The sequence below is a fragment of the Saimiri boliviensis genome, chromosome 4, assembly GCF_048565385.1.
Source record: "Saimiri boliviensis isolate mSaiBol1 chromosome 4, mSaiBol1.pri, whole genome shotgun sequence".
NCBI classification, from domain to species: domain Eukaryota; kingdom Metazoa; phylum Chordata; class Mammalia; order Primates; family Cebidae; genus Saimiri; species Saimiri boliviensis.
In genome coordinates, this window is record NC_133452.1 from 626,764 (window position 1) to 761,074 (window position 134,311).

General features: G+C 42.6%; 1 protein-coding gene across 11 annotated transcripts; it reads right to left on the reverse strand.

The window, feature by feature from the left end:
* Nucleotides 1-2,112: 2,112 nt before the first annotated feature.
* On the reverse strand, nucleotides 2,113-120,719 carry FAM120B (family with sequence similarity 120 member B). Of its 11 annotated transcripts, none has more exons than XM_010331293.3 (11): nucleotides 120,585-120,690; nucleotides 107,201-108,697; nucleotides 99,418-99,598; nucleotides 84,596-84,697; nucleotides 69,393-69,565; nucleotides 57,578-57,670; nucleotides 12,522-12,728; nucleotides 9,870-9,978; nucleotides 8,328-8,420; nucleotides 2,866-2,917; nucleotides 2,611-2,700 (listed from the first exon to the last, which is right to left on the reverse strand). In XM_010331293.3, exons 2-10 carry the CDS (start codon nucleotides 108,674-108,676, stop codon nucleotides 2,877-2,879), a joined length of 2,475 nt encoding a protein of 824 aa, XP_010329595.2. In that variant the 5' UTR covers nucleotides 108,677-108,697; nucleotides 120,585-120,690; the 3' UTR covers nucleotides 2,611-2,700; nucleotides 2,866-2,876. The 11 variants fall into 11 exon arrangements, with proteins under 11 accessions (XP_074253226.1, XP_074253227.1, XP_010329595.2 ...); XM_010331292.3 differs by having other exon boundaries at nucleotides 2,615-2,704; XM_074397121.1 differs by lacking the exon at nucleotides 120,585-120,690 and adding an exon at nucleotides 120,024-120,558 and having other exon boundaries at nucleotides 2,615-2,704.
* Between the last annotated feature and the right edge of the window lie 13,592 nt (nucleotides 120,720-134,311).

Here is a 134,311-nt window from a genome sequence, read left to right on the forward strand (position 1 = left end):
GGTACCAAAACAGAGATATAGACCAATGGAACAGAACAGAGGCCTCAGAGGCACCACCACACATCTACAACCATCTGATCTTTGGCAAACCTAACAAAAACAAGCAATGGGGAAAGGATTCCCTGTTTAATAAATGGTGTTGGGAAAGCTGGCTAGCCATGTGCAGAAAGCAGAAACTGGAGCCCTTCCTGACCACCTTACACTAAAATTAACTCCAGATGGATTAAAGACTTAAACATGACCCAACACCATTCCGGACATAGGCACAGACAAGGACTTCATGACCAAAACACCAAAAGCACTGGCAACAAAAGCCAAAATAGATAAATGGGATCTAATTAAACTCCAGAGCTTCTGTACAGCAAAAGAAACAATCGTTAGAGTGAACCAGCAACCAACAGAATGGGAAAACATTTTTGCAATCTACCCATCTGACAAAGAGCTAATATCCAGAATCTGCAAAGAACTAAAACAAACCCATTCAAAAGTGGGTGAAGAATATGAACAGACATTTTTCAAAAGAAGACATTCATGAGGCCAACAAACATATGAAAAAATGCTCATCACTGGTCATTAGAGAAATGGAAATCAAAACCACACTGAGATTCCATCTCATGCCAGTTAGAATGGCGATCATTAAAAAAATCTGGAGACAACAGATGGTGGAGAGGATGTGGAGAAATAGAAACACTTTTACACTGTTGGTGGGAGTATAAATTAGTTCAACCATTGTGGAAGACAGTGTGGCAATTCCTCAAGGACCTAGAAATAGAAATTCCATTTGACCCAGGAATCCCATTACTGGGTGTATATCTAAAAGATTTGAATCGTTCTATTATAAAGACACATGCACACTTATGTTGTGGCACTGTTTACAATAGCAAAGACCTGGAACCAACACAAATGCCCATCGATGATAGACTGGACAAGGAAATGTGGCACATACACACAATGGAATACTATGCAGCCATAAAAAACGATGAGTTTGTGTTCTTTGTAGGGACATGGATAAATCTGGAAACCATCATTCGCAGCAAACTGACACAAGAATAGAAAATCAAACACCACATGTTCTCACTCACAGGCAGGTGTTGAACCATGAGAACACATGGACACAGGGAGGGAAGCATCACACACTGGGGTCTGTTGGGGGAATTAGGGGAGGGACAGTGGGGGGTAGGGAGGTTGGGGAAGGATAACATGGGTAGAAATGCCAGATATAGGTGATGGGGGGATGGAGGCAGCAAACCATGTTGCCATGTATGTACCTATGCAATAATCCTGCATGTTCTGCACATGTACCCCAGAACCTAAAGTGCAATAAAAAATAAAATTAAAAACTTAAAAAATTTTTGAATTATTGTATGACCTTAAGATTCTTCCATGAAAAGGATTACTCTGAACTTAAAAATTTATATATATTTTAAATAAAAGTCTTTCAATGCTCACAGATAGATGAACAAACGTGCTGTTCACTTGCAGCATCGTAAACCAGGCCTGCTGGCAGTCCAGCCACCACGTGTTCTCAGCATGTTCTCTGTGGGTTTCCTGTGTGACTGCATGGAGACCCAGGCCTGTCTTCACAGACACTGCTGTCAAAAATCATGAGCCAGGGCCTGGCAAAATGAAACGAAAAGGATGACCCTACAGCAACAGACATAGGAGTCACACACATGCTATCATGTCTCCCAGGCAGAACACTCCAGGTAGAATTAACTCTTCCACTAGGAAGGTGGGAAGTTAGTTCTTACTTTTCTGTTCAAACACTTCTGAGGACCAAGAGAACAAATAGTTGGAAACTTACATTTGACTAGAATTGCTAATTAGAAAACAATTTCTGAAATATTGTACAGCAGTGCCCCTTATCCCCAGCTGCATTTTCTGTGGTTTAGGTTACTTGTGGTCAACTGAAATCCAAAAAGATTAAATAAGAAATCACAGAAACAACTTGTTAAGTTTTAACTTGTTTGCCATTATGAGTAGCGTGATGAGACCGTGTACCTCCCATGCTGGCATGCTGGGACCAGAATCAGCCCCTCATCCAGCTTCTCTGCCCATTAGTCACTTAGGTCTTGGTTATCAGACAGCAAGAACGGTGATTACAGTACGACATTTTGAGAGAGACCACATTCACATAATTTTTATTAGTTATTGATTGCTGTTAATCTTGTATAGTTCCTTATTAACTTTACTATAGAACATAGGTAGAGGAAAAAAAAAACACATGTATATGTACGTAGGGTTCCATACTATCCACAGTCTCAGGCATCCACTGAGGGTCCTGGGACTCACCCCCCCACAGATAAGGGAGGACTACTGTATGGCATTTTCCGACTTTTTAATAACATAAGACAACTCCTCATAATCTATTGTTAAAAAAAAAAAAAGCAGAATACAACAGATTCCCATTTATTGTAAAATGAAATTAGCTAGGCAGCATATATATGAAAGATCAGAATAAAATACATGAAGATGTTAACAATGATTGTTTTGGTCCACAGAATCAGGCACAAGCTCAGGAAAGAAGCCAACAAAAGCTCTTCTGCACAATGGGAGGGAGAAGCCACTGAAAATGGCATCTTTCCTTCTTAACACAAGCAAGGCCTGGCTCCCACAGGCATGGTCTCCTTGCAGCTACAATGCAGAAGAGGGTGCTGGCAGGGCTCTGCGTCCATGTGTACCTCTTTTTCTCTCCACACTCTTCCTGGAGGAAGGAAACGTGTCTTGAAACCAAGTTAACTCAGCACCAGGTCAGCAGGAGTCTGTATCTGAGTTCTGTTTATTTTGGTACTTGATATGGAAGATTTACATTATAAAGACAGACACGAAACTGATTTCTTCTGGAGATGCAAGTGATGAACTTACCAGGAGGACAACTAGTATCTTCTCCACTGGTCATGCTCATACTGTCTGCTTCCTGCAGTGCACAGACATGAAAACCAAAGAAAGAATTAAATCTCTCAATATACACATGAGAACACTGCACATTTCTAAGTATGAACAAAGACGCTGAGCTGTATTTGGAGGACAGAGCTCTCTCCTCTTTACAGTTGTGGCCACATGCCATTAAAACTGTGTTCCATAATTATTCCATTAAAGTGGAAGCAATTAATTAAGAGGTTAGTGGAGGAAACAATGTCAAAGTTGTTCCTCTTCACACCAGCTCCATCCATCTGCGTGATTTCCAGGCATTGACTATTGCTGACGACTTATGGAAATGGAAATTCACATGCAGATGGCTCGCTGGATGTTCTGCCAAGCACAGAAAAGCTCACGTGCAGCTCTTTCTGTGGCTGGCCCAGGGCTTCCCTTTCCCAGCCACAGCCTGGGTGGCTGCTTTCTGCCTTTCTGATAGACAGGGAATGTGGGGAAGAAAAGACTCGGGCTGAACCCCCTCACTAGCAGTAAAAAGGGTGACAGTTTTTCACATTTCTTCTGGTGCATGACGACACAAGGCTTTCACTTGCAGTGACTGCGGATGGTCTCCACACCTCTCCTCTGGCCCACTCCTGCCCTGGGCAGCCTGAGTCCCTCATGCCCCCAAAAGTGTGGGCTCTGGCAGGAGGTGTGAAAGGAGAGGGTTACAGCCAGAGTGAGGTTTCTAGATCCCTGTTACCTCTGCCCCCATCCTTGTTATCACAGATGATCACAGGCAGTTTTATAGCAGGCCTCCTACAGAATCACCACGGAGAAGTGACAATCTGGAAAATCACAGGCAAATTGTAGCTATGGACTGTGGAATTTAACACATCATCTCTTGCCAGCTGGGCTGGGTGACAGCAAGGAAGAGGTTAAAGCCTTCTCACTTGCGCAGCCTTTGTTCTGGGGCAGCTGCCTGCACTGAGCTCTGTCTGAGGCCTTTGAAGTGGACCAGAGAGTTCAGGCTCCCCAGGAGCCTCCTACCTGTCCACACACTCAGGCTCCAGGAACTTGACAACTTTTTGGCAGTGACTGAATACTTTGATTATGAGGCATTTTTAGTTTAGTTTTTTTTTTTTTTTTACCAACACAAGGAATCTTGCCTATTAATTGTCCTGGAAATACTGACAACTTTCTATTTGAACTACTTTAATATCTCCAAGAAATAGCCAAAAGGGGAGTTCAAGGTAGGCAAAACCCAAGAAATTTGCTGCCTCAAATTCAGTCACAGTAATTAAAACCAAAAAGTGGGTTACTTGGTTTGAAAAATACATTCTAGTCCCGATGAGAGCAGTGTGTGCATGTGTTTACCAAATACTTTATGTTGGAATCTCTGAAATTAGAGTACACACAGGCACCACTAACACCATTTTTGTAACTGCCTCCGCCCGTAAGGCAGAATGCAAATGGAACATGCCACCCTTGCTTGTGTCTTGCAAGAACCGTTTAATTTCTCCCCTCCATTCCTAAACTCTTAAACCTGAAGCTAACTCAGCATTTCACGTCTCAATTTTGCCTTTAACCTGAGCGTCTCCTAGAGCTATTTTCCGGCCCCAAAACCCACATACATTACCATTCTTAAACTTCCGTGTTACTGCTGTGATCCTACTCCAACAAAGTAGGGATCTTCTTCAAAGACCTATTTATGAAACTAGGGCACAGCCTGTAAGTAGTGTTAGGCTGCAGCTGCTGAGGTCATTACAGTTTTATTGTTTCTAAGTGACCAGAACAGAAGTGGTAAAACATGCTCCTCTAGGCCTTGCACCCAGACTGACAAACATTCTTTAGAGTTCCAAACAGGTCCTGAAATTCAAAGCGGTCCTGTGGGTAGTGAGAAGGGAACCTTCCACCTGGAGTTCCCACCCCATAGCCCAAATGTCTCCTCCTTCCTGGAGAGTGGCTTCTCCGATGATGCGGGCTCTGCAGAGACTGGGACAGCTCACTTCACTTTACAATGACTTCGGAACGAGGTGGGAGAGACAGGTGCAGAGCTGCTCTCCCGGTCACACGTTCTTTACTTAGCAGGGCCAGTGGTGCCTGTAATTCCCCTGTGCCACTGCCCACATCTCCTCCGTGCTCCTTTCTGGGCCAGGAAGAGTTGCAAATTCATTTGGTTCCTTGGCTTTTTAGTTATATTTGCCAATCACATCCTAAAGAAATTTCAGAAAGGAAACTTGTGCTAAAGTGGTACTTACAGATGTGCGTATGGGATTTAAAAACAAATTACTGGGCATGCTATGGAAAGCCTGGCAAAATGCAGAGTCTAGGGAAAGTCTCTGCCACCCCCACAGCCTTACGGACCAGCTCAGGGCTTCAGGAATCTACAGAAAGCAAATATTAAATCAAGACAAGAGGGCACACACACCAGGGGCCTTCACTGGCCAAGCCTGCCTCCATCCTGGGACGTGTGCATCACCCTCAGCAATGGGAACGTGGACAAGATGAAAATGAGGGATTGAAGCATGGGATACACAGGGTGCAGGGGCCACAGAGCCCAGAGCACAGGGAGTCCTGAGGGAGGCTGGCATGTTCCAGGTAGAGAGAGGACTGTGGCCACTGATGTGTCCAAACCCACACATACACCCAGGCTGCAGAGGCAACCAGTTTGCTTACTACAGTAACCTTTTTCTGAAATGCTTGGAAACAGAAGTGCTTCAGGTTTCAGATTTTTTCAGATTTTGGAACATCTGCATTATACTTACTGGGGTTCAGCAACCCTAATCTGAATATCTGAAATTTAAAGATGCTTCAAGGAGCATTTCCTTGAGCATCCTGTTGATGGGCAGACGTTCTGGACTCTGGAGCATTCTGGATTTCAGACACAGGATGCTCACCCTGTATGGATTTCCTGCTTCCTGTCAGTAGCTTACACTATTAGAAGCAGGAAAGAACAAGAAACAAGCGCCCCTGGAGATTCCAGTGGTGCCTGTCCTGTTCCTGCACGGGATGGCCTTCACTGCTCCCTCCCTCCCTACTCGCTGGCCCTTTCTGTCAGCTTCTGTCCTCGGAGCCTCTCTTCTTTGACCAGCTTCTGGACTGCCTCCCTCTCTGGCTCAGTCCTAGTGGGACACTGCCTCTGTCTCTCGCCAGCCCCCCATGTTCTGTCACCCCCAAACCTGTGTCCATCTCAGGGCTCTCTCCTCACCCACACAACCAGAAGCTGCATGCCACTTAAGAGATCCCTTGGGCTCAGCTCAGCCTGCCCCAAGGAGCTGCAACCCAGGCAGGATGAGGACACCATGGCAGCATCTGGACTTCTGGCAAGGCCAAGGGTGACTGGGGGGGATGCCTGTTACCGGCTGGCAGAGGGATCTGCTGCAGAGGCGCACACACACTCCAAGAGTGAGATTCCCCCTGTCTCGCAGGGGCCCAGGGCTGACAATGACTATCTTCAGTTCTACCTATGGAAAGTCATTCTGCAGTTTTAATTTGCATGCGGAGAAATTTCTGGATACTATTCTCTGCTAACAGAATTGGAAGAAACCTGTTTCCTGTCAATCCAAGGAACTGGGGTTCTCCTGATCTACTTTAAAGATGCTCATGTGGTCTCTGTCATCACACTAAAGACAGGAAGACGCAATATGCATGGCATCTGTCCTGGCACATGACCTGAGGGCTGTGCTCTGGGGTAGCTTAGAGAAGCAGATGGCTCCGCTCCTGCCAGGCCGCACCCGCAGGCTTTGGTGCTGTAAGAACAGCGATATTGAAGTAGAATTGTCATTGCTGTATTTTTAACAGAAAAGACTATTTAACAAAACAGTTTGACATAAATGTTAAGAGAAATGTTAGAATTAATGCCAGGAAAGGAAATACTTCGTTTTGGAAGGGGTCACCATGACCTCTGCAAAGATGCTGGCTCTGTGGAGGTGCCGTACCTGCAGCCCATCAGGCACACTGGACCAGAGGCAGAAGCAGCCCAGTGGTCCAGTGATCCGCTCTGGGCAGACCACTGGGAAGAGGCAAAACCAGGGCTTGAGACAAAGTCAGCCTGTCTGAGGCTATCACAGCAGGCCGCCTCTGGAGGAAAGTCAAAGTAGTAAAGAAAAGCCTGTGGCTCTGACCGTTCCCAGAGTCAGTACCAAACAGGTCCCATGCCACCTTGCTTCTAGGATCAGGGTAGGGCTGGGCATGCTCTTGATGCTACATCTGTCGGTCACACGGTGCTACCTTTCTTTCTCAATCTGAAGTGTTACACTTTAAAGTGTCCATCTGAGAGCTCTCGTCATGGTTTACTCCAATAAACTGCAGTACTGTGTAAGTGAAAAGCAATCTCAAATATCCTTGCAAAAATGGAAGGTCTTTCGCCCTGATCTCTGCTGGATGGTTTAGTTAGTGATGCATGGAAGCGACCCTCGTGTTGACAATGTAGCAGAGACCATGAGAGGACTGATGTACATGTCTAGTGGGGCCATCAGGAAGCTCCAGATGACAGTGGGTCCACGACTTGCTAGGGTAGAGTTTCTGCAGGTTAAGCTCATTCAAGGAAACATCTCGAGCAAATGTAAATCTAAATTATGAAGCTCTCTCTCAGATAGGCATTTCAAAAATATTCACCATAAATTCTGATCTACACTGAACAAGACAGTGGACTGGCAACGTCTGCTGACTGTATAGACCCAAGAGGACAGGACACGGTACTCAGCAGACGTGTGGCCCTGCGGCCTCCATGCAAACTCCACCCGAGACAGACCCCGAAGGTCAACTGCATTCACACTGAAGACCTGCTGTGCTGTAGGGAATGAGAGCAGCCTGGGAAGTCTCTACATATTTCAGACATTGCCAAAGTCACAAATACCAGAAATTAAAGGTTTATCTAGATTTTAAGGGATTAAATTATAAATACTAGGTAATTTCAAATTTGGATCTCAAACTATAAGGAATTTGAGCTCAAATACTGATGTGATGTTCTCTATGTATTTAAATTCAGCATAATACACACATTAAAACAGATACCTGTACAACCTGTGTAAAAAAACAAAGGGTTGGGGCTATTTCCTACTTCATACTATAATCCAAGCCATGGAAAATACCAGAATGCTACTACCTGAACACAGCTATTGGTGAAACAGTATAACCTGTCGTTTTTTTTCATGAGAACAATGGACCTTCCAGATGTAAATTTTACAAGCACCTTTGAGCAAGTAAATTACAAAAACTGGATCTTGAGCAGAATGAACTGATAGAAAATGAATAAAGTGGCCAGGAGCAGACAGGGCTAGCATCAAGCGTGAAAATTATTTGTCTTTATTTCACTAAATGATAAAAATTAGACATAGCGGTATGTTTATTTACTATAAATAAATATACAACCTATTTTTGAAACAGAGGAAGGCAGTTATCAGCAAAAGCGCAAGGTGAGAGGCAGCACCATGCAGGTGGCCCAGTAGAGTGACCATCGGCCTTCTTACCTGGTCCCTGGTCTCGCCACGGCTGTCCCTGACCAGAACGGCTATACCCAGAGCCCGTCCTGTGGGAGCCGGAGCCCTGTCTTCCCCACCTCCCTGCGGGAACACATGGTCAGAGAATTAGCAAGTTCTCAAACGTGTTAACCCAAATAACACATCATGTAAGAGTGTGGCAAGGTGGCACCAGGCTAGCAGTTTTCCTATACTTAAGTGAGGAGGGCTCATGAAAAAATACAAATTTAAGGATTGCATCCCCAGAGAACCAGGCTCAGGAGTGGAGTCACAGATCTGTGTATTAAACTCTAACCCCAGGAGAATCTGGCATTGGTGGTGAGAAGGCAAACTCTGCAAACAAAGAGTTGAGGAGCCCAACCACTCCTTTTTGCTGGGACCCCACTGGACCCACACAGGCCATGGTGCCCGTGACCAAGCCCATTCCTCCGGCGCCCTGGGCAAGGGATCAAGAAGCACTTCTGGGACTTGCGAGCTTCTCCCCATTCTCCACAAACTTCATTCACACACACTTTTGTGTGCATTAAAATTTACGTAACTTCCCAGTCCCTGATACCTTGTCCTGTTTGTCTCCACTAGAAGGCCTAATAGAAATTCATGTGATTTTTTTAAAGGTATCGTGATAGTCCATGGTGCTCCACAAAGAAGGTTCCAAACAGAGAACAAGCTATCTTGCGGTGGAAGAGCCTGTGGTGTTAGTGCCCTAAGTTAAGTGCTAAGTAGGAAAGCAGAACGCAAGACTGCATGGAGTAAACTCAGAATGAGATCCACACACAGAAACCTCGGCAGAAGTCCACACTTGTTATCTTTATGTGACAGAATGAAAAGCCATTTATATTTCCTCTTTAATTATTTCCTTTACACTTAATTTTTCTAATATACTTTTATTATAGGAAAAAATAAACCTAAACTCTTGTCAAATAAACAAACACTACCTAAGCAGCCCCTCTTCTGGAGAATCCTAGAAAGGAGGTTACATACCTAGAGAAAGAGTTCTTAATTATTTAACTAATAAGTGAGTCCTTTCTGAGAAATTTTCCTATTGGGACCAAAATTTAAACCACTGTGTAGAGATCTATCATTTTCTTTTTCTTTTCTTTTTTTTTTTTTTTTTTTTGAGACAGAGTCTCGCTCTGTCACCCAAGCTGGGGTGCACGGGCACAATCTCAGCTCACTGAAACCTCCACCTCCCAGATTCAAGCAATCCTCCTTCCTCAGCCTACTGAGTAGTTCGGATTACAGGCATGCACCACCATGCCCGACTCATTTTTGTATTTTTAGTAGAGACAGGGTTTCACCATGTGGTCCAGGCTGGTCTTGAACTGCTGATCTCAAGTGATCCACCTGCCCTGGCCTCCCAAAGTGCTGGTATTATAGGTATAAACCACCACACTCAGCCCTATCATTTAAATTCTATTCTTTTCATCCAACTGTATCAGCAGCCTCTTCTTAGAATTCATTTATCAACAATATGTGGGAATCAGTTAGGGTCTATGCTTGTGGGGCGCCTCAAAGCACCTGGCCCTTTCCCACCTGCATGGTGCGAGCCCCAGTGGACTCGGCCAGTGATACGTCTGTTCTCCTTCATACAGGCCTTGCAGACGACTGCCTTCAGGTTGTGGAATTTGGTGAGCCGAGATCTCTGCAAACAGACCAGATGCAAATGAGAGGTAATGGGCCAGATGTGGCTGGAAGGAAGCTTATGGGGCACCCTCCCATGCTGTTCCCAAGGCTAGGCAGCAATGGTAGCTGTACCCTGCTCCCAGGCATGAACCACAGTACAGTTCTCCTTCAGCATGATCACATCACAAGAGGTTCTTAGAGAACATATTCTCCCACATCCTCCAGAAAAATAACACCAAGCAGCTTCTGTAGGTTAAACAATCATTTCTAAAAAAGAATCTTTAAGTCCTACTATGACCATTTAGGTGATTATCATACAATCTTACCTTTAAAAAGTGTTTGCATTTAATATATCTTAATCTTTCAATTCCCAGTTATAAGAACATTCAGCAGAAAAGCCATGGTCAAAAAAACACAAACAACAACAACAACAAAAAACCAAAAAAATAGCAGATCAAGAAATGGAACATGGAACATTCAACCTTTCCTTCAAGCTTCCTGTTTTATTACTGAATATTCTATCCTATAAGTTTTTTTTTTGTTTTGTTTTTTGTTTTTTTGTTTTTTTTTTTTTTTAAATTAGACCCTATAATCACTTGGAACTTGGTCAAGAAATTGATTAAAGAAAGGAAAAGATCCATGATGGATGATTTATAGACTGTGGTCCAATAATGCTACTTTACCTTTCATTTCTATAGTCTACCTTCCAATACTTACTGGCTTATTAGGAGCGTATTTCTCCTCTTATTCTGCTTTTGCTTTCTTCAAAATTCAAGATGCTTCTAAGTTCTAAATACTTATAGTCCTATGCCACTCTGGAATTTGTGTGTGTGTGTGTGTGTGTGTGTGTGTGTGTGTGTGTGTATGTGAGAAACAGTGATGGCAACACATTACCAAATGTGTTCTCTCTGCTATGAAAGCTTGGAGTGCTCTACTGTGACAGACCAGTATGCTCTCTCATGGATCATACTGCTTTTCACATCCCTGTGGGTATTAAAACACATTCCAAATGAGCTTGGCTTGATGCCTTATTTGGAAATCTTCCAGGAGTCATGTAGCAACTGTATTTATAAAGCTGGACAGCAGCCAGCGTACCCAACTAAACTGGCAGCCTTTGGGGAGTATTTTCAAGTAATAAACTGTAACTACACCTATCAGATGAGTCTGATATCTGTGGAGGCACTTATGCAGGGAGTGTTAGTTCTTCATTAAAAAAGGGAGATCGGCTGGTCACGGTGGCTCATGCCTGTAATCCCAGTACTTTGGGAGGCTGATCACTTAAGCCCAGGACTTCCTGGGCAACACGGAAAAATCTCCTCTCTGTTGAAAATACAAAAATTAGCTGGGCATGGTGGTGCGCACCTGCGGTCCCAGCTACTCAGAAGGCTGAGGAGGGAGGATCACTCAAGTGCTGGAGGTGGAAGTTTGCAGTCATTGGAGATTGCACTATTGCACTCCAGACTGGACAACACAGCAAGACCCTGTCTCAAAAAAAAAAAAAAATAGTATGTGTATTGTGTGTGTGTAAAGGGGAGAAGAGTAAAAAGCACTTCAAAAATTAAAAATGCATCAGACTGGATGTGATGCTGCTTGCCCCACCTAAGCGTTAAGTTTGGAAGTCCTGAACCCTATTTAAGAATTTTGGCAGAAGCTACAGGCTAAGCACTCCTAATCTGAAAATCCAAAATCTAAAACTTTGTGAGCACCAACATGATGCCATAAGTGGGAAATTCCACACCTGATCTCATGATAGATGCAGTCAAAACACTGTGCCATGCACGCTACTAAAAATACAGTATAAAATTACCTTCAGGCTGTATACATAAGGTGTATATGAGACATACATGAATTCTGTGTTTAGACTTGGGTCTCATCCCCGAGCTATCTCATTGAACAACATGGGTTTGAACTGCATAGATCCACTAACATGGGCATTTTCTTTGGCCTCTGGCACACCTGAGGCAGCAAGCCCCACCCTCTTCCTCCTCCTCCTCAGCCCACTCAATGTGGAGATGATCACTTCCATTTAATGAACAGGAAATACAGTTCTCTCCTTATGACTTTCTTAATCATTTTCTTTTCTCCAGCTTACTTTATTTTCAGAATACAGTATATAATACATAGATAACATAAACGATGTGTTAATTGACTGCTTATGTTATTGGTTAAGGCTTCTGGTCAACAGTAGGCTCTTTGTAGTAAAATTTTGGGGGAGTCAAAAATTATATGGAGGCTTTCCACTGCACGAGAGTTTGGAGCCCTTAACCCTTGCATTGTTAAAGGGTCAACTGTATATGCAAACGTTCCAAAAATCTAAAAACATTCAAAATCCAAAACACTTCTGGTCCTAAGTATTTCAGATAAGGGGTATTCAGCCTGTATTAGTTATGCTGACGCTGAAGCCTAATGCTTCAAATCATGTGTTCCTGGTTTAACGGAATAATGGAAGCCTTTATTTGGCAAGCATTAAATTTGAAAAACGCAATAGTCAACTTTATGTTATTTGTGTAGCCTGGAACTACAGGGATGTTTCTGGTGAAAGGTAGCCATCTGCAAACTCACATTTTGTTCTAAAAGAACCTCCACAGCATAACCCTTTTCAGATTGCAGGTACTTCTGATGAAAAAGCTTCCCGTCAAATACATTCCAAGGCATGAAGTCACTCATTTTCCAGGGGAAGCCACACGCGCTGTTAACTAGAACCAGAGTAGTGAGGCCACGGACGAGAAGGGAGCCCAGCTGCACGGCTCTGGAGTTGATGTAATCAGGCTGTGGAGACCAGAACACACACCAAAAATGTAAGACAGGAGCCACACATGCAAGAAACAGATACCTGTGTGAATCTCAGCGCTGCAAAGTTAGTCTGCTCAGAATGCATGCTCGCTCAGTAACTGGACAGCATCACCATGGCTGTATCTGCAAAGCTGAGCTTCACCAGCTCTACTGATTAGAGGCCTTGGAAACCACCTCAGCTGACAGAAATGAGGGTGCCTCTTCAGTATGAGTGTGTCTTCATCCATCCATCCATTCAAACCTGAGACACTTATTCAGCCTGCTCCACACACCCAGGCAGTGAGCATAGTGTCTCCTGCCTCCTAGAAACCACTGCGCTGACAACAGAAATGGTGAAAACTGTGTCTACTAGGAAAAAGTTCACATGATCATTCATTCTGGGTGCATTCTTTCCTGAACGACTTTCTTCAAAGGCAAAGGGACAAACGGGGAAGCTGTCCTAAGATGCTATAGAGGGGTTCCTGCAAGAATGTTGCATGAGATACTCTCTACCTCCTGGCCTATGCTGTCCTCATGCAAAGTGATACTGATATCTAGCAAGTGTCCAAATGAGTCCATAAATGAGTTAAGTGCAATTGAATCCATCATTGTCTAGTTTATCTATGAGCTCAAATTAACCAAGAGCTGTTTTAAGTAAACTAGGGAAAACGTGACAGATATTTTAGCCCCTTTAGAAGTTAAGGCTTCACTTATTAAAATAAAAGAAGCTTGCTAACCATTTTAAGAAATTTATCATGAACTGGGATTAACCAAAAGTTAATCTAAGGTTTAATCAAAACAATTTTTGCTGCACAGCACTACTTTATCCTAAAATAGTGCTGTATGACACTTCTGTTGTATAAAATTATCCAAAACAACACTCATTTTTGAAAAGAGCAACCATTATACAAGTACATAGTGCTGAGTGGATTCTGACTAACAAGACATGTTAGTGAGATGTCTATTTCCTACAGAAGCCTTAAGGTGACTGCCACGAACAGGACTGAATTTCATCAAATATTTTTTAGCATCCATTATATGCTTTTTTCTTATTTATTGTTCTTAAGAATGGTTTTCAAATATTAAATCGACCCTGCATTCCAAAAATAAACCCAACTTGGTCATCATGTACTATTACTTTTATATATTGCTGGATGTGATTTGCTAATATTTTGTTTGGCAGCTTTTAATTTATTTTCACAAAACAAAATGGCCTAAATTTTTATTTCTTGTGATGTCTTTGTTAGATTTTTATATCAGGATTTTGCTGGGCTTATAAAAACAGTTAGAAAGCCTTCTTTCTTCTTCTGCTCTCTAGAAGAATGAGTGTAGCACAGATGCTGTTTCCTCCTTAGGTGTCTGGAAAAGCTCACAGGGAAGCCCTCTAATCTTGAGGTTTCCTAGTGGGAAGAGTTTTTACTTCAGATTCAATGTCTTCAGTAGACACTGAACCATTCAAGCTTTCTATTTCTTCATACTTCAGTCTTATTAGGTTGTATTTTTCAAGGAATATGTTCATTTTACTTGAAAAATTTTTTTACACTATTACTCTTTATGGCACACATTTTACCTGAAGTTTCAAATGTATTGGCATAAATATTCTCTCATCTCTTTAGTCTGTATCGTCTATATATACAGATGCCCCTTTTTCATGCCATATGCTGGCAATTTGTGCTTTCTCCTTTTCTTGATTAATTTTGCTACAGGTTTATCAGTTTTATTCATCTTTTCAAATAATTAACTTAGAAAAAGAGGCTTTGTTTTTTTTAGAGCAGTTTTAGGTCACAGCAAAATTGAGAGGAAGGTACAGAGATTTCCCACCTACCCTCCACCTCTCTACAGATCAATGCCTCCACCTGCCAACCCCTGGAAGACACATCTGTTGTAATCGATGAACCCACACTGACATGTTGACATGAGGCACTCTTGGTGGTGTATGTTCTGTGGGTTTGGACAAATGTGTAATGACCTGGACCCACCATGAGGGCATCGTATACAGCAGATGCACTGCCCTAAGGTCCTCCTGCCTGCCTGCTCACCCTCCCTCCCCCAAGTCCCTGGCAAGCACTGATCTTTCCGCTGTTTCCATAGTTCTCCCTTTTCCAGACTTCCTATTGTTGGAATCAGAGAGTAGGCAGCTTTTTCAGATTGGCCTCTTTCACTTAGTACCACGCAATTAAGTTTCTTCCATGTCTTTTCACAGCTTAATAGACTTATTTTTAACATTCCATTGTCCAGATGGGCCAGTTCATTCACCTAATCATCCACTGAAGGGCATCGTGGCTGCTTCCAAGTTTTGGTAATTACAAATGGGCTGCTGAAACCTCTATGTACAGGCTGTGATGTGGCCACAGCAAGGCGTGCAGCACTGGACTGCATGCTACCTGTTCAGCTTTGTGAGAAACCGCCTCATGACCATCCAGAGTGGGTGTACCGCTCTGCATTCTGACCAACAATGAGAACTCCTGCAAATGACATAAAAACAAACCAACAGGAGGGGGCGCCAAGATGGCCAAGAGAAGCCAGCACCAGAATGCAGCTCCCAACGAATGACACTGAGAGGGCTAGAGGACTTCACGATTCCAAACGAGACGCCAGGTTTGTTTCTGTGGGGCTGACAGGGCACTGAATTTTAGGCTGAGGGAAGGAGCCGCAGGGCGAGACCCGCCCAGGGGGTCAAATCAAGACGGGGGCGGTGGGGGGGCACATCCCCACCTGAAACGTGCAGCCGGCTCAGAGGATCCGGGCACTTAACCCCTTGGTGCTCTGTTTCAGATCCTGTGCTTACCTCATTCCTCCTGCAACCAACCCATGGTCCACGAGAGCCCTGCCAGAGGGTGGGGCACCATGGGTAGTCGAAGCAAATTGGAGCAGCGGCTACCGCCAGGTTGGGCAAGCTGTCGCAGGGACCTGGGCGGGAGTCTGGACTAACACCAGCAGGGCGGACCTTCCCACAGAGGGAGGCAGAATTGAAAGCAGGGAAACAGATCATAAGGCTGGCAGGCCCCACCTCCACAGAGCTCAAATTGAAGCCCTTGTTAGAGAGCTAGGCAGCAAATCACCAGCTTGACCCCAGCCAGTAAGATCCAACTGGGGAAGGAGAGAGGCCATTGGGAAGGCAGGGCCAATCTCACCGGCAAACAAACCCATGGGAAGGACCACCCACCCAACAACCTGACTGAACCCAAGACCCCAGCAACGCCTTCTACAGGCCAAAAAGGATACAGCTCCAACTTCAAACAGAAAAAAAGTCCACTCAGAGACTCCTCCTGAAATCACCAATTTCAAAGATTAAAGGGAGATAAATCCACAAAGATGAAAAAAGACCAGTGTAAAAAGGATGAAACCATCAAATAACAGAACCCCTCTTCTCCTCCCAGGGATCACAACTCACCATCAAGGGAACAAAAAAGAGAATGAATCTAACATATTGATAGAAGCAGGCTTCAGAAGGTGGGTAATACACTTCTCTGAGTTAAAAGACCATGTTCTAACCCAATGCAAAGAAATTAAGAACCTTGAAAAGAGGTTAGATGAAATGCTAACTAGAATAATCAGCTTAAAGAAGAACATAAATGACTTGATGGAGCTGAAAAACACCGCACAAGAACTTCGTGAAGCATACACAAGTTTCAACAGCCAAATAGAAAAAGCAGAAGAAAGGATATCAGAGATAGAAGATCAAATCAATGAAATAAAATAAGAAGGCAATATTAGAGAAAAAAAAGTGAAAAGCAATGAACAAAGCCTCCAAGAACTATGGGATTATTAAAAAGCCTAATCTACGCTTGATCGGTATACCTGAATGTGACAGGGAGAATGCATCCAAGTTGGAAAATACTCTTCAAGATATTATCCAAGAGAACTTTCCCAACCTAACAAGGCAGACCAACATTCAAATCCAGGAAATACAGAGAACACCATAAAGATATTCCTCAAGAAGAGCAACCCCAAGGCACATAATCATCAGATTCACCAGGGTTAAAATGAAGGAAAAAATCCTAAAGGCAGCCAGAGAGAAAGGTCAAGTCACCCACAAAGGAAAGACCATCAGACTCACAGCAGATCTCTCGGCAGAAACTCTGCAAGCCAGAAGGAAGTTGGGGGCCAATATTCAATATCCTTAAAGAAAAGAACTTTCAACCCAGAATTTGATATCCAGCCAAACTAAATTTCATAAGTGAAGGAGAAATAAAATCTTTTATGGACAAGCAATTGCTGAGAGATTTCGTCACTACAAGACTTGTCTTACAGGAACTACTGAAGGAAGTAATCAACAGGAAAAAGAACAACCAGTACCAACCACCGCAAAAACATACCAAATGGTAAAGAATAACAATGCAATCAAGGTGCCATGTCAATTAATGGGCAAAACCAGCCAGTAACAAAATGGCAGGCTCAAATTCAAACATAACAATATTAACATTGAATGTAAATGGCCTAAATGCTCCAATCAAAAGACACAGACTGGCAAACTGGATAAAAAGTCAAGACCCATCGGTGTGCTATATTTAGGAGACCCATCTTACATGCAAAGACTCACATAGACTCAAAATAAAGGGATGGAAGAAGATTTACCAAGCAAATGGAGAGCAAAAAAAAGCAGGGTTAGCAATCCTAGTCTCTGATAAAATGGACTTTAAACCAACAAAGATCAAAAGAGACAAAGAAGGGCATTATACAATGGTAAAAGGACAAATGCAACAAGAAGAGTTAACTATCTTATTTATGCACCCAATGCAAGAGCACCCAGATATATACATATATAGATGCAATATATTTATAGATGCAATAAAAATATTTTTTATAGATGCAATAAAAAACAATAAAGGGGAGCTCACCACTGATTCCTTGGAAATACAAACTACCATCAGATATATAAAGCCAGTTCTTAAAGACCTACAAAGAGACTTAGACTCCCGCACAATAACAGTAGGAGATGTTAACACTCCACTGACAATACTGGACAGATCAATGAGACAGAAAGCAACAAGGATATCCAGGACATGAATGTAGACTTGGAGCAAGCGGACCTAAGTCATTTACAGGACACTCCACCCCAAATCCAGAGTACACATTCTTCTCAGCACCACACTGCACTTACTCCAAAATTGACCACGTAATTGGAAGTAAATCACTCCTCAACAAATGCAAAAGAACAGAAATCATAGCAAACACTCTCTCAGACCATAGCATGATCAAATTAGAACTCAGGATTAAGAAAAGCACTCAAAACCACACAACCACATGGAAACTGAACAACTTGCTCCTGAATGACAAATGGATAAACAATGAAATGAAGGCAGAAATAAAAATGTTCTTTGAAACCAACGAGAATGAAGACATAACATACCAGATCCTATGGGACACATTTAAAGCACAGTCTAGAGGGAAATTTGTAGCAATAAATGCCTACATTAGAAACTAGGAAAGATCAAAATTGACACCCTAATGTCAAAATTGAAAGAGCTAGAGGAGCAAGATTAAAAAAACTCAAAACCTAGCAAAAGACAAGAAATAACTAAGATCAGAGCAGAACAAGGGGACAGAGACACAAAAAACCCTTCAAAAAGATCAATAAATCCAGGAGCTGGTTTTTTGAAAAGATCAACAAAACAGACAGACCGCTAGCTACACTAATAAAAATGAAAAGAGAGAAGAATAGAATAGATGCAATAAAAAACAATAAAGGGGAGATCACCAGTGATTCCTTGGAAATACAAACTACCATCAGAGATTACTGGTTTATGCCCATAAACCAGTAAACCTGGAAGAAATAGATAAATTCCTGGACACTTGCACACTCCCAAGACTAAGCCAAGGAGAAGCTGAAACCCTGAATAGACCAATAACAAGGTCTGAAGTTGAGACAGCAATTAATAGCCTACCGACCAAAAAAAGTCCAGGTCTAAATGGGTTCACAGCTGAGTTCTACCAGACATACAAAGAGGAGCTGGTACCATTCCTGTTGAAACTACTCCAAACAATACAAAAAGAGAGAATCCTCCCTAACTCTTCCTATGAGACCAACATCATCCTGATACCAAAATCTGGCAGAGACAAAAGTAAAAAGAAAACTATAGGCCAATATCCATGATGAACATAGATGCAAAAATCTTCAATAAAATGATGAGAAACTGAATCCAACAGCACATCAAAAAGCTTATCCACCATGATCAAGTAGGCTTCATACTCGGTATGCAAGGCTGGTTCAATATATGCAAATCTATAAATGTAATTGACCACATAAACAGAACCAAAGACAAAAACCACATCATTATGTCAATAGATGCAGAGAAGGCCTCTGACAAAATTCAACAGCCCTTCATGCTAAAAACTCTCAATAAACTAGGTATCAATGGAACGTATCTCAAAACAATAAAAGCTATTTACGACAAACCCACAGCAAATATCATACTGAGTGGGCAAAACTTGGAAGAATTCCCTTTGAAATCTGGCACTGGACAAGGATGCCCTCTCTCACCACTCCTATTCAATATAGTATTGGAAGTTCTAGCCAGACAAATTTGGCAAGAAAAAGAAATAACGGGCATTCATGTAGGAAAGGAAGAAGTCAAACTGTCCCTATTTGCAGACGACATGATTGTATATTTAGAAGACCCCATCATGTCAGCCCAAAACCTTAAGCTGATAAGCAACTTCAGCAAAGTCTCAGGATACAAAACCAATGTGCAGAAATCACAAGCATTCCTATAAACCAATAACAGACAAACAGAGAGCCAAATCATAAGCAAACTCCCATTTACAATTGCTACAAAGAGAATAAAATACCTAAGAATACAACAAAGGATGTAAAAGATCTCAAGGAGAACTACAAACCATTGCTCAAGGAAATAAGAGAGGACAAAAACAGATGGAAAAACATTCCATGTTCATGGTTAGGAAGAATCAATATTGTGAAAATGGCCATACTGCCTGAAGTAATTTATAGATTCAATGCTATCCCTATCAAGCTACCTATGACCCTCTTCACAGAGGTGGTTTAAGGGAAAAAACCACATTAAACTTCATATGGAACCAAAAGAGAGCCTGCACAGCCAAGACAATCCTAAGCAAAAAGAGTAAAGCTAGAGGCATCACGTTACCTGACTTCAAACCATACTACAAGGCTACAGTAGTCAAAACAGCATGGTACTGGTACCAAAACAGAGATATAGACCAATGGATCACAACAGAGGCCTCAGAAGCAACGCCACACATCTATTACCATCTGATCTTTTGACAAACCTGAAAAAAAAAAAAAAAGCAATGGGGAAAGGATTCCCTGTTTAATAAATGGTGTTGGGAAAACTGGCTAGCCATATGCAGGAAGCTGAATCTGGACCCCTTCCCTATACCTTATACAAAAATTAACTCCAGATGGATTAAAGATTTAAACGTATGAACTAACACCATAAAAACCCTAGAAAACCTAGGCAAAACCATTCAGGACAAAGGCACAGGCAAGGACTTCATGACTAAAACACCAAAAGCAATGGCAACAAAAGCCAAAATAGACAAATCGGACCTAATTAAATTTAAGAGCTTCTGCACAGCAAAAGAAACAATCATTAGAGTAAACCAGCAACCATAAGAATCAGAAAAAATTTTTGCAATCTACCCATCTGACAAAGGGCTAATATCCAGAATCTACCAAGAACTAAAACAGGTTTACAAGAAAAAAACAAACAAACCCATTCAAAAGTGGGCAAAGGATATGAACAGACACTTTTCAAAAGAAGACAAATATGCGGCCAACAAACATATGAAAAAATGCTCATCATCACTGGTCATTAGAGAAATGCAAATCAAAACCACATTGAGATACCATCTCACACCAGTTAGAATGGCGATCATTAAAAAATCTGGAGACGGTTGCTGATGAATGAGATGGCTGACTAGGAACAGCTCAGGATTGCAGCTCCCAGTGAAAGTGCAGAGGGTGAGTGGACGCCGCATTTCCAGACGGATTTTTTTGCCCACAGACCAGGAGATTCCTAGGCGGAAGAGCCCCACAGTCACCAGCGCGGCTGTTTCAGCCACCGCGGCTGTTTTGACCCGTGCGGCTGCTTTGCCCGTGCCCTGGTGCGGCAGCTCTCTGTACAAAAGACACTAGTCTGGGTGCCCTCTCAGCTGGCAATTGGAGCCCTGAGATGGCAGAGTCACCCATTCATCCATCTGAAATAGCGAGCCAGGCAAGGAGATTCCTAGGCAAAACAACTGCCAGAAATCTCAGCGCCACTGTTTCAGCCGGCTCAGTGGGTCACGGCATGGGAGATCCCGATGCCTTTCTAACAGGCGACTAGAACTCTGGGAGAGAGTAGACCATTCAACAACAACAAAAAAGACTGAGTCAGAGAGCCAGGTGATTAGGCTCGGCTGGTCCCATCCCCAACTGCCCCCAACAACAACAAAAACAAAACAGTAATTGAAAACGCTTCGGGTTGAGAGCTTCACAGTAAGCACAGCTGAATCCCGGATGGTCCGGCTCTGTGGGGGAGAGGTGTCCGCCATTACTGAGACATTCTACCACTACGGAGGCAGTCTGCCATTGCTGAGGCAGCCCACCGTTGCTGAGGCAACCTGCCACTACAGAGAGAGTCCACCATAACAGAAGCGGGCCACCATTGCCAAGGCAGTTCTAACTATACCCATATAAACAGAACTGCAGGGAAGATCACAGGGCAGCTGGGTAGAGCCCACAGGAGCTCAGCAAAGCGTCTACAGGCAGACAGGGACTAGGCTGCCTCCTTGCTGGGCAGGGCAGCCCTGAAAGAAAAAAAAGGGAGCAGCACAATGGAAACTCACAAATAAAGCCCTAACTCCCTGGGACAGAGCACCCGGGAAAAAAAAAAAGGGACTTTATGAGTTCTGCTGCAGCAAACCTAAACGTAACTGCCCAGCAGCTCTGAATGAACAACAGAGCTCACAGCTCAGGACTTGAGCTCCAATTAAGGACAGACTATCTCCTCAAGCAGCTCCCTGACCCCCGTATACTCAAAGAGTCACCTCATAAAGGAGAGAACAGACTGACATTTGGCGAGCATCCTTCGGGGACAAAGATAGCAGAACAGGAAACTGGTAGCAACCCTTACTGTTCTGCAACTGCTGTAGGTGATCCCCCAGCAAGCAGGGCCTGGAGTGTACCTCAGCAGTCCTACAGCAGAGGGGCCAGAATGTTAGAAGGAAAGCTAAGAAAAAGAAGTAACTTCAGCATTCACAAACTGGAAGTTCACTCAGAGACCCAATCTGAAAGTCAGTAACTACAAAGACGACAGGTAGATAAACCCACAAAGATGGGAAGAAACCAGCACAAAAAGTATGAAAACACTCGAAACCAGAACACCTTTCCTCCTAAAAGGGATCACAACTCCTCACCAGCAAGGGAACAAGGCGGGATGGAGTAGGAGTGTGATGAGATGACAGAATCAGACTTCAGAAGGTGGGTAATAAGAAACTACAGTGAGCTAAAAGAACATGTTCTAACCAAATGCAAAGAAACTAACTACCCTAAAAAAGATTTGATGAAATGCTAATGAGAATGGACAACATAGAGAGGAATATAAGTGAATTGATGGAGCTGAAAAACACAACACGAGAACTTCGCGAAGCATGAACAAGTTTCAAAAGCCGAATTGAACAAGCAGAAGAAAGGATATCGGAGACTGAAGATCAACTCAATGAAATAAAACGAGACGGCAAGAATAGAGAAAAAAGGGTGAAAAGGAATGAACAAAGTCTCTAAGAAATGTGGGACTATGTGAAAAGACCTAATCTACGTTTGATAGGTGTACCTGAATGTGATGAAGAGAATGAATCCAAGCTGGAAAATACTCTTCAGGATATTATCCAGGAAAACTTCCCCAACCTAGCAAGGCAGGCCAATATTCAACTCCAGGAAATACAGAGAACACCACAAAGATATTCTTCAAGAAGAGCAACATCAAGGCACATAATCGTCAGATTCACCAGGATTGAAATGAAAGAGAAAATGCTAAGGGCAGCCAGAGAGAAAGGTTGGGTTACCCACAATGGGAAGCCCATTAGACTCACAGCAGATCTCTCAGCAGAAACCCTACAAGCCAGAAGAGAGTGGGGGCCAATATTCAACATCCTTAAAAAAAAAAAAAAAAAACTTTCAACCCAGAATCTCCTATCCAGCCAAAGTAAGCTTCATACGTGAAGGAAAAATAAAATCCTTTGCGAACAAGCAAGTAGGCAGAAATTTCATCACCAAATGCAAAGGAAAGGAAATCATAACAAACACTCTCTCAGATCACAGTGCAATCGAGTTAGAACTCAGAATGCAAAAACTAACTCAGAACCGCACAGCCTCATGGAAGCTAAACAACTGGCTCTTGAATGTAGACTGGATAAACAATGAAATGAAAGCAGAAATAAAGATGTTCTTCGAAACCAACAAGAACAAAGAGATGACATACCAGAATCTCTAGGAAACATTTAAAGCGGTCTCGAGAGGAAAACATATAGCAAAAAGTGCTCACATGAGAAGAAAGGAAAGATCTAAAATTGAAACTCTAGCATCAAAATTGAAAGAGCTAGAGGAGTAAGATCAAAAAAACTCAAAACCTAGCAAAAGACAAGAAATAACCAAGATGAGAGCAAAACTGAAGGAGATAGAGACACGAAAAACCCTTCAAAAAATGAATAAATCCAGGAGCTAGTTTTTTGAAAAGATCAACAAAATAGACCACTAGCCAGATTAATAAAAACGAAAAGAGAGAATAACCAAATTGATACAATAAAAAACGATAATGGGGATATCACCACAGATTCCACAGAAATACAAACTACCATCAGAGATTACTACAAACAACTCTATGCACATAAACAAGTAAACCTGGAAGAAATGGATAAATTCCTGGATACTTGCCTCCTCCCAAGCCTAAACCAGGAAGAAGCTGAAACCTTGAATAGACCAATAACAAGGTCTGAAGTTGAGGCAGCAATTAAGAGCCTACCACCCCAAAAAAGCCCAGGTCCAGATGGGTTCACAGCCGAATTCTACCAAATGTACAAAGATGAGCTGGTACCATTCCTTCTGAAACTATTCCAAATAATCCAAAAAGAGGGAATCCTTCCCAAATCATTTTATGAAACAAACATCATCCTGATACCAAAACCCGGCAGAGACTCAACAAGAAAAGAAAACTTCAGGCCAATATCCATGATGAACATAAATGCAAAAATCTTCAATAAAATATTGGCAAGCTGACTGCAATAGGACATCAAAAAGCTTATCCACTATGATCAAGTAGGATTCATCCCAGGGATACAAGGCTGGTTCAACATATGCAAGTCTATAAACCTAATTCACCACATAAACAGAACCAAAGACAAAAACCACATGATTATCTCAATTGATGCAGACAAGGGCTTTGACAAAATTCAACAGGCCTTTATGCTAAAAACCCTCAATAAACTAGGTATTGACGGAACGTATCTCAAAATAATAAAAGCTATTTATGACAAACCAACACCCAATATCACACTGAATGGGCAAAAACTGGAAGCATTCCCTTTGAAATCTGGCACTAGACAAGGATGCCCTCTCTCACCACTCCTATTCAATATAGTACTGGAAGTTCTAGCCAGAGCAATCAGACAAGAAAAAGAAATAAAGGGTATGCAAATAGGAAAGGAGGAAGTCAAATTGTCTCTATTTGCAGATGACATGATTGTATATCTAGAAGACCCTATCCTCTCAGTCCAGAATCTCCAGAAACTGATAAGCAACTTCAGCAAAGTCTCAGGATACAAAATCAATGTGCAAAAATCACAAGCATTCCTATACACCAATAACAGACTTAAAGAGAGCCAAATCAAGAACGAACTGCCATTCACAATTGCTACAAAGAGAATAAAGTACCTAGGAATACAACTAACAAGGAAGGTAAAGGACCTCTTCAAGGAGAACTACAAGCCATTGCACAACGAAATAAGAGAGGACACAAACAGATGGAGAAACATTCCATGTTCGTGGTTAGGAAGAATCAACATCGTGAAAATGGCCATACTGCCCAAAGTAATTTACAAATTCAATGCTATTCCCATCAAGCTACCAAAGACCTTCTTCACAGAACTGGAAAAATCCACCTTAAACTTCATATGGAACCAAAAGAGAGCCCGCATAGCCAAGTCAATTCTAAGCAAAAAGAACAAAGCAGGAGGCATCACGATACCGGACTTCAAACTATACTACAAGGCTACAGTAATCAAAACAGCATGGTACCAGTACCAAAACAGATACAGACCAATGGAATGAACAGAGGCCCTGAAGGCAACAAAACATATCTACAACCATCTGATCTTTGACAAACCTGAAAAAAACAAGCAATGGGGAAAAGATTCCCTGTTTAATAAATGGTATTGGGAAAACTAGCTAGCCATGTGCAGAAAGCAGAAACTGGACCCCTTCCTGACACCTTACACCAAAATTAACTCCAGATGGATTAAAGACTTAAACATGACCTAACACCATAAAAACCCTAGAAGAAAATGTAGGCAAAACCATTCAGGACATAGGCATAGGCAAGGACTTCATGACTAAAACACCAAAAGCATTGGCAACAAAAGCCAAAATCAACAAATGGGACCTAATCAAACTCCACAGATTCTGTACAGCAAAAGAAACAGCCATTAGAGTGAATCGGCAACCAACAGAATGGGAAAAAATTTTTGCAGTCTACCCATGTGACAAGGGGCTGATACCCAGAATTTACAAAGAACTAAAACAGATCTACAAGAAAAAAACAAACAAGCCCATTCAAAAGTGGACAAAGGATATGAACAGACACTTTAAAAAAGAAGACATATATGAGGCCAACAAACATATGAAAAAATGCTCATCATCACTGGTCATTAGAGAAATGGAAATCAAAATTACATAGAGACCATCTTACGCCAGTTAGAATGGCGATCATTAAAAAACCTGGAGACAACAGATTCTGGAGAGGGTGTGGAGAAATAGGAACACTTTTACACTGTTCGTGGGAGTGTAAATTAATTCAACCATTGTGGAAGACAGTGTGGCGATTCCTCAAGGACCTAGAAATAGAAATTCCATTTGACCCAGCAATCCCATTACTGGGTATATATCCAAAGGATTATAAATTATTCTACTATAAGGACACATGCACACGAATGTTCACTGCAGCACTGTTTACAATAGCAAAGACCTGGAACCAACCCAAATGCCCATCGATGACAGACTGGACAGGGAAAATGTGGCACATATACACCATGGAATATTATGCAGCCATCAAAAACAATGAGTTCGTGTCCTTTGTAGGGACATGGATGAACCTGGAAACCGTCATTCTCAGCAAACGGACACAAGAGCAGAAAATCAAACACTGCATGTTCTCACTCATAGGTGGGTGTTGAACAAGAAGAACACATCGACAGAGGGAGGGGAGCACTACACACTGAGGTCTGTTGGGGGGAAATGGGGGAGGGATGGGGGTGGGGAGGTGGGGAGAGATAACATGGAAAGAAATGCCAGATACAGGTGAAAGGGAGGAAGGCAGCAAATCACACTGCCATGTGTGTACCTATGCAACAATCTTGCATGTTCTTCACATGTACCCCAATACCTAAAATGCAATTAAAAAAAATTTTTTTAAAAAAGAAAAAATCTGGAGACAACAGATGCTGGAGAGGATGTGGAGAAACAGGAACACTTTTACACTGTTGATGGGAGTGTAAATTAGTTCAACCACTGTTGAAGACAGTGTGGGGATTCCTTAAAGATACAGAAATATACATTTCGTTTGATCCAGAAATCCCATTACTGGGTATATACCCAAAGGATTATAAATCGTTCTATCATAAAGACACATGCACACGTATGTTCATTGTAGTGCTGTTTACGATAGCAAAGACCTGGAACCAACCCAAATACCCATTGATGATAGACTGTACAAAGAAAAAAAAAAGTGGCACATATACAGCATAGAATAGTATGCAGCCATAAAAAATGATGAGTTTGTGTCCTTTGTAGAGACGTGGATGAACCTAGACACCATCATTCTCAGCAAACTGACAGAAGAACAGAAAACCAAACACCGCATGTTTTCACTCACAGGCGGGTGATGAACAATGAGAACACTTGGGCACAGGGAAAGGAACAACACTCACAGGTCTAGGTTGGGGGCTGGAGGGAAAGGGAAGAAGGACAGTGGGGGTGGGGGAATGGGAAGGGATAACATCGGGAGAAATGCCTGATGTAGGCAACAGGGGTGGGGATGGAGACAGCAAACCACCATGGCATGGGTACCTATGTAACAATACTGCAGGATGCAGGACATACACATATACCCCAGAGCCCAAATACAATTAAAGACAAACACACAACCTTTTTTCTATTCTCCATTTGTTTCCTGTTTCATTAATTCCTGTTCTCTTACTATTTCCTTCCTATGTACCACACGCCCAGAGTTTTTTATTTGTAATTTATAGAGATAAATTACAAATTAGATCATTGATTTTCAGTCTTTTTTTTATTTCAAACGTATTCATTTAGCTCTACACATTTCCTTTTAAGAACAGCTTTTAGCTTCATCCCACACATTTTTATGGACAATATTTTCACTGTCATTAAAAATATTTTATAAGGTCTATTGTGTTTTCTCCTTTTTCCTGTGAATTATTTAGAAGTATACTATTTTAATTTCAAATAACTGAGAATTTTTACTTATTACTGAAGCTTATGCTTCCTGTGGGTAGAAAAAAAGATGGATGACTTCAGTGGTTTGAAGTTTGCTGTATGATCTGTAATCTAGTCAATTTTGGTAAATTCTCCATATGCACTTGAAAAGTGTTTACTCTGTAGCTTTTGGGCGCAGTATTCTACATGTCCGTTAGAATGAGTTTGTTCACTGTGTTCAAAAATTCGAATCCATAGTAACCTTCTGCCTGTTTGTCCTATCAGCTCTTGAGAGAGGTGTTAAAGCAGCCTCCATAGAAGACTTCTCTGTTAGATGTACTTTTTTAAACCAACTCTTTAAAAACCCCAAAAAGCATTCTTAGCTCACAGACACACACACAAAAGCATTCTGTGGACCCCTGTGCTCACATGTCCCACAGTGATTACAGATGTGCCTGTTTCATTTTTCAGTTCCATCAGTTTTCATCTGATGTATCTGGAAGCTGTGCATACTAACTTATAGATGTAGGGAATCCTGAAACAATCCTGATGGGCTGACCTTTCTTATCAAGTGTCCCTTCTTCCTCTCATGACTGTTTCTACCTGAAGTCCACTTCTGATGCAGACACACCAGTTTCTTTGGGTTAGCAGTTGCATGGACAGCTTTTATTGTCCTAAAACTTTTAATTTCCCATTGTCCTGAGACCTAAGATATCTGTCTGGTTGGGTGATTCACTTTGCTTTTTTTTACTTTTTATTTTGAAATGACTATACGGTCACAGGAATTGACAAAGATAGGACAGATGGCACTATGCACCCTTCACCAGTGGTAACATCTGACATAATATAGCATAATATCCAAACCAGGAAGTTAGCATCAATGCCATCCACCAACCTTATTCAGGTTCTAGGCAATTTCAAAACCTGGTGGGTTTATGTCGCCCCCTGCCACCACCATCAAGACACAAAACTGTCTCTTCACTAAGATCTTCCTTGTGCTGCCCCTAATCCCAGCAACTGGTAATCTGTTATCCACCTCTTTATCCTGTCATTTTGAGAATGTAACAAAAATAGAATCATGTAATATGTGACCTTTTAGGATTGGCTTTTTCACTCCATCCAATTCCCATGAGATCCACTCAGCCACTCATACCTCTTTATTGCAGAGTTGTGTTCCATGGCATGGATGCACCAGCCTGGTAAACATTCATCCATTTAAAGACATCTGGGTTGTGTCCAACCTATGCTACTACTAATACAGCTGCTATGAATATTCATGCACAGGTTTTTGAATGAACCAAAGTTTTCATTTTTCTGGGATAAATATCCAGGAGTGTGATTGCCAGTTCATATGGTAAGTGCATTTTTAGTTTTTTAAGAAACTGCCAAACTGTTTTCCAGAGTGACTGATACCAGCCATGTAAGAGGCTAGTGTATGAGGATCACATCCTCACCAGAATTTGGTGGTGTCACTATTTTATTTTGAATTTTAGCTGCTCTAATCCATGTGATAGCACACTATGGTTTTAATTTGCATTTCCCTAATGGGTAATTACGTTGAACAACTTGTCATGTACTTATTTACCATCTGAGTCTTTGGTAAAATGTCTATGTTTTTTGCCTACTTTCTAACTGGATTGTTTTTATTGCTGAGTTCTCAGATTCTTTATATTTTCTAGATAGAAGATCTCTGTCAGACAAGTGGTTCACAAATATTTCCTCCCAGGCAGTAGCTTGTCGTTTCCTTATCCTAACAGAGCAACATTTTAAATTTTGAATTAAAAATGAATTTAAAATGTTTGACTTAACAATGTTTCCAATTTGTCAATTTTTCCTTCTATAAATTATGCTTTTGGGATGAATGCTAAGAACTCGTTGCCTGACCCTAGATCTCAAAGATCTTCTAATTTTTTTCTCCAAAAGTGTAAGTTTTATGTTTTACATTTAGTTTCATATTCCATTTGAGTTAATTTTCATAAAAAGTATGAGGCCAAAGACAAGGTTCTTTTGTTTTTGTCTTTTTTTGGCTTATCGGTATCCAATGCTCCAGGCACATTTGGTAAATAGGCTGCCTTCCACCAATGAGTGGCTTTTGCATCCTGTCAAGATCAGCTGGCAGTACTTGTGTGGGTCTATGTCTGGGTTCTCTATTCTGTTCCATTGATTTTGTGTCTGTCCCTTTACCCATACCATACTGTCTTGATTACTGTAGTTATATAATAAGGTATGTTATCCAGTACAGTAATTCAGCCCATTTTATTATTCAAGATTTTGACAATTTTTAGTTCCACTGCCCTATAAATTTTAGCATAATCTTGCCATATCTACAAAAAATACCTTGCTGGGATTTTTGCAAGTGCACCAAACCTGAACATCAATTTGGAGGGAATCAACCTCTCTATTGCGCTGAGCCTCTCAGTCCATGAACATGGTATATGTCTCTTCACTTATTTAGGTTTGCTTTGATTCTTTTATCAGCATGTTGAGCATGTTGCAATTTTCAGCATATAGATCCTGTATATGCTTATTTTGTGTATACCTAGGTAATTCATTTTTGTGAAACAACTGTTAAGTGCTACTATCTTTTAAATTAAGGTTTCCATATGTTCATTAACAGTATATAGAAATGCAACTGATTTTTGGTATATAGGTCTTGTAGCTTGAGGCCTTGCTGAACTCTCACTAGCTCTAGGTTTTTTGTTTTGTTTTTTAAAGACAGGGTCTCACTCTGTTGCCCAGGCTGGGGTATGGTGGTGCAATCATGAATCAACTACAGCCTTGACCTCTCTGGCTCAAATAATCCCTCCCACCTCAGCTCCCTGAGTAGCTAACACATCCAGCTAATTTTTCAATTTTTTTTGTAGAGATGGGGGTCTTACTCTGTTGCCCAGGCTGGTCTTGAACTTCTTGGTTTAAGTAATCTTCCTACCTCAGCCTCCCAAAGTGCTGGGATTACAGGCATGAGCCACAATACCCAACCTAGCTCTAGTTTTTTTCTTTTTTGGTAGATTCTTTGGGATTTTCTATTTAGAGAATCATGTCATTTGCAGATAGAGAAATTTTGTTTCCTTCTTTTTATCTGCATGCTTTTTATTTCCTTTTCTTTCCTCACTGCACTAGCTGGAACTTCCAGCACTATGCTGAATAAGAGTGGTGAGGGCAGACATCCTTGTCCGACATCCCTGACATTGGGGAAAGGCAATTAGTATTTTACTATTATGTGTAACATTGGCTGTAGGGGTTTTTGCAGATGTTCTTTACTGAGGTGAGAAAGCTCTCCTCTATTATCATTTTTCTGAGAGTTTTTACCAGGAATGGGCACTGAATTTTGTCAAATCCTTTTTTTGAATGATTTGTATGATCCTGTGACTTTTCTTCCTTAATCTATTAATTTGGAGGGTTTCACTGACTGATTTTTAAATATTACACCAGCCATATATTCCTGCAATAAAAAACACACTTGGTCATGGTGTATCATTAACTGCTGGATTTCATACACTCAAATTTTGTTAAATATTTTTATATCTATGTTCATGAGAGATAATGGCCTGCAGTTTTCTGTTTTGTACTTTTTTTTTTTTGGCCTGGTTTGGGTGTCAGGGTAATACTGGCCTCACTGGGGAGTAATCTATTTTCTTGTATTTTCTGAAAGAAACTGTAGAACGAGCATTAATTCTACTTTAAATATATGGTAAATTACCCAGTGACACCTCTAGGCTAGAGACATCTTTTGGGGGGAGTTTTCAACTATGGATGCAACAATTTTTTTTAACAGTTATAGGTTCTTTAAATAACCTATTTGATATTAGAGGGGCGTGGTCATCTGTCCTTTTGAGAGATTTGGTCCACTGTATCTCAGTTGTTGAATGTATGTGTGTAGAGTTGTTTGCAGTGCTTCCTGATAAATTTTTATTCAGAAGGGTCCCGAGTAATATTCCTTCCTTATCCTTATTAAGTACTAATTTGTGTTTTCTTACTTCTTGACAGGCAAACACATCAGAGCAAAAGTGGTTCCTAATGCCAAGCTGGCCTCCCCGGATCTCTGTCTTCTACAGGATCTTGACAAAGCCCTTCTTTATAAACTTTTTGGTTCACTGGTATCTTCAAATAACTTTATTAAAATTTTTTTTTTGCTAGCTCTTCCATTTGTTTTCAACCAGAGAATGAATCCAAATTACCTCAGTCTTCTATTCCTGGAGGCAACTCCAAAACTGTTTCTCTCTATGGCTAGTTTTTGGAGTATGACCCCCAAGGCTCAGGCAACAACAGCAAAAATAAACAAGTGGGACTACTTCACATACCAAAGCTTCTGAACAGCAAAGGAAACAATGAATGAAATGAAAAGGCAGTCTATGGATTGGGAGAAAATATTTGCAAACCATATATCTAATAAGGGCCTAATATCCAAAATACATAAGGAACTCACACAATCCCTCAGCAAAAAACAAGTAACCTGATTAAAACACAGGCAAAGGACATGAATAGACATTTCTCTAAAACAATACACGAATGGTCAACAGGCATACAAAAAGATATTCAACATACTAATCACTAGGGAGACGCAAATCAAACCTACAATGTGCAATCACCTCACCACATACTAGGATGGCTATTGTAAGAAGGCAGGAGATGAGCGCTGGTGAGATGTGGAGAAAGGGGAACCCCTGTACGTTGTTGGGGGTCATGTAAATTGCACCCCCATGTTTCCTGTAGCACTCTATACAACAGCCAAACACAAAACCAATCTAAGCATCTATCAACCGATGAATGGATAAAGAATGGAATACTGTTCAGCCATTAAAAAAAAAAATAAAATAAAAATCCTTTCATGTTGTGACAACATGGATGGAAGTACAGAACATTATGTGAAGTGAAATAAGTCAGGCGAAGTCAGACAGATACTGCACAATCTTGCTTACAGGTGGAATCTTAAAAAATGCCAAATACATATTAACACAGAATAGAACGGGAACTATTGGGCCAGGGAGGAAATGGGAAGAAGTGAGTCAAAGGCACAGATGTGCAGTTATATGGAATGAATGGGTCTAGAGATGTAATGCATGGCACGAGGACTAGTTAATAACACTGTACTGTAAACCAAAAACCTGCCAGAGAGTGGCCATCCACTCAGTAAGCTCTTCTCCCAGAAAGCTGAATAGCTAGAGAGTAGCTTTTAGGTGCTTTTACCCCCTCACCCCAACACACACACGTGCACACACAAAGGTAACTACGAAGGTGATGGATAGGTTACTTTCGAAAAGAAAAGCCAACAATATCTCTTTTGTATTACAAATCTTTCCGGAAGTCTGACGAAGCCTATGAACACTTTCTTAGAACAACATTTAATGTGTATACCAAAATACACAGATTTATAAAGAAATTATGAGACAACTTTCAAAATAACATAAAAATCAAATGTATGACACAGTAATTTACCCTCCTTTTTATATAGGTTGAGCATAACTATTATGAAAATACAAAATCTTTAAAAATATTCCCAAATCCAAAACTTTTTGAACACTGCCATGACACTGAAGGAAAACATTCATTGGAGCATTTTGGATTTCAGACTTTTGGATTAGAGATGCTCAACTGGTAAGTATAATGCAAATATTCAAAAATCTGAAACACTTCTGGTCCCAAGCACTTTAGCTAAGAAGTATTCAACATGCATAAACTTTAAGTAAGACCTAGCAGTGGGCCTAAAAATCACAGTTTTGAGAAAATGATGACAGTAAACAATATATAAGGACTTCTCCAACTCTAATGAAAATATCTGTGATTTCCATTGGTAACAAAATCACAGGTGCTGTATCATTACTATAATTTGTTGACTATATCATAAAGGAAACGATAAATTTCAGTTAGAAGTTAGTGAAAACAAAGATGTACTTTCTCCTCAGACCACAGATCCCCACGGAAGGAACCCTGTACTACAGCCTAGTTTTAACAGAGCCACCAGGCTGATCTTTCCAAAAGGTAAGTTGAGTCATGTCATTTCTTTGCTCCAAGTCTTGAGGAAGGTCCCCATTTCCCTCAGAATAAATGCTAGAGAAACCCCTCACCAGGCTGCCTGGGCTCATGGCTCTGGCCCTGTCCCTTGCTCCTCCTGATTTTCCTGACACAGGCACAGTCCAACCCCTGGCACTGGCCATCTACTTAGTACACTCTTCTCCCAGAAAGCTCAATAATTAATTCTCTTATTTTTCGAGTCTTAGCTCAAACAACCCCCTACCCCCACTGCCTTTTTTTTTTTTTTTTTTTTTTTTTTTTAAGACAGAGTCTTGCTTTGTCACCCAGGCTGGAGTGCAATGGCATGGTCTCAGCTCACTTCAACCTCCACCTCCCAGGTTCAAGCGGTTCTCCTGTCTCAGCCTCCCGAGTAGCAGGGATTACAGGTGTCTGCCACCATACCTGGCTAATTTTTTTGTATGTTTAGTAGAGACAGGGTTTCACCATGTTGCTCAGGCTGGTCTCGAACTACTGACTTTGTGATCCACCCACCTCGACCTCCCCAAAATAGCCCCTTTTTAATGTGGCCAAATAAAGGTGCAACCCATCCTGCCCACACTTGGAAGCTCAGAGCTCAGCTCTGCTCAGCTTTCCAGGGTGATGGCTGCCCCTTCACAGGCCCGTCGAAGCTGACCGCTTACTGGTTCTGCTTCCTGCTTCCTATTTCCTCGACTAGGATACAGATCTGACAAGGGCAGGCATCTCTCATGATATCCCATTCTCCTCATAACCTGGCACACAATAGGCACTCAACATCTTTTTTTCTTTAAAACAAGCGGAATGAACTAACACGAAACTTTACTGTGGGACATGAACGAGAACAAGTTCTCAGGGAGAGGTGATGGTGAACAGGACTCTGACTTACGCATCCTCCTAGTGGGTGGCATGGTGTATGCCATGCGTCCACTAGGTCAAGTCCAAACCAAGAGCCCTGAGCTCTCAAGTCTCAAGCTCCTCGTAGAAACTGCTCGGGGTTAAAGAATCCTCACATGAAGAAAACTTAGAGCAGATGTGCTACAGCTATTCTGGGTATGGCAAAGATGAATAAATAAATAAACGGCAGGAGAGTTCTTTCAACACCTGGTGATCTCTCTGGTGGAAGTCTGCAGAGCATATGAAAGAAGGAAAATTCCACAGACAGAAATGAACATTTCAATGGCAACTCAATGAGGGATTAAATATGAACTCTAAACAAACAAAAAAAAAAGACATGAAGATGGCAAAAAGGTCATAGCCTGAAAGGACTGACTGTGTTGATAAACTCATCCCTTAAAACATAAATGCTTCCCTTTTGGTTTCAACTTCTTCAGTTAACTGTTCTATTCTAAGGGTTTCTCTGTCATCCAGAACAAACGGTGCTCTCCTAGGATTCTGAGTTTAGGGACACACAGAGCACAGCACAAGGCAGCTTGAGGCGGTGCTGTCCAGGCATCTGGGAGTAGACACATGGAGCACAGTACAGAGCAGCGTGAGGCGGTGCTGTCCCAGGCATCTGGGAGTAGACACACATGTGCCCAGCACAGAGTGCATTAGGCGGTACTATCCCAGGCATCTGGGAGCAGACACACCTGTGCACAGCATGGAGCACGTGAGGCGGTGCTGTCCCAGGCATCTGGGAGTAGACACACGTGTGCACAGCACGGAGTGCGTTAGGCGGTGCTGTCCCAGGCATCTGGGAGTAGACACACGTGTGCACAGCACGGAGTGCGTTAGGCGGTGCTGTCCCAGGCATCTGGGAGTAGACACACGTGTGCACAGCACGGAGTGCGTTAGGCGGTGCTGTCCCAGGCATCTGGGAGTAGACACACATGTGCACAGCACGGAGCGCGTTAGGCGGTGCTGTCCCAGGCATCTGGGAGTAGACACACCTGTGCACAGCATGGAGCACGTGAGGCGGTGCTGTCCCAGGCATCTCGGAGTAGACACAGGTGTACTGCACAAGGCAGCTTGAGGCGGTGCTGTCTCAGGCATCTGGGAGTAGACACACGTGTGCACAGCATGGAGTGCGTTAGGCGGTGCTGTCCCAGGCATCTCGTAGTAGACACACCTGTGCACAGCATGGAGCACGTGAGGCAGTGCTGTCCAAGCATCTCGGAGTAGACACACGTGTGTACTGCACAAGGCAGCTTGAGGCGGTGCTGTCCCAGGCATCTGGGATTAGAAATGCGTGTGCACAGCACAAGGTGGCTTTCTGCACTTGTTCTACGTGGAAGCAGAAAGTTCCTGCTCTTCTCTAGAGGGCTGCCGAAACCCCTGTGCCAAGCACTCAAGACACATTTCTTACCAAGCAGCCGCTCCTCCTTCTCTCCATGTTCCCATCTGGCTATGGTCAACTTCAGTTCACATTCAAACATCTCAAAAGATGATCTCACTGTTTCTCCTGCCTCACCACTCATCTGTATACCAAACCACTCCAATCAGCCGCCACTCCTCCAATCTCTTGGAATTGTTCTCAACAAGGTGAGCAGTGGCCGAGGTTCAGCCGAACGCGTGCTGAGCAGTCTTTTCTTGTGCACCTCTCTGCTGCATGCCAGCACTCTCTGTTCTATGATCCTGATGCTCCGCTCCCACCCCCTGCCCAACCTCATGTTCCTCCACAAGCTGATCTCTGTGTTCTGTGTCTTTCTGCTGGTCCTTAGATGATGGTTATTCCCCTTGGCTTACTGTCCTTATCACATACATCCCTCACCTGAACCTCATTCTTACGTATTTACAAAGACTTACGTATTATGTTTCCCAAATCTTCAATACCAAACTCTCTTCCAAGCTTTGCACTTGCATATCCAGCTGTCTGGAGACAGATCTCATATACAGTCCTCACAAAGCTGACTTTGCCACCTCCTCCCCTTGTCTGTTAACCTACCTTAGAGACCCAAACCAGAGAAACAGTTACCACACTAAGGCCTCCTCCTTGTATCTCACGCTGTATACGTGATGAGGGCCTAGCAATTTTACTTCCTGAACATGACCTGCCATCTCTCTCTTAATCTCTACCTTCAGTTCTCCTGTCCCGTTAATTCATTACAGCCCCCCTGTGGACCTGGGCAAGGCTCCCTGAGGAATCCTCCGGCCTTTTTAGGGCCACCACCTGTGACTCCCAACCACCACAAGGGAATTTCTTTGCTCACTCTTCAGAAACAGTTCCCCCTCCTTCCGTTGTTCTTACCTCCGACTCATTAAATCCTACTCACCCTTTAAAGATCTAGTCCAGGAGTCACCTCCTCCTTGGAGTCTCTGAGACACCTTTCATGCCAGACAGGAGCCATCCCTCATCCCTGGCATCCCACCATGCCTCGTGCACTGCAGTTCTCTGACGGGCCTGCTCACCGTATCTTCTCTGTACCCCTCCTCACAAGTCTGTCACATCACAGGACTGAATAAATGAGCTTGCTGATTAGATATCAGAACATGATATATTTATTCTTTTAACTGGGGCTGCTCAATAAATGAATGAGTAGAAGTGTCTTTATAAGGAAATATGCTGATTCTGTTTTAGAATGCAGTGCTTATTTGCAAGGACACAATTATTGATTTACTTTGTAATAGGCCAAGATTCTTACTCAACAAATGTCCTTTGCAGGCAAACGCAAACTGCAATAAGCCTATCCTGACCTGAGACTCTTGTTGTTAAGAACAACAGAAAACTTCAGAGCTGTGTTTTGCCAACAGTCAAGTTTCCACCCTCAAAGGAATGGAGTTCACAAGGCCTTGCTTTGTAAGCTCCTGCTACCTATGAGTTGTGTAGTTAAAAACTATTTATAATGTTTATTATTTATTTACTTATTTAGAATGATACTGAAATTGCGGAACTCTGTGCTGGGACGCTGATTATAGCAACAGTCACAGATTGGATCTACATTATATAGAGACTTTTATGAATACCACCAGCTCAGGGGCCATCCTCCAGTTACAGCAAAAGGAGCCCTGAACTGGAAACCCACCTCTCTCACAACCCGGCCACATGACTGAAAGCAAGTAATGCCACTTCTGTGGGTCTCGGCGATCTCCTCTGTGCCATGAAGAACTGGATTTGGTTCATGTCAGTCATGAATAGCTGACAACTACTGAACCAAGTGCAAATGTGTAAGTCCTATCCTCGAGAAATTAAAGTATAATGGAAATAAAGACAGATGGCACCAAACTCTCATCTACTGATGTCCTCTAAAGACCCTTCATAAGTAAAGCTCTCTGCCTGAAATATAAGGCTGTGACATGCTACAGCAAGGCCAGGATGAAATTCCTTAGGAAATGTAAAATGACATCACTGGTTCATCTAACAGATACCATACTGAGTCAGACACTAGACCAACAACGCCCCATTCATGGCACTAACGCTGAGTGAAGGGAAGAAGAAAGATTATTACTTTTTAGACTGAAAACTGTAAAGTTTGCTCTTGAAACTAATCAGCCCCAAAAGACGTGTTCATTCTTCGAAATTAGAATGTACTCTGAACAAGTGTTATGTGTGGGTAATTTTTTCAGTGAAATAAAGCCTCAAGTCAACAATAAACATTAAACAATTCTGTTACAAGCAAGAACCTGCCAACTCCTGGTGCAAGAGCATCAAGAAGAAATGGGATCTCAGAGAAAACGGCTGAAACAGAACCTGATGGGGCCACACCAGCTCACCCTGTTCTTCCTAAATACACCAACTTCTGCCAAGTTCATTCAAGCTAAAAGTAAACCAAACCTACCATGGTCCCATTTCATAATTCACAAATAATTCACTTCTTTTATTTCTTTACCTCAAAACATTAAACATATAATTCAAATTCAAAATGGGCAAAACAAGCAATGCAAGATTTGAGGGGCGAGGAGCTGGGAGGACACAACTCGAGATGTCTTCCCAAGTCAGAGCACCTGTTGTGGGGAGTGGCATCAGGATGGGAGGGAACATTTAACCCAAGATGCTTTGTATAGACATTCAGTTTCCTAAACAAGGCTTTCTTTTCCCCGCTACTCTAAGCAGAAATGAGGGTAAAAAAAATCCAGATAGAATTGAGGAATGATCTGGTACAGCAGCAGCACTGTGTTGGAGCTGCGACTCTGAGATGCTGGGCTTGCATATTCCGTGATTGAGTGCCCAGGCATTTCTCTCCGGCTGCACTGTGTTAATGCTGGGGGTTCTGAGATGCTGGGCTTGCATATGTGATTGGGTGCCCAGGCATTTCTGTCAGGCAGAAACGAGCACACCTATGGTCTTTCACTGTGCTTCTGGAGGTCTGGGAGACAGAAGAAAATAATTTTAAATTCTTACTTCCCAGAATATACTTTAAAAGTGTTTCTCAGGCTTGTATGCCTTGTGCTTTCATTTTTCTAATTATAATGTAAGGTATTTATAAAGTAAATTATACCTCTTCTCAGCAAATCTGTTACAAGGTCCACACCAAAAACACTGTGCTGTAACCCTGGGATTTGTGAAAAGCTTAGTAACAAAGACCAATTTCCAAATTACTAATCAAACAGAAAGAAAAACCGACTAATTTTAGTTAACTGTGGTTACATGGGGAGACAGAACATTTTCAGAGGCTGCAGGAATAAAATATTAGGATCTGAGGCTATCTTTTCAGCAACAGAGAAAGTCACATGATGACTCTCCTTCCCCGAAGAACTCTGGAGTTAAGGGAACATCCTGGGGGCCCAAGTCAGCATGACAGAGGGCTGGCCCCAGGCCTAAGGCTCACATCGCCACTTCAATATGCTTGAGAGGTATGGCCTTTGGCTTGTCCAACCCAAGGAATAAAATTTGTAAATAAGAGCAGCCTGTATTTTGGAAACAGGCTTCAAGGAGCTCTGGAATAAAAGACAAGGAAAGCTGAGCTCTTCCTGCTGAGGCCATGGAGTCCAGGGTCCCAGGGCACCTGATGGGAACCAGGAAACGGGAAAAACCAGTTCTTAAAGTTCCTAAAGCCTGGCAGTCAATATTTAACAGTAAACAGCTCAACTGTTTGTGTGTTTCTATGCTAAGGAAGGTTCATTTACTAGGGTTTATTGGCAGCTATGTAAAATGATACTTATATGAACAAAACTGCCATTTTAAGTTTCAAATACTGCTTCATGAGGGTGCTTGTCCTACAAGCCAGTGGAAACCTAAAGAGAAGGAGAACATTATGAATACATTGTTATTTATTAGTAAACAGAACAGCAAAAATTAACTGATTTTCTTTGGTCCAAAAGGCTTAGTTTGGTCTTATAACTAAACTTCTTCCTCTTCTCTAGAAATCTTACAGAGTAACTCATAACCATGTCTCTTTCTGAAACCTCAATGGGTCCGGCATTCTGGTGGCACACACATGACGCGCGCCGGTCCAGCTTCTCCTCATGTCCAGCTACTGCTCAGCCTCCTTGAGCAATGGCAAGAGAAGTCAAAACCTCCCATGTTGCTAAAGATGCTCCATGAGGGAGAACCCACCAGCCCAGCAGCACTGTGTAACAACTGCATTCATTTGAGATTCCCATGTTGTATCTGACAGCTTTCTACAACACACACAGTATTTACCTAAAGAAACAGTACAGCTCTGAGTAACAACTGTCAGTTCATAAAATTAGACTATCTTCTCTTATAAGAACGTGCTCACACTCAAAGAATCACAGAGCCAGATAAGACAGGAAGCAGTGTCAGGCAAGGCTGAATTTAACTCAACCCCTGCACCCTGTAGATACTACCATCATATTGGAATAATTTACATTAGTCAAACTGCTTTCCTTAGATGTCTCTGAAATACTAATCCCAGTGACTCCTAATAAAGATTTAATCACTATTTTAACATTAAGATGATTAAAATAATATCTACAAGCAGTACCTGAATTGAGGCTTTCTTAGCTTTTAAGACTAAATCCAGTACAAAAAAAAATTCTTTAAAAAAAAAATCACAAGTTTAATTACAACTGAGAGTAAAAAAATTACTAGGAGTGCATGAGCCATACTCTTATCAAATGGCAGAAACAGACACTGTATGTCTAGACAGGAAACAAGCTCTTATTATTCTTAATAATAAATTATTTCATTCATATCAGTAGGATAAACTCCTTAAAAATAACTGAATAAATGTGAGAGTCAACTACATACTTTCATGCTTATTTTCTGTTTTTCAGTTTCCTAACTCACTTAACACAAGGAAAAAGGTGAGAAAAGATGAATTTCTTGAAAACTGAGTGTGAGGGTCCTGACCCAGGCCCTCTATTATTTGGTTTCCATCTCTTCTCTGCTCCAAGCCTGAGGGTGACAGCTGGCACGCATAAGCAGCCTCCTGACCAATCACCTCTCACTTCCTGTCTCACAACGAATGGCGCACACGCTTCAAGGCCTGACTCCTGGAGACTCATGTCCTAGTCACAGAGGCGGCTCTGACCACCAGGCCTCACCTGACAAGTGCTGACCATGAGATGCTTATTCCTTCTTCAATTAATCTTTCTGGAGGATTTCTTATTTTCCCTTTTGCATCTTTAAGGTGAATGGTTTTTATTCAAAATGTTTTTTACACACAATTAGTGAAACTCCTGAATTCAATGATATCATGGCAAAAGGCACTTATCAACAAAACAGAAAAGCTTTAGTTACTAACATCTGAGGGGGATGTCATTCCACATATTTAAGCAGGTCCACACCAACACTTGTAAATAAATGCTCATAGCAGCATTAATTGGGGTCAAAAAGTGAAACAGTATACCAAGTGTCTCTCAGCTGACGATAGACAAACAAAATGTCATCCATCCCCACAACACTCAGTCATTAAGAACTTGGGACACACAGTGCTCAGAGAATGACGCCAGACATGAAAGGCCACAAACCGAGCAATGCCATGTTTATGAAATGTCCAGAACAAAGAAACGGACAGAGGCGGAAAATGGATGGGTGGGAGATGGGCTGAGGAGTGTGGGGCTGGGACTGGGAGGAGGGAGATGGCATAAGAGGTAGAGGTTTCTTTTTGAGATTGTAGTGATGGCTGAACAACTCTGTGAATGCACTAAAAACCATTAAATTGTACACCTTAAATGGGAGAACTGCATAGTTTATGTGAATTTGTCTAAATAATGTATGTCTGTCTATCCATCTATACGGAGTCTATATACACCACTTCTTGCTTCATGTGGTCGTGGCTCAGTGCTCACTCCTGTCTGCACACAGGCTACGTGCTGAGAATACTCCTGCAGTATCTCTCATCTGTTAAGAGACACACAACCGTCCTGAGACCCGAGTTTAATGATGAATAAAAATAACTGTATATATAAGCGTAAAGCTACAGGAAGAAATCAAGTTTAAAAGAATGTTAAGTAAAACAAGTCCTTAAAAAGAAATGCAGTGAGATACCATCTGAACTGCTGACTGCAGTTCTGCTGTTCTCTCTCTTTACTGCTTTGCCCCACCCTCTTTAGTTATTTGGGACATCCCATAGAGACAGGTACAGATCAGACAGCTAACTGGAGAGGGTAATATTACCAAGTTCTGGCTTCTTAGTTTAGGTTTAACCCCCAGAAGAGCTGCAAAGAACTCAGATCTGTCAGAGCACGACTGGATAGCAGCTCCTGGAGCCAGCAAAGAGGGAGAGGAAGCCAGGGGCAAAGAAAAACTGGGAGCCCTAAAGAAATGGGGTCCTGGGGGAGGGATCCAAGATGGCCGATTAGGAGCAGCTCAGGATTGCAGCTCCCAGAGAAAGAGTGGAGGGTGAGGGAATGTTGCATTTCCAGATGGATTTTTATTGCCCACAGACCAGAAGATTACCAGGCAAAGAAGCCCCATGGGTCGCCAGCGCAGCTGGTGTGGCCCCTGCGGCTGCTTTGACGGTGCCCTGGTGCGGCGGTTCTCCATACAAAACGCATGGGTCCGGGCACCACTTTACCTGGCGATTGGAGGTAAACACCCATTCATCTGATTAAAAAGGGGACTGAAACAGGGAGCCAGGTCAGGAGATTCCCGGGCAAAAAGCAACATGAATCTAAGCGCGGCTGTTTCAGCCTGCGCAGTGGGTCGCTGCATGGGAAATCACACAGATTCCAGCGCCTTTTCAACAGGCGACGGGAACACCTGAGACACAGTCGACCGTTCAACTAAAAAAAGAAAGAAAAAAGGGGGGACCTGAGGCAGAGAGCCAGGTGATCAGGCTCAGCTGTTTGCACCCCCACAAAAAAACAGCAATCAGAAATGCTCTGGATTGAGAGTTTCACAGTAATTACAGGTGAACCTGGGACGGTCCAGCTCTGTGGGGAAGGGGCATCCGCCATTACCAAGGCAGTACACCACTACAGAGGTAGTTTACCATTGCTGAGGCAGCCCGCCATTACAGAGTCCGTCATTATAGAGGTGGGCCGCCATTACTGAGGCAGTTCTAACTACATCAGTATAAACAGGACTGCAGGGAAGGTCACATGACAACTAGGCGGCGCCAACAGCAGCTCAGCAAAGCCTCTACAGGCGGACAGTGACTAGGCTGCCTCCTTGCTGGGCAGGGCAGCCCTGAAAAATGCCAGCAGTACAACAGAAACTCATAAAGCCCTAACTCCCTGGGACAGAGCACCTGGGAAAAAAAAGGCAGGGGTGGGGGAGGGTTTATGAGTTCTGCTACAGCAGACTTAAACGTATCTTCCCAGCAGCTCTGAATGAATAACCAGAACGTCTCTCCTCCTAAAAGAAATCACAACTCCTCACCAGGAAGGGAACAAGGCTGGATGGAGAATGAGTGTGATGAATTGACAGAATTAGGCTTCAGAAGGTGGGTAATAAGAAACTTCTGTGAGGTAAAAGAAGATGTTCTAACCCAATGAAAAGAAACTAAAAACCTTGAAAAAAGAGTTGATGAAATGCTACTGAGAATAAACAACTCAGAGAGGAATGTAAGTGACTTGATGATGCTGAAAAACAAAACACGAGAACTTCGCAAAGCGTACACAAGTTTGAACAGCCGAATCGACCAAGCAGAAGAAAGGATATCAGAGGTCGAAGATCAACTCAATGAAATAAAACGAGAAGGCAAGATTAGAGAAAAAAGGGTAAAAAGAAATGAACAAAGTCTCCAAGAAATACGGGACTATGCGAAAAGACCTAATCTATGTTTGATAGGTATACCTGAATGTGATGGAGAGAATGAATCCAAGCTGGAAAATACTCTTGAGGATACTATCCAGGAAAACTTCCCGAACCTAGCAAGGCAGGCCAATATTCAACTCCAGGAAATACAAAGACCACCACAAAGATATTCTTCAAGAAGAGCAACCCCAAGACACATAATCATCAGATTCACCAGGGTCGAAATGAAGTAGAAAATGCTAAGGGCAGCCAGAGAGAAAGATTTGGTTACCCACAAAGGGAAGCCCATCAGACTCACAGCAGATCTCTCAGCAGAAACCCTACAAGCCAGAAAAGAGTGGGGGCCAATATTCAACATCCTTAAAGAAAAGAACATTAAACCCAGAATTTCATAGCCAGCCAAACTAAACTTCATAAATAAAGGAAAAATAAAATCCTTTGCAAACAATCAAGTACTCAGAGATTTCATCACCACCAGGCCTGCTTTACAAGAGCTCCTGAAAGAGGCACTAAACACAGAAAGGAACAATGAGTACCAGCTACTCCAAAAACATACCAAATCGTAAAGAGTATCAACACAATGAAGAAACTGCATCAATGAACGGGCAAAACAGCCAGGTAGCATCAAAATGGCAGGATCAAATTCACATATAACAATAATAACCCTAAATGTAAATGGGCTAAACGCCTCAATCAAAAGACACAGACTGGCAAATTGGATAAAAAGCCAAAACTCATCAGTGTGCTGTATCCAGGAAACCCATCTCACATGCAAGGACACACAAAGGCTCAAAGTAAAGGTATGGAAGAAGATTTACCAAGGAAAGGAGAGCAAAAAAAAGCAGGAGTTGCAATTCTCGTCTCTGATAAAATAGACTTTAAACCAACAAAGATTAAAAGAAATAAAGAAGGACATTACATAATGGTAAAAGGATCAATGCAACAAGAAGAGCTAACAATCCTAACTATATATGCACCCAATACAGGAGCATCCAGACACATAAGGCAAGTTCTTAATGACTTACAAAGAGACTTAGACTCCCACACAATAATAGTGGGAGACTTTAACACCCCATTGTCAATATTAGACAGACCAATGAGACAGAAAATTAACAAGGATATCCAGGATCTGAACTCAGACCTGGAACAAGCAAACCTAATAGACATTTACAGAACTCTCCACCCCACATCCACAGAATATACATTCTTCTCAGCACCACATTGGACCTAATCAATAATTGACAACATAATTGGAAGTAAATTACTCCTAAGCAAATGCAAAAGAATGGAAATCATAACAAACAGTCTCTCAGACCACAGTGCAATCAAGTTAGAACTCAGAATACAGAAACTAACTCAGAACCACACAGCTTCATGGAAACTGAACAACTGGCTCTTGAATGTTGACTGTATAAACAATGAAATGAAGACAGAAATAAAGATGTCTTCAAAACCAACGAGAACAAAGATACAACATGCCAGAATCCCTGGGAAACAGTTAAAGTAGTCTCTAGAGGAAAATATATAGTAATAAATGTCCATATGAGAAGCAAGGAGAGATCTAAAATAGACACCCTATCATCAAAATTGAAAGAGCTAGAGGAGCAAGATCAAAAAAACTCAAAACCTAGCAGAAGACAAGAAATAACTAAGATCAGAGCAGAACTGAAGGAGACAGAGACACAAAAAACTCTTCAAAAAAAAAATAAATAAATCCAGGAGCTGGTTTTTTGAAAAGATCAACAAAATAGAGAGACCACTAGCAAGATTAATAAAAAAGAAAAGAGAGAATAATCAAATAGATGCAATAAAAAACGATAAAGGGGATATCACCACAGATTCCACAGAAATACAAACCAGCATCAGAGATTATTACAAACAACTCTATGCACATAAATTAGTAAACCTGGAAAAAATGGATAAATTCCGGGACACTTGCATCCTCCCAAGCCTAAACCAGGAAGAAGTAGAAACCCTGAATAGACGAATAACAAGAAAAGAAAACTTCGGGCCAATATCCATGATGAACATTAGATGCAAAAATCTTCAATAAAACACTGGCAAGCTGATTGCAACAGCGCATCAAAAAGCTTATCCACCATGATCAAGTAGGCTTCATCCCAGGGATGCAAGGCTGGTTCAACATACACAAGTCTATAAACGTAATTCACCACATAAACAGAACCAAAGACAAAAACCACATGATTATCTCAATTGATCCACAGAACGCCTTTGACAAAATTCAACAGGCCTTTATGCTAAAAACCCTCAATAAACTAGGTATTGACGGAATGTATCTCAAAATAATAAAAGCTATTTATGACAAACCAACAGCCAATATCATACTGAATGGGCGAAAACTGGAAGCATTCCCTTTGAAATCTGGCACTAGACAAGGATGCTTTGTCTCACCACTCCTATTCAATACAGTATTGGAAGTTCTAGCCAGAGCAATCAGGCAAGATAAAGAAATAAAGGGTATTCAAATAGGAAAAGAGAAAGTCAAATTGTCTCTATTTGCAGATGACATGATTGTATATCTAGAAGACCCCATCGTCTCAGCCCAAAATCTCCTGAAACTGATAAACACCTTCAGCAAAGTCTCAGGATACAAAATCAATGTGCAAAAATCACAAGCATTCCTATACACCAGTAACAGACTTAAAGAGAGCCAAATTAAGAACGAACTGCCATTCACAATTGCTACAAAGAGAATAAAATACCTAGGAATACAACTAACAAGGAACGTAAAGGACCTCTTCAAGGAGAACTACAAACCACTGCTCAACAAAATCAGAGAGGACACAAACAGATGGAGAAACATTCCATGTTCATGGTTAGGAAGAATCAATATCGTGAAAATGGCCATACTGCCCAACATAATTTACAGATTCAATGCTATCCCCATCAAGCTACCAATAACCTTCTTCACAAAACTGGAAAAAAACACCTTAAAGTTCATATGGAACCAAAAGAGAGCCAGCATAGCCAAGTCAATTCTAAGCTAAAAGAACAAAGTGGGAGGCATCACACTACCGGACTTCAAACGATAATACAAGGCTACAGTAACCAAAACAGCATGGTACTGGTACCAAAACAGATATAGACCAATGGAACAGAATAGAGGCCTCAGAGGCAGCACAACACATCTACAACCATCCGATCTTTGACAAACCTGAAAAAAGCAAGCAATAGGGAAAGGATTCTCTGTTTAATAAGTGGTGTTAGGAAAACTGGCTAGCCATGTGCAGAAAGCAGAAACTGGACCCCTTCCTGACACCTTACACTAAAATTAACTCCTGATGGATTAAACACTTAAACATAAGACCTAACACCATAAAAACCCTAGAAGAAAATCTAGGCAAAACCATTCAGGATATAGGCATAGGCAAGGACTTCATGACCAAAACACCAAAAGCTTTGGCAACAAAAGCCAAAATAGACAAATGGGACATAATCAAACTCCACAGCTTCTGCATGGCAAAAGAAACAGTCATTAGAGAGAATCGGCAACCAACCTAATGGGAAAAAATTTTTTTGCAATCTACCCATCTGACAAAGGGCTGATATCCAGAATCTACAAAGAACTAAAACAGATTCACAAGAAAAAAACAAGCCCATTCAAAAGTGGGCAAAGGATATGAACAAAAGAAGACACACATGAGGTCAACAAACATATGAAAAAATGCTCATCACCACTGGTCATTAGAGAAATACAGATCAAAACTACGTTGAGATACCATCTCACACCAGTTAGAATGGTGATCATTAAAAAACCTGGAGACAACAGATGCTGGAGAGGATGTGGAGAAATAAGAACACTTTTACACTGTTGGTGGGAGTGTAAATTAGTTCAGCCATTGTGGAAGACAGTGTGGCGATTCCTCAAGGACCTAGAAGTAGAAATTCCATTTGACCCAGCAATCCCATTACTGGGTATATATCCAAAGGATTATAAATCTTTCTACTATAAGCACACATGCACACAAATGTTCACTGCAGCACTGTTTACAATAGCAAAGACCTGGAACCAAACCAAATGCCCAACAATGACAGACTGTACAGCGAAAATGTAGCACATATACACCATGGAATATTATGCAGCCATCAAAAACGATGAGTTCATGTCCTGTGTAGGGACATGGATGAACCTGGAAACCATCATTTTAGCAAACTGACACAATAACAGAAAATCAAACACCGCATGATCTCACTCACAGGCGGGTGTTGAACAATGAGAACATATGGACACAGGGAGGGGAGCATCACACACTGGGGTCTGTCGGGGGATAATAAGGGAGGGACAGCAGGAGGTGGGGAGTTGAGGAGAGATAGCATGGGGAGAAATGCCAGATATAGGTGATGGGGAGGAAGGCAGTAAATCACACTGCCATGTGTGTACCTATGCAACAATCTTGCATGTTCTTCACATGTACCCCAAAAGTTAAAAGGCAATAAAAAAAATTATGGAGAAAAAACAGAATTTTATAAAATGGCCAGTTGAGTTCTATCTTGATTATTTAAAAAAAAAAAAAGAAAGAAAGAAAGAAATGGGGTCCTTTGCCTTACCTGCCAGAAGGGTGATGAACCCTCAGGTGGCTGGGGCACCAATGTTTACATTTCACTTTGAAAAGTCCAGTAAAACTTTCAAAAATTCCTATTTCTACTGCTATGGACAAATACATTCTTCCAAAATTTCTTAAGCTGAAAGGTAAATCAGCAGTGGGATCATATCTGGAGTGGGGTCTATCAGAGCTGATTGGATCATGAGGGAGGGGCCCTATGAAAGAGGATGAGTGCTCTCATGAGACAGGAGTAAGCTTGCTCTCTTCTCTGTGAGAACACAGCGAGAAACCGGCTATCTGCAAACCAGGAGGGAGCCCTCCTCAGACAGCAGAGCTGCTGGCACCTCGATTTTCAACATCAAGTTTCGAAAACAGTGAGAAAGAAGTGTTTGTGGTTTTAGGTCACCTAGTTTGTGGTATTTTATTATGGCAACTCAAACTGACTAATAATCTACTATTCACTCATTCATTAAATTTTTATTGAGTGCCTAATAATGAAAGCATTTTTCCTTCTTTAAAAATTTTATTTCTTCTGTGAACTTGTGTAGGGAAGTAAAAGCATTTTTATGAATATTTCCTGGAAAACATATTACACAATTCTTTGTTTTTGTGGTTGTCTTAGGGATTTAATCAGTAAAGCACCATTTTAAGGGCTTGATCTCATTATGTCTTCAAAGCATTTTAATTCTGTCCACAGAAAGTATTTGATTGGGAAAGAATTCACCAAGAGCAGCACCAAGTAAAGATCTTTTATGGGAAGGTTTCCAAATCTGCTTTTGACACATGGCATACCTGCTTATCACTTTAAAGGCATCTTACTGTCTAGTGAGAACACAGGAGCAATGGGAGTACCCGGTAGAACTCGGAACCCTGGCTTCTTGATCAGCTTGGACACGCACTAGTACCTTGACCTGAAGCAAACTGTTCCACTTCTCTGAGCCTAAGACTCTGGTCTAGAAGACAAAGTGCTTGACTGAACTATCTCTAAGGTACCACTGTTGCTCTGAACCAATAGGCAACATGCCACTTCAATATTAAATCACACAACATATATGAGTATTGAAACATCACACTATACCCCGTAAATATGCACAATTATGATGTGTCAACTGAAAACATTACTTAATCTTAAAAAAGCACCTGATGCTTGTAAGGCATCCTAACAGGTGAGAGGAGATCCATGTGAGTCAGCCACACCCCGACCCCTACAGACTCTCAAATCCAGGCTGTATCATGGCAAGGGTCTCTGTAGGAGAATTAGGTGGAGGTGGAACCAAGAGTCAGGGACTTTATATCCTCACTTCAGCTCCTTTATAAGGACCAGCGCCAAGACATGTAATTCTTTATATCTTTATTTTTCTAACAATAAGATAGGACTCAATTAACTCAAAGGAATGACATGAAAACTACTGAAGCCCTGTAATTTCTTTACAACCTGCTACATTCATGCATGGGACTATTATTGTCACTGTGTGTGCAGACCTGGCTGCAGGAGAGGCATGGAGACAAAGGTATAAGGATCCCTGTCCTGCGATCCGTCCCCGCAGACTAACCGGCTGGCTCCAGCTGAGGGTCGGCATGCTCTTCCAGAAAGAGCTGGATGGAAACACTTTTGGCTTTGTGGGCCATATGGTATCCCTCACAGCCATTCAACTCTGCTACTGCAGTGAAAAGGCAGCTGTAAATGACTGAGCATGGCTATGTGCCAAAAAAACCATTTTGGACATAGAAATTTACATTTCATGTAATTTTCACATCATGGAATATTTAGAAACATAAACACCATCCTTAACTCACAGGCCCCACTACATGCTGGTGGTGGGATGTGGCCTGTGGGTGGTAGTTTGATAACCCCTGGTTGAAGCTTTTGACAAAGTGAGAGTATCATTTAAAGTTTCATTAACTTTAATTTGTAGCAAGATAAAAATATAATTTGGAGATTCAACGGCACAGAAGTATTTTATTTTCCATGTCTACTGGTGAGTTTTATAGCTTCTCCATAAAGAGTCTGACCAGCTTTACACACACACACATACATATTCAATTCAACATGGGTAAGGTGCCAGGAGGGAGCTGCAGGAGACAGGAGATGGCCTGGTGCTCAGCCTGATGGGGGTTACAGCAGGAGTACCTGCCCAGGTACAGCACACCCTCTCCTCCCTCCTCTTCTGCACTCTGCCCCATCCTCTCCTCCCCTCATTCTGATGTTGTCAACTCCAGAGCCCTAGCTTTGCTTTTCAACCCAGGAGGCAATCAAGTGCATGAAAATCACTCCAGGGTCATCTATATGCACATGTGCAAAAGGGCTTTTAGCATTATCAACTGTAGGTCTCACCATTGCAATCTATAAGCTCATAGCATTTCCAGATAACAGAGCAATGAGAAATGAAAATGTCATCAGTTATCTGAAGGGGATGATTGTGGGGAGGAAGGAAAGGCATGCCAGCATCTGTATTTCAGCAGGACCAGCCTCTGAAGGGCCCCCAGGCATCCCTGTCCCAAGTTGCCCATCAGCTCTTGAAACCAGAACTGTAGGGAACCCCAGAGAGAGATGTCAGAGGGAGCTCTGCAGAGATGGGGCTTTGTCTAGACACCTGCTTTGTATTTGCACAAACACTTGGCTAAATCAGACAGACTCTACCCATCTCAGCAAATGCTCATGTATATTTTAAACTGCAGGTATCAATTTAATCAAGTTAATCAATGTTGGCAGGATGCTGGGTACTGGAAAATAAAGTGGAGCAAGAACACTGTCCCTTTCCTCAAAGGGGGCTTAGTCTAGGAGAGGAGGGAAACCGAAAACCCTACGTGGGACACTCTGGCTTCTCACCCACGAGTCCCTCTCAGAACATAGATGAGACCAACCTGGCCAGGACTCTAGGATAGTGACTCGGCATGTGGTTTCACAAGACCCACAGTGTGAAAGGTGCTGTTGAACAAAGATCAGTAAAAGGGACACCGCAGACTCAAAGGAGGAGAGAGGTCAGAGAAGGTGGAGGAGACTCAGAGTCCCTGCACATGTAAGTTGGGCATTTTTCAGCCTTTGCTTCAGTGACTTCATGCAATGGAAGGGGCAGGCGTCTCTCTTAGTGACTGAACAAGAGGACATGGAGCACAAATCACCAGCATGCAGCCACATCCTGGAGCCGGCCTCTGAGGACTGCAGAAGGGAAACAGGGAATGGAAGCCTTGCTGTAAGAGAATTTTTTCCCCCAATTGGGAGACACCTGAGGTTTTCAGCAAGGGGCCAGGGCCAGTGAAAATAATGAAGTTAAAGCGAGAGATGAGGAAAAGAAGATAGAGAGCTGGAGGGATGATTCAAGCCATAAACTCCCCAGGCAGCTGTGGGGGCAGGAGTCCCAGGGCTAAGAGGGCGCTGTAAATATGTAATGAATGATCCAGTTGACTCATTTAAGTGATCTTCCACATTATTCCTGGGAGCTTTACAACTTCAATTATTAAAGTACAAAAGTTTAAAATGTACATGCAGCACAAGGAGTTTATGAAGATTTACAGACTATTAAAAGCATGAAGTTAAAATTAAAAGATAGATGTTTTAACTCACATCATAGAGATCCAGCAAAACACATTTTTTAAAAATTATGTTTTAGCTGGGCACAGTCGCTCAGGTCTATAATCCCAGCACTTTGGGAGACCAATGTGGTCTGATCACTGAAGGTCAGGAGTTCCAGACCAGCCTGGCCAACAATGGTAAAACCCCATCTCTATTAAAAATTAAAAAATTGGCTGGGCGCGGTGGCTCAAGCCTGTAATCCCAGCATTTTGGGAGGCCGAGGCGGGTGGATCACGAGGTCAAGAGATCGAAACCATCCTGGTCAATATGGTGAAACCCCGTCTCTACTAAAAATACAAAAAATTAGCTGGGCATGGTGGCGCGTGCCTGTAATCCCAGCTACTCAGGAGGCTGAGGCAGGAGAATTGTCTGAACCCAGGAGGCAGAGGTTGCAGTGAGCCGAGATCGTGCCATTGCACTCCAGCCTGGGTAACAAGAGCAAAACTCTGTCTCAAAAAAAATAAATAAATAAAAATAAAAAATAAAAAAATAAAAAAATTAGCTGGGCGTGGTGGTGCGTTCCTGTAATCCCAGCTACTCAGGAGGGTGAGGCATAAGAATCAGAAGCCGAGGTTGCAGTGAGCTGAGTTCAGGCCATTGTACTCTAACCTGGGTGACAGGGTGAGACTCTGTCTCAACAAAACAAAACAAAACTATTATGTTTAATAAGTGCTTTCTTGATATAATCTCACTGTGGGAATGCTATGTTTAGCTGGTGCACACACGATCACAGCACAGTGATTACCAAGAAAACAGAGACCCAGAATTACTTTACTGTTACGATCCTGTAATCAAAATAAAGTAAAATCTGGGGCTTCAGGCCCTTACCTGGGGCCTGTATTTTAACTAAAAGCTGCTACTGGCATAGACAACAATCAGTCACCATGCTGGATGTTAACAAACACAACACATACAGCTTTCTGTTTTCCCGAGTACCCCAGCATGCCCCAGGCCACGCTGTGCTGTGGAAGGCAGGCACGATGCTGCTGACACAGATGTGACTTGCTGCATTCGCCATACACACAAGGGACAGCAGTGAGCACACGGCAGCCACATGCAGGGGAATCTTAACAAGTCCTGTAGAATTAAATACAATGCTACCACAGACCACTTTCTAATGTGGCATGACTTGAATTTTATAGTAAAATTTTCTTTCATCAGTTCACATCTTTTAATTTCCCAACCAAAACATGACCAAGGACTTCCCAATGAGCAGCTGTGAGGCAGTAGGAAAGGTGGCTGAGGCACCAGCTCATGGAGCTCTCAGTGTGTAGGCGATGAAGCCAGAATTTCCTAACAGTCAGAGCCTCCACCTGGAGACCAGGCTGGAGACAAAACCTGCAGGAGGAGGGGTGATGGTTTTGTGGGTTTCAGAGCCCCGACATGGCAAAGATAAACTGATGGGGCAAAGAAAGGTAGAGGAATTTCTCTGCTTTTTCTCCAAAAAGAGCAAGAGCTCATTTATAAAATTATCATTGCTGGGGTGGTGGTTCCTGCCTATAATCCCAGCACTTTGGGAAGCTGAGGCGGGAGAATTGCTTGAGTTCAGGAGTTTGAGACCAGCCTTGGCAACACAGCAAGACCCCATCTTTCAAAAATATATATATATACAAAAATTAGCCAGGCATGCTGGTGCATGCCTGCAGTCCCAACTAGTAGGAAGACTGAGGTGGGAGGGTGGCTTGCGCCTGGAAGGCGGAGACTGCAGTGAGCCGCTGTACTCCAGCCTGGGCAACGGAGCCAGACCTTGTCTCAAAACAAGATAAAACAAACACAAAAAACCGCCAAGAAAACAAATCATTATTGCACCCTGGAATGAGAGCAAAATGACTTCTGAGAGCACACTATGTGGGTGCACACACAGGGCCTGGCCCCACAGGAGTATACCTAGTATACACTCCACACTGCTCAGCGATAGAATAAAGACAACCATAGCATCTTGTGTTCTACAGAGGACTTTACAAAATGATCTTGGCAGGTATCAGATTCTTACAGAACACTAGGGGAGAGGCAGGTAGGTAATTATACCTCTTTTCACATTCCTAGACAGTACATGGTATGCCCACTGACTGCAGACAGAAGCCTGAACCAGGATTCTGGAGTCCAGGCCCCCAAGGGCACCAGTTGGACAGTAATAGGAGAGTGACCCATTACCTTCAGTGTCCACAGAAATATTCCTCCTGTGACATCAATAAACAGGGTGCGGAGGGCGCCAGAGTTTATGTCATCTTCTGTCCTGTCTCTACCTTCCTCTGTCTATACGTGTATGTATGTTCACATGGGTTGTACAAACTATATAGGATGGATCGCATGTCCTATTCAAAGTTCAATTGAGCAGGCATGTTCTCTAGAACCACATACTAAAAACTCACACTGAAAGTTACCAGACATGAATAGGAAAACTGGCAAACACATAACTCAGAGAGCTGACTCCCAAGTGAAAACAACGGCCATCAATTCTCACAGACCTGACCTCAGTACCCAGTAAACAGCAGCCTCCTGTCTATCATTTCTGTCTCACAGGCCTGACCTTGATATCCAGAAAATACCAGTCTCCTGCCCATCATTTCTGTCTGACAGGCCTGACCTTGTATCCAGAAAATACCAGTCTCCTGCCCATCATTTCTGTCTCATAGGCCTGTCCTCTTGTCATGTGCACAACTACCCTTTGTCCATTACTTTTAAAAGTCATGCTTTCGTTTTCTTAAACTGTGAATAATACTGCTTTCCTTATTTCTTCTTTACTTATAAAATTATTGTAGGTTAAAGGTTCTTGTATTCCTTCATTTCATATACAGTGCATTTCTATGTCTTTAAATGAATGCGTGTATAAATAAATATGTACTGTGCACCTGTACACATATAATCCAGTCGCTTAAATTAATACATATGTAAATATATATATATAGTTTCAAGGCTATATTTGAGCTATTTGAGTAGCAAAGTAATGTTGAGTAAAAAACTAACAGAGTGTTTCAAAATTCCCTATGAGCATCAGTGACCCACCCACTGCCAAAAAAGCGACCTACCCAACAGTGGCTAGTGACACCAGGGCACACACCTCTGTGGCTCAATTAGCTCATTACTGAGACAAGCCACAGCTAACTCACACTGCAATGCGTTCTCACAGTCAGAATGGAGTCAGAGGCTATGGGGAGGCTGCACCTGGACCCGACTCCCTCCCCAAACCACATCTCCACCTGTCACAGGAGGGAGCCAAGAAGGGCTGCTGAGTAGTGACCATGCCCCACCTAGGATGTCAAGGCAGTCCTTGGCTGGTGAGAAGACAATGAAACTCACATTCTGTTCTTAGTGCCATGGTTTGTTAGAAACATTTTCCTAAGTGACCTCAGGGATCACTGGAAGCACAAGCTGCCCAGTCACAATTCTCAGAAGGAGCCAATGACTAATAATAACTGGCACATCCCATTTTTAACAGAAATGAACTAGAACCATGGGACAAGTCTCTGCTATGTTGGTATACAGCAACGCTGCTGAGTGGATGGTTAAGGGGACGCAGCCTCTGTTGATGGCTGTATACTAATCGGAGTGCTTTTAAAGCCAACCTTTTTCTCCATGTTTAGTTCATAAACTGATTCTCATAGCATAGCAGTCCAACTAAAGGAACAATGCCAGATTTTTTTTTGTATTAGAAATTTCATAGCATCATTATCCCAAAAGTGGCTTTTCCCCCCTTCCATTAAACAAAAACAAATTTTAAAATGTTAATTTTAAGTTATCAGTAGGTTCATGTGCATTCTTCATGCTGAGCTGCAGCCCTGGCCTCCCTCCTGGGCCCTGGCTGTGGCTGTGGCTGCCATAAATCTTTGTTTAATAATGTCTTTCTCATCGAAAACAGCAACATGGCAAGAACCCTGGACAAGGTGTCAAGAGCCTGGTTCTACTTCATCTTTGCCAATTACGACATGGTAAATGTGGGCAAGTCCATGCCATGCGAATATGAAGATCGAATGCACTAAATGCCTACAAAAAACAAGAACAGGACATATTCTGCTGCATTTAAATCCTGGTTTCTTCATTTTACAAATGAGAGGAAACTGAGGCACAGAGAAGTTTGGTTACTTGCTGTGTGTCCTTAAAAACCTGCTCAAGATCCCACAACTGGCGAAGGGCAGACCCAGCTCCCTCATCTGTGTGACTCAGACTCCAGCGCTGTGTTGCCCACAAGGCCTAGGACCAGAGAACAGGACCCCAGGGTTCCTGTCTATGATTCTTCTGACCTGTTGTTTAATTCTACTGACAGGGAAGAGGGAAGCAGGTGAGGCTCCCAGACTATAATGGAAATGGCTCAGCAGCTGCTATGGACGCCCACAACCAATGGCAGCCACAGCCAGGTTCCAGGAGGGAGGCCAGGGCTGCAGCTCAGCATGAAGAATGCACATGAACCTACTGATAACTTAAAATTAACATTTTAAAACTTGTTTTTGTTTAATAGAAGGGGGAAAAAGCCACTTTTTGGATAATGATGCTATGAAATTTCTAATACAAAAAAAATCTGGCATTGTTCATTTAGTTGGACTGCTATGCTATGAGAATCAGTTTATGAACTAAACCTAGTATATAAAAGTTGTGGCCAGGTATGGTGGCTCATACTTATAATCCCAGCACTTTGGGAAGCCAAAGTGGGAGGATGGCTTGAGCCCAGGACCAGTTTGAGACCAGCCTGGGCAACATAATGAGACATCATCTCCACACACACACACATGCACATACACACACAAATTAGCCAGGGTGGCACATGCCTGGTCCCAGCTACTTAGGAGGCTGAGGTGGAGGCTCATTTGAGCCTATGAGGCAGAGGTTGCAGTGAACAGTGGCAGAGCCATTGCACTCCAGCCTGGGCAACAAAGTGAGCCTTATCACACACACAGAAAAATTGTGAGGTTTTTTTTGTTGTTTTTGAGACAGAGTTTCACTCTTGTTGCTCAGGATAGAGTGCAACAGTGCAATCTCGGCTCACTGCAACCTCCACCTCCTGGTTTCAAGCGATTCTATTACCTCAGCCTCCCAAATAGCTGGGATTACAGGTGTGCACCATCATGCCCAGCTAATTTTTCTATTTTTAGTAGAGATGACGTCTCACCATGTTGTCCAGGAATGGTATGGAATTTCTGACCTCAAGTGATCCACCCACCTTGGCCTCTCAAACTGCTGGGATTACAGGCATGAGCCACTGCACCTGGCTTAACTTGTGAGGTTTGAGTAAAAGTCATTTATAAATGAAACTTATTTTTTTAAAATTAGAAAAACAAGTAAAATTGAATGCAACTAAATTGCAGCCACAGATAAACCAATAATAACGATCAGATGGCACCAGAAGCAGAATCTTAAGCTTCTATCCACAGCTGACCTGACCTTGGGATTTTCTAACAGGAAAGAATACCTAGTGCCCAGATCCACAAGGGTGCAGCCACAGAGAAGAGCTGTGGAACTTAGCTGTGATTGGACCATTCTGTGAAATTAAAGAAATAAGCACTCCTGGATGGCACGTTCGAATACAAACAGAGGCTGCGCATCTCCTAGGTGAGGTGCATCCTCTCCTTCACAGAAGTTCTTTACTGAACACTTGCTACAGGCAAGGCGTCAGGAGGGGATCCAGGAAGGTGCCAGGTGGCCCCACCCTTGAGCCACCAGCCATCTGGGAGGTAGGCCAGGAGAGGGCCCAAACTGCTAACACCAGAAATTAATAATGTTTATAGAGAACTACATGAGCTATTCTCATCAAATCATGAGACTAAAAAGGCAGATTTGAGAATTGCAAGTTGCGCAAAACTGGAATTGAGGCAGCACCTATTAGTATCTCGTCTGGCTGCTTATCCCAAAACCCTTAAAGAGACAAAGACAAACTACTGTATCATGAAAAGATCCTGACTAAAGTGCCTTCCTGATCCTTTCTGTAAAACTGCAACCATAATGGAGAAGAGAAGGCTGGACTGCACAGCTGTCTTCTGGACAGTGACAACTAATTGGTCATGTCTTTACCTGTAAATTAACAAGCTGCGAGGTGGATTTTCCTTGGAGGCACAAGGCCTGTGCAATAAATGCATGCAAATCCTCTAGGCAAAGAGTGTCCACCTGAAAAGGACAGAGAAAGGCCAGTGTTAAGCTACAGGAGAATTTAAAACATTTTCTTACAAATTGATCTCAGTTACTAAATACGAGTGTGTGTACAGTGCAAACATTCACACAGAAACATATGCAGGCATGTACAGGCACACGCACAGACACGCACAGGCACACACATGTACACAAAGGCACACGCACAGGTGCACACGCACAAACACAGGCACATGCACACACAAAGGTGCACACAGAGGCACAAGCACACACGGGCACACACACATGCACAGACACACATGCACAGGTGGACTCACAGACACACAAGCACACACACAGACGGACTCACAGACATGCATGCAAACACAGGCACACATGCACACACAAAGATGCACACACAGGTACACACACAGGTGCACAAACAGGCACATGCACAGGTGCGCAATGGTGCATCAGACCTCAGGCAGTGGGCAGGTGGAAGAGCACAGCCTCTTCACACCCACACCATCCCTGGCTCCTGGCTGTGAAGCTCTCTCTCTGGTGTCCTCAGTTGTGCACCCAACTCACAGCCTAGCTAGAAGGGGAGCCTGAATTCCTAGTCGGGCTAGACTCCAACAAGGTAAAAGTCTCCAGAACATCTGGGAATAATCATGAGGTGCCAACCAAGATCAAGTCTTAGAGCCAGACAGATGATCATGTTTGGCACAAACTGCACAGAGCAAACAGAGGTTTTCAGAGAGAGAGAGAGAGAGAGAGAGAGAGAGAGAGCACATCCACAGCTGGGCTGAGCTGCAGTCACCATCCACTTTTGGCAACCCAGAGGAAACCTGTGTCCTCGGATCCCAGTTGACAGTAAATCAGAACCCACAATATGAGACCCCACCAATCCTCTGTGGAATCAAAAGACACAACACAAGAGAGAAGAGGAAGGAGGTACAGAGGAACAACAGACAGCAAGGGACAGAGTGAGAATCCTTGTGTGTGGAGATGATGGAGATAAGGAGAGGGCATGAAGAAAGAGGAGGATGTGGATGGTTCGGGCCTCATCAACAGCAGACAGTGCTTGCCATCCCTTCACCTGCCCAACACCGTGATGAGGTCGGGACATTCCTCTCCTAGCCACCAAGTTCTGCTACCCAGACAAAAGCAGAACATGCCTGCTGACTGAACGATTCCACAGCATCCTAAGACCACAAGAGCTGCGTCTCACAGAAGAGCACCTTCTGTGGCAAGTGAAGGCTTGAGGAAAAAGTAACAGGAAAACCAACAGCAAACCCATCAATTACAATTTCACTGATTGTTCTTGAATATTAAAAATGGCTAATATGACTATTTGCAATAAAAACGACCGCACCATAAATCAGAAAGACTCCTGTGCTCCCCTGGAGGATGTTGGCATTTGCTTCTGCAGGGATGGGGTTGCTGACTGCCGCTGAGACCTGCTGATGCTCTTACTGACCATGTCACTATTCTAGTCTACTTTTATTCCAAGTAGGCGTTACCCTGGAATAAAAGGAACATAAAATAGGTCCATTTCTATGATGTAAACTTACCTTTCCAGAGGATATTCTCAGAAGAGTCTTTAATAAAATCATTTGTGGCTGTTGTTAACTGAGAGGTCAGACCAAATGAGAGTACAGCTGACCTCTGAACAATATAGGTTTGAATTGCGTGGGTTCACTTATATGTGGATTTTTTTTCAACCAAATGCAAATGGAAAAAATACAGTATTCACAGGCCATAAAACCCAAATATACAGAGGGCTGACTTTTCAAAAACGTGGGCTCCACGGGCTGACTTCAGGACTTGAGTATGCGTGAATTTTGGCATACCTGGGTGTCCTGGGACCAATCCCCCACATATACCGAGAGACTAATGTCTTTAGTTTCTCTGTCATTTTCATGCACTGAATCAGATGCAATTCTACCCCATATTACACATCAAAACATCTAATTTAGGCTTAACTATGTAAAACTGTAATATTTCTATAAATGTATCCTTCTAGCCTTATTAATTATCCCTTAGTTATAACACAGGATCTTCTTACTCTAGTATCACTGATTTGTCAATTTGTTGTTTCCTAGTTTTAAAAAGTTCCAATTTAAACATCTCTTTTAAAGATAAGTTACCAAGTCTGCTCATGCCAATTTGCACTAAAGAGATTTCATTTAAAAGGTCTTTATTAATAGAAAAAAGGTAAAGTGGAAATTTTCCTCCTGATGCTTGTTTTGCCTCAGGTTTATAAAAATCGGGATGTGAAGTTACTTTTCTGGGTTCCTGGCCTTTTTCTGCTTGAAGTGAATTTAAATAACTGACATTCACCTGCACAGTCACCGAGAAGGTAGAGCTGCGCCACATGACCACACACAGGATTAGCAAGCACAGTTAATGTGGAGCAGTGGGCAGCATGTCCCTCCTGGAGTGCTGTGACAGTCACCTGCACAGTCATTGAGAAGGTAGAGCTGCATCACATGACCACACGCAGGATCAGCCAGCACAGTTAATGTGGAGCAGCGCGCAGCATGTCCCTCCTGGAGTGCCGACAATGGTCTCCCTATCATTGTGCACATTACGTGGTAACAAGGACAAAACACATGTTATTTTTAAGGGTGAGAAAAGTCAGGTTACTGGCTACCCACCACTTCCCAAGTCCCACTATGACTCAACTTTAACTACAGACACCTGTAGATTATTAGACAATAGAAAATATTAACCAATAGTACATGCAGGCATATTTAGTATATAGTAACAAAAGAAATACCTTTTTACTTTTTTTTTCCCTCCAATGTTTAAGTATGGGGTACATGTGCAGGATGTGCAGGCTTATTACATAGGTAAACATGTGCCATTTTATATCCTAAGACTTGGCTGAAGTTGCCTCCCGAGGATAAAATCAACTTGATCCTGTTGGATAAGCTTTTTGATCTGCTGCTGGATTTGGTTTGCTGGTATTTTATTGAGGATTTTTGCATCGACGTTCCTCAAGGATATTGGCCTGAAGTTTTCTTTTTTTGTTCTATGTCTGTCAGGTTTTGGTATCAGGATGATGTTGGCTTCATAGAACAAGTTAGGAAGGAGTCCTTCCTTTTCAATATTTTAGAACAGTTTCAGTAGAAATGGTACTAGCTCTTCTTTGTACCTCTGGTAGAACTCAGCTGTGAATCCATCTGGTTCTGGATTTTTATTTTTATTTTTTTGGAAGGCTATTTATTATTGCCTTAATTTCAGAACTCATTACTGGTCTATTCAGAGATTCAATTTCTTCCTGGTTCAATCTTGGGAAGGTGTATATTTACAGGAATTTATCCATTTCTTCTAGATTTTCTAGTTTATGTGCACGGAGGTGTTTATAGTATTCTCTGACGGTTGCTTGTATTTCTGTGGGGTGAGTGGTGATAACCCCCTTATTTCTGATTGTATTTAATTCTTCTCTCTTCTTTATTAATCTCGCTAGTGGCCTATTTTATTTTTTCAAAAAAATCAGATCCTGGATTCGTTGATTTTTTTTAAGGGTTTTTCTTTTGTCTCTATCTCCTTCAGTTCAGCTCTGATCTTGGTTGTTCCTTGTCTTTTGCTAGCTTTGGGATTTTCTTTTGTTCTTGGTTCTCTAGTATTTTTAGTAGAGATGTTAGATTGTTAACTTGAGGTCCTTCTTGTATTTAGTGCTATAAATTTCTCTCTTAACATTGCTTTAGCTGCATCGTAGAGATTCTGGTATGTTGTCTTTGTTCTCATTAGTTTCATTATTTACCCAAGAGTCATTCAAGAGCAGGTTGTTCAATTTCCATGTAGTTATGTGGTTTTGAGTGAATTTCCCAAACCTGAGTTCTAATTTGACTGATCTGTGGTCTGACAGACTGTTATGATTTCAGTTCTTCTGCATTTGCTGAGGAATGTTTTTACTTCAATTATGTGTTCAATTTTAGAGTAAGTGCCAAGTGGCAATGAGAAGAATGTATATTATGTTGAATTTGGGTGGAGAGTTCTGTAGAGATCTATCAGGTCCATTTGATCCAGAGCTGAGCTCAGGTCCTGAATATCTTCGTTAATTTTCTGTCTTGATGATCTAATATTGTCAATGGGATGTTAAAGTCTCCCACTATTATTGTGTGGGACTCTCTTTGTGGATCTCTAAGAACTTGCTTTGTGAATCTGGGTGCTCCTGTACTGGGTACATATCTACACAGAATAGTTAGCTCTTCTTGTTAAATTGAACCCTCTACCATATGTAGTACCTTTTCTTTTTCGATCTTTGTTTAAAGTCTCTTGTCAGAAATTACGATTGCAACCCCTGCTTTTTTCTGTTTTCCAGTTGCTTGGTAAATTTTCTTCCAAGCCTTTATTTTGAGCCCATGTGTGTCTTTGCACATGAGATGGGTCTCTTGAAGACAGCATATGGATGGGTCTTGGCTCTTTATCCAGCTTGCCATTCTGTGCTTTTTTTTTTTTTTTTGTTTAGATAGTTTTGCTATTGTTGCCCAAGCTGGAGTTCGTGATGGCACAATCTCAGCTCACTGCAACTTCCACCTCCCAGGTTCAAGTAATTCTACCGCCTCAGCCTTCTGAGTAACCGGGATTATAGGCATGCACCACCACACCTGACTAAATTTTTGTATTTTTAGTACAGACAGGGTTTCACCATGTTAGCCAGGCCGGTATTGAACTCTTGACCTCAGGTGATCCTCCCACCTCAGCCTCGCAAAGTGCTGGGATTACTGGTGTGAGCCACCATGCCCAGCCCATTCTGTGCCTCTTAACTGGGGCATTTAGCCCATTTATGTTTACTATTGTTATGTGTGAATTTGATCCTGTTATCATGATGTTAGCTCGTTTCTACAGACTTGCTTATGTGGTTGCTTCATCGTATCACTGGTCTATGTATTTCATTGTTTTTGTAGTGGCTGGGAGTGGTTTTGCCTTTCCATATTTAATGCTTCCTTCAAGAGCTCTTGCACGGCAGGCCTGTTGGTGACAAATTCCCTAAGCATTTGCTTGCTGGAAAAGAATCTTATTTCTCCTTCGCTTATAAAGTTTAGTTTGGCTGGATATAATATTCTGGGTTGGAAATTATTTTCTTTAAGAATGTTGAGTATTGGCACTCAATCTCTTCTGGCTTGTAGGGTTTCTGCTGAGAGGTCTGCTGTTAGTCTGATGGGTTTCCCTTTGTAGGTGACCTGGCCTTTCTCTCTGGCTGCCCTTAACATTTTTTCTTTCATTTCAACCTGGAGAATCTGATGATTACGTGTCTTGAGGTTGATCCTCTCACAGAGAATCTTACTAGGGTTAATTACATTTCCTGAATTTGAATGTTGGCCTATCTTGCTAAGCTGAAAAGGTTCTCCTGAATATCCTAAAGTATGTTTTCCAACTTTGTTCCATTCTCCCCATCTCTTTCAGGTACCCCAATCAGTTGTAGGTTTGGTCTCTTTACAAAATCCCATGTCTCTTGGAGGTTTTGTTCATTCTTTTCATTTTTGGGGGGGTCTATTCTTATCTGCCTATCTTAATTCAGAAAGAGTCTTCACGCTCTCAGTTTCTTTCCTCTGCTTGGTCTATTCTGCTATTGATATTTGTGATTGCACTATGAAGTTCTTGTGTTGTTTTTCAGCTCCATTAAGTTGGTGATGTTCCTCTTTACACTGGCTATTATGGCTATCAGCTCCTGTAGTTTTATCACATTTCTTAGCTTCTTTGCATTAGATTACAAGATGCTTCTTTAGCTTAGCAAAGTTCATTATTACCCACTTTCTGAAGCCTACTTCTGGCAATTCAGGCATTTTAGCCTCAGCCAGTTCTGTGCCCTTGCTGGAGAGGTGTTGCAATCATTTGGAGGAGAAAAGGTACTCTGGCTTTTTCAATTTTCAGCATTTTTGCATTGATTCGGTCTCATCTTTATAGCCTTATCTACCTTTGATCTTTCAGGTCTCTAACCCTAACCCTAACGCTAACTTCTTAATGAGGTTCTTGTGGGTACTTTTTTGTTAATGCTGTTGCTGTTTTGTTTTTCTTTTTAACAATCAGGCCATTCTACTGTAGGGCTGTTGCAGTTTGCTGGAGGTCCGTTTTAGATGCCAGCTGCCTCAGTTTCTCCCATACTTGGAGGTATCACCAGTGAACACTGTGAAACAGCAAAGATGGCAGCCAGCTCCTTCCTCTAGAAGCTCCATCCAACGGGGTTACTGACCTGTTACTGGCCTACACCCACCTGGAGGAGGTGGCTAGAGACCCCTATTGGGAGGACTTACCTAGTCAGGAGGAATGGGATCAGGGACCCACCCAAAGAAGCAGTCTGGCTGCTTTCTGGTAGAGCTAATATACTGCCCTGGAGGTGGGGGACCCGTCCTTGTCCAGAATGCCTGTATTCTCCAAAGCTGGCAGGCTGGAGCAAGTGTGTTGACTGAATTGCAAAGATGGACAATCTTGGACCCATCTAAAGTGGACTCCAACCATTGCCATTGGCTGGCTGGCATCCTAAGCCAGTGGGTCTTAGCTTGTTAGGTACCAGGGAAGTGGGGCCCACAGAATGATGCTGTTAGGGTCCCTGACTTCAGCCCCTTTCCTAGGAATATGTACAAACAGACTTCTTGTCTTGCCAGGGATCCCAGGGCCAGAGTATGTAAAACTCTTGGGTCTGTGTGTGCCTGAGTGGTTGCTCTGCTGAGACTCCACATAGCTCTGTGTCTTGGACCCACGGCCCTGGTGGCATGGGCTGATGAAGGGATCTGATACATGGGTTGCAAAGATCCATGGGAAAAGTATGGTTTCTCAGGTGAAGTTGTACAATCGCTCATGGCTTCCCCTGGATGGGAGTAGGGGTTCCTTTGGCTCCATGTTGTTCCCAGGTGGGGCACTGCCCCCTATCCCTGCTTTTCTTCATTCTTTATGGATTGTTTGCCTAGTCAGTCCCAATGTGAAAATCTGAGTATGTCAGTTGAAGGTGCTGAACTCACTTGCTCTTTTCATTCCTCTCTGTGAGTGCCACGGACTGCAGCTGCATCTCATCACCATCTTGGATTCATCTCCTCTCTTTTTATATCTACATATTAAATAATTCCTGCCATCCTATATTAATTTATAGTCTGCTATGGCTTGAGCAAATAAAGAAGTAATCTACTCAAAATAGTAATGTGAAAACTAAGGCTTACACTGGTGCATGTGAAACCAATAATGAAGCAATAAAGCCTCTAAGTCAGGTGTCCCCAAACTTTTTACACAGGGGGCCAGTTCACTGTCCCTCAGACCGTTGGAGGGCCACCACATACTGTGCTCCTCTCACTGACCACCAATGAAAGAGGTGCCCCTTCCCGAAGTACGGCGGGGGGGCCGGATAAATGGCCTCAGGGGGCCGCAGTTTGGGGATGCCTGCTCTAAGCACCACTTAACTTTATCACAGCTTACAAAATGCATAATGGAGAGCAAGCTATAGAATGGGCAGAATCAAGAGGACATTTCGAAAGAAAAAATCAATCCAAGGTTTCCTTGGGATGTAATTCTACGATAAGAGTCTATTTCTTAAAGACAATCAATAATTTGCAAAGTAAATTCAGGTTAGCAAAAAAGAATTACATAATTTTCTATTCCAGGTAAGTAAACATTGAATGGCTTTGTCTTTTTTTTTTTTTTTTTTTTTTTTTTTTGTCTAGAGAGTCTCCCTTTATGGGAGTCTTACATGATTATTCATAAAGGGGGGAATCATTATTCATGATTATTCATGTTCTGGGTGGTCCCCTGCATGCACATGTGCTATTATTGGGCATGCTAGTACATACATGGCATGTCTCATTAGCATCTTAAATCTCTATCCAGGGGTGTTTTTTTTGTTTTGTTTTGTTTTTTTCCTCCTTTCAATTATTTTCATTTTTGCTTCATATACCTTAGGGCTAAGATTTTTGGTCCATATATTTATAATTTTTACATTTTCTGGATTAAAGTATGCTTTTATTATGTAATGTCTTCCTTTAGAAACATTTTTTTGTCTTACATTTTGTTCAATACCAGTATGCCACTCTAGCTCTCTCTCTTTTTTTTGGAGGGGGGGAGAGAGAAAAAAAGAAAGAAGAAAGAAAGAACAGAATGAAAGAGAGAAAGAGGAAGAGAAAGAGGGAGAGAGAAAAGGAGTCTTGCTTTATTGCCCAGGCTAGAATGCAGTCTAAAAATGGGTATTGAAAACCTCTTTTATGCCAATAATTGTGCTTAACAATGGAGACAGGAAGGAATAATGGAGGAAAATAACAACAAGCAGCCAACCAATATTTCATTTAAACCTGTGAAATGCTACGCAATTACTGAGGAGTGATTTATTTCCAATTATGTAGTCACTTTTAGAGTAGGTGTGATGTGGTACTGATAAGAATATATGTTTTGTGGATTTGGGGTAGAGAGTTCTATAAATGTTTATTTAGTTTACTTGTTCCAGGTCTGAGTTCAAGTCCTGGATATCCTTGTTAATTTTGTCTTGTTGATCTGTCTAATATTGACAATGTGATGTTAAAGTCTCCCACTATTGTTGTGTGGGAGTCTAAGTCTCTTTATAAGTCATTAAGAACTTGCCTTACGTATCTGGGTGGTCCTGTACTGGGTGCATGTATATTTATGATTGTTAATTCTTCTTGTTGCATTGATCCTTTTACCATTATGTAATGACCTGCTTTGCTTCTTTCGATCTTTGTTGCTTTAAAGTCTATTTTATCAGAGACTAGGATTGCAACTACTGCTTTTTTTTTTTTAACTCTTCATTTGGTTGGTAAACCTTCCTCCATCCCTTTGTTTTGAGTCTTTGTGTATCCTTGCATGTGAGACGGGTCTGGATGCAGCATACCGATGGGTTTTGGCTTTTTGTCCAATTTGCCTGTCTGTGTCTTTTGATTGGGGCATTTAGTTGATTTAAATTTAGGATTAATAATAATATCTGTGAGTTTAATACTGCCATTTGATGCTAGCTGGCTATTTTGCCCATTAGTTGATGTAGATTCTTCATTATGTTGCTCTTTACCTTTTGGTATATTTTTGGAATGGCTGATACTGGTTGTTCCTTTCTATGTGTAGTGCTTCTTTCAGAAGCTCTTATAAAGCAGGCCTGGTGGTGATGAAATTTCTGAGTACTTGCTTGTTCACAAAAGATTTTCTTTTTCCTTCACTTATGAAGCTCAGTTTGGCTGGATATGAAATTCTAGGTTTAAAGTTCTTTAAGGATGTTGAATATTGGCCCCCACTCTTTTCTGGCTTGTAGAGTTTCTGCTGAGAGATCTGCTGTGAGTCTGACAGGCTTCCCTTTGTGGGTATCCTGACCTTTGTCTCTGGCTGCCCTTAGCATTTTCTCCTTCATTTCAACCCTGGTGAATCTGACAATTATACGTCTTGGGGTTGATCTTCTTGACGAATATCTTTGTGGTGTTCTCTGTGTTTCCTGGAGTTGAATATTGTCCTGTCTTGCTAGGTTGGGAAAGTTTTCCTGAATAATATCCTGAAGAATATTTTCCAGCTTGGATTCATTCTCTTTGTCACATTCAGGTACACCTATCAAACGTAGATTAGGTCTTTTCACATAGTCCTATATTTCTTGGAGACTGCTCATTACTTTTTACCCTTTTTTCTCTAATTTTGTCTTCTCGTTTTATTTGAGTTGGTCTTCGACCTCTGATATCCTTTCTTCTGCTTGATCAATTCGACTGTTAAAACTTGTGCATACTTTGCAAAGTTCTCGCACTGTGTTTTTCAGCTTCATTAATTCACTTACATTCTTCTCTAAACTGTCTATTCTCGTTAGCATTTCGTCAAACCTTTTTTCAACGTTCTTAGTTTCTCTGCATTGGGTTAGAACATGTTGTTTTAGCCCCCAGAAGTTTCTTACTAGCCACCTTCTGAAGCCTGATTCTGACAATTCATCACTCATTCTCCATCAGGCCTTGTTCCATTGCTGATGAGGAGCTGCAATCCCCTGAAGGAGAGGCATTCTGGATTCGGATGTTTTCAGCCTTTTCGTGCTGGTTTCTTCCCATCTTTGTGGATTTATCCACTTGTCATCTTTGTAATTGCTGACTTTCAGATTGGGTCTCTGAGTGGACGTCCAGCTTGGTGGTGGTGATGTTATTTCTGTTTCTTTGCTTTCCTTTGGCGGACACCCCTCCCCAACAGAGCTGGACCTTCCTGGGTTCAGCTGTGTTCGCTGTGAAACTCTCCACCATCAGCATTTCCAATTGCTGTTTTTTTGTGGGGGTGGGACCAGCCAAGCCCAATCACCTGGCTGCCCGCCTCAGAGCCCCCTTTTTTTCTTTTCCTAATTGAATGGTCGATTCTCTCCCAGGTGCCCCAGTCCCCCGCCAAAAAGGTGCCAGGATCTATGCAATTTCTCATGTGGCGACCATGCCGGCTGAAACAGCGGCGCTGAGATTCGTGGCACTTTTCTGCTTGGGAATCTCCTGGTCTGGCTCCAGGCTTCGGTCCCCCTTTCAACCAGCTGAATGGGCAATTGCCTTCCCGGAGCTCCAAACACCAACTAAGAGAGCACCCAGTCTGGCATACACTGCACTGAGAACAGCCGCGCCAGCCGAAAGAGTCACTCTGGCGACCTGTGGGGCTCCTCTGCTGGGAATCTCCTGGTCCGTAGCCAACAAAAATTCGTCTAAAAGTCTGGCGTCCACTCACTCCCTGCACCTTCACTGGGAGCTGCAATCCTGAGCTGCTACTAGTCGGCCATCTTGGATCCCTCTCCTGTTTTTTTGAATGGCTTTGTCAATGCAGACCTACCATATAGGGAGGTCAGAGAAGCTAAGAAGATGGCATGAAGGAGTGAAGAGTGCTTACGAGACATCTCAACAGCCTGAAGAAGTACACTTTGTGAACAGTGGGGCAAAAATCATCTTAAATCGCAGAGCTAGGGAGGGAAGTGGGGAGGAGCGATGCAGAGAAAGAGGAGCTGGGAAATGGGAACATTCTCCACCCTTATTTTACTAAAGGTGTCCAAGCACTATCATGAATGTATAAAACTATTAAAAAGGTGAATCTTTTAACTGACTTTTATTATTTCACATATAAACTAGGTATAAAGCTAATGCAAAAAAAAAAAAAAAAAAGTTCACCTTGTTGAGTGAGCCTAAAACGAAGGAAATAGCACTGCAAACCCTAGCTCAGCAGGATGGGAGGACATAAATCATGAAGGTCATGACAACACCAGCTGACATCGCCCCAACAGCCCTTGGCAGCAGCTACTATGATTATCTCATTTTCTGATTAGAAAATGAAAGCACATAACCAATAAATATCTGCTGGATGATGGAATGAAATTGACTTCGGAAAAATCTGAAGTAATCTGTCCAGAGGCAAAGAGCTACTAAGGGAGAAGCTAGGTCTCTAGCCAGGTCCTTTTTCACCTTGACACTAAAACCGAGAAACAAGAACCACCATCCAAACAATGGCACAAGGACAGGGGAGGTACACCATGGCCCACAAAGTCTGAGAATGTTTAGTCAAAGCCAAAGCAGCCTCCATCACTTGCAAGATTTCCTAAGTCTCTAATACTCTATGTGCAGTACAATCTCTACAGCTGATGTAGTGACAGAGCTTCTCCAATGTATTTCGCTGTACAATCTTCTTATTTTTAGAGCACCTCAAAGAACTAATAATGTTCCATGGAACAGACATTGGAAAAACATGATCTGGGACACCAGCCATGGCAATATCCCACACACTGCCTCTCATGAAGAGCAAGCTGCAGTGACTGGAACGGGCAGCTGGACATTACCTGGACAAAGAGGTAGATCAAGAGGCAGCACAAAGCTTGGAACGGGCTTTCGACGGCCTGCAGCTCTTCTCTTGAGGAGGAAAGGTTGAAACAAGCTAGGAGTGTGTCCAAGCGCCGAACCTGTATTTCTGGCTCTTGGTTCAGCCATAGTGTTTTCAAACTAGGCGTTCCCCCTAGTTAAGAAAAAAAGTCCATTAACTATTGTTCTTTGCAGCAGCGAGTTATAATATGCTTCTTGTAGAAATACAGTAAAATGAAACAAATCTCTTCCCTTCCCATTGTAAAAGGAACTAAAAAGTAAACACCATTAGAGATTCCTGTTTTAAGAAGAAAACCCAAGCCTAAAGGGCTGGCATACAGACATTTCATTGAAAACACTCCTTCTTTAATGGCTAAATTTTGAGGGATACTGTACTTCGTACTGTTAAGAATGCTTTCAGGACATCTCTCAAATGCACTGTCTCAAGGCTGTAATAGGGAACTGCTGCCCTGTTGTATCACGGCTATGACAGAGCACTTGAATAAAACACCATCCACCTACCCCTTTAGTTTGCTCTCTTACTCTCCAAATTAAGGGTTTTCAACCTTTCATGTAGAAAAGAATCAACTGTGGAGATTGTTAAAACAAATGCATTTTCCTGGGATCTATATGCAAAAACTCTGATTTGACTGGACAGGTATGGGTGCCTAGAAGTTTGCATTTTAACAACTCAGAAGACTTGTATGCAGGAGACTCAGAAAACTGTGGACCTCAGGTTTTGAAAGCACTTTTCTAAAACTATTAAACAGAAATTCCTAAAATGTAATATTTTTAGCGTTTCACTTCTATATTTTATGTATGTTTAAATTATTAAAATCAAAAGGAAAAAAACCCTTACTCATGTACTTAAACCATGACAAATGATGAAAACTCACACAGAGCTGCAGATGCAGGCACAGCTCTGCTTCTATGCTCTGAAAAACAGAAAGGTGCTGTTTCTAAGGTCAGACTTGTTAATCTGTGACTGGCGACACGTCCTCCCTTGCTATCCACAGCTGTGATTTTCTATGAGGGCCAACATAAAATATATGCTAAAAGCTCAAGGCTGGCTGGGATCTAGATGTCCCTCTTATTTACTAAGAAAATAGAACCTACCAGCCAAATGGCATCAGAGTCAAATGACTCAAAAAAGGAATTCTTCTCTTTCTTGTCTTACGTTTCCCACAACAGCACTGACTATTCTCTGTGGTATATTTCTCGCCATCAGAAGTGAAACAACTCAACAAAAGTCACTTGCATTTCTAAAATGGCTGAAGTATTCCCCTCCACCTGAAAAGCTCTTTCATTATTTATTTTAGAGAGAGAAAAAACATTTTTCTCTTAAGAGAAAGAAAATGCTAAAGATAATTAGCAAAACAAAACAACCCTATGGTACTAGTACTTAACATAGAGATGAGTCCAAGACACTCACAAGTATCAGTAATTACTTCTTAGAAACATACTTTCAGAAAAATGATCAACTCAGGCAATGTGCACAGCCTCAGGACAAACCCAGCTCCTCCTGTTTTTCTTATGCAACCAATGAACTAAGAAGGGCTTTCGTATTTTTAAATGGTTGAAAAAAAATCAAAGTAAAAATGATATTTCATGATCCAAGAAAACCACATGCAATTCCAATTCCAGTGTCTGAGACAGAGGTTTTCCTGGAATGCCACCATGGTTGTGCATGTCAGTATTATCCATGGCTCCTTTCCCGCTTTAACGACCGACTTGAGTAAGAGAGACCATGTAGGCTGCAAAGCCTGAAATATTTTCTACATTACCCTTCACAGAAGTTTACTAGCCTCTGATCTAAGGTAAATAATGAATCTTCTATTATCATAGTTATTTCAAATACACTAAAGATTTTGAAAACATTTTTTACTACAATTCAGACACTGTAAAAATTTTTAAATAGGAAAGCGTAAAAAAGAAAATAAAAACAATCTATAATCCTACCACCCAGCTATAACCATATTTTGAAATAAAAGTTTCTAGTCCTTTTTTAATGTGTATAAGACATTTATGAACATGGCTGAAAGGTCAGGTCCCCATCAGAGTGCATAGAGATGGAGAGTAGAAAGACTTTACCTGTGTTTCACTGCTTACACATGAAAAGTTAATACCAAAAAAAAAAAAAAAAAGATTAATTACATATATTTAGTATATTTAGCAGAACCCAGTACAGCCATGTGCCACATAACATCATTTTGGTCAATGACAGATTTCATATACACTGGTGGTCCCATAAGATCATGACACCATATACATATATTTTTGAGACAAGAGTCTTGCTCTGTTGCCAGGCGCCAGGCTGGAGTGCAGTGGCGCAGTCTCGGCTCACTGCAACCTCTACCTCCTGCGTTCAAGCAATTCTCCTGCCTCAGCCTCCCGAGTAACTGGGACTGCAGGCATGAGCCACTACGCCCAGCTAATTTTTTTGTATTTTTAGTAGAGATGGGGTTTCACTATGTTGGCCAGGATGGTCTCGATCTCCTGACCTTGTGACCCGCCCGTCTTGGCCTTCCAAAGTGCTGGGATTATAGGCGTGAGCCACCGTGCCCGGCCGACACCATATTTTTACTCTACCTTTTCTATATTTAGGAATGTTTACATATACAAATGCTTGCCACTGTGTTACAGCTGCCTACAGTATCCAGCAGTCATAAGCTTCACAGGTTTGTAGCCCAGAGCCATAAGCCACATCATTTAGGTTTGTGGAAGTACATTCTATGATGTTCTCACAACAAGAGAATCACCTGGCGACACACTTCTCAGAACTTATCACTGTGGTTAAGCAATGCAGTACTGTCTAGTGGAAGTGATAAATGAGAGACTTCCTGAATGCACAATTAGGAACAGTGTTTACTTGTGACCTGTTATTCATTCCCTACAGGTTCAGACTCCATGAGATGGGCTTAGAATAACAGGTTTCCAGGTATCTGTCTAATAAAAGGAAGGAAGAAACATAAAACCTATCAATTGTTTACCAACATTTTTCCTACCATATTGTCACAAAGTTTCTATGAAGGCTGAGAACTGAAGCTCCATTCATACAGTGATACATAAAATTCTAGGTGCTCTCCTACTTCCAGTGGCCCCACATGAAAGATGAACAGTTGCTATCTTGGAAGAGCTTGCAAAAGAAGGTTGTGCACATATTAGAAGAGTGCAAAGGTATTATTACATGAGTTACTTGTCTTTTTTTGGAGATAGCGTCTCGCTATGTTGCCCAGGCTGGTCTTGAACACCTGGCCTCAAGTAATCCCCCTGCCTTGGCCTCCCAAAGTGCTGGGATTATAGGCATGAGCCCCCGTACCTGGCCTGTTAAGAGTTCTGAAGGTGAAAGAGAGTAACAAACAAATTGGGGCAGGGCACTAATAAATTTTCATGGAAGAGACTGGTGGGAAGATAGGGCTGGACTTTGCTGGATAAAGGACACTTACAAACTAAATTTATTCTGGGATTGAAGGGAGGCAACAACAGAGAGTGATAAAAGCCTTCCAGCCTTCCTGCCCTCTATCAAAGAATCCAACCAATCACATGCTAGGCACCAAAGGAGGTGCTGGAGATAGAGGGAAATGACTCACTATCTGTCCTGTGGGCGCATTTACAATCAGTGGATCACACAGACACTGACCAAATACACTCATGTCCAACTACCAAGTGTAGAGCAGAGAGCTCCAGCTGCAGGGCAGAGGCATCATGCGAAGACACGTGAGCTGAGATTTGAAGAAGGGGCAGAAATAAAGATGAGGGAGGAAAAGAAGAAGCTCAAGGAAGGGAAATGTCCTAAGTGCAGTGGGAAGACACTGGAGGGGAAGCCCAAAGGAAGGCCACCATCAAGTCTTGATGGGGGGGAGGGTGTCCGCCATTACTGAGGCTTGAGTAGGCGGTTTTCCCCTGACAGTGCTAAAGTGCTAAAGAGGCCAGGAAGTTAGGACTGGCAGGAACTCACCACAGTGTGGCAAAGGGTCTGTGGCCAGACTGCCTCTCTAGATTCCCCCTCACTGGGCAGGGCATCTCTGAAAGAAAGGCAGAAGCCCCAGTCAGGGACTTATAGATAAAACTCCCATCTTCCTGGGACAGAGCACCTGGGGGAAGGGGTAGCTGTGGGCACAGCTACAGCAGATTTAAATGTTCCTTTCTGCCGGCTCTGCAGAGAGCACCTAATCCTGGCAAGGAGGATTCTCCCAGCACAGCACCTGAACTCTGCTAAGGGATAGACTGCCTACTCAGGTGGGTCCCTGACCCCCATGTCTCCTGACTGGGATTGACCTCCCAGCAGGGGTTGACAGACACCTCATAGAGGAGAATTCTGGCTGGCATCAGGTTGATGTCCCTCTGGAAAGAAGTTTCCAGAGGAAGGAGCAGGCAGCAATAATTGCTTTTCCATAGCCTTTGCTGGTGATACTTGGGCAAGCAGGGTGTGGAATGAACCTCCAGCAAACTGCAGCAGACCTGCAGAAGAGGGGCCTGTTAGAAGGAAAACTAACAAACTGCAACAATATCAATATCAACAAAAAGGATCCCCAAATAAAGACCCCATCCAAAGGTCATCAGCCTTAAATATCAGAGGTAGATAAATCCACAAAGATGAGGAAAAGCCAGTGCAAAAACGCTGAAAATTGCAAAAACCAGAATGCCTCTTCTCCAAATGATCACGACTCCTCTCCAGCAAGGGCACAAAACTGGATGGAAAGAATGAGTTTCTTGAACTGACAGAAGTAGGCTTCAGAAGGTAGGTAATAACAAACTCCTCTGAGCTAAAGAAGCATGTTCTAACCCAATGCAAGGAAGCTAAGAACCTTGATAAAAGCTTATAGGAACTGCTAACTAGAACAACCAGTTTAGAGAAGAACATAAATGACCTGATGGAGCTGAAAAACACAGCATGAAAATTTCATGAAGCATACACAAGTATCAATAGCTGAATCGATCAAACAGAAGAAAGGATATCATAGATTGAAGATCAACTTACTGAAATAAGGCGTGAAGACAAGTTTAGAAAAAAAAGCAATGAAAAGAATTTAACAAAGCCTCCAAGAAATGTGGGACTATGTGAAAAGACCAAATCTATGATTGACTGGCATACCTGAAAGAAATGGGGAGAATAGAACCAACTTGGAAAACACACTTTAGGATATTATCCAGGAAAACTTCTCCAACCAGCCAGCCAGACCAATATTCAAATTCAGGAAATACAGCGAACACCATTAAGATACTCCTCAAGAAGAGCAACCCGAAGACAGGTAATTGTCAGATTCTCCAAGACTGAAAGGAAAGAAAAAATGTTAAGGGCAGCCAGACAGAAAGGTCAGGTTACTCACAAAGGGAAGCCCATCAGACTAACAACAGTGGATCTCTCTGCAGAAACCCTACAAGCCAAAAAAAGAGTGAGAACTGGGGGGCCAATATCTAACATTCTAAAAGAAAAGAATTTTCAACCCAGAATTTTATATCCAGCCAAACTGTTTCCTAAGTGAAGGAGAAATAAAATTCTTTACTGACAAGCAAATGCTGAGGGAGTCTGTCACCACCAGGCCTGCCTTACAGGAGCTCCTGAAGAAAGCACCAAATATGGGAAGGAAAAACCGGTACCAGCCACTGCAAAAACACACCAAAATATAAAGAACAACACCGCTACAAAGAAACTGTATCAACTAATATGCAAAATAAGCAGCTAGCATCATGATGACAGAAATAAATTCGTACATAACAATATTAACCTTAAATGTAAATGGGTTAAATACCCCAATTAAAAGACTAGTAAATTGGATAAATAGTCAAGACTCATTGGTGTGCTGTATTCAAGAGACCCAGTTCACACGCAAAGACAAACATAGGCTCAAAATAAAGGGATGGAGAAATATTTACCAGGCAAACAGACAGTAAAAAAAAAGCAGGGGTTGCAATCCTAGTCTCTGATAACACAGACTTTAAACCAACAAAAATCAAAAAAGACAAAGAAGGGTATTACATAATGGTAAACGGAACAATGCAACAAGAAGAGCTAACTATTCTAAATATATATGCAGCAAATACAGGAGCACCCAGATTCATAAAGCAAGTTCTTAGAGACCTACAGAGACTTAGACTCCCACACAATAATAGTGGGAGACTTTAATACCCATTGTCAATACTAAGTAGACAGATCAACAAAACAGAAAATTAACAAGGATATTCGGGACTTGAATTCAGCTCTGGACCAAGCAAACCAAATAGACATCTACAGAACTCTCCACCCCAAATCAATAGAATATACATTCTTCTCAGTACCATATAGCCCTTATTCTAAAATCGACCACATAACTGGAAGTAAAACATTCCTCAGCAAATGCAAAAGAATGGAAATCACAACAAATAGTCTCTCAGACAACAGTGCAATCAAATTAGAACTCAGGATTAGTAAACTCACCAAAAACCACATAACTACATGAAAACTGAACAGCCTGCTACTGAATGACTACTGGGCAAATAACAAAATTAAGGCAGAAATAAAGAAGTTCTTTGAAACCAATGAGAACAAAGAGACAATGTACCAGAATCTCTGGGACACAGCTAAAGCAGTGTTAAGTGGGAAATTTATAGCACTAAATGCCCACATCAGAAATCAGGGGAAGATCTGAAATTGACACTCTTAATGTCACAATTAAAAGAATGAGAGAAGCAAGAGCAAACAAATTCAAAAGCTGGCAGAAGACAAGAAGTAACTAAGATCAGAGCAGAACTGAAGGAGATAGAGACATGAAAAGCCCTTCAAAAACTCAATGAATCCAGGAGCTGGTGTTTTGAAAAGAATAACAAAATAGACCACTAGCCAGACTATAAATTAGAAAAGAGAGAAGAATCAAATAGACACAATAAAAAATGATAAAGGGGATATCACCACTGATCCCACAGAAATACAAACTACTATCAGAGAATACTAACAGCTCTACACTAGAATATCTAGAAAAAAATGGATAAATTCCTGGACACATACATCCTCCCAAGACTAAACCAGGAAGAAGTCAAATCCCTGAATAGACCAATAACAAGTTGTGAAATTGAGGCAGTAATTAATAGTCCACCGATCAAAAACAGCCCAGGACCACATGGATTCACAGCTGAATCTATGAGAGGTACAAAGAGGAGCTGATACCATTCCTTCTGAAACTATTCCAAACAATAGAAAAAGAGGGACTCCTCCCTAATTCATTTGATGAGGCCAGCATCATCCTGATACCAAAACCCGGCAGAGACGCAACAAAAAACAGAAACTTCAGGCCAATATCCCTGATGAACGTCGATGTGAAAATCCTCAATAAAATACTGGCAAACTCAATCTAGCAGCACATTAAAAAGCTCATCCACCATGATCAAGTCAGCTTCATCCCTGGCATCCAAGGCTGATTCAACATACACAAATCAACAAACATAATCCATCACATAAACAGAACCAATGACAAAAACCGTATGATTATCTCAAAAGATGCAGAAAAGACCTTCAATAAAACTCAATACCCCTTCATGCTAAAAACTCTCAATAACCTGGGTACTGATGGAACATATCTCAAAGTAACAAGAGCTATTTATGACAAACCCACAGCCAATATCACACTGAATGGGCAAAAGCTAGAAGCATTCCCTTTGAAAATCGACACAAGACAAGGATGCCCTCTCTAATCACTCCTTTTCAATGTAGTATTGAAAGTTCTGGCCAGGGCAATCCGGCAAGAAAAAGAAATAAAGGGTATTCAAATTTGCAGAGAGGAAATGAAATTGTCTGTTTGCAGATGACATGACTGTATATTTAGAAGACCCCATCGTCTCAGCCCAAAAGCTCCTTAAGTTGGTAAGCAACTTCAGCAAAGTCTCAGGATACAAAATCAATGTGCAAAAATCACAAGCATTCCTATACACCAATAACAGACAAACAGAGAGCCAAATCATGAGTGAACTCCCATTCACAATTGCTACACAGAGAATCCAATACCTAGGAATACAATGTACAAGGGACGTGAAGGATCTCTTCAAGGAGAACTACAAACCGCTGCTCAAGGAAATAAGAGAGAATACAAACAAATGAAAAAACATTCCATGCTCATGGACAGCAAGAATCAATACTGTGAAAATGGCCATACTACCCAAAGTAATTTATAAATTCAATGCTATTCCCATCAAGCTACCATTGACTTTCTCCACAGAATTAAAAAAAACTACTTTAAATTTCATACGGAACCAAAAATCTCATATAGTCAAAACAATCATAAGCAAAACGAACAAAGCTGGAGGAATCAGGCTACCTGACTTCACACTAGACTACAAGGCTACCATAACCAAAACATCATGGTACTGATACCAAAACAGATAAATGAAACAGAACAGAGGCCTCAGAAATACCACCACACATCTACAACCATCTGATCTTCGACAAACCTGACAGAAACAAGTAATAGGGAAAGGATTCCCTATTAAATAAATGATGCTGGAGAAATTGGCTAGCCATATACAGAAAACAGAAACTGGACCCCTTTCTTACACCTTACACAAAAATTAACTCAAGATGGATTAAATATTTAAACCTAAAACCTAAAACCATAAAAACCCTAGAAGAAAACCTAGGCAATACCATTCAGGACGTAGGCATGGGCAAATATTTCATGACTAAAACACCAAAAGCAATTGTGACAAAAGGCAAAATTGACAAATGGGATCTAATTAAACTAAACAGCTTCTGTACAGCGAAACAAACTATCATCAGAGTGGACAGGCAACCTACAAAATGGGAGAAAATTTTTGCAATCTATCCATCTGACAAAGGTCTAATTATCCAAAATCTACAAGGAACTTAAACAAATTTACTAGGGGGAAAAAAAACGGCCGGGCGCGGCGGCTCAAGCCTGTAATCCCAGCACTTTGGGAGGCCGAGGGGGGTGGATCACGAGGTCAAGAGATCGAGACCATCCTGGTCAACATGGTGAAACCCCGTCTCTACTAAAAATACATAAAACTAGCTGGGCATGGTGGTGCGTGTCTGTAATCCCAGCTACTCAGGAGGCTGAGGCAGGAGAATTGCCTGAACCCAGGAGGTGGATGTAGCAGTGAGCCAAGATCGCACCATTGCACCCCAGCCTGGGCAACAAGAGCGAAACTCCGTCTCAAAAAAAAAAAAAAAAAAAAATCAAAAAGTGCACAAAGGATATGAACAGACACTTCCCAAAAGAAGACATTTATGCAGGCAGTGAACATATGAAGAAAAGTTCATTGGTCACTAGAGAAGTGCAAATCAAAACCATAATGAGATACCGTCTCGTGCTAGTCTGAATGGCGATTATTAAAAAGTCAGGAAACAACAGATGCTGGAGAGGATGTGGAGAAATAGGAATGCTTTTACACTGTTGGTAGGAGTGTAAATTAGTTCAACCATTGTGGAAGACAGTGTGTTGATTTCTCAAGGATCTAGAACCAGAAATACCATTTGATCCACCAATCCCATTACTAGGTATATACAAAAAGAATTATAAATAATTCTGCCACAGTAAAGACACATGCACACGTATGTTTGCTGCAGCACTATCTGCAATAGCAAAGACTTGAAACCAACCCAAATGCCCATCAATGACAGACTGGATAAAGAAAACGTGGCACATACATGCCATGGAATACTATGTAGCCATAAAAAAGATTTTTTTTTTTTTTTTTTTTTTTTTGCAGGAATGTGGATGAAGCTGGAAACCATCATTTTCAGTAAACTAACACAGGAAGAGAAAACCAAATATCGCATGTTCTCACTTACAAGTGTGAGTTGAATAATAAGAACACATGGACATAAGAAAGGGAACATCAAACACTGGGGCCTATTGGGGGATTGGGGTGAAGGGGAGGGACAGCATTAGGACAAATACCTAATGCATGCAGGGCTTAAAACCTAGATGACGGGTTGACAGGTGCAGCAAACCACCATGGCACATGTATACCTATGTAACAATTCCGCATGTTCTGCACATGTATCCCAGAACTTAAAGCAAAATTAAAAAGAAAAAAAAAAAACTCAAAAAACCCTGACTATGTACATGCAAAGAGAATCTTTAGATGAACAAACTTCAGCAGCCTATTTATAATAAGCAAAAAAAATTCATTCATAAACAAAGTAGAATACATTTACATCTTAATATATTAAACTCTATACTTACATGGGTACGTTTTCTAATTTCATGCCTGCAAAAATATCATTACACCACTCCCATCTAATGCATTCAACAGTGAAAGTGGCTATAAAAAGTAGTAAATGCAGGCCAGGCGCAGTGGCTCATGCCTGTAATCCCAGCACTTTGGGAGGTCGAGGCGGGCAAATCATAAGGTCAAGAGATTCAGACCATCCTGGCCAACATGGTGAAACCCCACCTCTACCAAAAAAAAAAAACCAAAAATCAAAAATTAGCTGGGCGTGGTGGAGCACACCTGTAGTCCCAGCTACTTAGGAGGCTGAGGCAGGAGAACTGCTTGAACCCAGGAGGCAGAGATTGCAGTGAGCTGAGAATGCACCACTGCACTCCAGCCTGGCACCTGGTGACAAATTAAGACTCTGTCTAAAAACAAAAAAAAGAAAACAAAAAGTAGTAAATGCAAAATTTAACCCTTGTGACTGTAATGTGAATTTGCTAACACATTTGTCAAAGCTTCACGCTATTTTCTATAAATTGGTGAAAAAACACTGTTGAGATTTTAACCAATTTATCTTAATCTGTGATGGTCAGGGCAATTTCAGACACTGTCAGCCACACGGGCAGAACCTCACCAAGGACAGGCACATGCACACCCACACACCAGCTTAAGTGCACATGAACACACATGCACATACCAGCTTCCTTTACCACTCACAGAAACCTCGAAGACTTGTTGAGACTTTCCTGACTGATCTGTATGTACCAAGGGTCAGAAGAAAACCTTTAACAATGTAAGTAAGAGCAGGCAAACAAGAAAGCCATTACAATTGTTTGATAGCAAATGACAGACTAAAGCAAATACATTATCCTTTTTTCATGAAATATATGACTTACCCTCATTTTATTCTGTACAACAGTCTTCTAAGATATTCTGCAATTCAGGTAAATCAAATGCATATAGCCAATACCAAGCTTTCTGATTGACGAACAACACTTTAAAAAGGTCCTTTAAGACACTGTGAAATTAGTTTTCCTAGGTTTCTAAAATAAGGATATGCTTAAAATAACTAAAAAAGGGTCGGGCGCAGTGGCTTACGCCTGTAATCCCAGCACTTTGGGAGGCCAAGGCAGGTGGATCACGAGGTCAAGAGATCGAGACCATCCTGGTCAACATGGTGAAACCCCGTCTCTACTAAAAATACAAAAAATTAGCTGGGCATGGTGGTGCATGCCTGTAATCCCAGCTACTCAGGAGGCTGAGGCAGGAGAATTGCCTGAACCCAGGAAGCGGAGGCTGCAGTGAGCCGAGATCGTGCCATTGCACTCCAGCCTGGGTAACAAGAGCGAAACTCTATCTCCAAAAAAAAAAAAAAAAAAAAAACTAAAAAACAAACAAACAAAAAACAAAAACAAAAAAAACGACACTTAAAAGAGAAAAAAAGCCACCAGCACTTTGAAAATGAAGAATTACATCTCCAATTCTGGAGACTGAAAAGGCAATTTCAAATGCTTGCCTTTGGTGTGGGCCAAGACTCCCACCCAAAGAATGGACAATGTCAGGAAAGTGAGTAAGAGGAGTAAGAGAGGCCACACGCTAGAAAAGGGTGAACACACGCACACAGATCAAGGACATTTACAATCGTGGGTTTGGGAAATGGAAGCTAAACTATGTTATCAGAAACATCATCTTCCATGATATATTGTAAAAGAAATGAAATGTAGTGTATATTATGTCCTATAGACATGCTCCCATATGCATGCACATAAAGATGGGGCCCATACACTGGGGGATGGCTCACAGCTGTAATCCCAGCACTTTGGGAGGCAGAGGCGGGTGGATCACTTGAGTCCAGGAGTTTGAGACCAGCTTGGCCAACATGGTGAAACCCAGTCTCTACTAAAAATACAAAAAATAGCTGAGCGTGGTGGCGTGTGCCTGTAGTCCTAGCTACTCGGGAGGCAGAAATTGTGTGAGCTGAGATTGTGCCACTGTACTCCAGCCTGGGTGACAGAGCGACTCTGTCTCAGAAAAAAAGATAGGGCCCACAGATAGAAATACATGCATGTAAATGAGCTCCCTGAATAAAACAGACCAGTGTCTTGGTCCATCTAAGACATTATAGCAAAATACCATAAATTAGATATAATAGTAGAAAATTTCTGGAGGCTGGGAAGTCCAAGGTCAAGGTGCCAGCATGATTGGTTTCTGGCGAGGCCCCACTTCCTGGTTCACAGATGGCACATGGCACCTTCACAGAGAAGGGGTCTCTCTGATAAGGCAAGAATTCCGTCTAATCACCTCTCCCCAGCTAAGGCCCTGCCTCTTCATACCAACACATCCATGATTGCGTTTTCAACACAGGACCATTGGGGACGACAAACATTCAAACATAGTACCCAGAGTGAGATTTCCTTTTCTGCTCCCTGGCTGGTTAATTATAATTATTTCCCCTTCCTAATATTTACCTAATTTCTATAGTTCTTTTCTGCACCCTTCAGCCTTCCACTTTGTTGAAAAATACTTGTAATTTCTTTTATTTCTACAATTCAGGAAAGCAAGCATTAAGTCACATGTGCTGTTAGAGGAAAAAGCCTTTAAAAAACAAAAGAACATGGGCCACTATATTGGAAAACTCACTGAAAATGCAGCACTTATGAGATTACCCTAAGAAAAATCAGGTACGGTGTCATTTGGGAAAAACTAGCTGTAATGGTGCAACAAAAACCTTTTGCAGGTTTTCCTGACAAGTGGAAGGGGAGGGCCCATCAGCAGGATCTCACTTTTTTTTTGTCCTCACAAAGCGAGAAGGAGTCTCTCTTTGTCGCCTGGGCTGGAATGCAATGGTGTGATGCTGGCTCATTGCCAACGTCTACCTCCCGGGTTCCAGCAATTCTCCTGCCTCAGCCTCCCAAGTAGCTGAGATTATAGGCACCTGCCACTATGCCTGGCTAATCTCTGAATTTTTAGTAGAGACATGGTTTCACCATGTTGGCCAGGCTGGTCTTGAACTTCTGACCTCAGGTGACTCACCTGCCTCAGCCTCCCAAAGTGCTGGGATTACAGGTGTGAGTCACCATGCCCAGCCGATCTCATTGTTTTTTTTTTTTTTTTTTTTTTTTTTTTTTTGAGACGGAGTTTCGCTCTTGTTACCCAGCCTGGAGTGCAATGGCACGATCTCGGCTCACCGCAACCTCCGCCTCCTGGGCTCAGGCAATTCTCCTGCCTCAGCCTCCTGAGTAGCTGGGATTACAGGCATGCACCACCACGCCCAGCTAACTTTTTGTATTTTTAGTAGAGACGGGGTTTCACCATGTTGACCAGGATGGTCTCGATCTCTCGACCTTGTGATCCACCCACCTCGGCCTCCCAAAGTGCTGGGATTACAGGCTTGAGCCACCGCGCCCGGCCAATCTCATTGTTTTTAACTGTATGTTGTATTCACATGAATACTTGTGACAGGAAATTGGATGCTCTGTTTTCCTTTTTATCTAAAATCATTTGGCAATATTCCTCATAGATATTGGAAAGCATTTAAAATTTAAAATCTTGTCTTTTAATTTATCATCATTAATACAAGTGTAAATAAGGAGTCATCCACTGAAATCATCTTCAATAAAACTTCATACCCTATTTCTAGAGTAATAGCTGTGGAAATGAATGTGTTTGAGACTGGCCCTCCGTGTAGGGCACAAACTTCTGGAGCTCCTTCCAGAAGCAGAACCCACGGTGCTACATATGGTCCACGGTGCTACATATATCCTTTCCCACTCCAGGAGTGCAACAGAGAATGTTTTCACAAGCTCAGAAGTAGTTTCTCTAATACTTATACAATTTCTGGAATTTATCAAAACATTATATAGAGTGGCCTTTAAAATTAACTCTTGACGCAATAATAAATAGCCAAATATTCTCGAATTCAAACAATGAAGAGAGCTAGAATAGTCATTTTCCATATTATATTTGGGAATATACTGTAAGATGAAAATACATATGTAATAAAACATTTTGGGAAAATTATTTTGGCTATCCTTTAAAAAATGTTCCTTGCTGCAAAAACAAGTGTCAATGCATTTTAATTATGTTTCTGTGTTAAGTACTTTTAAGGTTTTAGTCTATGATTGATTAATAGAAAAGGGAAACACTCCCTATAATAGCTTTTCTCAACTTTTAAAAACCATTTGTAGTGCTCAGATCCATACTTGGTAAATTACAGGTTCATGTGATGGAAAATAATAGTGACATCAGAGAATTTAATGCACATAAAAGTGGAATAGTAAAATAGTAGGAAAATATTTGTTCTGTGAAACAATGACATGAGCCAGTAAAAATAAACTCTGAGGCTTCACCTCCCCTTCCTTAACCGTTTGTATGTAGAAACCTACCCCGACAGTTGTACATTCCTGACCTTTTTCAGATACTACAAACTCTGAGAAAGAAAGGCTGCTCTTTGCATGTACTTCAGCTAATCTATAGGTGGACTTTGTTTTTCCTTATCTCTCATTAAGTTTTAAGATACTACCCATGAAAATATAACCATTTTTTTCCAGATAAATAACCCTCCTTTATCTTCTCTTTCTGGTTCCAGAACTCATCAAAATATACTTTCAGTAGTGGGGAGAAAACAAGAGAGTTGATTCAAGCAGAATATCAAGAATCTATCCTGTTAAACTTCAGGGACATCTACCAAGCAATGACTAGATGTCAGGTACTGGGGCTGCGGCAGCAATAGGCCCTGACCACAGCCACCCTCCATCTCTTCTCTTTCTCCACTGCTGTGGACCTGGAGCAGGGTGGATGGAGAAAGAGGCAGAGCACCGCCGCAGACGGTTCAGGGTAAACCTGCCACAGCGTCATCCTTCCGTTATTTTAGGACTTTATTAGATGGATACGTTAATCATGGGCCAAAGGTTTAAATGAAAACTAGTATTTGTGCAGTTCTGGTTAAACATGCTTTCCATAACTGATTCATTCTTAAGAGTTTTATCATAGAATGGAAAGATCTGTGGTTCATTTAAAGAAAGGCTGTCTGTACCTGGAACGGTCATCTGCAGCGGCCTGACGAGGTCCGGGTGCCTCAGTGGGTTCCCAGGGTACACAAACCACTCCTTGACAGCCGGGCAGGTGCTGGCGACATCTAAGAAAGACAGTTGGGTCAGTAGATGTGTGAGAGCATGTGGCACTAGGCTCACAGTGTCACAGACCCAGCTCTGCCCAGCTGGCCAATTCAGAGTCCATAAATATGTGAGCTCTCAAAACCAAGGTGACTGAGCAACCTTAGTTATCCAACAATTAATTTATTATCCTCCAATATAAGAGCAATCTGTTTTAATTTATTATCCTCCAATATAAGGGTAATCTGTTCATTCCATCAAGAACCATAACCTCTGAAACTGACAAAATCCTCAGGATAATCTGGGTAAGTAAACGATAATATGGCAGAGAGAGTTTACCACATTAATGACTGCCGCAATGTCCTTCCTCCCTGCCCTCTCACACTGTTTAGAAAACACTAAAAGAAAACTGCTGAAATTTGGCAATTAACATGGATACAGCTTTTTAAAGCAAGGCCAGATAAAGGCAGTGTGGGTGTAACTGAGGAATTCTGAAGTGAGGAAGTCAACACAGAACAGGTGCCTAAAGGGGAAGAGAAGAGGTGGTATCCCCAAAATATCAAACATTTCAGCACAAATGTGATTGTCAGTCAGATGGCTGATGAAGTTGGGCAGAGGGCTTCGATGAGGGGCAGAGAGGCAGCGGGCTTGATCCAGGGCATGGGGGAAGCAGGCTTTGATGAAGAGAAGGACAGAGGGGGCACTTTTCTATAAAAGAGCCGAGAAATAAAGTAGACAGATGTCCCCATAATGAAGAACAATAAGACAAAAACAGGAATCAAAAGATGAAGAAAGAGTATCAATCAAGGAAGTCCCACATGTATTTCACAGCAGTTCTAGCAGAAACAGGGACAAAAGAAACTTGCTAAATTTAGGATAAAGAGAACATCTCAAAGCCTTCTAAGAGGAAAAAAAAAAGTCAGCAAAGAAGGAACATGAATCACTCCAGCACTCGACTTTGCACTCGGCCTTATCAGCACCTGTGATGTCACAGGACGGTGGGTGTGGCCATGATGGGGCAGAGCCACTGAGCAGGGGACAGTGGGAGTAGTCATGATGGGACAGAGCCACTGAACGGGAGTGGGTGTGGTCACGATGGGACAGAGCCACTGAGCAGGGGACAGTGGGAGTGGTCATTCATCATGGGGCAGAGCACTGAGCAGGGGACAGTAGGAGTGGTCATGATGGGGCAGAGCACTGAGCAGGGGACAGTGGGAGTAGTCATGATGGGACAGAGCCACTGAACAGGGGATAGTGGGAGTGGTCATGATGGGGCAGAGCCACTGAGCAGGGGACAGTGGGAGTGGTCATGATGGGGCAGAGCCACTGAACAGGGGAGTCGGTGTGGTCATTATGGGACAGAGCACTAAGCAGGGGACAGTGGGAATGGTCATGATGGGGCAGAGCCACTGAGCAGGGGACAGTGGGTGTGGTCATGATGGGGCAGAGCACTGAGCAGGGGACAGTGAGGGTGGTCATTCACCATGGGGCAGAGCACTGAGCAGGGGACAGTGGGAGTGGTCATGATGGGGCAAGAGCACTGAACGGGACAGTGGGAGTGGTCATGATGGGACAGAGCCACTGAGCAGGGGACAGTGGGAGTGGTCATGATGGGGCAGAGCCACTGAGCAGGGGACAGTGGGAGTGGTCATGATGGGACAGAGCCACTGAACAGGGGAGTGGGTGTGGTCATGATGGGACAGAGCACAAAGCAGGGGACAGTGGGAATGGTCATGATGAGGCAGAGCCACTCAAAAGGGGAGTGGGTGTGGTCATGATGGGGCAGAGCACTGAGCAGGGGACAGTGGGGGTGGTCATTCATCATGGGGCAGAGCCATTGGCCAGGGGATAGTGGGGGTGATCGTTTGTGAATGCAGAGCCACTGACCAGCCTTCCTACTGTCAATGCTCGAACTGAAGAAACCGTTCTAGCAACTGCATTCATGTGTTGGACAATGGGCACTGTCTAGACTGTATCCTAGTGAGGGAGATAGTTCCTGAGATGAGAATACAGAGATATGAGATCAAGACTATTGAGGCTAGGATCTGCAGGACAGGGCACCAGAGAGCAAGGCAGTGTGCAGACAGCAACTGCCCTTTAGACTGTGGCTGAAGACAGAGCTATCAGCAAGTCTCAAGAGAAGCCAGGCAAGGTTCTGGGGCTGACCAACCAATGGGGCTTCCACTGGGCTTGAAGACAGCGGAGTTTCTGCCACCAGCAAACACGAAGACACCTCATCCTACACCTCGGGCACTCTGGTGATGGCCCAGAAGGCCCTGTCTCAGGAGGAGGGCTGTGCTACCTGCAAAGTAAAAGCTACAATGGACACACCCTAATAAACTGTAAAGGCAAGGGTGGGAAGGAACAGGTAAATTAACTGCCTGACAGAACAAAAACTCAATACTCTTCTTAGTATCTCAAATATTCTGGCATACAATCAAAAGATGCTGCTTTAAATGTGTCCTAGAGATTCTGGTATGTTGTGCCTTCATTCTCATGGGTTTTGACAAACATCCTTATTTCTGCCTTCTTCACTTCATTGCTTGGCCAGTCAACATTCAAGAGCCAGTTTTTCAGTTTCCATGAAGTCACGTGGTTCTGACTTAGTTTCTGAATTCTGAGTTCTAACTTGATTGCACTGTGGTCTGAGAGACTGTTTGTTATGATTTCCGTTCTTTTGCATTTTCAGAGGAGTGATTTTCTTCCAATTATGTGGTCACTTTTACAGTAGGTGTGGTGTGGTGCTGAGACTGAGAAGCAAGGAAAGATCTAAAATCGACACCCTATCGTCAAAATTGAAAGAGCTAGCAGAGCAAGATCAAAAAAACTAAAAACCTAGCAGAAGACAAGACATAACTGAGATCAGAGCAGAACTAAAGGACATAGAGACACAAAAGAAACCTTCAAAAAATCCGTAAGGGAGATGGACCAAAGATGGCCAATTAGGAGCAGCTCAGGATTGCAGCTCCCAGTGAAACCGCAGAGGATGACTGGACCCCGCGTTTCCAGATAGACTTTTATTGCCCGCAGACCAGCAGATTCCCAGACAGAAGAGCCTCACAGTTCACCAGTGCGGCTGTCTTGGCCAGCGTGGCTGTTTCAGCCGGTGCCCAGGCACGGCGGTTCTCCATACAAAATACACGGGTCCAGATGCTGTTTTAGCTGGTGATTGGAGCTCCTGGGCGACTGGAGCTCCCATGCAACTGATAAAATAGGGGACTGAAACAGGGAGGCAGGCCAGGAGATTCCAGAGCAAAAAAGCGCCACAGATCTCTGCGCGGCTGTTTCAGCTGGCACAGTAGGTTGCCACACGGGAAATCACACAGATCCCAGCGCCTTTTCAACAGGCGATTGGAACACCTGGGAGACAGTCAACCCTTCAACTTAAAAAAAAAAAGGGTTTTGAGGCAGGGAGCCAGATGACCAGGCTCGGCTGGTTGCACCCCCACAAAAAAACAGCTATCTGAAATGCTCTGGATTGAAGGTTTCACAGCAAGCACAGGTGAAACCGGACGGTCCAACTCTTTGGGGGGCAGGGGGAGGGCGTCACCATTACTGAGACAGTCCACCACTATGGAGGTAGTCCGCCATTGCTGAGGGAGCCCACCACTGCTGAGGCAGCCTGCCATTGCCAAGGCAACCCGCCATTACAGAGAGAGTCTGCCATTATAGAGGTGGGCCACCATTGCTGAGGCAGTTCTAACTCTTCCCGTACAGACAGGACTGCAGGGAAGTTCACATGGGAGCTGGGCGGAGCACACAGCAGCTCAGCAAAGCTTCTGCGGGAAGACAGAGATTGAGCTGCCTCCTCGCTGGGCAGGGCAGCCTTGAAAAAAGGCATCAGCAAAACAGAAACTCATAATTAAAGCCCTAACACCCCAGGACAGAGAACCTGGGGAAAAAAAAGGGGGGAGGGTTAATGAATCCTGCTGCAGCAGAATTACATACCCAGCAGCTCTGAATGAATAACAGAGTTCACAGATGAGCACTTGAGCTCCTATAAGGGATAAACTGTTTCCTCAAGCAGCTCCCTGACCACCGTATATCCAAAGGGTCAACTCATAAAGGAGAGGTCAGATTGACATTGGGTGGGTATCCTTCTAAGACAAAGATAGCAGAAGAAACTGGCAGCAATCCTTACTGTTCTGCAGTCGCTGCAGGTGATCTCCAGGCAAGCAGGACCTGGAGTGGACCTCAGCAGTCCTACAGCAGAGGGGCCGGACTGTTAGAAGGAAAACTAAGAAACAAAAAGAAATAACTGAAAATCAACAAACTGGACGTCAATGCAGAGACCCAATCTGAAAGTCAACAACTACAAAGATGACAGGTGGATAAATTGACAAAGATGAAAAGAAACTAGCACCAAACGGATGAAAACACCCAAAAGAACAATGCCTCTCCTACAAGGGATCACAACTCCTCACCAGCAAGGGAACAAGGCTAGATGGAGAATGAGTGTGATGAAGTGACAGAATCAGACTTCAGAAGGTGGGTAATAAGAAACTTCTCTGAGATAAAAGAACATGTTCTAACCCAATGCAAGGAAGCTAAAAACGCTGAAAAAAGATTTGATGAAATGCTAACAAGAATAAACAACTCAGAGAGGAATACAAGTGAACTGATGGAGCTGAAAAAAAAACAAGAGAACTTCGCAAAGCATACAAGTTTCAAAAGCCAAATTGACCAAGCAGAAGAAAGGACATCAGAGGTTGAAGATCAACTCAATGAAATAAAACGAGAAGGCAAGAATAGAGAAAAAAGGGTAAAAAGGAATGAACAAAGTCTCCAAGAAATATGGGACTATGTGAAAAAGCCTAATCTACTTTGATAGGTATACCTGAATGTGACAGAGAGAATGAATCCAAGCTGGAAAATATTCTTCAGGATATTATCCAAGAAAACTTCCCCAACTCAGCAAGGCAGGCCAATATTCAGGTCCAGGAAATACAGAGAACACACAAAGATATTCCTCAAGAAGAGAAACCCCAAGGCACGTAATCAGCAGATCCACCAGGTTTGAAAAGAAGGACAAAATGCTAAGGGCTGCCAGAAACAAAGATCAGGTTACCCAAAAAGGGAAGCCCATCAGACTCACAGCAGATCTCTCAGCAGAAATCCCACAAGACAGGATAAAGTGAGGGCCAATATTCAACATCCTTAAAGAAAAGAACTTTCAACCCAGAATTTCATACCCAGCCAAACTAAGCTTCATAAGTGAAGGAAAAATAAAATTCTTTAAAAACAAGCAATTGCTTAGAGATTTCATCACCACCAGGCCTGCTTTACAAGAGCTCCCAAAAGAGGCACTGAACATAGAAAGAAACAAGCAGTACCAGTCACTCCAAAAACATACCAAATGGTAAAGAGTATCAACACAATGAAGAAACTGCATCAAAAAATGGGCAAAACAGCCAGCTAGCATCAAAATGGCAGGATAAAATTCACACATAACAATATTAACCCTAAATGTAAATAGGCTAAACTCCCCAATCTAAAGACAGACTGGTAAACTGGATAAAAGGCCAAAACCCATCAGTGTGTTGTATCCAGGAAACCCTTCTCACATGCAAGGATACACAAAGGTTCAACATAAAGGGATGGAGGAAGATATACCAAGCAAAGGAGAGCAAAAAGAGCTGGAGTTGCAATTCTCGTCTCTGATAAAAAAGACTTTAAAGCAACAAAGAACAAAAGAGACAAAGAAGGACATTACATAATGGTAAAAGGATCAATGCAACAAGAGGAGCTAACGATCCTAAAGATATACGCACCCAATACAGGAGCACCCAGATACACAAAGCAAGTTCTTAATGACTTACAAAGAGACTTAGACTCCCACATAATAACAGTGGGAGACTTTAACACCCCATTGTCAATATTACACAGACCAACGCAACAGAAAATTAACAAGGATATCCAGGATCTGAACTCAGACCTGGAACAAGCAAACCTAATAGACATTTACAGAACTCTCCACCCCAGATCCACAGAATATACATTCTTCTCAGCACCACATCGGACCTAGTCGAAAATTGACAACATAATTGGAAGTAAATCATTCCTCAGCAAAAGCAAAAGAACGGAAATCATACACAGTGCAATCAAGTTAGAACTCAATACAGAAACTAACTCAGAACCGCACAGCTTCATGGAAACTGAACAACTGGCTCTTGAATGTTGACTGTATAAATAATGAAATGAAGGCAGAAATAAAGATGTTCTTTAAAACCAACGAGAACAAAGATACAACATGCCAGAATCTCTGGGACACACTTAAAGCAGTGTCTAGAGAAAAATACATAATAATAAATGCCCACAGAAGAAGCAGGGAGAGATCTAAAATCGACACCCTATTGTCAAAATTGAAAGAGCTAGGGGAGCAAGATCAAAAAAATACTCAAAACCTAGCAGAAGACAAGAAATAACTAAGATCAGAGCAGAAATGAAGGTGATAGAGACACAAAAAACCCTTCAAAAAATCAGTAAATCCAGGGGCTGGTTTTTCGAAAAGATCAACAAAATAGAACACTAGCCACATTAATAAAAAAGAAAAGGGAGAATAATCAAATAGATGCAATTAAAAAAAAGATAAAGGGGATATCACCACTGAATCCACAGAAATACAAACCATCATCAGAGATTATTACAAACAACTCCATGCAAATAAAATAGTAAACCTGGAAGAAATGGATAAATTCCTGGACACTTGCATCCTCCCAAGCCTAAACCAAGAAGAAGTCGAAACCGTGAATAGACCAATAACACGGTCTAAAGTTGAGGCAGCAATTAAGAGCCTACCACCCAAAAAAAGCCCAGGTCCAGATGGGTTCACAGTCAAATTCTACCAAACATACAAAGAGGATCTGGCACCATTCCTTCTTAAACTATTCCAAACAATCCAAAAAGAGGGAATCTTTTCCAAATCATTTTATGAGACCAATATCATCCTGATACCAAAACCCGGCAGAGAGTCAGAAAAAAAGAAAACTTCAGGCCAACATCCATGATGAACATAGATGCAAAAATCTTCAATAAAATACTGGCAAACCGACAGCAAGAGCACATCAAAAAGCTTATCCACCATGATCAAGTAGGATTCATCCTGGGAATGCAAGGCTGCTTCAACATACGCAAGTCTATAAACGCAATTCACCACATAAACAGAACCAAAGACAAAAACCACATGATTATCTCAACTGATGCACAGAAGGCCTCTGACAAAATTCAACAGCCCTTTATGTTAAACACCCTCAATAAACTAGGTATTGATGAAACGTATCTCAACATAATAAAAGCTATTTATGAGAAACCAACGGCCAATATCATACTGAATGGGCAAAAACTGGAAGCATTCCCTTTGAAATCTGGCACTAGACAAGGATGCCCTCTCTCACCACTCCTATTCAATACAGTATTGGAAGCTCTAGCCAGAGCAATCAGGCAAGATAAAGAAATAAAGGGTACTCAATCAGGAAAGGGGAGAAGTCAAATTGCCTCTATTTGCAGACGACATGATTGTATATCTAGAAAACCCCATTGTCTCAGCTCCAAATCTCCTTAAACTGATAAACAACTTCAGCAAAGTCTCGGGATACAAAATCAATGTGCAAAAATCACAAGCATTCCTATACACCATTAACAGACTTAGAGAGAGCCAAATTAAGAACGAACTGCCATTCACAATTGCTACAAAGAGAATAAAATACCTAGGAATACAACTAACAAGGAACGTAAAGGACCTCTTCAAGGAGAACTACAAGCCACTGCTCAACGAAATTAGAGGACACAAACAGATGGAGAAACATTCCATGTTCATGGCTAGGAAGAATCAATATCATGAAAATGGCCATACCACCCATTTAATTTACAGATTCAACGCTATCCCCATCAAGCTACCAATGACCTTCTTCACAGAACTGGAAAAAACCACCTTAAACTTCATATGGAACAAAAAGAGAGCCTGCATAGCCATGTCAATTCTAAGCAAAAAGAAGAAAGCTGGAGGCATCACACTCCAGACTTCAAACTATACTATAAGGCTACAGTAATCAAAACAGCATGGTACTGGTATCAAAACAGATAGAGACCAATGAAACAGAATAGAGGTCTCCAAGGCAATGCCACACATCTACAACCATCCGATCTTTGACAAATCTGACAATAACATGCAATGGGGAAAGGATTCCCTATTTAATAAATGGTGTTGGGAAAACTGGCTAGCCATGTGTAGAAAGCAGACACTGGACTCCTTCCTGACACCTTACACTAAAATTAACTCCCAACGGATTAAAGACTTAAACATAAGACCTAACACCATAAAAACTCTAGAAGAAAACCTAGGCAAAACCATTCAGCACATACACATAGGCAAGGACTTCATGACCAAAACACAAAAAGCACTGGCAACAAAAGCCAAAATAGACAAATGGGATCTAATTAAACTCCAGAGCTTCTGCACAGCAAAAGAAACAGTCATTAGAGTGAACCAGCAACCAACAGAATGGGAAAAAATATTTGCAATCTATCCATCTGACAAACGGCTAATATCCAGAATCTACAAAGAACTAAAACAGATTTACAAGAAAAAAACAAAGCCCATTCAAAAGTGGGCAAAGGATATGAACAGACACTTTACAAAAGAAGACAAACATGAGGCCAAGAAACATGAAAAAGTGCTCCTCATCAGTCATTAGAGAAACACAAATCAAAACTACATTGAGATACCATCTCACACCAGTTAGAATGGCAATCATTAAAAAATCTGGAGACAACAGATGCTGTAGAGGATATAGAGAAATAAGAACACTTTTACACTGTTGGTGGGAGTGTAAATTAGTTCAACCATTGTGGAAGACAGTGTGGCGATTCCTCAAGGACCTAGACATAGAAACTTCATTCAACCCAGCAATTCCATTACTGGGTATATTCCAAAGGATTATAAATTGTTCTATTATAAGAACACATGCACACGAATGTTCATTGCAGCACTGTTTACGATAGCAAAGACCTGGAACCAACCCAAATGCCCATCAATGATAGACTGGACAGGGAAAATGTGGCACATATACACCATGGAATACTATGCAGCCATCAAAAACAATGAGTTCGTGTCTTTTGTAGGGACATGGATGAACCTGGAAGCCATCATTCCCAGCAAACTGACACAAGAACAGAAAATCAAACACCACATGTTCTCACTCACAGGCGGGTGTTGAACAATGAGAACCCATGGACACAGGGAAGGTGTTATCACACACTGGGGTCTGTCAGGGGGAACTAGGGGAGGGATAGTGTGGGGTGTGGGGTGGGGAGTTGGGGAGGGATAACATGGGGAGAAATGCCAGATATAGGTGATGGGGAGGAAGGCAGCAAACCACATTGCCGTGTATGTACCTATGCAACAGTCCTGCATTTTCTTCAAAGGTACTCCAAAATTTAAAATGCAATAAAATATTTTTTTAAAAAAAGATACTAGACATGAAAATGAGCAAAATATGTGGACCCTGTAGGAGGGAGAGTCAATAAATGGCCCACAGGAAGAGGCAAGGAGATTGAGACAGAAAAAAATCTTACAAAAAATGTTCTTGTCTTCCAAATTTGGTAAGTAATATAAACTCATGGATTCAAGAAGTTCAAAATCCTATGAAGGGAGCAGAGTGAATCTTACTCAAAATCCAGCAAACAGGAGAGGAACTGTAAAGACAGCCAGAGGAAAAAAAAGCACGTTATACATGGGGAAAAATTATAAAGATGAGCCTTGTCGTCTCAGGAGACACTACACAAGCCAGAAGAAAATATAATGTCATCCTTAAAGTGCCAAACAAAAAGCTACCTAAAATCGTATATGCAGCAAAACTATACCCTTCAAATAAAGATGAAATATAGTCCTGCCCTGAGTAACGATGACCCAATCAGTGACAGACTGCATACACATTCCTAGGGACACCTTGATGATCCTGACCCTATGTAATCCTAGACTAATGTGTATGCTTGTGTCTGAATTTTTTACAAAGTTGAAAAAAAAATTTTTTAAGTATGAATTCAGAAAGTAGAGTTAAAAAGTTTTTTTAATAGAAAAAGGCTTACAGAATGATATAAAGAAAGAAAATATTTTTGTATAGTTCTATGTTTGTATTTAAGCAAGTTGTTATAAGACTCAAACAGTTTAAAAAATTTTTAAAGTTTATAAAGTAAAAAAGTTACAGTAAGTTAATTTATTGTTGAGGAAAGAAATAATTTTTATGAATGTAGCATAGCCCTAAGTGTACAGTGTTTATAAAGCCTACAGCAGGGCACAGTCACATCCTGGACTTCCCATCCACTCCTGACTCACTCACTGACTCACCAAAGCAGCTTCTAGTCCTGCAAAGTCCATGCATGGCAGGTGGCCTGCAAAGGGGCACCATATTTATCTTTGATTCTGTATTTTTACTGCCTTTTCTATGTTTAGGTATGTTTAGATACACGAATACTTACCATTATGTTACAGCTGCCAACAGTTTTCAGTACAGGCACATGCTGCACAGGTCTGTAGCCTGGGGGCAATGGGCTACACCATATGACCTAGGTGTGTGGTGGGCTATCCCTTCTAGGCTTCCCACAACAACAAACTGCCTAAGGACATATTTCTCAGAATGTATTCCTATTGTTAAGTGACACTTATCTCTGAAGACATTCTCAGGGGAAAAAAATCTCAGAAAATTTAAAACTGTGTACCTACTGGATGAAAAACTTGGATCTATGCAAAGATCAAGCACAGGAAATGGTACATATGTAAGACTTTTTGCTTCTTAATTTCTGTAAAAGATAATTGACTATTTAAAGTAGGAATTGGCAATCTACAGCTCATGGGTCACATTTTTCTGCTTTTTTACAGCCTGAAAGCTAAGTGGTTTTCATATTTTTTTAATGGTTCGAAAAATGTTTTTAAGAATATTATGTGACTCCTGAAAACTATACTCTATAAAATTCAAGTTTGGGCCTGGTGCAGTAACTCGCATCTGTAATCCCAGCACTTAAGGAGGCTGAGGTAGGAGGATCGCTTGAGGTCAGGAGTTTGAGACCAGCCTGGGTAACATAGCAATATCCTATCTCTCAAAAAAAAATTTTTTTTTTAATTAGCTGGGTGCGCATGCCTGTCATCTCAGTCACTCAAGAGGCTGAGGCTTCAACCTTGGAGTTGAAGGCCACAGTGAGCTGTGACCACTGCACTCCAGCCTGGGCAACAGGCTGAGACTGTCTCTAAATAAATAAATAAATAAATAAATAAATAAAATTCAAGTTTTGTCACATACGAAAATTAAATAAAAGCTTACTGGCACACAGCCACACTCATTCATTTACATGTTGTCTATGGCTGCTCTTGCACAACAACAGCAGGACTGGGTAGCTGTGACAGAGACTGTTTGCTGCGGGGGGTGGTCGTCCTCAAAACCTGTAATATTTATTATTACCTGACCCCTCACAGAAAAACTGTGTCAACTCCCACTTTAAACTAAAAAAGTTTAAATCCTGTATTATAGGGTTTAAAGCATATGGATAATCTCCAAGGGTTACAGAATATATGCTGCCATTTATATATCTCAAATCAACAAGAACATAGAGATGAAAAACAGATTAGCAGTTGCCAGAGGGCAGCAACTGGGGAAAGAAAGAATGCCAGGACCAAGAAGCACATGGAGGGAGTGGTGACGGACCAGCTCTGCATCTTGACTGTGGTAATGGTTGCAGGATCTTTCACAGACCTACATAACCACACAGATAAATGCATGCATGCAAAAACTGGCACAAGTGAAGACGGTCTCCAGTTTAGTTAACATTGTAACTGATGTGAACTTTCTGGCTTTGATACTGTACCACAGCCATACGTCACCTTTGGAGGAATCTGAGTGAACGTTACATGGGAATCTATGTACTATTCTTGCAACTTCCTGCGAATCTGTAATTACTTCAAATTTAAGAAAATATGCCTTTGTACAAGACATAAAATAACAATAGCAAAAATGTTGGGGAGGATGAAAACATACAGTCATAAGGTTTTTATATTATAAGTAACTTGGTATATTATTTGAGAGTAAATTATGATGTTAAAAATATTAAAATTTCAAAAACTGCAATTACTTTTGCACCAACCTAATAGATACCGTAAACCTAGACCAACCACTTTTGTTTTTTTTGTTTTTTTGTTTTTTGAGACGGAGTTTCGCTCTTGTTACCCACACAGGAGTGCAATGGCGTGATCTCGGCTCACTACAACCTCCGCCTCCTGGGCTCAGGCGATTCTCCTGCCTCAGCCTCCTGAGTAGCTGGGATTACAGGCACGCGCCACCATGCCCAGCTAATTTTTTGTATTTTTAGTAGAGACGGGGTTTCACCATGTTGACCAGGATGGTCTCGATCTCTTGACCTCGTGATCCACCCGCCTCGGCCTCCCAAAGTGCTGGGATTACAGGCTTGAGCCACCGCGCCCGGCCCACTTTTGTTTTTTAAAAAAGGTAAATCTAATAATCTAAATGAGTGCATAAAACACAATACTAAAAATTATTCAACTAATCCAAAAGAAGTAAGAAAATGAGAAAATAAGTTGGGAAAAAAAGAACAAAGAGCAAAATGGAAGACTGAGCACTAATTATGCCAAAAGTTACATTCAGTGTGAACATTCCAATTAAAAGAGACTGTGACATTTGACATGCTGTTTTTAAAAGAGATGCACTTTAGATGTAAAGAAATAGTTTAAAAGCAAAAGGACAGAAAAAAATACCATATCATGCAAACATTAACAGTAAGAGTACTGAAGTGACTACATTACTATAAAGCAGACAACTTTAGGACAAGGCATATCACCATGTTTTTAAAAGTGAACTGTCCTGTTGAACCGGTCGATTCATTAAGAAATGCAATGAATTCATTGAGGAATGCATTTGCACCTAACAACAGTTTCAAAATGCCTAAAGCAAAAACTGACAGAACTGAAGGAATAAACAGACAAATAAGGGCTGGAGTTTTTAAGCCTTTTCTCTCAGGAACTAAGAACAAGTAGACAGAAAATCAGTAAAAGACTTGAATAACCTTATTAACACTACTGATATTTACAGAACACTCTACTCAACAATTGTAAAATACACAACACTTTCAAATACAAATGAGATTATAAACTAAGCCAAAAAAATAACATAGAATATGCTTGGTTATTATCATCATATATAAATCAGCAAAAACAGCGTTTTATTTTTATATCTTAATAATGTAAACTTCATGAAGAAAGTCAAAAATTTGAAGGAGAAAGAAAGAAACTAAAGATCAACTGTGAGGACAAATTCAGTGTGAATGGTTTTTCCTGTTTATGTGGTTATCTAATAAAGTTATCCATATGGTCGCAAATACATCACATAAACAAAGTATGAAATTTAGGTTAGTGAATTTTATATAGTTTAATCTCATTTAATGAAATAGTTTGAAAATTTTTCCAATATTATTAATGTAAAAATGTTTTCATGAGGAAGATGTCTTTTTTCCATCATTAGTCAATGTGCAAACATCCATGTTAAGAAAGCATGCGGGTGGAGAGCACATAAGAAAAGGAAATTTTAAAAACGATTTAAATAATATTTGGTTCCAGAGTTTATTACACAGGTTCTTTATTTCTGTTTGTAAATCAGCTTAAACATCTTTCTCGTGTCTTCTTCCTTAGGTCACAGAGGTGAACTCTTGCAGTATGTATGGGAGAAAGCAATGCATGCTGGGGGTACTACAAGAATCTAATGAAAACTAGATTTATATAACCCCACCACCCATGAGCCCCATCATCCAAAAATGATAATGATGACTTTTTCATCAGATGATTCTGTCATCACTTTTAGATTATGTAAATGTTCACTTTCTGGAACAACAGAATAATATTAATATTGACGTGTGGAAATCATGATGTTTAGGCAAATGGACCACAGATACCCTTTCACTGGCATCCTGCTCCTTCTATCTCTTATCCTGGTAGTAGTGTGTAGACTATGTTTCTTATCAACATACTCTTAAAACAGACCATAAAGTACCTGTCTAGGATTTCTGTCTAAAAAGAACAAGGCCTTATTTAAATAAAAGGTCACTAAATACATTAAACATCTCTGGTTTCTAATTTGAAGTGTTCTTCCACACTCCTAATTTCCCCCAAAACTATTTTGAATGGTGAGTTAACTTTCTCCTTAGTGTTAAAATTCCTCTCATTTTCACTGTTTCACTAAGTACATAATGGAAATATAGATGAGAAAAAAACATAAATTTAATTACAAAAACTCTAGAGGAAAATTGTACTTAAAAATATGATGTACTAGATTTTGTAAAATTATTTTATAAGAATCACATTTTGAGGGAAGACTAAGTAGACATTGTTTTCTTCTAATAATAGGCATACCCTACACTCCCCTACAGGAGGAAAGAGTTTTCACATTTTTTTTAAAAAGCCTAAATCCTTTTAAGGCATACAAATATGATATTTTATAGAAATAATGCATTCTTCTTTTAATGCGTACTGATCAACCACCTGCTAATTAGATATAGATGTCCCGTGACATTTATACTTAATTTTTTACGGATGTCAGTGTTATTCTCAATTATAGATTTGACAGGGAAACAAAACCCATTTAACTGTCTCCATGTCCTGAAAGAATGCACTGTATTTCATCTGGCCAGTTTCTCAGAATTCAATTCCAAACAGAAGCATTACTAAGAGGGACCAACCAATTCTCACCTTGACAGTTCTCCAGTAGGAGTGAGTAAACACGCTGTCTAATGGGTCGGTAAATGAAGGCCTGGCTGGGTAAGGCCTGGTCAAGCTCATCTTCCAAGGTGTTGCTACACTCAATCTCTCCACTGCTCATGATGTTGTACACCAGGTAGCTTTCTGCTTGGACGTGATGTGCTCTAGCAACCTGTTTGAAATTTAAATACAAATGAATTTCTCCTTGAAAACAAAACAGTAACCTTCAAATAGAAAAAGTCAATGCCTTTCATCATATGTCAGTTTTTTAAGGCCCTCAGAAATGCAATAATTGACACTCAAATTCATGACATCAAGTTGCCATGTTTTCTTTCCTTCGGACTACCAATTTCTTTTCTTTTCTTCTTTTTTTTTAAATTTTACTTTAAGTTCTGGGATACATGTGCAGAACTTGCAGGATTGTTACATAGGTATACACATGCCATGGTGGTTTGCTGCCTCCAACCCCGCTTCACCTACATTAGGTATTTCTCCTAATGTTCTCTCTCCCTATCTCCCCACCCCCTGCTATCCCTCCCCTAGCTCTTCACCCCGCAACAGACCACAGTGTGTGATGTTTCCCTCCCTGTATCCATGTGTTCTTACTGTTCAACACCCACTTACGAGTGAGAACATGTGCTGTTTGGTTTTCTTTTTTTGTGTCAGTTTGCTGAGAATGATGGTTTCCAGATTCAACAAACTTTAAACCAACAAAGATCAAAAGAGACAAAGAAGGGCATTATATAATGGTAAAAGGAACAATGCAACAAGAACAGCTAACGATCCTAAATATGCATGCACCCAATACAGGAGCACCCAGATACATAAAGCAAGTTCTTAACAACCTACAAAGAGACTTAGACTCCCACACAATAATAGTGGGAGACTTCAACACTCCACTGTCAATATTAGACAGAGCAATGAGACAGAAAATTAACAAGGATATCCAGGCCTTGAATGCAGACCTGGACCAAGCAAACCTAATAGACATTTACAGAACTCTCCAACCCAAATCCACAGAATATACATTCTTCTCAGCACCGCATCGCACTTACTCTAAAATTGACCACATAATTGGAAGTAAATCACTCTTCAGCAAGTGCAAAAGAACAGAAATTATAACCAGACTCTCAGACCACAGTGCAATCAAATTAAAACTCAGGATTAAGAACTCACTGAAAACCGCACAACTACATGGAAACTGAACAACCTGCTCCTGAATGATTACTGGATAAATAATGAAATGAAGGCAGAAATAAAGATGTTCTTTGAAACCTATGAGAACGAAGACACAACGTACCAGAATTTCTGGGACACATTTAAAGCAGTGTCTAGAGGGAAATTTATAGCAATAAACTCCATATGAAAAGCGAGCAGAGATCTAAAATCAACACCCTATCGTCAAAATTAAAAGAGCTAGAGGAGCAAGATCAAACAAATTCAACAGCTGGCAGAAGACAAGAAACAACCAAGATCAGAGGAAAACTAAAGAGACAGACACACAAAAAAACCCTTCAGAAAAAAAATCAATAAATCCAGGAGCCAGTGTTTTGAAAAGATCAACAAAATAGATAAGACCACTAGCCAGACTAATAAAAAAGAAAAGAGAGAAGAATTGAACAGCTGCAATAAAAAAATGATAAAGGGGATATTATCACCAATTCCACAGAAATACAAACTACTATCAGAGATTACTACAAACAACTCTGTGCACATAAACCAGTAAAATTAGAAGAAATGGATACATTCCTGGACACTTACATCCTCCCAAGACTAAACCAGGAAGAAGTTGGATCCCTGAATGGACCAATAACAAGGTCTGAAGTAGAGACAGCAATTAATAGCCTACCAACCAAAAAAAGTCCAGGTCCAGATGGGTTCACAGCCGTATTCTACCAGATGTACAAAGAAGAACTGGTACCATTCCTTCTTAAATTAGTCCAAACAACACAAAAAGATGGAATCCTCCCTAACTCATTTTATGAGACCAACATCATCCTAATACCAAAACCTGGAAGAGATACAACTAAAATAGAAAACTTCAGGCCAATATCCATGAGGAACATCATGCAAAAACCTTCCATAAAATACTGACAAACCGAAAGCAACAGCACATCAAAAGGCTTATCCCTCACGATCAAGTAGGCTTCATCCCTGGGGATGCAAGGCTGGTTCAACATATGCAAATCTGTAACTGTGATCTATCACATAAACAGAACCAAAGACAAAAACCACATGATTATCTCAATAAATGCAGAAAAGGCCTTCGAGGAAATTCAACAGCCATTTATGCTAAAAACTCAATAAACTAGGTGTCAATGGAATATATCTCAAAATAATAAAAGCTATTTATGACAAACCAACAGCCAATATCGTACTGAATGGGCAAAAACTGGAACCATTCCCTTTGAAAACTGGCAATAGACAAGGGTGACCTCTCTCACCACTCCTATTCAACATAGTAAAGGAAGTCCAGCCAGAGCAAAACAGGCAAGAAAAAGAAATAAAGGGTATTGAATTAGGAATAGAGAAGTCGAATTGTCTCTATTTACAGATGACATGATTGTATATTTAGAAGACCCCATCGTCTCAGCCCAAAATCTCCTTAAGCTGATAAGCAACTTCAACAGAGTCTCAGGATATAAAATCAATGTGCAAAAATCATAGCATTCCTATATACCAATGACAAACAGAGAACCAAATAAGAGTGAACTCCCATTCACAACTGCTACAAAGAGAATAAACTACCTAGGAATACAACTAACAAAGGATGTGAAGGACCTCTTCAAGGAGAACTACAAACCACTGCTCAAGGAAATAAGAGAGGATACAAACAGATGGAAAAACATTCCACGCTCATGGTTAGGAAGAACCAGTTATCATGAAAATGGCCACACTGCCCAAAGTAATTTATAGATTCAATGCTAGCCCCATCAAACTACCATTGACCTTCTTCACAGAACTGGAAAAAACCATCTTAAACTTCATATGGAACCAAAAAAGAGCCCACACAGCCCAGCAATCCCAACCAAAAAGAACAAAGATGGGGGCATCATGCTACCTGATTTCAAACTATACTACAAGGCTACAGTAATCAAAACAGCATGATACTGCTACCAAAACAGAGATACAGACCAATGGAACAGAACAGAGGTCTCGGAAATACGGCCACACGTCTACAACCATCTGATCTTTGACAAATCAGACAAAAACAGGCAATAGGGAAAGGATTCCATTGAATAAATGGTGTTGGGAAACCTGGCTGGCCATGTGCGGACCACCAATTTCAAAACTTTCTATTACTCCTCCTCCTTTCTCCAAATGTCTACAGTCTTATCTTCCACAGTATCTCACTGTTGTCTCCTTGATACCCTCCCAGTACCCAGGTGCTCACTACTTCTCAACAGTATTGCTATGAAAGGGTCTTAATCCCCTAGCCCGGTTTCTCCCCTTTCCAACCCATCCTTCACACCACTGCCACACCGTCTTTGAAAACTTTGCTACCCTATTCAAAACATTTGAATGGCTACCACAAATCCTTCACCATAACATTTCAAGGCCCCACTATAAAGCCTCAATCTCCTTTTTCTAGCCTTGAACATCATTTCACCCTCATAGAAACTGCCATAATCCAGTCTCAACAGAACATGTGCACTGTTTCTCAAGAGTACTCAATCCACTTCTAGCTTTACTTATGCCCATAAGAACTTACCCCACCCAGAATGTCTTTCTCTTCCAATCTTTCCCAGCCTCCCACTTCACAGTTCTTTTCCCTTTAAGGTTCACCTCATGCCGCCCTACCCCTCCTCCCTTAGCCAGGACCAACCTCCAGCTTGCCTTATAAAGCTCATATCCCAGTCCCTGTAACATAGCTGTCTGGTCTGCCTCCCTTATTAAATTCTAAGCTGCTTAGCATTAGAAACCATACTGTATTCACTCACTCATTTATTCAGAAATTGTTTATTGAGTGTAAACGATGTGTCAGGCACAGGCACTTCTCCACTGTAAAGTTAAGACAGTGCTGGCTCATGGTAGGTGATCAGATACAGGATTTAAACTAATTCCACTTTCTCATTAAATAAGTAGTTAAGATCAGAAGGTCTATCACAGTCTAAATATATAGGTTTTACCTTCCTGTGAAGAACATTCTTATTAGTGTGAGATAAATTCATCTAGATTACTAGTCAAAATTTAAATCCAAATAGTCTACTACTAAAGGCACTAAAATGTGATGCTAGCATAACCTGGAATACCAGAACCTCTGAATCCTAAGAGCGTGTGCCTCATTTACTTAAATGGTCATAGTTATGCTGATTCATGACTGGTAGGCTTGAGTCTGAATCTTTCTGTTCCTTACTTTCTTCCTAAAGAAAATGGGTTTAATTTAAAAAAAAAAAAAAAAAAAAAAAAAAAACGAAACAAAAAAAAAAAAACGTGTCAGGCTAACAGGACTATTGTGAGGATTAAATGAGTCAATGTAAGAAAAGCACTTGTCCCGACGTCTGGCACAGCTCACTGCCAATGAATGTTTTATAAGATTATTATAAGACTATCTAGCCGGGTGCAGTGGCTCATGCCTGTAATTCCAGCACTTTGGGAGGTCAAGGTGGGAGGATCACTTTAAGTAAGGAGTTCGAGGCCAGCCTGGGCAACATGGTGAAACCCCATCTCTACTAAATACAAAACTTAGCTGGACGTGGTGGCGTGCACCTGTAATAACCCCTGCCTCCCTATTCAGGAGGCTGAGGTGGGAGAATCGCTTGAACCTGGGAGGCAGAGGCTATTATTCCACTGCACTCCAACCTGGATGACAGTGAGACCCTGTCTAAGGAAGAAAGAAAGAAACAAACAAACAAAAACTCAACTGATCTTCCAAAATGCTGACATAGAGAAGACACAGATATATAGCTGTGGTTGTGTGTGTATTCAATGTAACTGCTGTGCCCCACAGCATTTTCCCAGGGTGAGTGCGTATGGTTAAAACAAACGTTTGAATTTTAGTTGCCTATTAGATAGGAATGGAAGATGACATTGCAAAACATTTTTATAGGGAAAATGTAAGGGCAATGCGAGAAACTTCAAAATTGTTTTCAAAGATACAATTAAGTTAAACACATATGAACAACACTCGACCCACCACTTTGCCAGGGAACTCCCTGCGGGGACTCTCCTCGACCCCACCTTCCCCAATAAAAACTCTTCTACTGCCAAACTCCCTGCAGTCTTTGCCTCCCTTCTCAATCCTGTGCTTCAGTAACTCCCTGAGGTCACCAAGACCTCCCAATTGCTGACCTAACTGCCTATGTCTAGTCCTATTCTACTTCTTTCCCTTTGCAGCATTTGACACTCCTGACCATTTCTTTTCTCATTCTCTTGAAACCTGTCTCCTTGGACTTTTGCGGGAATGTCTCTCCTTATTCTCCATTCTCCTCTGCTCACTCCTGATCTCTCAGTGCACTGTTTCTTAAGTCTCCATCCCACATAATCTTTTACTTCACACATAAAATGGGATGACTTCCAGATGTCTGTCTCCCGCCAGTAACAGAACTTTAGGCCCATATTTCACTAGAACATGTGTTAGAGGTGCCATCTACTCAACTCAAATATAACCCAGTTAATTCTCCCTGTAAAAACCTTTCCTCCTCCTTCCTTAGATAACAGCATCTACCATCCGCGGTGCTCAAGGGAACCTCATCTCCACAGCAAGGCTTATTTATTAGTTTCACTGCTGAGACCATTTCTTGAATTTCTGTCTTTCTATTTCCACTACCATTTTCCTAATTCTAGCTCTTTTGTATTTTACCTGAGTTTCTGCAATGGCCACTTTAAATCCACTCTCTGCAGTGCAATGTTTCAAAAGCCAAAATCTGATCACATCAATATACCTGCTTAAAAAAATCGAATGCATCCTCAATGAGTGTGAAAATCAAGTCCTACGTTATTCCATAATACACCTGATGCCATCTGTGGTCTGACCTAATCTAGCGGAATATGGGTGGGATGTCCAGCATATTAACTCAAATGGAAAGGCCAAGGGAGGGTCCTATCAGCAGGGTGCATACAAGCCAGTGTTTGTGAAGACCAGCTTTCACAGACAGACCCCGAGTCCACAGAGGACACGTGCAAGGCCATATACAAATAACGGATGGCAGCAAGAGCCAGGAGGTGGAAGGGGGCCAGATCAAAACAAGCACACAGAGAGGGTTCGGAGGTGGGAGGTGACAGTGGTGTTCCAGGAAAGCCCTTGGCTGGTTGGCTGGCATGTTCACATCACTGCTTTCCAAGCCTTACCACACAGCTGCTCAGCTGCGCAGCTGCTGCCCAGGCCTGAGTTTTCCATCAGACTAGGAGCAGGAGCTTCCTTACAGATCTATGTAGCTGCAACTAGATGAAAGATGGTGGCACTCACAGTGCTGGGAACAAGGAAAGGTGTGTGGTTAAGATGGTTGAGTTTGGGCCAGGCGTGGTGGCTTATGCCTGTAATCCCAGCACTTTGGGAGGCCGATGTGGGTGGATCACGAGGTCAAGGGATCGAGACCATCCTGGTCAACATGGTGAAACCCCCGTCTCTACTAAAAATACAAAAAACTAGCTGGGCATGGTGGCGCGTGCCTATAATCCCAGCTACTCAGGAGGCTGAGGCAGGAGAATTGCCTGAACCCAGGAGGTGGAGGTTGCGGTGAGCCGAGATCGCGCCATTGCACTCCAGCCTGGGTAACAAGAGTGAAACTCCATCTCAAAAAAAAAAAAAAAAAGATGGTTGAATTTGGTTTAGAACTTGTTGAGGTTCCTTTGAGACATTTATGTGGACACAGATCTCTTCTGTAAAACAAGGATAAGTCTACCTCACAGAGCTGTTGAGAGGATCTAATGAGAAAAGTTATATAATACACCTACCACAGAACTCGTATGTCGTGCCCCCCCACCAACAAAAATCTTTGCTCTATAATACTTTCAGAACTAAGTCCAGATTCCTCCTGTGCTATTTAATAACCTTCCCAATGTGGCTATGATTGTCTACCTTTTCCTGTTTTTTCCTTCTTGCTTCTTCCTGCAAAACCCACTCTAGCCTGACCTTTCACCCTGTGCCCCCAGTGATGCAGATTCAAAACACTACAGTTTTATTACTTCTATAACTCCCACATCTTAGCCTATTCAATGCATATTTTGGCTACCATTAAGGTCTGGCTCCAGTTCTACCTCTTTGGGGAACTTCTCCCTGTACTTTATTTTTTGAGACGAGTTTTGCTCTTGTTGCCCAGGCTGGAGCACAAGTGGCATAATCTCAGCTCACGGCAACCTCTGCCTCCCAGGTTCAGAAGAATCTCCTGCGTCGGCCTCCCGAGTAGCTGAAGTTACAGGTGTGTGCCACCACACCTGACTAATTTTTGTATTTTTAGTAGAGATGAGGTTTCACCATGTTGGTCAGGCTGGTCTTGAACTTCTGACCTCAGGTGATTACCTGCCTCGGCCTCCCAAAGTGCTGGGATTACAGGCGTGAGCCACTGCACCCAGCCTTCTCCCTATACTTTAACCCACAATGTTCTCTTTGTCTCTCATATTCTTATGGCACTTTTCTATAATATTCATGTGACAGTATCAAACATTATTTATGAGTTTTCACACACGTCACACTTCCTAACGAGACTTACAGGCTTCTGTTGTGCATCCTCTCACAGTGCCCAAACACTAAGGCAGTAATGGATCTTCCCTGACAAATCCATCAGTGGATATATTCTCAATCATGGCATATTGGCTGGGCATATTCACATACCTTTAAGATTTCAGTGTCTGAAACCATGGTTACTTGTTGCTTTATTTCAAGCCCCACGTTGGCAGAGTCTTCTTGTTTAATTTCAGGATTTGTACACATAAGCTTAAATTCAGAATCTGTTGCTACAGGTAATTTTTGATTGATTTCAGGGTGTGTACACATGGAATCTTCTTGCTTGGATATAGGATCTGTACATACAGGAACTTCCTGTTTGGACTCATGGCCTGTATACATGATAATTTCTTGCCTAGATTCAGAGTCCGTCCACATTAAAACTTCTTGCCTGGATTCAGGGCCTGTACACATAGGAACTTCTTGCCTGGATTCAGGGTCTGTACCCATGGGAACTTCTTGCCTGGATTCAGGGTCTGTACACATCGGAACTTCTTGCCTGGATTCAGGGTCTGTACACATCGGAACTTCTTGCCTGGATTCAGGGTCTGTACACATCGGAACTTCTTGCCTGGATTCAGGGTCTGAACTCATAGATACAACTTGCTTGTCCAAAGTTATTACACTTTTGGGTTTTTGGAAAAACCAAGGAGATTTCTGTCCTGGTAAAAGATACGATGCCATTCCTTTATAAAAAAGAGCTCTGTTTGGTCCCAGAGGTAATAGCTCTTCTAATTTTTTCTCACCTTGATACAAGTGAAGAACTTTCGATATATGGTCTGACACAGCTAATACAATGTTACCTTTTTTGTCAAAGTTCTCTTTTACAGAGGTGTAGGATGATAAGCATTTGTATCTGAAGCTCTCAAACATGCCCTCTGGGATTATGTCATTGCCAAGGAGGCAGGCCAAAAGAGGAAGGTCGGCCACACAGAGGCCCAGACTCTCACAGAGCTTCTCTCTGCAGAGCATGATGGTGTCCAGGCTCTCTAGGCAGAGCTCACTAATTGAAAAGTAGGGACAAGTGTCATAAATTAGGTAATCAGTGTCTTCCCCAAGAATCCCAAGACAGTTATGCTGGAGACCATAGGAAGCCACCTCATAATCTGCCTCCTGTAAGGAACACAAAGTTTCCTGGCCCAGTGTCTTTAGAGCAAATCGCGTAAACACAGCCAGCCCCGAGGGGATGAAGAACATGTTCCTGCCTGGCTGCTCCTTGTGTGACTTGATGTAATGAAAAATCCTGGATATCTCCCTGTTGTTCTTAAGCCTTCGTTTCACCCATTCATCTCTCTTATCCTGCTCCACCATGCCATCAAAGAAGAATATTAACTTGATCCCAACCGCCGTAAAAGTTTTAACAAAATCTCGCAAAGCAGAAAAGTATTCTCGCCACTGGCCACCGCAGATCCAAGATTCTGGAGTATACCAGTATCTAAGACAACACATGGCATCAACCACAATGGTAGGGGTACATCCAGGATACTTGCTTCGGTGGTGCTCTGCCAGTTCTTTGAAATTTACTACTGTACATATATGTGGGCAAGTACTTCCCACAAATCCTTGCAAGCCTCTCACACCCATAACTGAACTCTCAGAAAGGATCTGGAAAGGAAAATAAATTAATCAGTAATTATGGCATTATCATTAGACATACAGCACTTTTCAAAGCAAACACACTGTTTCCAAAAACATTCTCGTCTCCAAGGTAACGATATGCTGGTTAGGAGCCTGAAGAGTTCTCAATTCAAGCGTATGAAGAACTTTACTAAGTATAAGTTAATTACTTGAGTTGGACTTGCACAAAGACAAGAGATTGTAGCAGTCTTTTCATTAACACAATGTTTTCACTAAGACTATCATTCAAGAGATTTCTTGATAAAATTCAAAAAGGGGTTAAATTTTCAAAGTAGTAGTGTTTCTCTTTAGGAACTCAAGTTACTGTTAAAATCTAAAATAAATTAAAACACACTACATGGATGATTCTCAAGATAATTTGTCAGAGTAAAAGAAGTCAATGAAAAAGAGTATACACTATGATTCGACTTACATAAAATTCTAGTTGATTAAGAGGTAAGCTAGTCTGTAGTGACAGAAAGCAGATCAGTCTGGAATGAGGACAGACGAGGGGGGGAAGGATTACCAAGGGGACACTTCTAGGGGTGACAGATATATTCACCACTTAGTGGTCATGGTTTTACAAGTATATGTGTATGTTAAAACTTACCAAACTATATACTGTAAACATGTGTCACATATACCTGAATAGAGGTGTTAAGAAAGCCACATAAAATTCACTGTGCCAAATGTCGTAATATCTGAGATAGTGACTGACTTGACTTTGCATAGTAACTCCCATTTGAAAATTTAAAAACAGATACAAAGTAGTTAAGTTAGAATTTGGAATCTGGAAAAGGTATGAGCACAATATTGTATATGACATGATAAAAGGGGCTCTTCAAGTAGGCAATGATGTGCATCAATGGTTAGAAAAACTCCATTCTGACATATTTATGATCTATGCTTTTTTGACAATAGTTTTCTTTAAGAGTCATACAGGCTTTATGGCCTTTGATAAAACACAACAAAAAATTCTTAATATGCAAAACAGCAACACAAAACAAATGATGCCTCTCCTAGACAGGCTGAAGGCAGCTGTCATGAGATGACTAAGTCTATGAGTATCTCTCATGTTTAGGGTATTTCCCAGCTGCCAGACAGATGTGGGTACTTCTCATATACATTCTAATATTTAGGATGACCCTGACATAAATATTATCAGTTCTATCTTACGAATGAAGAAACAATAAATACTAGGTTGAGAAAAGGCATCTTCACAGGACTATCTTCTAAGAATTCACTGATTTTTTTTTTTTTTTTTTTTTGGAGACCAGGTCTCACTCTATTGCCTAGTCTGGAGTGCAGTGGTATCCTCACAGTTCACTGCAGCCTCAATCTACCAGGCTCAAGCAATCCTCTTGCCTCAGCTGCCACCACACCTGGCTAATTTTTTTATTTTTTATTTTTTAGTAAAGACAAGATCTCACTATGCTGTATTGTCCAGGCTGGTCTCAAACTCTTGAGCTTAAGTGATTCTCTCGCCAAAGCCTCCCAGAGTGATAGGATTACAGATATGAGCCACTGTGCCCAGCCAGAATTTACTGATTTTTAATGGACTCTAGCTCCTAACAGTAGAATATGAGGGTATTCATTTAATAGCCACAGTAATGAAATTTTCATTACATTAAGAAAATCTGCAAACATTGGGTGAACATAAATAGCACACATTTTATGTTGAAATTTAGAGAAGGCGCGCTCATGAAATTACTAAATATAATGGGATACATTAATACATATACACCAAATCACTACAGTATTGTTTCTTGTAGAGTTTATCTTGGAAACACAGCCAAGGTATTTGAGTTTTTAAAGTGAAAACTGGGCTTTATAATGTGATTATCTCAACTACAAGGTGGTTCCACATTTTGAATCCCTGGGCATGGATCCAATGTCCAGGAAGGGCACACTCCTTTTACTGAAAAAGGGTATTTTTTTCATTTGTTATTTCAACATAGGAGGCAGGAGACAGGTGTTGGGAAGGGAATACAAGAATACATAAAAGGTTGGTCAAAACGGATTTTAAAAGAAGGCTTAGATTTCACCAGCTCTAGACTACTGCTCTATGCCTGGCTTTAAATTAAACAGGTCTTGCACGGTTTGCTGATGAGCTGACCAAAGATAAGCCTCACAAATCTGGAGTGTGACTTGGTTTCTATGCTTCGAGGGAAGGCCTCACTCCTTTCACTGAGCCCTGTGCTGGCTGCTGTGGGCCCAGGAGAGACCCTGGACAGCAAGAAGGAAAAATAAGGAATCAGCATTTGAATACAGTCAAAGCAGAGGACTGAACCTGACTGCAAGCCAGGCCCTAAGGTCCACTATATGCCCACTACGGTCAGAAGCCAGCAGCCAGTGGGCTCTCAGGCCAGGCAGTTGTCAGAGTTGCTGGTTAGACTGTTCAAGACACACAGGAAGCCAAGGCACACATGGAGAGAAAGCTGGGCAAGGGAGCCAAATAAATCTTCTTTCTTCACTTCCAGAAAGATGAAGCCCCATTTGCACAGCGGCTTTTGCCATATTTGGGGCAGCTGCCCCTTCCCTTACCAAAAAAAAGGACTTTTTATTTCAAGCATTTTCTACTAAAACTGCAACTAACAACAATGAATTGCTCAAAACATTCTCTCTTTCACAGTAAGTCAGGCTCAGTCCTTGACATTGATTGTATTAAAATGTTTTTCCTTCTTTTCATCCCAGTAGTAAAAAGCTCACTTTTAATTAAGCAGTTACTGGTTCTTCCTTTCATACTGCCAATTTCTCACATTATGAATCATGAGTTACTTCAGTAGTATGACAGTATAGTGCTCTTCTATCGGACTTACAAAGAAATATTGGGGTAGCAAAGGTTTTGGGAACCTGTGATACTAGAGGATAACTTCTGGTATTTCAGTACAGTATATCATCAATGCAATTAATGAGGTAGGGGATAAAATGTCTGAAAAGACAGAGATTCTGTGGATATTGCTTTAATTTTTTTTTTCTTTTTTAAGCCTTTCATTGCTAAAAACATATATGCAGGCTTTTCACTCTCTAAAGGTGGTTATTATAGGATGACTGGGGAAAATAATATGTGTATATAAAACTCATTCCACCTGCAAATTATATAGTAAATTTTCATTATCTAGGTAATTGTTGTTTAGAAAGAAAACAAAAGTTATTTCTCATTAGGGACGAGTCTAACTGCCCCAAACAGGGCCTGGGACCCTTTGGGAATCCCACCCATGAAGGTGGGCCTCACCATCCTGTCTTATCCCAGCACCTAGCACAACATCTGCATGGGACAGGCCCAGTATTTGAATGAATAATGAATTAATCCAAGGACAATGTATAAAGAGAAATCAGGAATCAATAAGTTACAGGCTTCAATTATGGTCAAAGAAGCAGTGTGAATTAGAATCACTGTCCTCAAGCAGCTTACAAAGGGTCTGGGAAACAAAGCAATGGCAGTAGCTATGGCAGGTTGATGGTACAGCTGGAGGCTGCCTTATTCCCAGGGCTGGCTCATTCTTCTTTAACAGCCAGACCAGTTCTGGGTATTGAGTTGCCAGTAAACCAGGAAGTGGAAAGAGGAAAGAGAAATCCAGAAACTCCTTTAGTATAATCTTTCTTTTTTTTTTTTTTTTTTGAGACGGAGTTTCGCTCTTGTTACCCAGGCTGGAGTGTGCAATGGCACGATCTCGGCTCACTGCAACCTCCGCCTCCTGGGTTCGGGCAATTCTCCTGCCACAGCCTCCTGAGTAGCTGGGATTACAGGCACGCACCACCATGCCCAGCTGATTTTTTGTATTTTTAGTAGAGACGGGGTTTCACTATGTTGACCAGGATGGTCTCGATTTGTTGACCTCGTGATCCACCCACCTCGGCCTCCCAAAGTGCTGGGATTACAGGCGTGAGCCACCGCGCCCGGCAGTATAATCTTTCAACTTACAAACACTTGAGGTTAAGAGCGATGTGCTCAGCATAAACGAATGTACACACAGTAAGGACGACTTGTCTAGGGTCACTCTGGACACAAGGATGTTGGACTTAATGGAGAGCCCAAGGAAACTTGCCACACAGACAGCAGCCTCTGCAGGACAACCAATAGCTGGCTGCTTTAATCACCTTAACACACCCCCAGCATCCAAACCATGTCAAAGCATAACTGTCGAAAGCTAAAAGACATTAACTCATACAAGCAGTAATGAGCAAGAGTGTATAAGAGACAGGGAAGCTGGATCAGAGCACTGGAGGAGCTCAAGCTTACAGAGTCCATTAGCAAGGATTCACTGGAATGAGGGTGGTAAGCTGGAGACAATAAAGCCATAATCTTTGCACAGAAATAATTCGTTTCTCGAATCTACAAACCAGCATATAATATCACTATGTTTGTACTCTAACAGAGAGTAAGCAGCAAAGTCAAACAGAGGTAAATCTGTTAGAAAATTAAACAATCTGGTGGCTCATGCCTGTAATTCAAACACTTTGGAGGCCAAGGCGGGTGGATCACCTGAGGTTGGGAGTTTAAGACCAGCCCAACCAACATGGTGAAAACGCCGTCTTGTCAAAAAAAAAAAAAAAAGAAATAAAATAATGTTGGGTGAGTCTGAAACAATAGCCCAGCACAACAGCACAAAACATCAAGTCTTCTTTTCTCTTGTTTTCTTTCCTAGTATGAAGTAATTTTTCTTTCAGTGGTAACTTCCGGCTGGATCTGGGCCCAGGCTCTCCCAGTGATGTTCCCCCACTGCTTGACTTGGAGTATCTGAGGTCTGTTGTTTCTTCTTTCCTCTCCTCCCCTGCCTAAAAGGTGAAACTCACAAGGACCACTTAAACACCTGTTGGGTGAGAACAGGGGCCAAAAATCCCAAGAGATTAATATTTATCCCTTGCCAGCACACAGTATAGTATCTGCTGAAGGTTTATTATTTATGAATGCACAAATAACCAGGTAAATAAACTAAGGGTGGGTGCCAGTTAAGTTGGTCTGATGCTTCAGAAGCTCTCCATACACGGCTCATTAAACTGCTGAGCTTTACAAGAATTCCCAACCACGGATAAAGACTCTCACCTTGACCACACTTTGCTAGGGCCCTTGAGCCCTCTTCTCTACCAGGCCTCAGTCTGGGGCTTTTAGCAAGAATCCTGCTAAGTCAATTTAAAGAGAACCCACCTTTGATATCTGACCATGCTGGGCTGCCTACAGCAAGAATCTCCCTATCCCTGTTATCTTCCCTTAGAAATTTCCCATCCCCTCACCCCTCACTCTGCTCCTTCGTTGTAAATCCCCAGCTGTTCTCACTGATTCAGAGTTGAGCCAGATCTCGCCCCTCCATAGCACTGAGTAAAATCTTCCTACTGTTTGAACAAATGTCAGAATTTTAACACTGGTACCTCAAAGAAAGCCTATAGCTATTATGTATTTTAGAATTTCTAGGAATAGATGTCTAGACTCAGGGTGCCCTGGAGGATATCTCAGAACAGTCTGGCCATGACCACTGGTGCCAGCAGATGTCACAGGGGAGGTGGGAGAATGACAGGCAGAGTTTTGTTGATAAAAGAAAAAGTTCCAGAATAAAATGCAATAGTCCAGATTCTAACTGCCACTTAGTAACAGTGATACTGAAAACTTAAGCATATTACTTCCATTTTCCTTATCTGCAAACGAGGATCATAAGATCTGCCCCATACATTGTTGTGGTACTATTTTATTTATAATTATACCATAAATTTGTTTATCAAACATATTTATCAATTGCTTAAAAGTTAGGAAAATCAGCCCAACGTGTCAAAATTCTAAAATTATCAAAAAATTTAAAACAAAGACAAATTTCAGTAAGGTTTTACTGTATTCAAAATTTTTATAAGCTAGATTACTTTTTAATATTGGGAAATATATTAATTTGTAAAAAAAATCTGATAAAAAAATTAACCATGTTTTTGCAGAAAATTCAGAAAAAGGAAAATATTTTTCAACATTTTACATATTTCTAGCCTTTTTCTACTATTCACTGCTTCTAAAACTGAGATCATACTTTTATAATCTATTTTTGTGACTAATTTGTTATAAATATATTCCCAACTCATGTTGTTACTATTCTCCCACAGTGTCATATATAGCAGATGCACCATGTGGACATGAGTTCTTAACTCCACTGGAGAACACCTGGGTTATTTCTGATACTGCATGCCATAACTAAGAATATGAAATGCATCCTTGTATATAAATCTTTGAGAGACCCCTGATCATTTCCTTAATATCTTAGACAAGAAGTTGCTGAGTCACAGCATAGGCACACTGGTAGTTGTTCTCCAACAGCATTGTATCAAGAGTAGACCCACTTGTAACTCATGAATATTCAGTTCTCTTCAACAATACCAGGTAATTTTATTTGAAAATACATTTGGCTTACTCATTCAGCAAGCACCTTCATGTCAGGCATTGGAGTAGACACTGAGCTATGAACAAGACAAATGAGGTCCCTGCCCTCCAGCAGGCAACAGTCTCTTGGACACAAGTACTGGGCAGAGAAGGTAATTTTCACTGGGGAATTTTCAGCAGGGAAAGCCAACCTCCCTTTGGGCTCTAAGACAATCCCCTGAGGAAAGAGTGCTCAAGGCAAGGCCTGAAGACAGGCAGGTGTGGCCAGAGGGAGGCTTGAGCAACTAGGAGGAAATGCTTTAGATGTCCTTAAGGTATCTTTTTTTCAATTACTAGGTGCTTAAACATCTGCTCGATTAAGTAGTTTAACTTGCAATTGTATTCATAAATTTGTTCATCAAATGCAGAAATGGGAAAAAAAAACATCTTCAGTGTGTCTAGAACCTACTTTAAGGGAAGATGAAGAGATGAGATACTGCTGGAAAAGCTGGGGCCAGATGAGTGAAAGACCTGGCAAACCACGCTGAAACGTCTACACTTTATCCAAAGGGAAATGGGATGTCACTCAAGACTCAATCAAGTGTATTTCGGAAACACTGCTCTGCCTGTGTTGTGGGGATGGGTGGAGGCAGGCAAGAGTGGAGACAGATGGTCCATCATGAACCAGTTGTTATGGTTGTTCAGTATCCACTCTCTCTCCCTATTCTGGGAGAATCTCAAGGCTAGAGGGATTCAGGGCCACTTCCTATCACAAAAGAAAAAGAAGGGCAGAGAGACCCTCTTCTATACCCCACAGATAAAGATCTAAACTCCACCAAATTCCCACATTCACTCATACTCATTCAGGATTTTCTGTGCTCCAAGGTCTGTGTTAGGAGCTGTAGATATAGCAATGAATAAGACAAGTCCCCAGCTAAGACCATGAACACTGAGGAAGGCGGTAAATAAAGACTCCGAGTCCTCTGAAAAGCAGAGCGCTTTGAGTGGGAGCTGTAACACATGTATCGAAATGTACCCAACTGTCTAAGTGTGTGCAGTCTACTCCAAAAGCCCCATGGCAACCCCTCTAGTCCCACTGGCCGGGATTAGAGCACACCAACAGTTTTGTGCAGCTTCTTTGGTCAGACACATTCTAGGAGCAAAGAAGGCAGGAGTAGCTTTGTAGGGGCAGCAAACTTTGTACCAGGTGCAGTCACCTGCCTGAAGCCACAGCAATAATTAACAAGGAGGCCAGGATTTGAATCTGCCTGACTCCATAGCCAGGCTTCCTCTCACTAGGCCATAACCTTCACTCAGCACTGCTGTAGGTTAGTGATCTGGCCACTGCTGCGTGCTGCCAGTAGGGAAAAGGCCTCACCACAGAGCTACTCTGTCAGATGTGTCCTTACCTGAGACCTCTCCTTCTCATGTTATTCCTAGTCACTAGTCTATGGGTGGGCCCTAAGAGGAGGACTGGGAATAAAGAAGTCTCCAGCTTTTCCCAGCAACCCAGAACTCGGGTGCCCTTGGCCTTTCCTACCCACACTGTGCTCTATAAAACCCCTTAGAAGCTGATGCAGCATCAACAACTTGTTCACAAGACACTTAGGCTCTTATTATCATCTTCGGACTCCTTTTTAAATCAGTTCTAACAATTAGCTCCTAAACCCATAGCAGAGAAAAATATAAAGGTACAACTTTGGACAGGAAAACTGACAGCAGTTAGAAGTGTTAACAGCTGACCCAAAGCAAGAATCTGACAGAAAACTTTAAAAAGTGGAAAGATGTGCCCGGCGGTGGCTCACGCCTGTAATCCCAGCACTTTGGGAGGCCGAGGCCAGCCTGAGCAACATGAGGTCAGGATCACCTGAGGTTGGGAGTTTGAGACCAGCCTGAGCAACATGGAGAAACCTGGTCTCTACTAAAAATACAGAATTAGCCAGACGTGGTGGCACATGACTGTAATAATCCCAGTTACTTGGGAAGCTGAGGCAGGAGAATAGCTTGAACCCAGGAGGCGGAGGTTGCAGTGAGCCGAGATGGCACCATTTCATTCCAGCCAGGGTAACAAGCGAAACTCCGTCTCAAAAAACAAAAAGGGGGAAAGATGCAGAAAATTCCCACAGGAAACAGCTGTATATTCCTCAAGAACCCAACCAGTACTACTGTTCACATCACAACATAACAAATTATATTTAAAATGGTCACTTGAGAAAATTGAGGAAAGTTTACATAACAGTCAGCATATTCTATTTAAGAACATAAGAGGGCTGGGCACAGTGGCTCATGCCTGTAATCCCAGCACTTTGGGAAGCCAAGGAAGGTGGATCACAAGGTCAGGAGTTCGAGACCAGCCTGCCCAAGATGGTGAAACACCGTTTCTACTAAAAATGCAAAAATTAGCCAGGTGCTGTGGCAGGTGCCTATACTCCCAGCTACTCAGGTGGCTGAGGCAGAAGAATTGCTTTAACCCAGGAGGTGGAGGTTGCAGTGAGCCGAGATCATGCCACTGCACTCCAGCCTGGGTGACAGACTGAGACTCCATCTCAAAAAAAAAAAAAAACATAGAGAAATGATATACTGTAGGAAGATTTCCATCCTAAATGGGATATTTAGGTGCTTAATGGGCAAATACCTCATCTAGCCAGAAAATTCCTCTGCTGTCCAAAAAGTTAGTATCCTCTTGTCATTGTTAGACATGGTATTATTGTAAATGACTTTATAATACTTTGCACAAATACATATTGAATTAATTATTTGGACTAAAGTCCTAATAGGAACAGTATTAACACTGCCCACTTTTATAGAACCTAGTGTGTAGATACATACAGATGTGCACAGATGTGTGTAATACATGGATATACCAAAGGATATAATTTGGTAAAAGCTGACTAAAACAGATTACCCTTTATTAATATTTGTTTATAAAGAAAACAGTACTCAACAGCTGGTTTTTCTGGCTAGCAGAGGCACTGATTTACTGTACAGCTGAAGACGAATCATTTAACCTTTTTGCATACCACTGATTTCCTTATTTGTAAATTACTGATTTCCTTATTTGTAAAAATAAGATAATTATTTACTTCTCATATTAGGGAGATTTAAAACTACTACTAAAAACTCCTCTAGAAATACCTTATATTTGCATAAATAATTTAAACTTTAAACATGTTTTAAATCTGAAGATTTTCCAACAGAACACAAATTAAAAGTTATTTATACCCATTATAAAGCTCTGTAAAAATAATTGGTGGCATTTTTAAAGTAATAAATCAAAACTTGCAATAAATTCCTGTGTGAATTTACATAGTGTGTAACCCTAGTTTGCATGGAGTTAAGAGCCGCTTTTATGATTTCAATTAAGCCGACTATCCTTCTTGGCATCAACCTTTTCTTAAAGGGGGTGGCAATTCAGCAGTGAAATAAATCTAACAATACAGGCATTTAAGCTTGCAACAAAGAAGTTACAAAGATACTGCCCAACATGCTGAGTTACTAAGCTCTGACATCTCCCTCCTGACACCAGAGCTAAATAAAGTCAGGTTATGGCAGGAACTTGATCAGTTCCATTCATTCACATATTTTTCTCCCTGCCTAAATAAAAAGCACACACTAGAAGGGGAAGGAGTAGGAGGTGGAAAAGGGAAGAGAGGGTGTCTGAAGGACAAAAATGCAAATATGAAGGCGGAATATGACAAACAGCCAGTTTTGCAGAAATCTAAGTTGTGAAGGACTTGAAACATAACATTTGGGAACCCTCTTTTCAAAAAAGAATACAAATTATAAACACAAGATCTCTGAAGTCGCAGTGCTTGGGTAGGGCCCATGCAAATGACAGACCCAAAAACCTGAATTCCATTAGTTTTATAGTAAATCTGCCCCATAAATGATATCCAGAATCAAGTTCATGGATGGGGTAGAATCTCAGAATGCTAAAAACTACATTACCACAGATGTCACCTATTGTAGTTTTCTCAGTGGGCCACAGGAGATCAGATTTCAATGTGTCTGGAAGATTAGGTGGTCAGAAACTAAACAAAAAAACTGGGAGATAAGGTCAAGGTAGTCACAAAATGGGGTGTGTGTGTGTAGGGGGGGAGGGTGTGTATGAAAATGAGCAGTGAGAACACTGACCCAGCTATGGCGTTGGTGTTTTTCAAGAATACAAGGGTAAGAAGGCTCAATTAGAGCTCCAAAACAAAAGTAATGGTACAGTCAGGGGAAAACCCCATTATTAATGGAGCTGTGAGATGGCAGAAATAGGATGATGAAGACATCAGAACACGGAGTGTGTGGGAAGGCTGTAGTGGCAGAGGGTGGCTCCTAACAGCAAAGTCCAAAGACGGGTAGGTCAAAGAGCCTACGTGGAGGGGAGGCCAGAGACAGCTTAAAAATAAATGCATGACCCTAGACATAGAGGAACTTGGGAGTAAAGCTGCGGATAAGATGCTCTCACATATTTGGGAGATGGTGGTTAGGACACTGCTGCTCCAGACATGGTCCCCATTCTGGGCTTTTCCCTCTCTGCACTTCTCTACTCAAGGGCTGAAGCCATCAGAAAGCCCACCCTCTCATTTCTTTACCTCCAGGTTCTCTCCACTACCACTTTGGGGTTTCCAGTTCCTGAAAGACTACGAAAGCCTATTGCCTGTCTGCAGCCACCCTGAACCGCATCCCTATCTGCCAGACTTAATCTCTTTAATGCTAAGATCTGATCACATCAATTCCTTGTCCCACATTCTCTTTAGCTTCCTTCCTGCCATTCCCCATCCCTAACCAACGTTTCTTGTCTCTCAAATGCGCAACTCCCAGTTCCCTGAATATGTCAGACTGTCTGAAACCTTCATATCTTAAATATTCGTGTTCTTACTTCCAGGAATTGGCTCTCAGCCCTCGTTCATCTCCCAACTCCTACTTACTCAAAACTGTTCAAATCCCCCTTTATGGAAACCTCCTGGCCCCTCCTGGCCAACTCACCCTCTAAGGTAACCTTTTCCTTCTGCATTGTGGGATCTGCTTGACGATCAGTGTTATCCCACTGGTCGGGAAACTCCCTGCTGGCAGGGAACGATGTCTGTCTGTCCAGAACAAACTGGGGCCCCGACTCAGGGATGGCCCACAGATGAGAGAAAAGTGTTAAGAGATCAGAGAACGTCTTTCCAGAGACGACCAGAAGAGTCGTGCAGCTGTGAATTGCAGACCTGACCCAACAATGACACACAGGAGCAAAACACACATCTTAAGGGAGGGAGTCTGGGTCAGAGATGACCTCAAAATGCAGGAGGCAAGGCGACGACGGGGACTAGGGCCCAGCGGGGGGGCTCTGCTCAGGGACCGGGGTGACGACCGGCCCGGCGGCGGAGACGCGAAGATCCCATGACGTCGCAGCCGCGGTGACAAGGACAGAGGCAAGGCCAGGATGGCATCCGGGAGCGGGCAGGGGCTCGACGCGCACAAGGGTCGGACGCGGGTAACAGACGGTCACACAAGCCGGGAGGGGCCCGGACGGCGCGCGGGTGCCCTCGGGCCCAGCCCTACCTAGAGATACGCCAGCACCAGCCGCAGACGCGCCCGCTACACCCCAGTCCCAGTCGCCTCCACCGCCGCCACCGCCGCCTCGCTGACTTCCGCTTCCGCTCAAGGCGCTTCCGCTCGGGACCCGGCCCGGCTCACAGGGGCGGGGCCTGCGTAACCGCAGCGAGAATGAGACGCGCAGGCGCCGTGGGCGGGGGAGGGGCAGGGGAGGGGCGCGCAGGCGCCGGCGGAGCGAGACGCCTCGGCCCGTCGCCACAGTAACCGCGCGGGGGCTCTCGGGCCTTGCGTCGCGCAGTCCCGTAGCTGCCCAGGCGGGCGCCGCCCTTGAACCTCTTTGTTCCCACGCTGTTCTGCGGTCGGGACGGTGTCTAGGCGCTGGATGCCGGTGTTTGTCCTGCCGCAGGCGTGAAGGACCGCCGCCTCCCGGGGCCTCAGGCTGCAGCTGTGCGAGCGCGGCCCGGGCGGCCGGCCCGGAAACGGGGGCAGCAGGGGGCTCGTGCGGTCCGGACCCGCCGCGACGCTCGGGGAGGGAGCGGGGACGGCCTGGCGTGCGACCCTCGCCTCCGGTTCTGGACGGCCTGGCCGCAGGCAGCGCCGAGCACTCCTCGGCTGGGTGTTCGGACTGCCACCATTGTCTCTCTCAACTATTCTTCAGCTAAAGGTGGTTTCGGGCAGGTTTGCCAGTCCGGAATTAGGTGGGAGAGAATTCCAGGGAGAGAGGGGAAGGGCAGAGGCGATGGCAGTAAGGGCTGGGCGCTTCAGAGGAATCCAGTGGCTCCTGCGGATACCTGGTGGCGGGGACAGAGGAACAGGTGCCATCTGATCATGCAGGTCTGTGTCGTAATGTTAAGGAGTTCGGACTCTGCAGACCACAATCTCAGCCTTCTTAATGCAGAGTCTCTAACATGGCTAAACTCACTTTCAGGACACCCTCCCTTTCGCTAGGAGATCAGGTGGGCCTCCAGTGATGCGCAACTCCACCCCTCCAGCTTCAGTTCCACCCTTTTCTCTACAACCGAGCAAACAATTTGGCAGCCATGTGTGAGTGACGACCTTGAAATCTGATTTGTTTTTCTGAAAAGTAAGTTGTTGGCAAATGTCCATTTTAATAATACCAAATTTTTTAAGACGTACCTCCAAACCTGTTCTTATACACAGTATGTCTCAGCAGGGCTGCTATAAGCCCTGGTGAGCTAATGAGTCTTCCATCAGGGAAATAAAATGGTCAAATATTGTTCCAGGAAAAATGTTCTGTTGATTTTCTTCAGAATCTTTGGCAAAGCATTTGATCAGGTACTCAGAAAACATTACCAAATTAAAGTGGCACCACGTATTCATTAAAGGATTTGGGAAGGAATCTCTCCAGCATACAAGGCTTACGTTTCCTGATGGGCTTTCTTGTAGTAAAATCAACAACTGGTGTTCAGCACCTACTGCTGATTAGTGCTGTGGGGTTATACCAAGAAGTATGTGAAATGGCTTCGAGTCTTAAGGAGTGCTTATTGTGGTTGGGGACATAAATTAACATACTTTAAATACCAGGCAACAAGTGAAACATGTTGTAAGGAGTAAGGGTTGTAATGTTTGTGTCCCTGCAAAAAAATCATAGGTTGAAATTAATCCCAGCTTGATGGTCTCTGGAGGTGAATCCTTTGGGAGGTGAATAAATCATGAGGGTGGAGCTTCATGAATACGAATAGTGCCATAATGAGGTCAGAGAGCTCTCTTGCCCTCTTTCCATCATGGGAGGACACAATGAGAAGACGGCCTGCAACCCAGAAGAGAGGCCTCACCAGAACCTAACCATGCTGGTACCCGATCTGAGACCTGCCTCCAGAGCTTTGCTGTACCAGTCTGAACAGTCTAAGACAGGGATGAAAAGGCTTCAAGGATCAAATGTGTGAACTGAGCCTGGAAGGAGAAGTAGGATCTGAGAAAGGATTAGAAGAGGAAGGAATCCAAGCAGAAGGAGGAAACCTAGGAAAGAAACTGAGGGAAAATTTAGGAGACCAGACTCTCATGTGCAGGAGGCTCATGCTGAGGGGAGCAGGAAGCAGAACTGGACTGAGGAGGCCGTGGAAGCCAGGTAGAGCAGGGGACCCCACCAGGTGACCAGTGCTCATCGGCCTCCCGGATGGATTCAATGGTATTGCTCAGAAGATGGAACAAAAAAAGGAGAGAGGAAAAAAACCACAAATGTGACATCTGAGAAACAGGAAAAGAGAAAAATAGAGAAAATGAAGAGAAGGAAAAACTTTCCAGGTCTAGACGATAGATTCTCATATTCAAAGGACTCAGCAGGTGCCCAGCACCACAAACCTAGAAAGACCAACACCAACGTACATTGCTACAACATTCAGAACACCAAGGATAAAGAAAAGATCTTAAAGAGTTTCCTGAAGGAAAAATGAAAAGGTCACATTTAAAGGACTGGAAATCACAATGGCGTAGAAATTCTCCACAGAATCCCAGGAAGCTGGAATACAGAGGGGCATTAACTTCAAAATTCTGAAGAAAATAATTCTATCCTAGACTTCAACTCTCAGTATATTAGCTGTTTGTGGGTAGGACGTAGATATTTTCAGATAATCCTTATCTCCGAAAGCTACTGGAGGATATTCTTATACAAAATTAAGAAATAAGAGAATAGTATTTAGGACCTGGAAAACAGGAAGTCCCAGCTTAGGAGAGAGGAGATGGGAAATACCAGGACAGAAGCTAGGATTTCTACAATAGGGGATAGAGGCCTCTGGGAGACATGTCTCCAGAAGAAAGTGAATCCCATGGAATGCCCGATGTGGGTGAATATCTTAAAAGGGGATATTCAGAGCTCGATGATGATGATAATAGCTAGATAGGAAAATGAGACTGGGTGTGGTGGCTTACACCTGTAATCCCAGCACTTTGGGAGGTTGAGGCAGGTGGATCATGAGGTCAGGAGTTTGAGACTAGCCTGGCCAATGTAGTGAAACCCCATCTCTACTAAACATACAAAAAATTAGCCGGGTATGGCAGTGGGCATCTGTAATCTCAGCTACTATGGAGGCTGAGGCAGGAAAGTCACTTGAATCCGGGAGGCAGAGATTGCAGTGAGCCAAGATTATGCCATTGCACTCTAGCCTGGGGGACAGTGTGAGACTCCATTTAAAAAAAAAAAAGTGAATAAGAAATAAATGAGGCCGTTATTTAGTAAAAACAAGTACAAAAAAGGATATCATAGCACGTGTCTTGGCTGTGAATAACTATGTAACTATAACAAGATAATTACTGAATGGTAGTTTAATCCAAAGGGATGTTACAACTTTTTGAAAAAAGGGAGGTGATCTTATGTGTGTTTACATAAGTGTGTGTGAGTCTAGGAAGTGAGGGTGGGAGAGTTAAATCATTGTCTTCTAGAGTTCGGAAGTCCATGGACTATACACACAACCAAAAAGTAAGGACAGAACATTAAATAGTCTTTCTTAGAAAATATGAAGGTAAGACCAGGCATAGTGGCTCATGCCCATAATCCCAGCACTTTGGGAGGCCAAGGTGAGAGGACTGTGTGAGCCCAGGAGTAGGAGAGCAGCCTGGGCAACATAGTGAGACCTTGTCTCTACAGAAAATTTTTAAAAATTGGCCAGGCGTAGTGGCATGCACCTGTAGTCCCAGCTACTTAGGAGGCTGAGGTGGAAGGATCATGTGAGCCCTGGAGGTTAAAGCTGCAGTGAGCTGGGATTGTGCCACTGCACTCTAGCCTGGGTGACAGGGTAGGACCCTGTCTCTCTCTCTCTCTCTCTCACACACACACACACAAAAGTGAATTCTCTCACATACAAAAGAATTTAAGAAATAAATATAAAAGAAGGAATCGGGAGTGGGAATGTGTGGTGTGGGCAACTATCAATTTTGTTACAAATCTAGAAATACCATTTGAATTTTAAAATTCTATATATTTTATATAAGGAAAAAATGTTAAGTTTTAAAAGGTTATTTACTAGTACACGTGGTAGTTAAGTGGCACGACTGTCACACAAATTCCAGTCTGTCTAAATTCTCAAGCTTTAAAAAACTGTTATGACTACAATACACTATAATGAAGGGCAGGAAAAGTCAAAGATTACTTCAAGGTCTCTTTCCTGGGAAACTAGAAGAAAAGTTGCAGAAATCAGTGTAACAGGAGCAAAAAGAATTACATAGGATTATCCACATCCTGCTTCATAGCTTAGGCAAGCACTTTCCTGTGCTCTGCTGTGCATAGCCAGTTTATCAGTGTGGGAAAGAATCTGAAAATTGGATGGAGGTTTACATAAAAGAGAAACAGAGGAAAAGAAAGGGAAATACAAAAAAAAAAAAAACACACAAAACACTGTAGGATGAATTTAGGGGTTAATGCAGAGGAAAAAGCAAAAGTGAGAGACATCATGTCAGCTTTGTGAGAGACAGACCCAGAAAATGAATGGCAGGGGCATCTGAGACAGGTTTCTCTTGGTAACAAGTTGACCCTTTAAATAGACTGCAGGATGTATTTGCAGTTTTATTTGTATTTGGATGCTGAACTAAATTTCTTTGAATATAACAACCACATGGGCTCAAGATTTTATTTGGGTAATGATATGGTTGGCTGTATCTCCACCCAAATCTCATCTTGAACTGTAGTTCCTATAATCCCCACATGTTGTGGAAAGTACCTGGTGGGAGTAACTGAGTCATGGGAGTGGTTACCTCCATGCTGTTCTCTTGATAGTGATTGAGTTCCCATGAGACCTGATGGTTTTATAATGGGCTTTCCCCCTGCTTCATTAAGCATTTCTCCTTGCTGCTGCCATGTGAAGAAGGACACGTTTGCTTCCCCTTCCGACATGATTGTTAAGTTTCATGAATCCTCCCTAACCATGCTGAACTGTGAGTCAATTAAACCTCTTTTGTTCATAAATTACCCATTCTCAGGTATGTCTCCATTAGCAGTGTGAGAATGGACTAATGCAGCAATTTGGTACCAGGTAATGAGGTGCTGATGTAAAGATACCCAAAAACGTAGAAGTGACTTTGGAATGCGGTAGGAGACAGAGGTTGGAACAGTTTGGAGGGATCAGAAGAAGACGGGGAAATGTGTGAAAGTTTGGAGGGATCAGAAGAATATAGGAAAATGTGGGAAAGTTTGGAACTTCTTAGAGACTTGTTGAATGGCTTTGATCAAAATGCTGATAGTGACCTGCACAATGAAGTCCAGGCTGAGATGTTCTCAGATGGAGATGAGGAACTTGCTGGGAACTGGAGTAAAGGTCACTCCTGCTATGCTTTAGCAAAGAGAAAGGCATTTTGTTCTTGCCCTAGAGAGCTATGGAACTTTGCACTTGAGAAAGATGATTTAGGGTATCTGGCGGAAGAAATTTCTAATCAGTAAAGCATTCAAGAGGAAGCAGAGCATAAAAATTTGAAAAATGTGCAGGTTGGCAATGCAGTAGAAAAGAAAAACCCATTTTCTGGGGAGAAATTCAAGTTGGCAACAGAAATTTGCATAAGTAACAAGGAACCGAATATTAATCACTAAGACAATGGGGAAAATGTCTCCAGGGTATGTCAGAGAGCTTCATGGCAGCCCCTCCCATTACACATCTAGAGGCCTAGAAGGGAAAAATCGTTTCCTGGGCAGGGCCCAGGGCCCCCTTTTCTGTGTGCAGCCTGGGAACTTGGTGGCCTGTATCCCAGCTGCTCTAGCCATGGTTAAAAGGGGCCAATGTACATATCAGGCTGTGGCTTCAGAGGATGCAAGTGCCAACCCTTGGCAGATTCCATGTGGTATTGGTCCTGCAGCTGCACAGAAGACAAGAATAGAGGTTTTTGAACCTCCATCTCAATTTCAGAGGATGTATGGAAATGCCTGGGTGGCCACGCAGAGGTTGCTGCAGGGGAAGAGCCCTCATGGAGACGCTCTGCTAGGGCAGTGTGAAAAGGAAATGTGGGGTCAGATCCCCGACATTGAGTTCGCACTGGTGCATCATCTAATGGAGCTGTGACAAAAGGGCTGCTGTCCTCCAGACCCCATAATGTTAGATCAACCCACAGCTTGCACAGTGTACGTGGAAAAGCTGCAGACACTCTATGCCAGCCCATGAATGCAGCCAGGAGGGGGATTTTACCCTGCAAAGCCACAGAGGTGGAGCTGCCCAAGGCTGTGGGAGCCCACCTCTTGCATCAGTGTGACCTGGGTGTGAAACATGGAGTCAAAGGATATCATTTTGAATCTTTAAGGTTTAATGACTGCCCTATTGGATTTTTGTACTTGCATGGGGCCTGTGGCCCCTTTAATTTGGCCAATTTCTCCTATTTGGAATGGGTGTATTTACCTAAAGCCTGTACCCCCTTTGTATCTGGGAAGTAACTAACTTGCCTGTGATTTTGCAGGCTTATAGGTGGAAGGGACTTGCTTTGTTTCAGATGACACTTTGGACTTGGACTTTCAAGTTAATGCTGGAATGAGTTAAGACTTTGGGGGACTGTTGGGAAGGCGTAATTGGGTTTTGAAATGTGAGGACATGAGATTTTGGAGGGACCAGGAGTGGAATTATATGGTTTGGCTGTATCCCCATGCAAATCTCATCTTAAACTGTAGTTACCATAATCACTACATGTTGTGGGAGGGAGTTTCTGGGACGTAATTGAATCATGGCGACAAATACCCTCATGCTGTTCTGGTGATAGTGAGTGAGTTCTCATGAGACCTGATGATTTTATAAGGGGCTTTTCTCCTCCTTCGCTCTGCACTTCCCCTTGTTGCTGCCATATGAAGAAAGATGTATTTACTCCCCATTCTGTCATGATTGTAAGTTTCCTGAGGGCTCCCCAAGCCATGCTGAACTGTGAGTCAATTAAACCTCTTTCCTTTATAAATTACACTGTCTTGAGTATGTCTTCATTAGCAGCATGAGAACAGACCAATATAGGTAAAATTGACCATCCAATTAGGAAAGACAAAAAACCAAAACCATAAAAATATACTGATTTCTACGTGGGCAATACACATTAAATGCTGCTGAAGTGTTTTATTGCCGATAAAAGGTATCATATAGAAATGAAATGTTCCTCTTCTTCTAATGATCATTGCAATGTTGAAGATGTCTGGTACTGCTGCAGACATATGAAGTTGGGAGAATGGAGTGGCCGACAGGCCATGGATGGCAGAGCAGAAACACAGAGAGCACTTGGGCCTTGATGTAGCAGAGCCACTACATCAGCCAGCACTCAAACCACTTTCTTTACTGATTTTAAGAGACAGTATCTTCTTTATACATAGTCAGATAGTGAATCAGCATGTCCTGATTACATCCAAACATCCAAATGTTACAACCGAAAGTATCCTGTTCTAGCTTCCATCCAAGAAGGGATAATTCCTACAGAACTGGCCCTCCCACTTTAAACAATTAGAAAACTGGACAAAAATACAAAATTACTGTTTTCAGACAACAGACAATGGGAAGTAAAGGATCGAGAATCTTGAAAGGAGGAAAATAAATGAGGTGAGCCCACTGGCTGCCCCATCTCTGCCTAGAGCAGGGAAAAATCAATGAAACAAAAGACTGGTTCTTTGATAAGACTGATACAACAGATAAGCCTGTAATACTCTGATCATAGTCTCTCAAGAAGAGAGAAGACACAGATTGTGCATCCCAGCAATGGAAGGCAGTATCACTACAGAAACAATCTGCAGTTAAGGAATAAAAAGAACATTTGAACAACTCTAGATAACAAATTCCTCGAACCATGCAAATCAGCAAACCCGACCAAAGAAGTAGAAACAATGAGTAAGCCTATATTTATTAAAGAAGTTGAATTTAGTTAACAACAACAACAAAAAAAAAACTTTTCCACAAAGAAAAAGCCAAGTACTGATAGCCTCACTGGTGAATTCTACCAAACTTTTAAGGAAGAAATAGTAATGCTACACAAACTTTCAGAAAACAGAAAAGCAGGATAGTATAATTCACCTGGTGGCAGAGACAGGTCCACTTCCACTTGGGGTCCTCAGCCTCTATGATGAGTCAGGAGTGAACCAGCCAGTGAGGAAATGAAGTGGCCTTCTACTTCCTGCGTGTCTGGCCCTAGCACACCAGCTCTAAGTCAGTGTGGGTTCCCTTCTGCCTGGAGAGTGGTTGGCTCCTTGCTGCCCAGATGTCTGAGCTCTAGCTACTGAGAAATGAGTGATGGCTGGCAGGTGGTGTTCCTTTCTAATACACTCAGTGCCTGAGACCTTGGCAACCTGCAAACAGCCTCACATTTTGCCTCAATCAGCTTACTAATAGGAATAGGAACAGTCTCAACTATCAGAAAAGCAAACCACAGTTTGTGATCGTTCCCAAAAACATTCAGACTTACCAACCAGGCTCCTACTGATCCCCCAATGTATAGATTTTGAAGGCATTGTAGGATCCTGAGTTATTAGTGATCATGACTGACAAATATGCCACCCCTGTTCCCCTTTTCCTAAAAGGAAAAAAAAAAAAAAAAGAAAAGAAAAGAAAATATTGCATCTTGGAAAAAAAATCTTGATGGTGACCCAGAACTATCCCTATTCCATTTCCGCATTGGTAGTGGTGGAGGGAAGGAATAGAAATTACAATGACAAGAAGAAAGGAAACCGTTGAAAGAAAGGAATGCAATGATAAAAACTGTTTTACATTCTGAGATTAGGAAATACGTTGATCTGAAAGTGAGAAAATATTTGTCTAAATTTTGTTCTTTCTTTTTTTCGCTCTGATACTTGGATACTTGGGCTGTTTATTGGGGTCCCTTTCTCTCCAGCCCATTTATTGGAGCAGGGCTTTGCAAAGCCGGTCTCCTAGCAGCCGAATGCAGAAGGCCCATTCATATTACAATGGACGGGAAGGAAAGAAAGAGCTTGGTTTGTTTAAACTGCCTCTGTCTTCATTCACAGCCTGATGTCCGTGTGCATTGTGAGTCCACAATGGCACTAAAGGACTCATTGTGGCCGAAAACAAATCAAAATAAAATAAGGGATGCTAAGATAAAAGAGTCATGCAACAAAATTGCTTAAAAAATCTAAGTCTTACATCTGAGATTTATGTTACCTTTTGGCTGTGTGGCCTATTGACCGGTATTTATAACAACCGCTAGAGTTTAATAAACAAAAAGATAAATGGGAACTTTATGTACGTTTTTAAAGGCCTTACACAGAAGGGGTGGGTGTGCTGGGTTGCTTTGGAAGCTGTTTAATAATTATTGTTCTTTGTTTGCACAACATTTGGGGAGCCACACTCCGCACTTCGTGTTTATTTTCCATCTGATAAACATGCCCTCCCTATGCCCATGTGGGCCAACAGCTCCCCAGCACGGCTCCCAACCTCCACCCTGCCTGAACCAACATTAGAGGTTGCAATAACCCACGCCCAGTGCAGCAGGCAACAGGTGGAAAGTTGAATAACTTCACACGTTTTTCGCGGGGAGGGCAGCGGTGTGGGCGGGAGGAAAGGCTTTGGGAGCCGATTTAAGGATTAGATCAGATGTTATTGCTAGTGAAAAATTAAACAGCCCGGTGCTCTGGGGAGTACAGATTAATATATTTAGTGACTCTGTGCACACAAAGGCCGCTCATTGTGGCCACGTCTGAATGCCTGTGAATGGGATGGAACGCACGCAGCCGGTCACCGCAGGTGCCCACATCTGTTCTCCCCGGCAGATGCTCACAGAAAGGGAGGCGGGGGGCGGCGGGGAAGGACTGCGCGTTCGAAAGCTTCCACGGCCGCGCTCCCTCGGGCTCCTCCGGAGCAGCCTGGGGGAACGCGGGGACATTCGTGGGAGGACTGCGAGGAAACCTGAGCCGCGCGAGCCCGCGGCCAACCGACCCTGCACCTGGAGAGGCCTAGGGGCCACCCCAGAGGCCGTGTCAGTCCCTGCCGGTGCGCGACACGACACGTTTCCGAGGTTATTGTTTGCCAGCCTCTGAGCACTGGGCCTTGAAGCCCCTGCGTGCCCCGGCTCACGGCGGGCAGAGCCAGCGTGGGTGATTGACAGGCCGCCCTGGGAACCAGCATCGACAGGTGCCGCGACCTCCCTGGAGTGGGCACGGCCCGTCCGCCTCTCGCCCCTCTCATCGCCTTTCTTCTCCATTCACTTTTTTACAAAGTCACAGGATGCGATTTCCAGGTGTGACGCCTCGACCTCCAGGATGGAGCCAGAAAGGAGCCGCCGCGCGGAGGCGGAGGGTGCCGGCCGCAGGGGGCCCGCACGGAGGGGCCTGGCCGCGGCAGACGCCCACCCCGCGAGGGCTCCTGCAGCACCTCCTGGCGTCCGGATCCGGGGTCTCAGGCGGCCGCGCTCCTGCGGGAACGCGCGGTTTCCGCCAAGAGCGCACAAAGGACACGCCCGGGTCCCGTCTGGGTCCCGCCCGGGACACGCCCGACCCCGGCACTCCTGGGTTCCGCGGTTTGCGCCCCCGCCTCCCCTCGCCTCGCACAGCCCCGGGCCGAGCCGGCTGCACCCGGTGAGGTGGGAATGCGCGCACGAGTCCCGCACGAGACGGCGGCCGGGCGTGAGCTGCGTGGGGCCGTCAAGACGCCGACTGGGGTCCACTGGGAGGGCCCTGGCGCCGCCCTCTGCCCTCCCAGTGGCCCGGGGGTGACCCGCCGCACGTCCCCGCCGCCTCTGCCCTCGCGCGCCGGGCCCCGCACTGGTGCCCCTCCTAATGCTCCCCAGCGCCGCCGCCACCTCCAGGAAGCCCTCCGGAGCGCCCACTCCCCGTCGCGGGTCTCAGCGTCCAGCAGTCATCGAACTGAAAACAGCCCCTTCCCGAGCAACATGGCCTCTACCTAAAGCCCTCCCCACCCCATGCCCCCCGCGGCCCCCCAGTCCCGGATCCCCGAGCCTTCAGTCCGCACAAAGTTCGGAGGGGCAGCGCCGGGGCTCGCACGGGGCGGGCCCGGAGCAGCTGCCGCGGTAATCTGATCCCGGGACAAAGGCGTGCCCGCCGGTGCTTGGCCGCAGGTAAACACGCGCTTTGTCATGGAGATGGGGCGCGGGACAGCCCCGGCAGATGATCCGCGGGTTCCCGGGGACGGAGCCCTGACGCAGAGGAGGGGGCGGGGGCCGAGGGCCGAGCCGTCGTCTGAGCTACGGCCGCCAGCTGAGCCACGCGACCCGCCCGTTCTCATGCAAATCAGCACATGCCTTCGCTGCGCGCCGCGGGCCTGGCCTCAGCCCCGGCTCCACGCACGCGAGGTGTGGGCGTCCCGCGCGCCCGCGCCACGGTGCAGACTACCCCCACCTCCAAACCGCCCCACGAAATGAACCCAGTGGGGCTGGAGCGCGCCTTCCTTTCCCCTGCACGGCCGCCGACCCCAGGAAAAAGGAGAAGGGCGTGTGGCCTCGTGACCCCCTGGCTCAGGGGAAGTCAGGACGCCGGACCCACTGGCCCCGTCTGCAGCCGCGCAGCCTGCGGCCAGCGCGGAGGCTTAAGAGCCGCTGTAGGGCTGATTCCTTCTCCCCCTGGCTGCTGCGCTCGCGCCCCTGCCGTCTCCCGCCCCCGCGCAGAGCTGCGCGCGCCTGGGGTCGCGCTCCTGGGCGCGGGTGGATCCGCGGCTCGCTTTGCAAGCATTGCTGCCTGGGGGCCGCGCGCCTCGCGTGCACATGGGCGGAGCCTCGAAGTCCAAATGTAAACCAGATAGACACCCCCTCCCTTTTCCGGACTGTGAGGAATGATGGCTTCGTGGGCTTGTAAGGCCACGCGCGCGGCGACTGAGTGTCAACACATCTGTGCACTCATTTGGGTGGGCGTGGCTGGGCAGGGGACACGGCCCAGTGAGTGCGTGTGTGGGCATGGTCTCTGTTCACGTGTCCAAAGACAGCCTTAAGAAGGAAGCAGCAAGGAAGTATCCATGACAGCTCCACGACACAGAGGCTTCGCCCACGGACGCTCTGAGAGCTCCCCGTGGGGCAGCAAGCAGGTCCATTCCTCTGCTACTTTAACTGCTTTCAGATTCCAAAACTGACGAATGGAGAACGGGCAGAGGATGGTTGGTGCAGATGTGATACCAATGCTAATTACTAAGCATGGTCTACGTTCCCTTCTTCTTCTTTATTTCAAGTAAGCTGGCATGTTTGATCAACACCAGATTTGCTGCCTGGAAGTTTTTTATCTTGTTGTTCTGAACAAGGACCCTAATTCTTCTTAGGAATAAGAGAACCTCTCTGTTGGGTATACAGTATTCAGTTGGTCTGAGAAAACACAAACCCCACTCAAGTCTCCAGACTTGTTTATACAGAAAACTGAACCTGTGGCTGGCCTGGAGTCTGAGCCTATTCTGGTCATTGTTTATTGCAATCTGTCCAGGCCCTCCTGCCCCCACCACAGTCACCACCACACACGAACCTGGAGAATGGAAACTTAATTGGAAAGCGGGGTTGGAATAGGATTGGGTGACCACGGTATTAGGTCATGCACACACGGCTGAGGATGGCCACATTGGAATTTGATAAGAGGATGGCCATAAGCTTTTATTCCCAGGTGGTCTAATAAAATGGTGGGGAGATAATCAGGGTCTTCAGCAAACAGAGAACTCCAGATGTGGTTGCTGTGGCTGTGGCTCTCATTATTATACAGCCTGAGACACTGGAGTTATTCGGCCTATGGGGTTGTGCTGCCTAGAAAACAAAACAAAACAAAAACACCACCACCAGGCAGCAAATTCCTCCTTCCACTTCTGTGTCTGATGTATTGGGTGCCTTCTAAGCCCTAATGAGCCTCACTTTGTACAGTAAATTTGCTGAGACATCAAAAAGTATTTAAAAGAAAGTTTCCTGTTTTTTTCCTAATGAGCAAGGTGAGGATTTATAGTGTGGGGAGGAGGGAATCTGGCAGCCAGGGCCAACACTGAGGCAAGCCTATTTAACATACCCTGGCTTAAGCTCCCTCCTGCATTTGGGGGGTTCAGAGTGCTTAGTTGTGGGAGTATAGAGACATGCAGTTAGGGAGTGAAAAAACGCCATTTGGTTTGGAGCAGATGGCTGGCTAGGGGGCTGACGGCGTCTAAAGGCGTGTCGTCCCCTCCAGCTCGAATCCCTAAGGGCTCCCCTTGTCTTCCCAATCAATGAAAATTAAAGTGCAAAGAAAGGATGAATAGTTGGACCTCGAGTCTCTCCTTTGTTCATCCCAGCTACTGGTGCGCAGGAGTTAAACTACAACAGGCTCCTATAGAAACGCTGAAGTTAAACAGTCTCCCCGTTAGCACAGCTTTTGAAAGAGAGAGGGAGAGAGGAACCAATCTGGGGGTGGAGGGAGAGAAAAAGGGGAGAGGGCGAAGGAGAAGAAGGAGGAGAAGGAAGAAGAGGAAGGAGGTGGATAAGGAGAAAGAGGAGGAGGAGGAAAAAGAAAAAGGAGAAGAACAGGAGGAGGAGGAAGGAGAGGGAGAAGAAGAAAAGGGCTTTCTGCTTGATTTCCCCAATACAGAATCGCGTGGCATAAATTAAGTTGGAAAAGAATGAACGCTTTGGGCAGGATTCTGATGGATTTTACGATGCCTTTCAGTTCCGCTTTGCCGCTGTAATCGAGAAATCTGTGCCACGTCAATTTAACAAATACTTGATGCTGAGGGGAGTTTGTTAAAGATTTGGGGCAAGTCTTTTTTCCCCCAAGGTTTAAGCCCTTGCGCGTGGAACTTTTTATTTCCAGTTTTCTAAATCGGCATTTAAATCAGCCTGTTTTCCACTTCCCTTTTCTAATTAAAAGGTTCCTGATA

Excerpts from the sequence above, each read along its gene's own strand:
- FAM120B (XM_010331293.3), bottom strand. The coding sequence starts at position 108,676 with ATGGGTGTGAGAGGCTTGCAAGGATTTGTGGGAAGTACTTGCCCACAT. Across the intron at positions 69,566-84,595 it reads GCTGCAGATGACCGTTCCAG|GGGGAACGCCTAGTTTGAAA; the intron begins GTACAGACAGCC and ends TTTCTTAACTAG. Across the intron at positions 8,421-9,869 it reads CTGGGGCTCGCACCATGCAG|GGAGGTGGGGAAGACAGGGC; the intron begins GTGGGAAAGGGC and ends GTGTTCCCGCAG.